Consider the following 122,011-nt stretch of genomic DNA (forward strand, 5'->3'; position numbering starts at 1 on the left):
TCCTGCAGAGGATGTCAGCAACCCTGAAGTTGATTGAGGAAGCTGACAGCAATGCTTTCAATGGACCGAGAACAGATCCCTGTGGAACACCACTAGTCACCTTTCTCCATTTTGAGACACTCCCTTCCACCACTATTCTGTCTCCTGTTGCCCAGCCAGTTCTTTATCCATCTAGCTAGTACACCCTGAACCCCATACGACTTCACTTTTTCCATCAACCTGCCATGGGAAACTTTATCAAACGCCTTACTGAAGTCCATGTATATGACATCTACAGCCCTTCCCTCATCAATTAACTTTGTCACTTCCTCAAAGTTTGCCTACCACTGACGTCAAGCTCACATGTCTATAATTCCCTGGATTATCCCTGCTACCCTTCTTAAACAAAGGGACAACATTAGCAATTCTCCAGTCCTCCGGGACCTCACCCATGCTCAAGGATGCTGCAAAGATATCTGTTAAGGCCCCAGCTATTTCGTCCCTCGCTTCCCTCAGTAACCTGGGATAGATCCCATCTGGTCCTGGGGACTTGAACACCTTAATGTCTTTTAGAATACCCAAAACCTCCCCCTTCCTTATGCCGACATGACCTAGAGTTAGACATTATGACTGCTCTTGTGTAGCCTTATGGGCAAAGAGGGCCCATAATGCCAGAGAGGGGGTACAGATGTGTGGTGAAGGTTTGATCATTGCCACCCTGACTCCCAAGGAGCAGAAGGCACTGGAACTGTCAGGATATGAGGACGGCCTCTCTGCTGCTGACAGTGATGCCAGAGGGCAGTTCCAAATGGGTGAGTTGTCTTATCAGCGGCCACGAGGAAGCCCCGGCGGTTATAGTATTCATTGTCCTCCAGTGTACAGGCTTTGATGTAAAATGTAGGCCACACTGTGGGCTTAAATTCAATTCTCTCATTCAGGTCAACTACAGAAGCAGAGAACTCCCACCTCTGGTGAACCCTTGTCCACCATTGAGGCAAAGGATGAAATCTCAGAGGGTGCAGCTTCCCATCATTCCCACACCCCATTCCAACCCCACCCATACTTCACCTAAATAGAGACTTTCATCTTGTTTGATATATAAAAGAAGCCATCAAGATACTGCCTCACAGCTCCAGGGTCCCAGATTCAATTCCGGCCTTGGGTGACTGTATGGAGTCTGCAAGTTCTCTCCGTGTCTGCGTGGGTTTCCTCCGGGTGCTCCTGTTTCCTCCCACAGTCCAAAGATGTGGAGGTTAGGTGGATTGTCCATGATAAATTACCTTTTAAGTCCAGAGGGTTGAGTGGGGTTGGTTGGTTACGGGGTTGGGTGGAGGCATCGGTTTAAGGGAGGTGTTCTTTCCAAGGGCCAGTCCAGACTCAATGGACTGAATGGCCTCCTTCTGCACTGTAAATTCAATGATTCTATGGTGCCGGAGCATGGCGAATCTCTTCTTTTTTTCTTTTCATTTTTTATAAATATTTTTATTCTCCATTTTCACATTTCCTTCAGAATTTACACCCCACCAACAAACAGTAAACGGTAATGAATACAATGTCAATCCCCTTATTAACAACAATGACCCCATCCTCCCACCACCCCCCAAACAACGACTCACCTGACAATATAAGCATCAAATAAAATCAAGGTGGGAAAAAAAGGGGAAAAAAAATCAGGAATCGCCTATGGTCACCATTGACATATACAGTCCACCCCCCCAACCCCCCCCCCCCCCCCCCCCCCCCCTTAATAATCAATGCCATCCAATCCCTGAAAGAGTACCATGAATGAACCCATGAATTGTAGACACCCCCTCCCCACCTCCCAAACTCTTCCCCTCCACTTCCTTTTGTAAACTCCTCCCCCAAACCCAGTTCCTTCCCCCAACTTTTCACCCCAGCTAGACTCACCGAAACCTGTTCTACCAGGCTCCGATGGCTGCAGCCCCTCCCCCCACCTCACTCCCGTTCACTGGCCGGCTTAAACCGGCCAGCGTGGAGGCCCCCACCCGGGTCTCCTTCCCCCTTGCCCGGTCCCAGGAAAACCAAGAAATCTTTAGCACATAACCCCCGTATACACACCCAAGCCCCAAAGAACTATCATTGCAAATGAAAGTCCCATCTCTTCCCTTGTCCAAATGTATACAGCGTTGACGCATTTACACCAACATGCAGTGAAAAAATAAAGTTAAATGAGGCTGCATCGGTACACGGCCATTTCTCAATTCTGCCACTGTCCTTCTGCCTTTGCAAACTCCTCCACTGCTTCCGCCTCATGGTGAATCTCTGTGAACATTGTCCCACAGATCCTGTTCCTACATCTCTTATGACAATACTAACCTTTTAAACTTAATTCTAACACTAACATTATCTTTAACCTACTAAGACTAAAACAACACGTCTCCTCTTCACAGCATACTCCTGACAAACGTCCAAGCAATCGAAAGTAAGCTGCACAAGCTTAACGCTGGACTTACCTCTCAGATGGAAGTGAGAGACTGCTGTGTGCATGACTCATCCCTGCCTCACCGGACTGTGCCATACAACCTGACAGCTTCTCAATAAACCGGATGGACTGCATGGTGTGATCGGGCAAAGTGAAGGATGGAGGGGCTTGCCTCCTCATCAACTCCTCCTGGTGCTCAGATGTGGCAACCCTGCCATACTACTGGCCCCCGGACCTGGAATACCTGACTGTGAAGTGCTGCTCATATTATCTTCCATGGGAGCTCACTTCCGCCAGCATCAAGGCAATCTACATCCCACACCAGACCGAACTGAAGAAGGGAATGGGACAACTCATCGCCGCCGACTCATCGCCAGCCCAACTCATCGCCGCCGACTCATCGCCAGCCCAACTCATCGCCAGCCCAACTCATCGCCAGCCCAACTCATCACCAGCCCAATTAAAAATTGTAATTCATGGTAATTCATGGTAAAAGCTGTCGGCGGTGGGTAACTTTTGAACGGCCCGCACCAAGCATTTGATAGATAGACCGGCCGGCGAACCAAGTTATATCACAGTTCAGACCGGTGGTATTTCAAATTTAATTCATGGTAAAAGCTGTCGGCAGCACCAACACTGCTTTTACGTTCAAAATCATTCTTTTTTGTTTGTCCTGTTTTAGCTCCATTAATTTTTATTAAAGCACCAACTTTTGAACGACCCCCACTGGCGGGCGAAAGCAGAACTAGGGGGCATAGCCTCAACATAAGAGGAAGTAGATTTAGGACTGACCTTAGAAGGAACTTCTTCACCCAAATGGTTGTGAATCTATGGAATTCCCTGCCCAGTGAAGCAGTTGAGGCTCCTTCATTAAATGTTTTCAAGGTAAAGATTGATAGTTTTTTTTAAGAATAAAGGAATAAAAGGTTATGGCGTTCAAGCGGGAATGTGGAGCTGAGTTTACAGAACATCAGGCGTGATCTCATTGAATGGCGGATCAGACTCGAAGGGCCAGATGGCCTACTCCTGCTCCTAGTTATTATGTTCTTAAAATCCTGGAAATGTTTTTCTGATTGCACTGAGTGTGTACTTACACCAAATGGACTGCAGTAGTTTAGAACATGGCTGGCTTACGACCACCTCCTCAAGGGAAATTAGGGATAGGTGACAAATGCTGGCATTTGGAACAAAAGGATTGGGGTCCACAAAAGATTCGAGTCAGAAGATTAGAATTCACAGGAAATTCACAGGGGTTGGCTAGTTTAATCCCTGTGAACAAGGATAAGAAATGGGAAAAAGCCAGCAGTAATGACCATTAACCATTTTAGAGCTAGATAACAGAGAAAAGTAAATAAGGAAATAATCTGTTACCTGTCTTTACATCTCCGCCTATAACAGATTGCAAGTGCTGGTGGGAGTGTAATTATGCTGAAAATTAGAACATTGTAATAGGACAGGACTAGACCATAGGACCCCTCAAGCATTCAATAAGATAATGGCTGACCTTGACTAAAACTCCACCGCCCCCCTCTCGTTTTCCATCACTGTGACTCCCTTATGGTTCAAAATTCCGTCTATCTCAGCCTTAAAAATATTCAAGGCAGTAGAGGACCCCAGAGATTCTGAAACCTCTGAGGGAAGAACTTCCCCATCATCTTTGTAGTAAGAGGGAAGCCCCTGAATTCTGAAACTATGAGCCCAGGTTTTAGCTTTCCCACAACATCATCTCAGCATCTACCTTGACATTCTACCTGTTATGTTTTTCAATAATTCTTCTAAACTCCAATAAGTATAGGACCAACCTGTTCAGCCTTTTCTCACAAGTCAACGCCTTAATTCCAAGAATCAACCTTGTGAATCTTCTCAAGACTGCCTCCAATGCAGATATATCTCTATTTAAATAAGACCAAAACTGTAATGGTGATGTGACCAACACTCTGATCTTTAAGTACTTTAACTGTGTTAGAGCTTAATGAATTTGTCCGCAGATGAATAGCCATAATTTATTGGTATTTACAAAAGTACGCTTTAAAAGCCTGTGCTGCTACAAGTAATTACACATTGTTTAAAATAGACTGGTACCCTTTACAGGACCAAATAAATATTTGAGCTCCTTGCACTCTTACAGTTCAATCGGTGTATTATCCGGGTCCAAGGCATAACAGTAGCTTTATACCATCACAAAGTACCTGAAGAATGCATATCATGCCTGACGAGGAAATTAGTTTAAAAAAAAATTTAGAATGCCCAATCCATTCTTTTTTCCAAATAAGGGGCAATTTAGTGTGACCAATCCGCTTACCCAGACACGGTGAGAATGTGCAAACTCCACATGGACAGTGACCCAGAGCCGGGATCGAACCTGGCTGCCCCTAGAAATGAGTTTTTATGTCCTGTGCACCAATATGTTTCTAACATGTTACCTACATATTGAATTTCAATTTCTCTCAGCTTTTTTGATGGTGAGTTATTTGGTACAAATGAAAAACAAAACACAGAATAGGTAAAGACTATTGCTATCAACCAAAACAACTGACTAGAATGGGTAACTCCAACCTGCCCGGTTAAACACATCAGCCCAGAACGTGCTGCAAAAAGAACCTAAAGTTCATGACGCATGCCGTTATTAATGCATCAGAAACAGTGATAATTTGTGGTCAGGAAGAGTTGCAAGTAAGTTCCGAGCCACCAGAAATTGCTGGGCACTTTCCCGTTAACTAGACAAAAGTCAGAGCTCACTTTGTAATTCTAACTTCACCTTGATAACTTTTGCAAGTTACGATACGCGCATATGACACTTGGAATTTAGCATTCAAAACTGAAATGTGTAACATAAAATGTGAGGTGTCAAGAAATTGATGCATTTGTGCTGCAAAAATGAATTAACCCCACCACAGAAAGTTACAGCTGCTATTTCACTGTGTAAGGATTGTAGTGGGATTGTGCTTCCAATGATCATCTACTCTTTAAAGCAGCTAGCAATGAAATGCTCTGCACATCAAACATGCAACTAATGCCCAGTTGAGCGTTATCAATTTGCACTTCCAGCAATTTGCAACAAAAGAGTGATTGCTGAAGGGTGAGCAAAGAAAAATCCAACTTCAGTGCTCAGCCTGAGATTTCCCAAATTCAGGCCATTAGTCCCAGGAACCTCTGAAGTGGACATTATTTACGGGTTGCTCAACCACCCTGTAATGTCAGAAGTTGCAGGCCTTGAGGGAAGTCCTTCATGTAACAGGATTAGATAGTAGACTGCCAGTGTTAGCATGCTGCCAAGGGCATCAATTTATTCAGCAATCTGTTGCCAGCTGGCTTCCACTCAGTGATGCAAAGTGGTCCGGTCATTATGTGGTCAAGGGTGCTGATTAGATATCTGCGTAAAGAAAATAAAATGTTGGCAATTTTAAAATCTTCCACGCATTCAATTCAAGAAAGTCCCCAGGTGATTATTTCACTGACAGCTGGTGGCCATGTTTTTTTTTCTGTTGCTTTCAGTACACAATGGGATTTTTACCGTCACTGATTTTCCTTTGCTACTAATTCACAACCATTTATGCGAGTGATTTCCATCTTGTAGCCTATTTACATGATGCAGGTTTACTTACTCTGCTTTCCTCTATTTTTATTGGGGGCAATTTTACCCAAGATAATGCTGTTGAAGTGTAATTTTTGACCAAGGTTTCTTGAATTCAGGTCTCATTTTGCTGTGTTATTGCTAACGGTACCAACTTTATATTATTAACTGAATAAAAGCAAATTACTGAGATTTTCCAGCATTTTCTCTTTGATTTTATATTATTAATATTGATCACATGGCTCATTTTGATTTGAACTGTGCACCAGTGTTATTACTGCATTCAGTGAAGCAACAAAATACCACATTCACACATCACTACTAATACCCAATTACCATAAAGCCATTGGAATCACCGGCCTTTCCTTTTAAAGTGTAATTTTAAAAAAAGCTCAGGCATTTAACTTAACGTACAAGCATGATTGTAGATTCAATTTTTTCTTGTTTTAAAATCAGCACACCCGATCAACAACCTATAGAATACATCTCTTGAGCATTCACTTCACAATCTTTCAGTAGCAGAAGGAATCTCCACACTTAATCAAGTATGCAGCTCAAATCGTACATCTGATGCTAACTTTTGTAATTAAGACATTGACATTTCTTCTTTGATCTCTTTCATGTGCCACCTTATAAGTAATTAAATATGGGCTGAAACGGTGACATTTCTTTCATTTGACTTTAGGTTTCTGTTTCATCAAACATGCAATAAATACATGGCAGGCAAATGTTAACTGGAGGTCTTGTGGGGCAGTAGACAGTGTTTGTTTTTCCCAATTAAGGGACAATTTAGCATGACTGATCCACCTACCCTGCACATCTTTGGGTTGTGGGGGTGAGACCCACACGGAAATGTGCAAAGTCCTCCTACCAAGAGACAAATTAACAGTTAATGGGACCCTGTGCTTACCTGCATTCCTGGGTACCCATACTTCAACCTCACACACCCCCACCCCACCCGCCACATCTGGGTGGACTGTCATAGTCACTTTGTTGTTCACTGGAGCATGGTAGACTGTCATAGTCTTCTTGCTGTATACTTGAGCATGGTAGACCGTCATCGTCTGCTGCTGGTTGCTCAGAGGAGGTTGCTGGACCCCCATGGTCTTGTTCATGCAAGGACTGCGCTCTGGAATCTTGCATTCCTTCCATCGTGGAGTCTGTCCATGAGCTCGCTGTGGAGGGTTGTATCACTCCCTCTGTGGAGACTTGCAGCATTCCCTGTGTGGAATCATGCATTGGTCTCGCCGTGGAGACTGTCATCACTTCTTGTGTGGAGGCTGGGACCCTTCGTGGTGTGTGGACCACTCTCTGTGTGGCAGCAGTTTTTTTTAAAGCAGTTTAATATTTGTGTGGAATAGTGCTAGGGGTGTCCAGAGGGGTGTCCAGTGTTAAAAGTAAGACTTGCACACACACAAAGGGGAAATGGCCAAGGACCAATAAATTGCTACGTTTCGATTATCAATAGAGATGAAACCAAAATGCCACAAGGGTAGAACTAAGAAATAGCTAAGCAGAATCAGGAGAATACAAAGATATAGTCATGATATTGAGAAAGCAAATTAAAACAGCAATTCATGATGACCAAAGTAAGGTCCTATTTGGGAAATTGCAAAGGTACACCTTGGTATAATTTACAAACTAATTGCAAAAAATAGGTTCTCTAACAAGCCAAATATTTACAGGTTAAGACCAACCCAACTAGTCACAATACGAACCCACAAGACCATAAGACAAAGGAGCAAAATTAGGCCACTTGGCCCATTGAGTCCACTCCGCCATTCAATCATGGCTGTTATTTTCTCATCCCCATTCTCCTGCCTTCTCCCCATAACACCGATCCCCTTACTAATTAAGAACCTATCTATCTCTGTCTTAAAGACACTCAATGAATTGGCCTCCATAGCCTTCTGCGGCGAAGAGTCCAACAGATTCACCACCCTCTGGCTGAAGAAATTCCTCTTCATCTCTGTTTTAAAGGACCGCCCCTTTTGTCTGAGATGGTGTCCTCTGGTTCTAGTTTTTCCTACAAGTGGAAACATCCTCTCCATGTCCACTCTATCCAGGCCAAGCAGTATCTTGTAAGTTTCAATAAGATAGACCCTCATCCTTCTAAACGCACGAGTACAGACCCAGAGTCCTCAAACGTTCCTCATACGACAAGCTCTTCATTCCAGGACCCAAATAGCATTTACTTTTAAATCAACTTTTTATATATTGACCTTGGTATCTAGCACCAAACTCAACTAGGTTTCTCTCTCCACAGATGCTGCCAGACTCCGGAGTTTATGCAGAATTTTCTCATTTTATACCAAAGACAAGAGGTCATTTCAATATTGGCTTGCTCATTGTTTTCAAAAGCTAGGCTGCCAACTGGAATATTCCTAATTTTGGACATAACATTTCAAACCAACACATGTCCCAATGGTGAGATAAGATCACTTCTCTCCTTTTAGATTATCAGGATTTCAAATAACTGTCTTGCGAAACCATAAAAGCATTTTTCGGGTAATGTTTACTGATTTCTTCTGCATAGGTTCAGAAAAATTGGAGATATGAATCAAACCTTCATATTCAAGGAAAGGGAATCCAGCATTAATATGAATATGGTCATTGTGCATTATTTTTGACTGCTCCCATATCCTGAATAAAAGGATCTTCCACTTGTAAAGGTGAATGATGGGATGACTGAGAGCATCTGTTGATATGCTTTCTACTCCAGTTAGGTATTACCTCACTATACTACTTTGGAGCCTAGCATCAATAAGCTCTATAGTCAGCAAGCAAATTGCATTCTTTGTTCCTGGAGCAGATTATTGTAGTATTTTGTTTGCACACTGATTCATCTCGTACCATGGTCTGTACATGTTTCAGAACCAAATTTACTGCCTCATTTCCCAGCTGGCAGATAAACTGTTTCTTAATCCCATTTTCTCCGATTAAATCCTTTGAGTATTTGAAGGTCTGTAAGATTTCAGCTGTTCTTCGACCCGTGATGGTAAGTACAAGCTTTATTTTCTCTGCATCCGCTACACCATCTATGTCGGACGCTACCAGGTAGATCTCGAATCTCTGCCTGAACGCACGCCAGTTTTCACTGAGATTGCCGTGGTACCCGAGCTGCTGTGGAACCGGAATCTCGAACATCATCTTGCCTGGGTGCCGTTGCTGGTTGTCACTATTTGCTGAGTTGTAACTATATGCATTTAAACAGTTCACTCACTGGTGGCATGTTTTGTCATGCTCTTGACGTAGCATAAGCTGCTTCCTTGATGAGCACTCTGACAAAGGAATGTTCAGACTTGGAGATAGCTTTAACACATTTATTAAACTGTTAACGATTTTCCTACTTGGATTTGACTCTCCTGTTAATCCTGCTAAAGCTACTCAGACTATCTAACCAGTCTGCTACAATGATGTGTTTAATCAACCCTGTGTACTCACTAAGTGTCTCCACTGGAAAGAGGAAGATCACGTGTGCTGTGTCCTTAGATATGGGTTGGTGTAATGCCCTCCTGTGGTAGTGTTACCTGTGTGTGTGTCGTGAATGCCCATTGGTCGTGTCCTATCTTACTGACCTATTGGTTGACTGTGTGTCATGTCTCTGGTGCTCCCTCTAGTGTCTATCTAGTCTACGTGTATTTACATTACCCCTTGTGTATTTACAGTGATGCATGTCACCACAACATCGGCTGCCAATCACTCTATTTCTCAGAGTCCCACTCAATTTAAAAAATAAAAGTTAACTTTCTCTGATAAAATCAAATAAGTTATTGGCATAAGTTCATATGCGTCAAAACCAGCGAGTCCAAGTCCAATACCAGTAGCCTTGTCTGGCAGTAATGCAAATGTTACTTGGCACTTGTCAGCCTAAATCTGGATATTGTCCAGGACTTGCTGCATTTGGACATGGACTGCTTCAGTACCTGAGGAGTCACGAATGGTGCTGAACATTGTCCAAATATCAGCAAACATCCCCACTTCTGACCTTAATGGAAGGAAGGTCATTGATGAAACAACTGAAGATGTTTGGGCCTGGGACACTATCCCTGAGGAACTCCTGCAATGATGTGCCGGAGCTGAAATGATTAACCTTCAAACATCATGAACATCTTCCTTTGTGCTATGTGTGACTACAACCAGTGTAGGATTTGTCCTCTGATTCACATTCCAGCTTTGCTCGGGCTGCTTGATGTCAAACATGGTCAAATGCTACCTTGAAGTCAAGGGCAGTCACTCTCATCTCACCCCTGGAGTTCAGCACTTTGATGCCAATATTGAACAGGGTTCAATAGTTATTCCAGTTGGGAGTGGATTTAGGACCTGCTTCTTGCCCTGTCCGTAGTGAGGATCATGGCACTGAGGGTGAGAATTGCCCATGAAAAAATGCTCATTCCAAGAACTGGTAGTTTCTCATGTGACAATGTTTTTCTGCCATCAAAAAGTGCGCTGCTTGACGGCAGCTAGAAATAAGACTCCAGTGCATAGATGGTCAGCACTCAGTTTTCCAGTTCCAGTTTTTTTTTTTTTTTTTTTTATAAATTTAGAGTACCCAATTATTTTTTCCAATTAAGGGGCAATTTAGCGTAGCCAATCCACCTGTCCTGCACATGTTTGGGTTGTGGGGGTGAAACCCACGCAGACACGGGGAGAATGTGCAAATTCCTCACGGACAGTGACCCAGGGCCGGGATCCGAACCCGGGTCCTCAGCGCCGTAGGCAGCAATGCTAACCACTGTGCCACCGTGCCGCCCTCCAGTTCCAGTTTGAAGCAAATGTTTCCATCTGTCATTGATGCCAGCTGGACCAATGTCCTTAAACACAGTCTTGGCTGGTCAGGCATATTCCACAGTGTGGGGGAGACGGTGGTTTAGTGGCATTGTCACTGGACTAGTAATCCAGACACCCAGGGTAATGCTTTAGGAGATGGTTTAGCTCACTGGGCTAAATCGCTGGCTTTTAAAGCAGGCCAAGCAGGCCAGCAGCATGGTTCGATTCCCGTACCAGCCTCCCCAGACAGGTGCCGGAATGTGGCGACTAGGGGCTTTTCACAGTAACTTCATTAAAGCCTACTCGTGACAATAAGCGATTCTCATTTCATTTTCATGCAGCACAGAAGTTCCTTCTCTGCACGCATACCTGCTGCATTAATATTCCCATAACGGATTTGGAGGTTGCATAAACATGTTGGCTTTCCATAAGGAAAGACTAGGGGATAGACCTATAATAATTCAAAGAAAAAAACCTTGAGTTCAAAAGTAAAAACAAGCAAGAGACAACCCAAGAACAAGCAATTTAAACGTTTATGCCTGGAGTGACTTAAGGAGGTTTGAAAATAAGTTTAATTCTTCTTCTGACCTTGGCCTCCCTCCTTAAAAAATGCAACATCTGGTATTTTATACTGGGCATTGGGAATGAAGAATGATGGAAGTGGCATATATATTTTAGAATAGCTCTCAAAAGCATCAATAACTTCAGCAGTAATAGTCTATTACAGCAAAGGCTATTTCAGTAAATATGTTGTAATTTGATAATTCGAATAGCGCAGTTGGATATAAAGGATCATATTGAATCTGCTAGCTTTTAAGAGCTTTTAACAATTACAAATGAGCTCTATAATAGATTAGCTTGACAACATATAAACTGTACGGGCCTGTAACTTCCTGGCTGCCCAGCATCGGATTTGGGGGGTAACCCAAAGGTGTGCCGTGGAATCCCGCTCGCAAGTTCCCAGGTTCTCTTGGACAATTGCACTGCACTGAGAATCATCCGACAAAGCGATTTAAATCACTAACTTTGGATGGTTCTGCCAGCTTTACACTAATAGTTACTCAGAAAAAGTTAGAAGAAGTGAAACCACTTTGAACCTCCGTTTAAATACCCAGACGAATTCCCTCATGGGACTCCCCGCAGACCCCTGACCCCTATCTACACGGGACTCCCTCCTCCCATCCCAACTGTCATCCTTGACCTTTCACCCCTGCCCACAGCTCCCGCTGTCTGACCCCCCCCCCCCACCCCCGACATCCGAACAACACCCAACCTCCCAGACACCCATACCCACAACCACCCAAATAACATCCGCTAAACTTAGACACTTAGAACATAGAACATAGAACAGTACAGGCCCTTCGGCCCTCAATGTTGTGCCGAGCCATGATCACCCTACTCAAACCCACGTATCCACCCTATACCCATAACCCAACAACCCCCCCCCCCCCCCTAACCTTACTTTTATTAGGACACTACGGGCAATTTAGCATGGCCAATCCACCTAACCAGCACATCTTTGGACTGTGGGAGGAAACCGGAGCACCCGGAGGAAACCCACACACACAGGGGGAGGACGTGCAGATCCACACAGACAGTGACCCAGCCGGGAATCGAACCTGGGACCCTGGAGCTGTGAAGCATGTATGCTAACCACCATGCTACCCTGGCCTGACAATTACTGCCCCTTTAAACCCACCTGCTTTACAGTAGTGTAGCAAAAAAATGGGGTGTAGCCTCCTTAAATCGATGCTGAACTACATTGGGGCCTGCGGGGTATCTTTTGATGCAGGCCCCAAGCAGTTCTGGCCGTTGGAAGCTGCAGTGAAGCCTCCAATAGCAGCTAATATTAAAGTCTTGTAATTCCAGCAGACCATCGCTTTCTGACACTAGTTGAAATTTATGGCCCTATATTACAAGGCTCACATGTTCATATGTAATATATGATTTATATTATAACTTTGGATTTTACTTAATAAATTGTATGTATTATTTTGTGTTATGACCAAGAGAGGGAGCAATGTGTCGATTTAAATTGTAACACATGTACCAAGAAAATAAAGGATAAATAATTGACTAGGAGCATACTGTAATGTAATTAGACAAATTAGCCAGTTTTTTTTTAAAGCAGTTTAATATTTGTGTGGAATAGTACTAGGGGTGTCCAGAGGGGTGTCCAGTGTTAAAAGTAAGACTTGCACACACACAAAGGGGAAATGGCCAAGGACCAATAAATTGCTACGTTTCGATTATCAATAGAGATGAAACCAAAATACCACAAGGGTAGAACTAAGAAATAGCTAAGCAGAATCAGGAGAATACAAAGATATAGTCATGATATTGAGAAAGCAAATTAAAACAGCAATTCATGATGACCAAAGTAAGGTCCTATTTGGGAAATTGCGAAGGTACACCTTGGTATAATTTACAAACTAATTGCAAAAAATAGGTTCTCTAACAAGCCAAATATTTACAGGTTAAGACCAACCCAACTAGTCACAATACGAACCCACAAGACCATAAGACAAAGGAGCAAAATTAGGCCACTTGGCCCATTGAGTCCACTCCGCCATTCAATCATGGCTGTTATTTTCTCATCCCCATTCTCCTGCCTTCTCCCCATAACACCGATCCCCTTACTAATTAAGAACCTATCTATCTCTGTCTTAAAGACACTCAATGAATTGGCCTCCATAGCCTTCTGCGGCAAAGAGTCCAACACCCTCTGGCTGAAGAAATTCCTCTTCATCTGTTTTAAAGGACCGCCCCTTTTGTCTGAGATGGTGTCCTCTGGTTCTAGTTTTTCCTACAAGTGGAAACATCCTCTCCATGTCCACTCTATCCAGGCCAAGCAGTATCTTGTAAGTTTCAATAAGATAGACCCTCATCCTTCTAAACGCACGAGTACAGACCCAGAGTCCTCAAACGTTCCTCATACGACAAGCTCTTCATTCCAGGACCCAAATAGCATTTACTTTTAAATCAACTTTTTATATATTGACCTTGGTATCTAGCACCAAACTCAACTAGGTTTCTCTTTCCACAGATGCTGCCAGACTCCGGAGTTTATGCAGAATTTCCTCATTTTATACCAAAGACAAGAGGTCATTTCAATATTGGCTTGTTCATTGTTTTTAAAAGCTAGGCTGCCAACTGGAATATTCCTAATTTTGGACATAACATTTCAAACCAACACCTGTCCCAATGGTGAGATAAGATCACTTCTCTCCTTTTAGATTATCAGGATTTCAAATAACTGTCTTGCGAAACCATAAAAGGATTTTTCGGGTAATGTTTACTGATTTCTTCTGTATAGGTTCAGAAAAATTGGAGATATGAATAAAACCTTCATATTCAAGGAAAGGAAATCCAGCATTAATATGAATATGGTCATTGTGCATTATTTTTGGCCGCTCCCATATCCTGAATAAAAGGATCTTCCACTTGTAAAGGTGAATGATGGGATGACTGAGAGCATCTGTTGATATGCTTTCTACTCCAGTTAGGTATTACCTCACTATACTACTTTGGAGCCTAGCATCAATAAGCTCTATAGTCAGCAAGCAAATTGCATTGTTTGTTCCTGGAGCAGATTATTGTAGTATTTTGTTTGCACACTGATTCATCTCGTACCATGGTCTGTACATGTTTCAGAACCAAATTTACTGCCTCATTTCCCAGCTGGCAGATAAACTGTTTCTTAATCCCATTTTCTCCGATTAAATCCTTCTCGAAATGAACATTCCATTTTAACAGATTTGGGTCTGTTGCTATTGTTAGCAGCGGGGATGGATGCTGTAAGACAGGTGTATCATAGGCAGCACACTCCGTTCTCGTGGGCAGGGCCAAGATCCAATTGCTCCCCACCAACTGATGAAGAATGACTGAACACTGATTCAGTAAGTTCAGTTGTAAGGGGCCTCTTGTTCAGATGATGTTGGAAACTACTTTAAATAAATTGCTATCTTCTCGGATTTTCTTTCCCTTTCATGAACATAATTGCTTAATAAATAGTAGTTTGCAATACAGGCGCCGTAGTGTGACAACCAGGAGTTTTTCACAGTAACTTCATTGCAATGTAAGCCTATTTGTGACAATAAAGATTATATAGCCATTACCTGACTAATTTTCCGCACAGATTTTGTAATTTAAAGCTAAAAGTAATGACTAAATACTGCCACCTGCTGTGGTGAAATATGCATATTTTCTTTCCACTATTTTTTTCTTACTGTTACGAAGCAGCAAAGGAGAGGAAACTTAACAATTAGGTGGGATACTGCTGAATATTTAAAAGCCTTATATTTTTCAATTGCAATGGTGAGACAATTCTCCTGTTTACGCAAAGTTCTCTGGAGACAAGAAAGACCTTCCGAAAGGGTAAGCGAACAGTCCAATTATCAGAGGGCTACACAACACATAACAATAAACTTTAATATTGTCACAAGTAGGCTCACATTAACACTGCAAAAGTTACTGTGAAAAGGCCCTCTTCGCCACATTCTGGCGCCTGTTTGGGTACACAGGGGGAGAATTCAGAATGTCCAATTCACCTATTAGCACGTCTTTCGGGACCTGTGGGAGGAAACCGGAGTGCCGGGAGCACCATTTGCTGGCAGTGGGATTCAATCTTCCCGCCGTTTGTCAATGGGATTTCCCATTGTAACCACTCAACACCGCCCAGGAAACCAGCAGGTGGGGTTATACTGCCAGCAGGAAAAGAGAATCTCAATGACCGGAGAGTTCCACTCATTATGTGAGGAACTCTCCTGTGGATTAATCCCCAAACAGGCAAGTAGTATATGGTGGGGGGCTGAATGGTGGTTTTGAGGGGGACCTTTGCCAGAAATTAGGCTAGGAGAAGTACTGCAGCTGCCTTTTGAGATCGGAGTTTTAAAAATGGCGCTCCAATCTGAGGTGTGAGATCTGCCAGAGAGATTAGGTCCCGCCTCAGTTCCCAGTGTGTCATGGGATGGCAAGGAAATGCGGATTTGGCTAAAATGAAATTTCAAGTGCCACAGTATGGCACATTAGGGTTGCTCCAAGCACCAAGCGAAATCACTCTGGTTTTCTCACTGGAGCGAGTACTTAGTCGCAATGCTGGGGAATCTGCCCAACATTTCAAGTCCAATATGACTTCTTCAGAACTGGAGAAAGGAAGAAATTTGATGGGAATTACGTGGGGTGGCGGAGGCGAGGGGCAGGTGAACCAAAACAAAAAGGTCAGGGCAGGTGAGATTAAATAAAAGGTGTCAAGACAAAGGGTTGGTAATGATAGTAATAAAGGGAGCAATTCTGAGGCCACAAATCCCGCTATCAGGAGAATTCTGGGAAACCCAAAACAGGATTTGCGCCGGGCGCCAATTAGTTTCCGATGCTCCCAGACTGATTCAGCTGCTGTGATCTGGTTCACACTTTCTCTGGGTGTGAACCAGATTAGAATACTAAAAGTAATATTTCAATATTCAAAATCAGCTTTAATCCCAATTTTCCCAGCTCCCTCTATTCACCTACCTGCTGGCGGAACTTGAAGCCAGCATGAATCACTACTGGTCTCCACAAACTGAGACCAGATGTGATGACCATGCAGGGGAGCTTCTGGGTCACTGTAATCTTTGGGTGGTCAAGATATGGCAGGGCTGTGGCTTGGCATTCACCCCTGGCACTGTCAACCAATTGGCAGGGCCTGAAGAGGGCATGGCGTGAAGGGAGACCAATTATCATATCATTTACAGTGCAGGAGGCCATTCGGCTCATCACGCCTGCACCAGCCCCTGGAAAGAGTACCCTACTTAAGCCCACGCATCAACCCTATTCCCGAAACACCACATAATCTTTTGGACACTAAGGTGCAATTTAGAATGGCCAATCCACCTAACCTGCACATCTTTGGACAGTAGGAGGAAACCAGAGCACCCGCAGGGAACGCACGCAGACACGGGGAGAAAGTGCAAACCCCAGTCACCAGAGGCTGGAATTGAACCTGGGACCCTGGAGCTGGGAGGCAGCAGTGTTAACCACTGTGCCACCCTTGTGGGTCACCAATGCCAGCAATCCTTGGAGGGTGGGGAAGAGACTGGTGTTCCTGGGGGGGTGGGGGAATGATGCCAGCAACGATGGGTGGTGGGGAGGGATGATAGAAGCCCCAATGCCACTGAAGGTGGTGGGGTGGGCCTTGACTGCCACTTTGGGAAAGGGTGCCCCAATCTGCGAAGCTGGGCATGCTTAGGCTCTGCGCCCCCCCCCCCCCTCTTCTCAATGCTGATGCAAAACACATCTCCCACTAAAACAAACCTTGTGATCTGGATCATATTGATCCACGAGGCAGGAATCGCACCACGCTTCCCACCTGAGACCATACTAGAAATGTTTTGGGAGAATTGCGCCCAAAGTCCAATACTTCGGTCCAGAGTTGGTGTTAACAGCAGAATAAAAGTCAGCACTGTCTGGAAAAAGAGTAGCAGAATTAACTAATAGCAAAGAAGGCTGTGTAGTGCCAAATCAGAAGTTGAAGTGCTATTCCATCAGTTTGCATTAGGTTTCTCTAGAACATTGTAGAAGGCCTTGGACAGAAATGTCTGCACAAGAGCAAGATGGCGAATTGAAATAGCAAGTGACAAGGTCACGCTTACAGACTGAGCAAAGGTATTCTGTAAAGTAGGCACCCAGTCTGCGTTTTGTCTCCCCAGTGTGGAGAAGACGGCAATGTGAGCAGTGAACACAGTATACTAAATTTAAAGAAGGTCAAGCAAATTGCTGCTTCACCCGGTTGATTATTAATCTACAAATCCTTTCAACACATGCCAATGGCTGGTAGTAAGAGCAGGAAAAATTCCTGATCAGTCATGTGATGAAAAAAAAGTTGGAGTCTCTCCCAGCACTATCCAAAGCTCCAGATTACAATAACCATGTAAAAGTTGATGTTGCCACAAACAACTTGGATTCCAGGTGATCTGTAATGCGTGTAATTTGCTTACAACAATCTTGAATGCTGCAATTTAGGTGCCAGTTGAGGGGAAACTTTTGTAAAACAGTATTAATCTGGAAGGTCCTTGAAAGAGTTTGATTCTTCATTATAACTAGTGATGTTATACCTGTTTAAATTTACAGTAGAGAATTTAAAAATCATAACACCAACTTTTATCATAAACTTTCAGTAAGATGAATGGCATTAGGACAGATGAACATGTAGAAAACACTGATACAGAACTGATGGCCCAAATAAGTCTATTCTTAATCAGCATTTTATAGTTCGACACAAAAAAGAAAATCAGAAAGGCAATGAATTAGTAATGTAAAGATTTATTTTAAATTATATATCCCCGTATTCAACATCATGTGAAATGTGAAAATACCGTATAAATATACAAAAACATGAAAGGGTTTTCTTGTGTAAACAAAATATGAAAGAAATTTTGCACTCGCAGGCCTAAATCTTAGAGATACACATTATTCAACGTTATGAAATAATCACAATGCTACAAATCGATGGTATACGGCTGAAAAATAAAATGTCGATCGTGCTCGCCCAGCATCTCTATTACAAATTATATTCATTCATACAAGCTATCTTTTTTCGATTTTCACGAATTTGCACAATCAGCCAGAAGCAGTGTAGCAATAGTAGTAATTTGACAACTGCCGCAATGGCAGCTGAGTTTCCAGCTTGCCCTGACATTTAACCTGTGTAGAATGTTGTAAGCAGCTGCTTGAAATCTAATGGATTAGATAGAGCACGTCCCCTCAGGCATAAAGCGGGATACAACCCAGAAGTCAGGTGACCACAGAGTTGCAATTCCAACTAAATCAAAAGGAAAACAGTCTAGATACTTTACACTTGCAAATACCTCAATCTATGCAAAACCATTTTGAGAAAATACCTTTTTCTGGTCCCAGCAAAAAGCTTCCACTTAGATAATGTGGTAACACTTCAAATCAATAGTGCTTAAGCCCAAAACATTAAAGCATAAAATATTGTTTTGCTATTCCAGTTTTTCCCAGTTCATCACAAAATACTTTTAAAAATCATGTGCATGCAATTACAATATCAATGATGATAAAACAATCCGCGTAAAATTATTCCATTCAAACCAAATGGTGATGGGTGGAAAAAAGAAACAAGTGCTGGAAACGAATAGCACATTAGTCCGCATGAAGAAAAAAAAAGACAAGTTGTGGGTTAGGTGAGAGTCTTGGTTAATAAGTAACTTTCTATAAATTCTGCTTTTTTGACTCATGCAATGTACATGCAAAAGATAGAAAATATGGCGGTGGAAATAGTTCTTAGACGGGATAATGCAATCTCTATCTGTTGCAGGAAGAATGTTGAGAAACGTAAGCATGAGAGAGATCATGCATGGAATATGCTGCTTTTTGAGAATTTATATTTAATTCAGGTAGTTGTAAATGAACACATCCATTTTTTAAAAAACTTTAGCAATTATCTCCTAGTTATTGCTTCTATTCCGAATCTTTCATTCTTTTTCACTTTTCTATACATGGGACTCCACGTTTTTGTGGATTTGCTTTCAATCACAAAAAGATGCCAGGCAGTTCAACTACAAAATTCATCATGGCAATACAAGTAGTCTTCATAGCTGAGGTAGTGAATTATCCAAATGTTTCTATGCCTTTACAAGCCTGCACCATCATAAAAGTTCTCATAATAGATAGTGTTATAATATATAGGTTAAGTGACTGGGCAAAACCTTGGTAAATGGAGTATAATGAGGCAAAATGTGAACTTGTCCATGTTGGCAGGAAGAATAAAAAAAGCAGCATGTTATTTTAATGGAGGTTGCAGAGCTCTGAGGCAGAGGGGGATCTGGGTGTCCTTGCACATGAATCACAAAAACGTTAGTATGCAGGTACAGCAGGTAATTGGGAAAGGGAAATGGAATGTTTTCATTTATTGCAAGAATGGAATCTAAAAGTAGGGATGTTTTGCGAAGGTGGTATGGGTTATTGGTGAGAGCACATCCAGAGTACGGTGTACAATTTTGGTCTTGTTATTTACGAAAGGACAGAATTGCACTAGAAGCAGTTCACAGAGGTTTCACTTCACTGATTCCTGAAACGAGGGAGCTATCCTATGAGGATTGGGACTGTATCCAGTGGAGAACGAATGATAATCATTAGATCCTGAGCGGACTTGATAGGGTCAATGGTGAAAGGAGGCTTTCTCCTTGTGGGAGAGACTACAGAACAGAGTTTAAAAATAAGAGATCTCCATTTAAGATGGAGATGAGGAGAAATAACTTATCTCAGAGGGTCATGAGTCTCTTCCCCAGAGAGCAGTGGAGGCAGGGTCATCGATTATTTTTAAGGCTGAATTAGATAAGATTGCTAATTGACAAGGGAGTCAAAGGCGATATGAAGGAAAGTGAAGTTGAGGCCCAATCAGATCAGTCAGGATGTTATTGAATGGGGAGCAGGCTCAAGAGGCCACTTCTGCTCCTTACTCATATGTTCGTATGCAAGTTCCAACATTAAACACGGTTAAATACAAAGGAAACACATAACTGATTGATAAGCCAAAGTGATATATAATCTTATTCTAACGTATTTGATCTGAAGTGAAGCAGATTTAGAATTTTAATTTCTAGATACTTTGCTAGAAGTGGAAAAATTAATTTAAATTACCCAAATATTCCACAATTCTCCAGACGGTTTCATATGTTGTAGGAAATGAAATTTCACATTAACATTGGAGGTATTACATTACAGTGGCAGGATTGTTCGATTTCTATTATGACGCAAGAATGCTTTGCATGGGAAAGTTATACTTCTGGAAATTATGGTTTCGAAAGAAGATTACCAGCATCACAAGTAGGTTTACATTAACACTGCAATGAAGTTACTGTGAAAAGCTCCTAGTCGCCACATTCTGGCGCCTGTTCGGGTACACTGGGGGAGAACTCAATGTCCAATTCGCCCAACGTCTTTCGGGACTTGTGGGAAGAAACTGGAGCACCCGGAGGAAACTCACGCAGACACGGGGAGAACGTGCAGACTCCGCAGTGACCCAGCGGGGAAATCGAACCTGGGACCTGGAGCTGTCAAGCAGAAGTGCTACCCACTGTGCTACTGTGCTGCCCAATATGTGCAACAACTGACTGGAAAGCTAACATTTTTGTTTAGTCGTCATGAGACTTCTTTGCAGGATGCCCTTCTTAAATAAAACTCTACCCACAAGATAGCATTTTAAAATTGGGAAACCAAGGTGATGGACGGTGATTATTTGGGTTTTGAAGCCTGAAGATAGTGGAAGGAAAGAAAGATTGAATAATTAAACAGCTCTACATTTTCGGAAAATGGGTGTTGAACAGGTGTGCATGAACCAAGGCACAATACAAAATCTGATGCTGTCATAAGCAACAAAAATGGGAAAACTGTGTCGAAATACTATAGCAACATAAAATGCTGGAAATACTTTGCAGATTTGGCATCATCTGTGGAAAGAGAAATGAGTTCTGTCGCAAGGTCATTGACCTCAAATGTTAACACTCTTGCTTCGCTCGCCACAGGTAAGCATTTCCACATTTTGTTTTTATTTTAGATTTACAGCATCCACAGTATTTTGCTTTTGTATATGCAATGTCTCTAACTGGAAATGCTAAATCAAGCATTGATGGAAGTTGAGAAAGAGAAAATATATTGCTCAAGTCAAATTATTATGAAAGGAGATGTATGGTTTTTAGGTAGGCCCTCTCTGAGAAACTGACAAAATCTCTGGTCTTCCAGCCAGGATGTGAAAATGTAAACAAATTAATTTGTATTAAAAGGAACTTAAATTTTTACTGTCCAAGATCCTGAACAGGAAGCCATTTAATCTAGACAGTTTAATGGCTTCATGAGCATTTGGCAAACATTTTTCTGTTAGGAGAGTTTGAGCTGTTTAAAGGAATGCTTCAGTAATTCTAACTCATTAACCATACATTTTATAAATGTTCCTAGAGCAATGGTTTAACAATGAAAGTTGTCCATTTAAAGATCCGAAACATCTCGTTCACCAGAACTTGTGATTTCATATTTATGAAATTATGTCAGAGATTATAGGCATTCATAACAGCTTTGATATTCCAGTTAGTAGCGCTGTGGAAATAACTGCCAGGAACTCAGCAGCACTAGTCACAGGACTTCTGTGCAGCTCTCATTGTGAAATTGTTAACTTTTGCAAAGACTGAAAAGGGGTAGTGTTTAATATTTTACTTTAAATAGCATTTTCATTTAGGAGAGAACAGATGATTTCAAAAACTGAGCTTGAAATATGTTAAAATCCAATGCCAAAAGTTGGTAGATTCGAGAAGCACAATGATTTGGAGAAGAGGTTAAAAGGGGAGAGGGCTAAAGACACAAATGATTGAAATCAAGTACATGATTTAACTATTTTCAATGCAACTGAAATTACAGGGTATGGACTAAATTTTCCTCTCCTTTATTTTATTAGTTTGTTTGGGTAGTGAATCTTATTTTCTTCTTGGTGCGTCACCAGTATTCTAGATTTATAATAAAATATCAGGTTGATTGATGTCCTTTTTTAAAAGCAAATGCGAGATTCTGCCTGCTCTATTACGAAACAAATTACAGTATTTGATTCATGTTCCATAGGAACAATGGAGCCTTTGCAATCATTATTTTGAAATATTTCCATCTCAAGCTCGAACACATAACGGATGGATAGCCCTGCATCATCAGCTTCTGCCAATAATTATTTCATCATCTTTAGACTAATATCAAACTTGCATTAAGGCTAATCTGAAATACAGCTGTCACTTATAAACCATAGCAAATTTAAAACACTGGCCTGAAAATTATAACTCTAATCAGATTATTACTCAGATGGAGAGAGAGTGAAAATGCTATGGTAGAGGGATTGGATGTTCTGGTCAACAAATCACAATGTTATCATGCAGGTACAGCAACTTGTTAGGAAGTCAAATTGAATGTTCACCATTATTGCAACGGGGATAAAGTATAAAGCAGGCAAGTATTTCTACAACAAGTATAGGGTACTGGTCAGATAACACCTGGAGTACTGTATACATCTTTCGCCTCCTTGTGGAGGGATTAGACATGCGTTGGAGGCAGTTTAGAAAAGGTTCACGGATTCCTGGGGTGAAGGGGGTTGGGCAGCTCAGGCCTACACCAATGGAGTTTAGAAGAATTGGAGTTTAGAAGAATGAGAGATGATCTTATTGCAAGATGTCAGAGTCAAGAGGGGTTGACAAGAGTAGATGCTGAGAGGATGTTGCCCCTTGTCTGGAAATCTAGAACAAGTAGGCACAATTTAAAAATAAGGAGTCTTCCATTTAAGACAGGGATGAGGAGGAATTTCTTATCTGAAGACTTTTCATCTTTGGACTTCTCTACGCAGTGAGCTGTGGAGTTGGAGTATTGAATCTTTTCAAGGCTGACTTATACACAGATTTTTGATCTGTAAGGGAGGTAGGCACAAAAGTGAAGTTAAGGCCACAATCAGATCAGCCATGATCTTATTGCATGGCGGAGCAGGCCCACTTTCATACACATTCTATATCAGCAGTTCTAACATTGTGCATAGGGCACATCAGTTTTTTAACATGATTGTGATGTTTAGTTGTTCAGTTGGATTTCTCCTTTAGGGTGCGGTTTGATTTTATCTGCTTGCAAATTCCTGATGTCAGGGTGCCAATGGCACTGTATTTGTAAAATTGTCTCCAGGTCAGAACTCATTATAAAATAATGTGGCATTCTTATTTCTTATTTTTTTTAATTGTATCCTTGACAAAAGTGCAACATTTTGGTGTGCAATGGACACACCTCAGACACAGTATCAAAAATAGAATAACTCTCCCATGGCATCAAGTCAGATGATGTGCTATTTTATACAAACAAAAATGTTTCCATAAAGTACACTGTATAATTTTCTGAAGTGCTGTTGTGTCCCTTTAGAACCATAAAGATTGAATTGTTCTCAAGTGAACTTAGGCCAAAGTCAGTTTGACCTGGAAAACCTGCAAGTCAGAATGTGCACATCCCCGATGGCATACATAAATCCGCAATGCCTCAAATATTTTAGTTTTAAATCAATTGCTACTTAATGAAAAATGCCTTTTCAAATATAAATTTACTTGAAACTTTTTGTTTGGAATACCTAATACGTTACATGGGCAATCAACAAAATAAAACCTGACAGAACTGGATTTGAACCCCACTCGAGTTAAAATTTAGATTGGAATATTACTTCTCGTCAAATTACTGATGCAGTCCAAGGTCAAGATAAATTAAGAAGCAAAAATATAAAGTAAATACATCTAACAGCAGCAGCATGGAGACAAAGAAATAAGCAGGGGCTTCCTGTTCAGCAGCTAAATGGACTGACCACAGAGACTGTAAATTTCTGCAGTATCAGAATGCTCAGAGAAAGGGGATTGTGTAAAAGTGTTACCTTGTTTACAATAAAGTGCATATCCTCATGTGATACAAATTTTTACATCTACAGTTCTTAAATAGATATTCCTTAGAGTTAGCTGCTCATCATCATAATAAAACTAAACATGCAAAATGTTATCTAGAAGAATTAAGTGCACAGATTTATGTCTTTTTAAAAAAATATTAGAACAGCCAACAGATGGCACTAGGTACATTTTCCGAGGCTCAGACTGCAATGTTGTGTGATTAAATGTAATTGGTGCCAGCCCTTCTCCTGAATCTTTATGGAACTTAAACGCAGTGGTGCAAAATCTTGAGTACAGCATACACTAGAGCAGCTCCTGTTCATCATCTTCAGAGCCTGATGGTCCCTGACGCACCTCCTCATACCACTTGTTGGTTAATGTTTTCATCTGTATTCGTCCATGATGGAGATCCTAGAGTACATATAGAGATACGAATATGTCTTAGTATCACATGTTTAAACTACTTTTATGTGCTGTTTTATTCAGCTGAGCACTGGGAAAGCAGGACATTTTTACCAATATGAGCTGAAACAGACCTGTGCAAGGACAGCATTCTATTAAGACTGGACATACACTAAAGCCAGCCAGAAGTGTCACCCATTTGCCAAAGGGCAATGGCACTGCAGTTACAAAACTGGGTGCTTGGGCTTTCCAGTTTGGCATGCTGTATTCCATTGCACAGTTACTACATAATGTATTCAAGCATATTCCTTTATCATGCAATGGGTGTCAGCTCAATGTGGTTAAAATCAATGCTTTCATCAGCAAAAGAGATACTTTTACTATGCCAGCTTGGGCATCAAAAGGTCAGATGACAACATTCAGAAAATAGATATTTTCTCAGGAAACCAAAATCAGAAATACAGTATTAAGATCTCCATTCACCTGTCCAGTAATGCACAAAGCAAAGTAATAAACGACATTAATGTTCAATTTTAAGAAATTAGCAATTTCAGCATTCAGCTTTAAACAGTGATATTTTGTAATTCTATGTCCCCTTCATATTTCGAGGTATGAGGGCAGCACAGTGGGTTAGCCCTGCTGCCTCATGGCACCTAGGTCCCAGGTTTGATCCTGGCTCTGGGTCACTGTCCGTGTGGAGTTTGCACATTCTCCCAGTGTCTGTGTGGGTTTCACCCAGACAACCCGAAGATGTGCAGGGTAGGTGGATTGGCCATGCTAAATTGACCTACTTAAAGCAACTTGCTACTCAGGTTAAATAAGCAAAAAATAAAACAGATGGCAACCCGAACCATTTATGATGCCATACGATGGATCGTTGGATGGACGGACAGACAGACGGATTTTATTTTTATAAATTTAGAGTACCCAATTATTTGTTCCAATTAAGGTGCAATTTAGCGTGGCCAATCCACCTATCCTGCACATCTTTTTGGGTTGTGGGGGTGAAACCCACGCAAACACAGGGAGAATGTGCAAACTTCACACAGACAGTGACCCAGGGCCGGGATTCGAACCCGGGTCCTCAGTACCGTAGGCAGCAATGCCAACCACTGTGCCACCGTGCTGCCCAATAGATAGGGAGCGAGATAGATAGAGAACGTGAGCTAGATACATAGATAGATAGATAGAGAGAGATAAAGATAGAGGGAGAGAACCCAAGATTCTGCATGGTGAGTGCTTTTAAACTGTAGCAGCTGGGAGTCTCAAATACAAGCTGTTGGAGAATCTTCAAAAGAAGAAAAGAAGCTAAATGCCAGAACATAGACAAATCAGAAATAATTTTTTTAAAGAAACCAATGAACCACTTATGATGCTTTCACTGAACTGCTGCAGCTGCCATCTCAGCCACTGGGCAGCTCTTTGCCTATTGTCGAACCGCACCAAAGTTTGGGAGTAAGCTGGGCTTTTCATTTTCCAATGTTGTTAAGATTAATTTTCTGAAGGCAGAATGACAAGCGAGGAGCCAGGCACATCCAAGCGGGCAAAAACCGACCGTTTTTATCAAGAACGGGAAAGTGAATCTTTTTATGAATTTCAACGCCAAGAGCGTTTCTCTCATTTGTCACCAGAATGTCTGTAGCCTTGAGTAAGACAGAGGTAATTTGGAATGGCATCACAAGACAATGCATGCAAAATTTCCCTTTGAACCACACAATTCGGACAAAGAAAGTTGGGAAGTTACAGGGAGTTTGAAAGTTCAACAGTTACTTTTTTCAGAACCAGTGACTAAAGGCAAGGCCAGCAAAGAGGCGTCTTTTCACATTAGCCACCTGTTGGCAAAACATAAGAAACCAATCAAGGAGGCTATGACTTTTGCTGCCGACACTTTGTTCAAAGATTTTACAAATAAAGATGAAATTATGACAGCAATCAAGAGCATGTTGCTTGGTGGTGAACTGTAGGCAGAAGGGTGGAATTGTTGTCTCAGAAAATATACCAAGACTTTCGGGCTGTGAATGTTTCTCACTGCAGTTTGATGAATCAGTAGATGTGACAGATATGGCTCAGCTTATTGTTTTCATTAATATGGCATTCAAAGACTCAACAACAAAGGAGGACTTTCTCACTTTCGCCAGGACAAGAGGCAAGGATGTCTACAACAAATTCAAAAGGCATGTGACTGGAAAGAACATTCCTATCCAGAAACTGATTTCAGTCACAACCAATGGTGCACCGTTAATGCTGAGTGTCAATGCAGACTTTGTTGAACTTTGCAGAAATGATCGTGAATTCCCCTCCTTTCTCAATTACCACTATTATCCACCAACAAACGCTAGCAAGCAAAGTTATTGACTTTTCTCATGTAATGTCAGTTGCCAAGACTGTCAACTTAATCAGTGTCAGAGCTCTGCAACATCACTTTTTCACTTCATTACTCAATGAGTTTGATGCTACCTACAGTGACCCTATCCTTCATGCAGATGTGAGGTGGTCAAGTTGGGGAAAAATCCTCTAGAGATTTTTTAGATTTAATCCCCGAAATTGTCACCTTTCTCAAATCAAGACACGAGATGTACAGCGAGCTGTTCATTTGGCCCCCAAGCCTTGGCTCAGCCTTCTGGATTTGGCCAAATGGAAGAAAGTGTACATTCTGTTGGTTGTTCCATCCAACTGGACGATGATGGAGAGATGTTGGAGGACGATGGTAGGGTCACCTGTGTCAAGGGCTGTAGACGGGTTGAGACAAAATTGTCACTGGACTTGTAATCTCCAGGCTCTGGAGACATGGGTTCAAATTGAAATTCGACTAATAAACATGGAAATAAAAGCTAGTCCAATGGTGACCATGATACTATTGTCAATTGCCTTAAAAGCCCATCTGGTTGATTAATGTCCTTTAGGGAAGGAAATCTGTGGTTCTGACTTGGTCTGGCCTCTATGCGGCACCAGCCGACAGTAATGTGGTTGACTCGTAAATGGCCTAGCAAGCCACTCAGTTCTATCACAGCACTACGAAACCTAAAAGGAATGAAACTGGACTGACAATCCTGCACCAACCTGAACATTGGAAATAACAATGGCACAATTCACCCTGAATAGCTTGACATTGTATATGATTCCATGAATATCACTATGTCCTGGACACCAACATCAACATCCCTGGGTTTCTCCTGTCCAAGTACAGGACAGACTTACCAGAGGTGGTGGCATAGTGGTATACAGTCAGGAGGAAGTTGTCCTGGGAGTCCGAGACATCGACCCTGGACGTTATGAAGTCTTATGATGCCAGGGCAAACCTGGGCAAGAAAACCTCCTGCTCGTTATCATCTACCGTCCACCCTTAGCTGATGAATCAGTACTCCTCAATATTGAACATCACTTGGAGGAAGCACTGAGGGTGGCAAGGGCACAGAATGTACTTTGGGTGGAGAACCTCAATGTCCATCACCAAGAATGGCTCAGTAGCACCACTACAGAGCTGCTAGAGCTAGACTGTTTTTTTGGCAGGTTGAGGGAACCAACCAACAAGAGGGGGGAAAACCAGTTGACCTCTCCCTCACCAACCAACCTGTGGCAGATGCATCTGTCTATGGGAGTCTCGGTAGGAGGAAGCACCCCACAATTCTTGTGGAGATTAAACCCCATCTTCACATTGAGAATAGCTTCCATCGTGATGTGTGGCACTATCACAGTGCTAAATGGGACTTCGAACAGATCTAGCATCTCAAAGATGGGCACCCATAAGATACTGCGGATCATCAGCTTCAGTAGAATTGTATAAAAATACAATTTGTGCTATCGTAGTCCAGCATCTCCCCCACTCTAATGTTATCAAGCTCAGGGACCTGGTTCAATGAAGAGTGAAGGAAAGAACGCCTGGAGCAGGACCAGGCATGCTTAAAAATGAGGTGAAGCTCCAAAACAGAACTGCTGACATGCCAAATAGTGGAAGCAACATGTAGATGACAAAACTAAGTAATCCCACAACCAAAGAATCAGATCCTAGATCTGCAGACCCACTACATTCAGTTGCGATGGTGGTGGAAAATGTAACAACTAAATGGAAGAGGAGGCTCCACTAATATCCCCATTCTCAAAGGTGGGTGAGCCCTGCACATCAGTGCAAAAGAGAAGGCTGAAGTATTTGCAGACAACTTCAGCCAGAAGTGCCGACTGGACGATCTATCCCAACCTCCCATGGAGGTATACAGCAATATAGATGCAAATACCAGTATTCAGCCAATTCGGCTCACCCCACATGATATCAAGAAACAGCTGAAGACACTGGATATTGCAAAGACGATGGGCCCTGACAATGTTCCAGCAATAGTACTGAAGACTTGTGCTCCAGAACATGTCTTGCCCCATGCCAAGCTTTTCCAGTACAGCTACAATATTGGCATCTACCTGGCATGTGGAAAATTGCCCAGGTATGTCCTTTCCACAAAAAGCAGGGCAAATCTAACCCGGCCAATTACCACCCCATCAGGTCATTTTGATCATCAGCAAAGTGATAGAATGTGTCATCAACAGCACTTACTCAGAAATAACCTGCTCAATGACACTCAGTTTGGGTTAACCGGGATCACTCAGCTCCTGATGTCATTACAGACTTGGTCCAAACATGGAAAAGAGCTTAATTAAGAGAGGAGGTGAGAATAACTGCACTTGACATCAAGGCGCATTTGACCAAGTGGTGCATCAAAGAGCTCAAGCAAAACTGGAGTAAATGGGAATTAGGGGGAAAACTCTCCATTTGTTGGAGTTATATCTAACACAAAGGAAGATGGTTCTGGTACTGTTCTATGTTCTACCTCAGCCCCAGTACATCACTGCAGGAGTTCCTCAAGGTAGTGTCCGAGGCCCAACCATCTTCAGCTGTTTCATCAATGAACTTCCCTCTGTCAAGTGGGGATGTTTGTGGATGATTGCACAATGCTCAGCACCATCCGCAAATCCTTAGATACTGTAACAGTCCATGTCCACATTCAGCAAGACCTGGACAATATTCAGGCTTGGGCTGATAAGTGATCAGTAACATTCACACCGCACACGTGCCAGGCAAAGGCCATCTCTTACAAAACAGAATCTAAACATCTTCTCTTGATGTTCAATGACATTACCGTCACTGAATCTCCCAATATCAAAATCCTGGTAATTATCATTGACCAGAAACGGAAATGGAGCAGCCATATTGTCGGAGAGTATCGTGGATAGCACGTATAGAGAGATGGTCACACCGTAGGCTCAGTCTCCGCAGGCAGGAAGGGAATGGGTGACTACCAGACAGAGCAAGAGAGCGAGGCAGGTAGTGCAGGAATCTCCTGTGGCCATTCCCCTGCAGGACAGATATACCATTTTTGATACTGTTGAGGGGAATGGCCTGTCAGGGGGAAACTGCAACAGCCAAATACGTGGCACCATGGTTGGTTCTTCTGCAGAGGGGAGGGGTAATAAGTGTAACAGTGCAATAGTTATTGGGGATTCAATTGTGAGGGGAATACACAGGCGTTTCTGTGGCCGCAGACGAGACTCCACTACTCAAAGGTAGTGACCTCAGGATTACTACCGGTGCCACGTGTTAGTCAGAGTAGAAATTACAGGATATATAGGATGAATACGTGGCTGAAGAGATGGTGTTAGGGGGAGGGATTCAGATTTCTGGGGCATTGGGATCGGTTCGGCAGGAGGTGGGACCTGTACAAACTGGACAGGTTACACCTGGGCAGGACTGGAACTGATGTCCAAGGGGGCTATTTGCTAGAGCGGTTGGGGAGGGTTTAAACTAATATGCCAGGGGGATGGGCAAGGAGTCAGAGAAAGAGGGAGCAAGGACAAAAGCAAAAGATAGAAAAGTGAATAAGAAAAGTAATAGGTGGAGAAACCAAGACAAAATTCAAACAGGGCAATAGAGAAAAATATTGGGAGCAAGACAAACATTGTGAAAAAGACAAACTTAAAGGCTCTGTGCCTTAATGCACAAAGCATTAGCAATGAAGTGGATGAACTAATCGCATAGATAGATATAAATGGGTATGATATATATGGGATTACGGAGACATGGCTGCAGGTTGAACAGGGATGGGAACGGAATGTCCCAGGGTTTTCAGTATTTAGGAAGGAAAGACATAAAGGAAAAGGTGGTGTGGCACTGCTGGTTAAAGAGGAAATTAACACAGTAGCGAGAAAGGATGTTGGCTCTGAAAATGTGGAATCTGTATGGGTAGAGTTTAGAAATACCAAGGGACAAAAAACATTAGTGGGTGTCATATATAGACCTACAAACCACAGTGGTGAGGTTGGGAATGGCATTAAACAAGAAATTAGAGATGCATGTAACCAGGGAATATCAGTGATCAAGGGTGATTTTAATCTTCACATAGATTGGGCAAATCAAATTAGCCACAATGCCGTAGAAGGTGAATTCCTGGAGTGCATACAGGATGGTTTTCTTGACCAATATGTGGAGGAACCAACTAGAGAGCAGGCCACCTTAGACTGGGTGCTGTGTAATGAGAAGGGAATCATTGGCAATCTGGCTGTACGAGACCCCTTGGGAATGAGCGACCATAATATGATAGAATTTTTTATCAATATGGAGAGTGAAGTAGTTGATTCGGAGACTAGGGTGCTGAATCTTAATAAAAGGAACTATAAGGATATGAGACTTGAGTTGGCCTTGATAGATTGGGGAGAGTTACTTAAAAGGATGACAGTGGATAGACAATGGCAAACATTCAAGGGAATGCATGGTGGAACTACAGCAACTGTTCATTCCTGTCTGGCACAAAAGCAAAGGGGGTAAGAGGGCCAATCTTCTATAGTCAGGTGCACAGATAGGCTCCACGATGGCATGTTGCCACCCTGGTGCCAGGGTCCAGGATGTCTCAGACAGGTAGAGGGCATCCTGAAGGGGGAGGGCAAACAGGCAGAGGCTGTGATACATATTGGTACTAACGACATAGGCAGGAAGGGGCATGAGGTCCTGCAACAGGAGTTCAGGGAGCAAGGCAGCAAGTTAAAAGACAGGATCTCAAGGGTTGTAATCTCGGATTACTCCCTGTGCCACGTGCCAGTGAGGCTAGAAATAGGAAGATAGAGCAGCTAAACACGTGGCTAAACAGCTGGTGTAGGAGGGAGGGTTTCAGTTATCTGGACCACTGGGAGCTCTTCCGGGCAGGTGTGACCTGTATAAGAACGACGGGTTGCATCTAAACTGGAGAGGCATAAATATCCTGGCCATGAGGTTTGCTAGTGTCACACGGAAGGGTTTAAACTAGTATGGCAGGGGGGTGGGTACCGGAGCAATAGGTCAGAAGGTGAAAAATTGAGAGAACTAGGAAATAGGGCCACTATGGCTCTGAGGAAGAACAGACAGGGAAATGTTGCTGAAAACAGTGGGACTAGTGGCCTGAAGTGCATATGTTTTAATGCAAGAAGTATCACAGGTAAGGCAGATGAACTTAAGAGCTTGGATCAGTACTTGGAACTATGATGTTGTCGCCATTAGAGACACCTGGTTGAGGGAAGGACAGGATTGGCAGCTAAACATTCCAGGATTTAGATATATCAGGTGGGATAGAGCGGGATATAAAAGGGGTGGAGGAGTTGTGCTACTGGTTCGGGAGAATATCACAGCTGTACTGTGGGAGGACAGCTCAGAGGGCAGCGAGGCTATATGGGTAGAGATCAGGAAAAAGAAAGGTGCAGTCAAAATGTTGGGGGTTTACTACAGGCCCCCCAATAGCCAGCAGGAGATAGAGGAGCAGATAGATGGACAGATGTTGGAAAGGAGTAAAAGCAACAGGGTTGTTGTGACAGGAGACTTTAACTTCCCCAACATTGACTGGGACTCACTTAGTGCTAGGGGCTTGGATGGGGCAAAGTTTGGAAGGAGCATCCAGGAAGGCTTCTTAAAACAATATGTAGATAGTCCAACTAGGGAAGGGGCTGTACTGGACCTGGTATTGGGGAACGAGGCCAGCCCGGTGGGTAGAAGTTTCAGTAGGGGAGCATTTCGGGAACAGTGACCACAATTCAGTAAGTTTTAAAGTGCTGTGGACAAGGATAAGAGTGGTCCTGGGGGGAAATGTGCTAAATTGGGGAAAGGCTAATTATAACAATATTAGGCGGGAACTGAAGAACCTAGATTGGGGCGGATGTTTGAGGGCAAATCAACATCTGACATGTGGGAGGCTTTCAAATGCAAGTTGAAAGGAATTCTGGACTGGCATGTTCCTGTGAGGAAGAAGGATAAATATGGCAAATTTCTCGATCCTTGGATAACGAAAGATATTATAGGCCTCGTCAAAAAGAAAAAGGCGGCATTTGTCAGGGCTAGAAGGCTGGGAACAGACGAAGCCTGTGTGGAATATAAGGAAAGTAGGAAGGAACTTAAGCAAGGAGTCAGGAGGGCTAAAAGGGGTCACGAAAAATCATTGGCAAATAGGGTTAAGGAAAATCCCAAGGCTTTTTACACATACATAAGAAGCAAGATGTTAGCCAGGGAAAGGGTTGGCCCACTGAAGGACAGGGGAGGGAATCTATGTGTGGAGTGGGAAGAAATGGTGAGGTACTAAATGAATACTTTGCATCAGTATTCCCCAAAGAGAAGGAATTGGTGGATGCCGAGTCTGGAGAAGGGTGGGTAGATAGTCTGGGTCACATTGAAATCCAAAAAGATTGGGCATCTTGAAAAATCTTAAGGTGCGCAAGTTCCCAGGTGGGATCTACCCCAGAATACTGAAGGAGGCAAGAGAGGAAACTGCTGAGGCCTTGACAGAAATCTTTGGATCCTCACTGTCTTCAGGTGATGTCCCGGAGGACTGGAGAATAACCAATGTTGTTCCTTTATTTAAGAAGGTTAGCAAGGATAATCCAGGGAACTACAGGCCGGTGAGCCTTACGTGGGAGGGAAAGTACTGGAGAGAATTCTTCGAGACAGGATCTACTCCCATTTGGAAGCAAGTGGTCGTATTAGCAAGAGGCAGCACGGTTTTGTGAAGGGGAGGTCGTGTTTCACTAACTTGATAGAGTTTTTCAAGGAGGTCACAAAGATATTGATGCAGGTAGGACAGTGGATGTTATCTATATGGACTTCAGTAAGGCCTTTGACAAAGTCCCTCATGGCAGACTGGTCCAAAAGGTGAAGTCACACTGGATCAGAGGTGAGCTGGCAAGATGGACACAGAACTGGCTAGGTCATAGAAGGCAGAGAGTAGCAATGGAAGGGTGCTTTTCTGATTGGAGGGCTGTGACTAATGGTGTTCTGCAGGGATCAGTGCTGGGACCGTTGCTGTTCGTAGTATATATAAATAATTGGGACGAAAATGTAACAGGTCTGATTAGTAAGTTTGCGGATGACACAGAGATTGGTGGAATTGCAGATAGTGATGAGGACTGTCAGAGGATACAGCAGGATTTAGATCATTTGGAGATTTGGGCGGCGAGATGCAGATGGAGTTTAATCCGGACAAATGTGAGGTAATTCATTTTGGAAGTTCTAATACAGGTAGGGAATATACAGTGAATGGTAGAACCCTCAAGAGTATTGACAGTCAGAGAGATCTTGGTGTACAGGTCCACAGGTCACCGAAAGGGGCAACACAGGTGGAGAAGGTAGTCAAGAAGGCATACGCCATGCTTGCCTTCATTGGCCTGGGCATTGAGTATAAAAATTGGCAAGTCATGTTGCAGCTGTATAGAACCTTAGTTAGGCCACACTTGGAGTATAGTGTTCAATTCTGGTTGCCACACTACCAGAAGGATGTGGAGGCTTTAGAGAGGGTGCAGATGAGATTTACCAGGATGTTGCCTGGTATGGAGGGCATTAGCTATGAGGAGCAGTTGAATAAACTCGGTTTGTTCTCACTGGAACAAAGGAGGTTGAGGGGCGACCTGATAGAGGTCTACAAAATTATGAGGGGCATAGACAGAGTGGATAGTCAGAGACCTTTTCCCAGGGTAGAGGGGTCAATTACTAGGGGGCATAGATTTAAGGTGCGAGGGGCAAGGGTTAGAGGAGATGTATGAGGTAAGTTTTTTTTTTACACAGAGGGTAGTGGGTGCCTGGAACTCCCTGCCAGAGGTGGTGGTGGAAGCAGGGACGATAGCGACGTGTAAGGGGCATCTTGACAAATACATGAATTGGATGGGAATAGAGGGATATAGATCCCGGAAGTGTAGAAGATTTTAGTATAGGACAGCATGTCGGCGCAGGCTTGGAGGGCCGAAGGGCCTGTTCCTGTGCTGTACTTTTCTTTGTTCTTGGCTTACAAAGGAAATTAGAAATAGTATCCGTTACAAGGAAGAAGCATACAGATTGTCCAAGAAAAATAATACGTCTGAGGATTGGGAGCAGTTTAGAATTCAGCGAAGAAGTACAAAGGGATTGATTAAGAAGGGGAAAGTACAGCACGAAAGGAAGTCTGCAGGGAACATAAAGACTGACACTAAGTTTCTATAGATATGTGAAGAGAAAGAGATTGGTAAAGAGAAACGTAGGCCCCCCTACGGACAGAAACAGGGGAATGCATAATAAAGGGAGAAATAGCTGAGCAATTGAACACATACTTTGTCTCACAAATGAGGACACAAATCAGATCAACATTAGTAGAGAAATGATGCGGGGAAAACTGATGGGATTGAAGGCGGATAAATCCCCAGGACCCGAGAATCTGCATCCCAGAGTGCTTAAGGAGGTTGTTTTGGAAATAGTGGGTGCATTGGTGGTCATCTTCTGGGATTGTATGGACTCTGGAACTGTCCCTGCAGATTGGAGGGTAGCTCCAATATTCAATAAGGGAGGTAGAGAGAAAGCAGGGAATTATAGACCAGTAAACCCAACATCGATAGTGGGGAAAATGCTTGAATCTATCATCAAGAACTTTATAGCGGAATATTTAGAAAGCAGTGGCAGGATCAGTAGGAGTCAGCATAGATTTACGAAGGGAAAATCACGCTTGACAAATCTGTTGGAATTCTTTGAAGAGGTAACCAGTACAGTCGACAAGGGGGAGAAAGTCAATGTAGTATATATGGACTTTGAAAAAATGTATGACAAAGTCTCGCATAAGAGATTATTGTGCAAACTTAGAGCGCATGGGATTGGAGGAAATGCACTGAGGTTGATAGAAAACTGGTTGGCAGAGAGGAAACAAAGAGTAGGGATTAATAGGTCCTTTTCAAATTAGCAGGCAGTAACCCGTGGGGTACCAGAGAGATCGGTGCTGGGACTCCAGCTATTCACAATATATATATAAATCATTTGGATGAGGGAACAAATGTAACATCTTAAAGTTTGCAGATGATACCAAATTAGGTGGGAGGGTGAATTGTGACGAGGATGCAGGGATCCCACAGCAAGATAGATAGATAGAGAAATACAGCACAGAACAGGCCCCTCAGCCCACGATGCTGCGCCGAACTTTTGTCCTAGGTTAATCAGAGAATTTTGGACAATTTTTCATGGCCAATCCACCCAACCTGCACATCTTTGGACTATGGGAGGAAACCGGAGTACCCGGAGGAAACCCACGCACAAACGTGGAGGACGTGCAGACTCCACACAGACAGTGACCCAAGTCGAAATCGAACTTGGGACCCTGGAGCTGTGAAGCAATTGTGCTATCCACAATGCTACCGTGCTGCCCTTAAGAAGTTAACCTACACTCCATTATTCTACCCTAATCCATGTACCTATCCAATAGCCGCTTGAAGGTCCCTAACGTTTCCGACTCAACTGCTTCCACAGGCAGTGCATTCCATGCCCCCACTACTCTCTGGGTAAAGAACCTACCTCTGACATCCCCTCTATATCTTCCACCGTTTATCTTAAATTTATGTCCCCTTGTAATGGTGTGTTCCACCCGGGGAAAAAGTCTCTGACTGTCTACTCTATCTATTCCCCTAATCATCTTATAAACCTCTATCAAGTCGCCCCTCATCCTTTTCCGTTCTAATGAGAAAAGGCCTAGCACCCTCAACCTTTCCTCGTATGACCTACTCTCCATTCCAGGCAACATCCTGGTAAATCTCCTTTGAACCTTTTCCAAAGCTTCCACATCCTTCCTAAAATGAGGCGACCAGAACTGCACACAGTACTCCAAATGTGGCCTGACCAAGGTTTTGTACAACTGCATCATCACCTCACGGCTCTTAAATTCAATCCCTCTGCTAATGAACGCTAGCACAGATCTGGACAGGTTGGTGAGTGTGCAAATCAATGGCAGATGCAGTATAATTTGGATAAGTGTGAGGTTATTCACTTTGGAAGCAAAAACAGGAAGGCAGATTACGACATGAAGGGTTGTAAATTGGGAGCGGGGTGTGTGTAGCGGGACCTGGGTGTCCTTGTGCACCATTCGCTGAAAGTAAGCATGCAGGTGCAGCAGGCAGTAAAGAAGGCTAATGGTATGTTGGCCTTCATTGCAAGAGGTTTTGAGTATAGAAGCACGGATGTGATGCTGTAATTGTACAGGGCCTTGGTGAGGCCACACTGGGGAGTACTGTGTGCAGTTTTGGTCTCCTTCTCCAAGGAAGGATGTTCTTGCTCTCGAGGGAGTGCAGCAAAGGTTTACCAGACTGATTCCAGGGATGGCGGGACTGACATATGAGGAGAGATAAACTAGGTTGGGATTGGACTAGGTTGGGATTGTTCTCACTGGAGTTCAGAAGAATGAGGGAGGATCTCATAGAGACTTATAAAATTCTAACAGGACTAGACAGGGTAGACGCAGGGAAGATGTTACCAATGATGGGTGTGTCCAGAACCAGGGGTCACAGTCTGAGGACTCAGGGTAAACCATTTCGGACAGAGATAAGGAGACATTTCTTCACACAAAGAGTGGTGGGCCTGTGGAATTCATTCCCACAGGCAGTAGTTGATGCTAAAACTTTGAATATATTCGAGAGGCGGCTGGATATAGCACTTGGGAAGAATGGGATCAAAGGCTATGGGGAGAAAGCAGGATTAGACTATTGAGTTGGATGATCAGCCATGATCGTGATGAATGGCGGAGCAGGTTCGAAGGGCCAAAAGGCCTCCTCCTATCTTCAATGTATCTATATAATACTATGGCTACAATGTTAGGTGTGTGATGGCATACTCTCTACTTGTCTGGATGAGTGGAGCGCCAAAACACTCTAGGAGCTCAACACCATCCAGGACAAATCAACCTGCTAGATTGGCACCCCATCTGCCACATTAAACATTTATTCCCTCCACTACCAATGCACAGTGGCAGCAGTGTGTACCTCTACAAGATGCATTGCAACAACTCACCAAGACTCCTTTGACAGCACCTTCCAAACCTGTGACATCTAACAGTTAGAAAGACAAGCAGATGCATGCGAACACCAACATCTCCAGGGCCTCCAACCCACACACTCTCCTGACTTGGAATCATATTGTTATTCCTTCACTGTCGTTTGGTCAAAATCCTGGAATTCCCTCTTTAACAGCCCTGTAGAGAGCACCAACAACCACTAGTGGTTCAAGACAGCAGCTCACCATCTTCTCAAGTACAATAAATGCTTGCCTAGCCAACGACACTCACATCCCACGAACGAATAGTTGAAAATTAAAAGAATGAGGGTGAACAGTTTACCTTTGACACAGTTACATATCAAAGTCAAAAATGTCATCCTCTTGAGCTGTTTTGATGGGAAAGGGGATTGGAGAGATTAAAAGATGCCGCTCTGGGAAAGATGGACACAGATTTGGGAGGCAATTACACATTCAAATAGGACAGGGATAGCACCTGAATGAGAGAACACTATTAACAATACCACTATCATCAATACCAGCCTGAAGGGAAATTGGATGATCAGCAGTTTAGTGGAAATTGTGACTGGGAGCAAGAATCTTATTAATGATTGATTAGTCTCATCGGCGATTGAATAGATCTTACTGCATAGACTCATTGAAGGGAGATTAACCAGGCATAGTTAGAATAAGTTGATATGATGACATTGCCATGGGGATGTAATTAAATATATAAAAGGCACAGACACTGGAGTTCTCTTGAGGATTTTCCTTGTCTTGTTGAAGCGAACATAAGCAATTAATGATGACATACATTGAATTTCCTGAAGAGATCTTTGGTGCACAATATAAAATGTTACAATTGGTGTCTCTCTCATATATACCGAATGTAGAGGGTTGATTTATTACCTCACTGTCTTGACTTAATAAAAAAATACTACCCAGCGTTACAATATATCCTAGTCCTTGAACTTGTATTAGAGGTAAATGATGCGTGATACAAAGAAAACCAACATTTAATCGCTGCAGTATGTTAAGGCACCTCAATGGTTAGCAGGAAGCACCAACCCAGACAGATTCTTCAACATGGGACGAATTTACATTCCCAGCATGTGGAAACTTTGGTGCCTTCAATCCCTTGCGAGTTGAATTTAACTGGACAGAAATATCTTGGCACAAGTCAATAATCGAATATAATACAGCCACTGACTGACAAAATAGATGCCAGTTATCATCACACGGAGTTTATGGACAAAGGAATATAGGAACAGAAGGAGGCAATTTAGCCCCTTGAGCTTGTTCCACCTTTCAATGAGATTATGATTTATCTGTGACCCAATTCATACATTCACGGTTGCTCCATATCATAAACCGTCATTTGCCGAAGAGCGTTCCAAATTATACCGCCCTTTATTTATAGATGTATGTCCCAACCTCACTCCAGAAAAATTAAACTTTAACATTAGGCTTTTAATCCTGGGGTGGGATTATCCGGCACCGTAGCCGCGTGTTTCTGGCAGTGTGCCATTTGCTGGCAGTGGGATTCTCTGTTCCCAGCACGAACAATGGGATTTCCCATTAAAGACACCCAACGCCGCTGGGAAGCCCGCAGATGGGGGTGCGCTGTCTGCAAGACCAGAGAATCCTGCCGCCAGCGAACGGCCGGAGAATTCCAGCTCTAGACTCCTGAATCAGCAGAAATTATTTCCCTTTATTGACCCTATCAATTGGCCTTAATAGCCTGAAAATATTTCCTTGAAAACTGATGAGGTGTTTTGCATGGGATTCAACTAGAAAATAGAATAAAAGTAATGGTTTGGAATTTTGAGCTGCCCCACACACATCAGAATACATGTGAGAAATGAAGGATCCTTCTGAATTTAGTTGTTACAAATATAACCATTAACTTTCCATACCATTCTCAAAACATACAGTAATTCTAGTACAGTAATTCTAGTACTTGCTACACAATATTAACAGTTTTCTATTGCATTATGTAAAATATTGTTTTACTGATCATTCAAAGAGAAATTTAGAATGGCCAACCTCAGGAGTAAGTCTTCGTGTAAAAAATGGGTTAAAATATTTAGCATCCAGCCACATGAAACCTTTGAGATCATGCCTTTTGATGTACTGTGCTTCATACTCTTCTTCAGTCAGCTCTGATAAGTGTTCAGATTCAATGGTGTTTCCCTGGAAACAACAACAACCAATTAGAACCATCTATATATTTACGGCTTCGGCTTTATAATGAATTGGTTTGAAAGCAACTTATTAATTTCATTGTAGAAACTAGTGCAATAATTTGTACTGCCAATTATATTACTTGGAGCTCTGCACTCAACTCAAATAAAATAAAATAAAATAAAAGATAGCAAATACAAAGAATTATTGAGCTCAAACCAAACAGTGACTAACTAAGTACTGTATTTCAGCTCAATGTTTTAGTTACAAATCAAGCTGTCGGGTTTTGTGTTCCAAATTTTTTGATGACCAAAATGCCTTCTGATCTAATGCCTACAGAAGGGTTCTGACAAGCACACGTGCAAAAAAGATGTGAAGACAAGCAAGGCAAATCAATTACCATCTTCTCAGTTTTGCTAAGGGTAATATCTTTCTTGTTTCTTCTACGTGTTTTGGGATCTTCTATATCCAGCAGCCTGGTAAGAGGCATTGTTCCTCCACCCAAAACCAGAATTGTGAAAAGCACAATGACTATTGTGGTTGTTCCAATAAGTTGACGCTTCTCTATTGGCTCCATCTCCAAATGTAGACTCAAAGCATAGGGAATGGCACCACGTAGACCTGATATTAAAGAGAGTAAATTAATCTAAAACTTTGTAGGAACTACAAGGTAAAATTATATTAGTCATTTTGCCTTTTGATTTGAGCTACTTGACTTTATTAAAAAAAAATCACAATATCTTGCAAAGAAATTGCAAGAGATAAATTTGTGGATTGTAATAATCAACATAAGGTTATACAGTAGATGGCAATTACAGACAGATTAAAATGTGATTGAATTATCTACAGTTATAACATACTAAATGGTTACTTGCTTAATACTGTTTACACTTATGAGGTGAAATGTGAAGATGAACAAGTTGATTTTTATTTTCGTGGGTAGGTTTGAGGTGAAACATGCAAAACATGGCAACAAAACTAGGAACACAGATTATTATTTGAATGGGTGTAAATTGAGGTGGATACTCAGTGAGACCTTGGTGTCCTCATGCATCTGTCTCTGAAAGTAAGCGCAGGTACAGCAGGCAGTAAAGAAGGCAAATGGTATGTTGGCCTTCAAAGGGAGAGAAGAGCATAGGAATGGGATGTTTTTCTACAATTGTATAGGGCATTGGTGAGGCCAGACCTGCAGTGTTGTGTGCAATTTTGGTGTCCTTCTTCGAGGAAGGATGTTCTTGCTAAGGAGGGAGTGCAGCAAAGGTTTACCAGCCTGATTCCTGGGATGGTGGGATTGTCATACGAGGAGAGACTAAATCGGTTAGGATTATACTCACTGGAGTTTTTTTTAAAAATGTTTTTTTATTGAGTTTTCATATTTTATATATGACAAATTACAAGTTATTAGAGAGAGAGAAAAAAAAAAGGAAAACACAAAAATTTAACATGAATATTTACAGGTAAGCATCTTCATAACAATAATTGTGGCCGCCCCCTTTAGCCAGCATACATATTTTACATTCCCCAATATGGCCGAGGCACATGTTTATAGGCATTTATTTATAGTTTGGTTTTGGGCCTTGGCTTGCCATCAAACCCCCATACCGGGCCCGTAGCCCCCCCCCCCCCCTCCCTCCCCCCGGCTACCTTCCCCCGATTCCCGTCCATTTTCCCCTGGTTCTTGGCCACCCGACTATTCTTCCTCCTGTACGTTGGCCACAAACAGGTCCCGGAACAGTTGCATGAATGGCTCCCACGTTCTGTGGAAGCCGTCGTCCGACCCTCGGATGGCGAATTTGATTTTCTCCATTTGGAGAGATTCCGAGAGGTCGGACAGCCAGTCTGCAGCTCTGGGTGGTGCTGCTGACCGCCAGCCAAACAGGATTCTACGGCGGGCAATCAGGGAGGCAAAGGCAAGGGCGTCCGCCCTCCTCCCCAGGAATAGATCTGGCTGGTCTGAAACCCCGAAGACCGCCACTATCGGGCATGGCTCCACCCTCACCCCCACCACTTTGGACATAGCCTCGAAGAAGGCTGTCCAGTACTCCACAAGTCTGGGGCAAGACCAGAACATGTGGGCGTGGTTGGCCGGGCCTCTCTGGCACCGCTCACATTTGTCCTCCACCTCCGGGAAGAACCTACTCATACGGTTTCTCGTTAAGTGGGCTCTATGTACCACTTTTAGTTGCGTCAGGCTGAGCCTTGCGCACGTGGAGGTGGAGTTGACCCTATGCAGTGCTTCGCTCCAGAGTCCCCACCCTATCTCCATCCCCAGGTCGTCCTCCCATTTCCTTCTTGTTGCGTCCAGTACGGTGTCGTCCCTATCTACCAGTCGGTCATACATGTCACTACAGTTCCCTTTCTGTAGGATACTTGCGTCCAGTAGGTCTTCCAGTAGTGTCCGTCGTGGCGGTTGTGGGTATGTCCTTATCTCCTTTCGTAGGAAGTTTTTGAGCTGCAGGTACCGTAGCTCGTTCCCCCCAGCTAGCTGAAATTTCTCTGTCAGTTCGTCCAGTGTTGCGATCCTGTCGTCCGTGTATAGGTCCTTGACTGTCAGTGTCCCCCCGTCCTGCCTCCACCTTTTGAAGGTGGCGTCAGTCAGTGCTGGTGTGAACCTATGGTTGTTGCAGATGGGAGCCTTGTCCGACATTTTGTACAGGCCAAATTGCTGCCGCAGTTGGTTCCAGGATTGGAGGGTGGCCGTCACCACTGGGCTGGTGGAGTGTTTTTTGGGTGGGGATGGGAGTGCTGCCGTGGCGAGGGCCCGGAGGGAGGTTCCCATGCAGGAGGCCTCCTCCGCACGCACCCACTCGGCTTCTGGCTCCTGGATCCATCCCCTTACTCGCTCGGCTGTTGCCGCCCAGTGGTAGAATTGTAGATTCGGGAGGGCTAGCCCCCCCCTGGATTTTGTTTTTTGTATGACCTTCTTTGGGATCCTAGCATTTTTACCCCCCCATACGAACGCCATGATATGTTTGTCCAGCGCTTTGAAAAAGGCCTTGGGGATGTAGATCGGAATGGATCTAAACAGGAAAAGGAACCTGGGCAGTACGTTCATTTGATCGTCTGGACTCTCCCCGCGAGGGAGAGCGGGAGTGTGTTCCATCTTTGCAGGTCCTTTTTAACTTCCTCCGTCAGGCTGGTGAGGTTCCATTTGTGGACCCCTTTCCAGTCATGGGCTATTTGGATCCCCAGGTAGCGGAATTTATTTCGGGCTTGTTTGAACGTCAGGCCCTTTAGCGCTGCCCCCCCCCTTGCGGGTGTACTGGGAAGATCTCACTTTTGCTCATGTTGAGTTTGTAGCCCGAGAAGGCTCCAAACTCTTTCAGGAGCGCTATGATTCCGTCCATGCTGCTTTGTGGGTCCGAGATATAGAGGAGCAGATCATCCGCATAGAGTGAGACTCTGTGCTCTCTACCTCCCCTTCGGATCCCCCTCCAATTTTTTGCTGCCCTGAGCGCAATTGCTAGCGGTTCGATTGCTAGTGCGAACAGCAGCGGGGACAGTGGGCATCCTTGTCTGGTGCCCCTGTGCAGCTGGAAGTATTGGGAGTTGGTATTGTTGGTCCGTACACTCGCCATGGGGGCGTTGTATAGGAGCTTTACCCAAGCGGTGAACCCTGTTCCAAGCCCGAACCGCTCCAGTACCTCTATGAGGTATTTCCATTCGACTCTGTCGAAGGCCTTTTCTGCGTCCAGGGAGACGATCACCTCTTGTGTTCTCTCCCCGGAGGGGGTCATTATCACGTTCAGCAGGCGCCTGATGTTCGCGGTAAGCTGTCTACCTTTGACGAAGCCCGTCTGGTCCTCTGTGACCACCTCAGGTACACAGTCTTCTAGCCTTTTGGCTAGGATTTTGGCCAGTATTTTGGCGTCTGCGTTCAGCAGAGATATGGGTCTGTATGACCCACATTCCGTTGGGTCTTTGTCTTTCTTAGGTATCAGCGAGATTGAGGCCTGTGCTAACGTGGGTGGCAGTGTGCCCCTAGCTAGCGAGTCTGTGAACATCTCCCGCAGGTGCGGGGCCAGCGCTGTTGCGAATTTTTTGTAGAAGTCCGCCGGGAATCCGTCCGGTCCCGGCGCCTTCCCCGTCTGCATGGAGCTAATGCTCTCCATGATCTCTCCCAGTGCTAGTGGTGCTTCCAGATCCCGTTTTCTGCCCTCTCCCACGACTGGTATGTCCAGTCCATCAAGAAACCGGTTCATCCCAGCCTTCCCCGTTGGGGGCTCCGAGGTGTATAGCTCTTGGTAGAAGGCCTTGAAGGTTTCGTTAATCCTCTCTGGTTCTGTTTCCCACGTGCCTCTGGTACCTCTGATTTGCGCAATTTTCCTGCTGGCTGCCTGCTTTCTCAGCTGGTGTGCCAACAGGCGGCTGGCTTTGTCTCCGTGTTCGTACAGGGCCCCGCGTGCCTGGCGGAGTTGGTGTACTGCTACTCACTGGAGTTTTGAAGAGTGACAGGGAATGTCATAGAAACTTATAAAATTCTAGCAGGATTAGACTGGGTAGATTTAGAAAGAATGTTCCCAATGGTGGGGGCGTTCAGGACTAGGGGGGGGGGTCATAGTTTGAGGATAAGGGGGAAACCTTTTAGGACTGAGGTGAGGAGAAATTTCTTCACCCAGAGAGTGGCGAGTCTGTGGAATTCACTGCCACAAAAAGTAGATGAGGAGAAAACATTGTGTAATTTCAAGAAGGAATTAGATATAGCTCTTGGGGCTAAAGGGATATGCAGAAGGGCGGGGGGGGGGGGGGGGGGGGGGGGGGGGGAATCAGGGTACTGAACTCTATGATCAGCCATGATTAAAATGAATGGCGGAGCAGGCACAAAGGGCTGAATGGCCTCCTCCTGCTTCTATTTTCTATGTACGTTTAATTGTACATAGAGAAGTAACAGTTTGGAAGTTATAGCATTAAAGAAAATGGCTGATAAAGAGTGGCTGCTATTATAAAAATGTAAATTTATATTGTGCTTTTCACAACGTCAAGGTGTCCTAAAGTACTTTACAGCCAATTAAGTACTTAAGTGTAGTCACTATCGCAACATAAGAAATACAGCAGTCAATTTATGCATAACAAGCTCCTACTGGTATTTTTGGTGAAAGGATGTTATATATGCGAAGTTTTTAAAAGATTGTTATGTTTTGGGGCTGTGCCTTTAATTTAGGATAAAATGGAAGAATGAAGGAAGTCATGCGACCAACTCCAAAGTGACAACAAATCGAGATATTTTGGTGGTTGAAGTGGCAAAGAAGGTGCAAGATATTCACATCTGTACATAGTGACCACAGCAGCTGTGCTAACGATGGATACACTATTAGTCTCCAAGAGGAAGCGTTAGGAATGTCAGGTTAGTGTAAACAGTTATACTTTGAACTGTCTATTTAATTTCAAGGTAGATTGAGGTTGGGGAGATAGAATGAGATTGGGGAGATAGCTAGATAGTATTTCTACTTGGATACTTCATGGAGGGGGAAGGCAGTGGCAATGTCACTGGACCAGTAATGTAGAGGCCCAGGTTAATGGTCTGGGGCAAGGGTTCAAATTTCACCACAGCAGCTGGTGAAATTTAAATTCAATTAATCGATCAAGAATTGAGAGCTAATTTCAATATTGTTGACTATGACAACCATCAGGATTGTTGTAATCATCCATCTGGCCTACATGTGACGCCAGGCCCCTAGAAATGTGGATGTCTCTTAACTGCGCTCTGAACCAGATTGTTTGTTGACAACAACGAAGGATAGTTGTCATGGTCACCATTACAGAGACGAGCTTTCAATTTCAGATTGACTAATTGCATTTAAATTCCACTAGCCACGTCGGTGGGATCTGAAGCCTTTGAAATGCCCTAGCAAGCTACTCAGTTGAAGGACAAGTAGTGATGGGCAACAAATGCTGGCTTTGCCAGGGAACCCACAATCCATGAAAAAATAAAGAAGAAAATACAAGATCCATGTGATTCACATTGCTATGGAGATGAACTTTGAGAGGACAAGAGTCCATAGGAAATCATTATGGGATTTGGTTACAGATTTTCCTAAAATATTACTGAACGTCCGCAAGAATCTGTGAGAGAAAAGAGAGGTAGGGGCAGCAAGTCTCGATTGCTCACCACACAAGGTGGGGTGGGAGTTCATGTTTGGACTGAGACTAAGATCATCAAGGTTAATACGACGCTGGAAAATTCACCTAGCTTTGACTGGAAGGTCGGATCTCAAGAGTAACCCACACCGTGAAAGTTAGTTCAGGTTTAGAAGTTATCTGGCTGAAAAAAAGAAAAGGAGCTAAGGATCACTCTGGACTGGTTCCTGGAAAATTAGATATCTACTTAAAGGGCAGAGTAAAATATAACTGGAGAAGGAGATGTTTTTAGATGTTTTAAATTTTAAATGGGGGGTCTATCCCGTAGTTTAGAGAATAAAGTGCTGACTGTTTAGTCAACGCTGTCTTAGTTTATGTATTACTGTAGAAGTCTTGTCATGTGATACTTTCAGCCATTCACCGGAAGTTCAAAGTGATCAGTCTCGACAAGGATTGTAGCAGGAATAAACAAAGCCCAAAACAGGGGGACCATCTCTGTTTCAAAAGGTGTTGTGGAATCTTTAATATCGATCTGGGAAGGCAGATGGGATCTTGGTTTATCGTCTCATCTAAAACATGGCATCTCTGACACTACCCCATCGTTCTGTAATCTTACAATCATAGAATCTACAGTGCAGAAGGAGGCTATTTAGCCCATCGTGTCTGCACCAGCCCTTGGAAAGAGCACCACACTTAAGCCCACACCTCCACCCTATCCCTGTAACCCAACCTAACTTTTGGACAAAAGCCCATACCTCCACCCTATCCTTGTAACCCAGTAAACCTAACCTTTTGGACACCAAGTGGAAATTTAGCATGGCCAACCCACCTAACCTGCAATTCTTTGGACTGTGGGAAGAAACGGGAGCACCCGGAGGAAACCCACGCAGACATGGGGAGAAAGTGCAAACTCCACAGATAGTCACCCGAGGCCAGATTTGAACCCGGGCCCTGGAGCTGTGAAGCAGCAGTGCCAACCACTGTTCCATTATGTGCTCAAATCTCTGGAGTGGGACTTGAACCCACAACAATCTGGTTCAGGCAAAAGTTCAAAGTCCCCCAGGTGAGTCAAATTTGATAAGTATATTCCCCGCCCTTCCACTGTCACCACCATTGGCGAAAATCACAAGATTAGTGCAGGAAAGGTTTGGGTGCCGACAAATAAATAATACAGCCAACTGGCAAAACTTGGCTTCAGCTGTGGTTCAGAATGAGATGGAAAGTATGAAGATTCCTTCCCTTAACTTCCGGGGGCGCAACATTCCTCCCTCCTCCTTCAAGACCTTCCTTATAATCAAAGTTACCAGATTTTGAGATACCCCTCCTGGTATTTACTCATTTCGCTTGGTTTCAGAAGCATAATGATCTTGAGGTGTTTGTTCTACATTAAAGACACTATGGGCAGTGGTTTCTGGCTATTTAAGTTGCCGGGATCTTACGGTCCTGCTGGCTGTGCTCCCCCACCGCGGGTTTTGAAGTGCCGAGTGGTGCATTCAACAGGAAATCCTGTTTACAACTGGCAGGGCCAGAAGATCCCACCGCTCGTCACTAGCTAGCTGCCCTCCTCCGCTGCAGAACACTGCAGACGGGGAGGAAAATCCTACTCTACATAAATTCAAGTTCTAATTGGAAATTTGAAGCATTGTCATTTGCTGCAACAAAATTATGCGCTCAATCCTTGCTGTAGATTTATGTATAAATCTGGGTGTAATAAATCACATCTGGATTTCCAGAACACAGAAACAAAAAACAAAACATATTCTACATTTAATGAGATTTTAGTACTAAACATTGTTATGATGTTATACATTTAAGATCTAAAACCTTGTTATACTGTAATTAACTGCTTAATATAACATGATCTCCAATATCCACTTACCACTAAACCACATAACAAACATCATTTTTGGGGTAATTTTATGATCTCGAAAGAAGTTCAGAAGGTAAGAGAGGGGAAAGATATTCACTGCTCTTCCAAATAAGACAAGAACCTGTAAATCAAAATATTTTTAGTGGAATTAAATATGGAAAATAAACAGTATTTTAAAATAATGTATATGCATTTATTATATCATTGTACTAGCAGACAGCCATGCATTTTCCTCAATATTTGGTTCACTAACTGTAAACAGAGAATGTAATTTATTTTTATTTCAATCTCAGCATCTACCACATTTGAGATTTGGTGAATAAAAGATCAAAGAATGTGCAATGCAGGTATTATCAGATGTACCATTAAGGATTTTCTTTGTCCCCCAAGGTCAAGCTGCTCAAAATGAAAGCTGTAAAGATCCAATACTACAAGAACCCACATGTGCATTGTGATGAGCTCCGAACTTTTCAAAAAGCTCATATTCGTGAGATATCCCTTAACGCAAAGTGGAACTGAGATAATTCTGAATAAGTTGGATTTAATTGGATTTTCTAGCTGAGAGGTCATTTCTGAGAAGTGACCTGGGATTGATGTTGCCACAAGGTTGAAAACTAGGAAACAAAAAATGGAAATAAAAGCTAATTGGGGGCCGGGGGGGGGGGGGGGGGGGGGGGATGATGTTGTGCTGCAGCAAAACACAGATACAGAATTCTGGTATTCAGGAGAGTATTACAATCCCAGAACAGACCCCAACAGTTAGTAGCCAAAAGAGGAAATGCTGGAAAATCTCAGCCGGTCTGGCAGCATCTGTAGGGAGAGAAAATAGCTAATACTTTGAGTCCAGATGACCTTTTGTCAAAGCTGTTGACAAAGGGTCATCTGAACTCGAAACGCGAGGTCTTTTCTCTTCCTACAGATGTTGCCAGACCTGCTGAAATTTTCCAGCATTTTCTCTTTTGGTTTCAGTTTCCAGCATCTGCAATAATTTGCTTTTATCCACCAGTTAGCACACTGGACCGAAACCCCCAATATTTTAGTTTATTTGTAAGACTGTGCGGAAAGAATGATTCGCTCCAGGAATGATTGCATGAAGAAATAAAGCTTGGTTATTTTTAAAACAAAATGTTCTGTAATAGGGAGAGCCCCCCAGGGATCCCTGTAACAGGGATAACCCCCATTCCATTCACTAAGTGCATTCCAAGGGCACTCATGCATGCAAATAGAATGCACTTACTATGCTTTGATGTAGATGTTGTTTCTGGTATCAGTACTCAAGAGTCACTCAAAGCACAGTCCATTAGCCCGGACTGAAAAACACACTCCTTATCAATTTCACCTTCTCGTTGCTAAAAGCACCCTGGTCTACAAAATAGAATTATTTTTTTTTTTTTTTAAATCACTGCACTCAAACACAAACTACTCCAAACTTTTAACCCTTAAATTGCCCAATACCTAGAATCCAATATTCTTTAAATTTTCCAGTCATCGCAAGCAGAGCTCTCTACAAAAAAAAAGGTCAATTTTCTGTTTGGCAATGCGCAAGTGAGCGAAAAGGGTAGGAAACCTAAAAGCGGTGTGAATGGTTCAGTGATGCTAAAGAGCTGAGTGTTTGTAGTAGAGATGGCAACATTTTATGTTGCTTTCGGGTTTGATTGTTACAGTAAAAAGTTTCAAAAGTGAAATTTTGTTTGTTGGTTCCTTTCATCGGGGTCATTTGCCGATTCTTTCATTTTCACACTATTGGACTCTACAGTGATCATAACAATTACTAACCTGTATGAAACTCAGTGGAATACGTCAATACGTCAACTACTGAGGCTAAGAACACAAAATGTTCAATAAGTGTCGATGTTTAAAACTATGCAGATCCTGAAATTTGTCATATAAACATCAACATAAAACGCACATTCTATAAAATCCTTCCTTTTAGTCTATCATGGGACATGGGCACACCAGCAAATGGCAAATTGTTTTCCCCCATTCCCGATTTCCCTTTACATGGTATTTTATGGAAGAGTTTATAAACGTATATTAAATAGGTTAATATTGGGGTTTAAATAAAAGGGGCAACACAAAATCTCTGTAAACTAATCTTCCCACAGCTATGATTGACTCTTGTCCAACCTCAGTTCAAACATGTATATTAAAGATTAACTATGTTAAATCGTGGGCAGCACAAAGACGCAATGGTTAGCACTAGTGCATCGAGGCGCTGAGCACCCGAGTTCGATTCTGGCCCCAGGTCACTATCCGTGTGGAGTTTGCACATTCTCCCAGTGTCTGCGTGGGTCTCACCCCCACAACTCAAAGATGTGCAGGATAGATGGATTGGCCACCCTAAAAATTGCCCCTTAATTGGAAAAAATGTATTTGCTACTCTCTAAGTATAAAAATATTGAAAATGTAATACTTATTAGATAGCTGAAAAAAAACAATGCACTTACAAAACAGTTGTGCCAAATGGTCTTTTGCAAAAAAGTCTCTTGGATTTAGATCTCAAAACTGGACATCACTGAATTATCTTCTCTATGCATAATCAGACTACTAATTTAAACAAAGTTTCAAAAAGTTACTTAATTAAAATAACTTCAGCAATCACAAAGTAATTTGCACACAGCTATTCTGTTTTATGTACAGCAGACGGTCAAGACAACGTTCAAGCAGTGATGGTGGCAGAACATAGTTCTCCAAATGTGGACTTTTATGTGGATAACTCCTCCCAATGCCACATTCAGATAAGTAAATTCCAAAGACTCTTTTGTCCAGTCCCAGTCTGGTGCTGACTACCTCAAGACAAACCAAATGTGCACGGAGGCTCCATGTAACCATAAACTCCTTGTTTGCAAATGTAAAGTTCCTTGTAAATAATACAGACGTAGGGCTGTGAACACTTATTTTTTCTTCACCAATTTGGTGGGCAGTGCAATTTAGATAGGAAGAATATATGGGCTTCCTGGCCTTCACACTGTGTAGTAGGTTGCTTAGCTTTCAAGTAACGTGTGCTTGCACAGATTTGTAGGCCATAGCTTGTCAAAACGCCCTACCGCTGGGGGAATGTCATGATGTCATGCCTAGATCAGTTTGTCCAGCTAAACTGAAGTTGCAATGGGTTAATAACATGCTGTGGAAAGATTAGTTCAGAAATTTTATGCAATCCCTTTTATTTAAATACCAATGTTAACCTATTTAAAATACATAATGTAATAAACATTTCTGATATATGAAAGACAAGCAACGTTCATCAAAAGGGCATAGTAGTCATAAGTAGTAGTCAGCAAGATTCAAAATAGATCATGACTCTTTAATCTGGAGTTCATTGACTAGACAACCATATAAAGCATACTGTACTGCAGCTAGTTTAAAACGCTTGCTTGAAGTCACAAGCCACATCGGTAATGATCAACTAACCTCGATGATGATAATAAGATAAAATGCTTCAAACAACATAAGGCATCACTGGTTCCAGATGTCCAGAACGCTAAACCTAATCTCCTGTCACAACCCTTGAATGGATCAAAAGTTTTCAACAATAGTTTTTTATCTGGAAATTAGCCCATGTTGGCTGCTTTTGTGAAGAAATTCTTCTGGCTAATCAGTCCTAAACCCAAATCTCACCAGTTTGAACTTCCCTAAAGTATGCCAAGACTGACCAATTCCAAGCTGTTTAGTATCTCAAATGTCTGCAACATCTGAGTTTAATCTTTGTTCAAAGCTGAAGAGCATCAGTTTCTGAGTTTTAGCCTGACAATTCAACCCCCTAATGCGGTGTACCAGCCTCATGACTTAACTGCATTGTCTCTGGTGCGAATATTTCCATTGTGCTTTGATGAGCAAAATAGAAAGCGCATTCTGTCTGCAGCAGTTCCAGTACAACACACCCTAGCTTGTCTTTTATTGAATTAGCAATAGGTTTGAGCAAACTGCTTGTTCTACTGATTACTGACCCACCGTGAATTGACAGTTTCCCATATTTGGGGTTAAAAGTCAGGCTGGTGGGGTATTAAAAAAAAAGAGGGGAGGGGTGGTAGTGTTAAACAGTGTTATATACTCCCACAATTTTCTCCCAATGTCTGCAAATTATGCAGACCCTGAAGTAAGACAACATCAATGCCTTCTCGGCAGTTGTTGGTCATTCTTCCAGCATTGCGAAACGCAAATAGGAAAGTCCATCCCAACTTCTTCCTTCAAGTAAAAAAAAATTGAAAAATGAAAATCGCTTATTGTCACGAGTAGGCTTCAATGAAGCTACTGTGAAAAGCCCCTAGTCGCCACATTCCGGCACCTGTCCGGGGAGGCTGGTACGGGAATCGAACCGTGCTGCTGGCCTGCTTTAAAAGCCAGCGATTTAGCCTGGTGAGCTAAACCAGCCCCAAGTCAAGCTTTCGTTGATTTAAAAATTAGAGACAGCTGAGCAGGTTAAGAAAAGACGTCAAGAAAATCACAAAATCGAGAATCTATGCACCTTGGAATATTCAGATAAATTTGGGCAGAGACAATAAAGGCATTACCTGTAATTTCCCCCAAAAACAAACATTTGGCAACTGCACTAGCGCCAACGTACTTGTGGATGTCAAATATTGCACTCCTGTTCAAGAAAAGATGAATAAGCAGGGAATTATAGGCCCCAATTACTTTGGGCAAATCAGGGTCCGCAGTATGAGCGAATATAGAATTATGAGCTAATTTAGTTTAAGTTTTTAAGAAGTCAGAGTGGATAGTGAAGGGGATAGAGTTTTATACATTATATTGGAATTATTTTTATAAATTCAGTCATATGTTTTGATGATCTTCACTAGTTACTCAAAGGGTTAAAACCTTCAGTTTCGTTGAAAGGCACACAAAGCTGCTAGCTGCGAAGAAATACCTACGGGTACAAACTACCAGTGTTTAGTTCTCAGGAAGGGACAAGACAGGTGTTAGCTCTCAAAAAGACTGCAAGAACAATGTGGGATCTTTTGCCATTTGCTCTTGTGCCAAATTGTCTGAAGACAACAAAAGGGAGGCAAGAATCACAGTTGTTTGTCTGCTGGAGCATCCATACCTTGAGAGAAGCTATTAAAAACAGCAGGGCCACCCATCATGGAGGTAGATGGATGTGCACAAGCCAGATAACACAACCAATATAAATAATATGACAACATACATGGGCCTCTGCACTGATTGGATATTATAATAAAGTAGACATGCACATGTTGCAATTGGTCAAATGTACTCTTTTACTATGCATGATGTAAACCTGTTTGATACTCCTGATTGGACATGGATAACCAATACAAATGTAAACCTTTGACTGGCAGATGCAAATTTCTTATAACCAAACCCAAAGGTATAACTGTCTGCGTAATCTTGATTCAGGGCTCTCTGGTGTGTGCCATTAGTTTGAGCACTGGAGCCCTTGCTCTAGCTAAAATAAAGGCCTTGTTTGAAACTCCGTCTGATTTTCTTGATGAAAGAGTAGCCGAATAACTGTATTTATCTCCCTTACAGATAAAAAGAATATTTTGGGAGCGAGGGAATGGACGGGGCTCCATAAGTGGAACTTAACGAAGCTGGTGGAGGAGGCCAGGGAGGATCTTAAGAGGTGGGGTACACTGCACTTAACATTGGTGGGGAGGGTTCAAGCGGTGAAAATGAATATTGTGCTGGGGTTCTTGTTTATCTTTCAGGCTCTCCCAATCTTTATACCAAAGGCCATTTTTTGGAAAGTAGACATAATCATCTCTGACTTTGTATGGACAGGGAAGGTGCCGAGGGTGGGGAGGACCCTGCTACAGAGGCAGCAGGAGGTGGTTGGCGTTGCCAAACTTGCTTCATTCTTATTGGGCGGCGAATGTGGACAAGGTGTGGCGGTGGTGGGAAGGAGAAGGGGCAGAGTGGGTTAGGATGGAGGAGGAAGAATCTTGTAAGGGGTCTAGTTTGAGGGCTATGGTGACGGCAGCATTGCCAATGGTTTTGAGTAGGTATTCAGGGAGCCCAGTGGTGCAGCCCACAGTGAAGATATGGAATCAGCTGAGGAGGCATTTTAGGGCGGAAGGGATGTCGGTGCTAACGCCGCTGTGCAAGAATCATGGGTTTGAGCCGGGGGGGGGGGGGGGGGGGGGGAAGAGGAGAGAGAATGGATAGTGTACACAGGAGGTGGAAGGAAGTGGGGCTGGTCAAGGTGAGGGATTTGTATTTGGAGGAAGGGTTCGCCAATCTGGAGGAGCTCAGGGAGAGGGTATAGCCGCCGAGGGGTAGTGAGTTCAGGTACCTACAGGTTAGGGACATTGTACGAAAGGTTTGGAAGGGGTTCCCTAGTTGCCAGGATATACCCGGCTGGAGCGACTGCTGCTTCCGGATGTGGAAGGGGAGGGAAGAATTGGGGATATATACAAGTGGCTGGGGGAGCAGGGAGGCGAGCGGGTGGTGAAGATCAAGGAGAAATGGGAAGCGGAGTTGGGAATGGAGATCAATTGGGGAGTATGGAGTGAGGCACTGCGAAGGGTAAACCGTCTTGTGCAAGGATGAGCCTGGTACAGTTTAAGGTGGTGCACAGGGTGCATATGACTCGGGCGAGACTGAGTGGGTTCTTTCAGGGGGTAGCAGATGAGTGTGAGAGGTGTGGGCGGGGGCCAGAGAATCACACGCACATGTTTTGGGGTTGCGAAAAAGTGGGAAGATTCTGAGAGGGAATGTTCGCAGTCTTAGCCAGGATAGTGGAGGAGATGGACGACCGGACCCTTTGGTGGCAATATTTGGAGTTTCGGAGAAGCTGGAGCTCATGGAGAGGAGGAAGGCGGATGTCATGGCCTTCGTCTCTCCGATTGCACGGCGCCGAATTTTGCTGGAGTGGCGGTCGGCATTGCCACGTGGGGTAGCAGCATGGTTGGGTGACCTGTGTGACTTCCTGCAGCTAGAGGAGATAAAGTATGAGTTAAGGGGCTCAGCAGGGGAGTTTGAGAAAAAGTGGGGGATGTTTATGACCGTGTTTGAGGAGCTGTTCGCCGCAGGGAGGTGGGTGAAAAAGGAGAAAAATCTGTACAAACTGTACAGCTGATTGTTGGGACGTATATTTCCCGGGGTGCTTATTTGCTGTAACCTACTTTGATACAAGTTTGTAATAAAATGCGTTTAAAAACAAAAGGAAAAAAAGAAGAATATTTTGGGGGCTTTTTTGTTTTTGTCTCGATAATGGTGAATAAAAAAAACTCTTCAAAATGGATCAGCTTGTCAAAAGGCGTTGTTTTGAATGACTCAGTCATTTTATTTACTCACTGCACACATTCAACGTGCCGGCAATCTGTTCTCATTGCAGTGTTAATGTAAGCCTACCTACTTGTGACACTGATAAAGATATTACATAGTCTGCATCAAATGATACATAGGATCCCTACAGTGCAGAAGGAGGCCATTCGGCCCATCGAGTTTGCACCAGCCCTTGGAAAGAGCACCCGACTTAAGTCCATTCCTTCACCCTTTCCCCGTAACCTCACCTAATGTTTGGATACGAAGGGGCAATTTAGCATGGCCAATCCACCTAACCTGCACATTTTTTTAATAAATGTTTTTATTCTCCATTTTCACATTTTCCTTCAAAATTTACACCCCACCCACAGACAGCAAACGGTAACAAATACAAAATCAATCCCTTGACAATAACAACAATCCCATCCTCCCACCACCCCAAACAATGGCCCACCTGTCAAGATATGCATCCAATAAAACAAACCCTCCCACGGTGGAAACAAAAAACAAAGGAGAAAAAGAAAAAGGGGGCAGAATTCTCCGCTCCCCCGAAAAATCGGGAAGGCCGTCGTGAACTCGGCCGAGTTTCACAGCGGCTCCTCACGGCCCCGTTCCAGAACGATTCAGGCCCCGGAAATGGGCTAGGAGCGGGGCTGCGGGAACCACGTGGGCGATGACGCCAGAAGCGAGCGACGCCCGATTGACGGCAGTACGACGCTGCTCCGCGTCCTAACAAGGCGCGGGCGACGAAATCCACAGATGGAGAAACGATGATGGAGCCACGGAGGGCCGCCCCGAGGTTCGGACAGAGTGACCTCGAGACCCTCCTCGATGCGGTGGAGCAACGGAGGGGCATCAGCATCATCTGCCCTAGAAGAGGGCATCGCCACCCTGCCAGCGTTGTGCAACGGGCCTGGCGTAAGGTGGGCACGGCAGTGAGTGCTGTGGGGCAGACCCCTCGGTCTGGGGAGCAATGCCGGAAGAAGCTCCACGGCCTCACCAGGGCTGACAGGGTAAGTGCCAAGAGGGTGCCCCTGGGTCACAACAACCCCCCCCCCCCCCTCCCCCACAAGTCCCTCATCACCCACCTCCTCCTCCCCCCCCCCCCCCCCCCCCCAAGGCACGAGGGGGAGGGGGGCGAGTGAGTGGAGGGTGGTTAACAAAGTTGTCACAGACAGACCCACATGAGCGCTGCGACCCCCTGGAGAGAAGCCATGGTTTAGCTGCAACTTTCCCCCCAACCTGTGCCAATATCTGAACGGCCTGCTGATACCTGCCGAATTGTAATGATCTATCTATGCCCCCCCAACAGGACAAGACTGCTCACAACAACCGGGAGCGCAACAAGACCGGAGGGGGTTCTCCCATTATGCACCCCCTGACCACGTTTGAGCAGAGGGCACTGGACCTTGCTAGGGATCTGCCACCTGGGAGGTCGCGCAAGGAGAGGTTGGTGGTGCAGAACCAAGTGAGACAACCCTGCATGACAAGCCCGCCTCCCCCAGCCCATCCTCTCTCCCCTCACACTCAGCCCACTGGACCTCCCCATCCTCTCTCCCCTCACACTCAGCCCACTGGACCCCCCATCCTCTCTCCCCTCACACTCAACCCACTGGAACCCCCATCCTCTCTCCCCTCACACTCAACCCACTGGACCTTCCAACGCCCGGCCGAGTGTCTTATTCTGTTCCCTAGGGTGTGCTGCCGAACATCCAGGGCCGTCTGCTGCCACACCCAACCGGACATCCGCCACCACCACCGCACCAAGGGCCGCACGCCAGAGGGTGGCAGGAGGTCAGCAAGGAGTGCCATCCTCCCAACCCGGGACCGTCGAGCAGGACGCACACACGGCGACACAGTCAGCAGACTCCAATGAGGGAGAAGGAGGCATGGGCCGCGTGCGCCCTGCGGCCAGATATGACTGAGACGATGATACAGTGGAAATAATGACGAACGAGGACCTAGAGCTTGCGGCACTGCTATCTCCCACACCATCCACCATCCCAGAGACACTCGCCTCGGTTGGCCAATTAAGTGATGAGGCTCCTGGGTCACGGTCTGGTGTGCACCACACAGCCGAGCCGGTACAGCAGGTGTATGTCGGAGCAGCCGACGGGCTGGACTGTCAGAGGGCAGCCCAGGCCCAGCATTCAGTTGGCTCCCAGACGTTTCCCGGGTTCCTGGATTTACTCGACCCACCCACACAGCCGATGCATTTTGAAACCCAGGAACACAATGACGGGATGAGGGCCGTCTTCCAGCAGCCCTCTCACAGGCAGCAATGCGCCAGAGCCAGCATGACATTGCTGTTCTGTTTGAATACATTGTGCCAACCTACAGAAGGGTGGCGGGGGGCAGAGAAACGACATGTTAGACGGAGGTTAGTCGACACCTCGGCAGCCGCCTGCCACGGGATACCTGTGCGTCCCGGTGGCCTGGTTGCACTGCTGACACGCGCCCAGCCTAACCCCAGGTCACTTTCTGCGTCCAACGGGCAGTTAACAACACGTCCTCCTCACCAGTGCGTCAGTGGCCTGTGGCCATAAGGCAACCAGCGGCCGTGTCCTTGTGACCGTCCTGCCATGGCAGGGCGGCTGACATGTTGCATCCGGGGGTGGATGACACAATCCACTCCACTCACACCCTCTCCCCCCTACTCGCTCTTCCCCCCCACTGGCCGCAGAGTTCTCGGGGATGCCTTCCCCAGTTTGCAGAGACTCCGGGACGGTCCGCTCACCTCCTCACTCCTCGTCAGCCAGCACGACCGGCTGGCGACTTTTAAAAGCAGGTGTGGACGGCAACGTCATGACATGGCGTCACAACGTCGGGACTTCGGCCCATCTGGGCCGGAGAATAGCGGGGGTGCTGGAGAGTCGCCATTTTGCCTCCGTCGGGCGACTCTCCGTGGTTTTGCGCGAGGAACCCGACTATGGACATTTGGCCGGTGGGGAGAATAGCGGGAGCGCGTCTGACCGGTGTCGCGGGAAAAAACGGCGCGGCACGCTATTCTCCGAACTGGCGTGTCAACGGAGAATCGCGCCCAAGGAGTCCGGCACCGCCCATGGTCACCATAGAGCCCTCTCCCCCCCCCCCCCTTCCCCCCGCACACTCAACGCCGTCCAACCTCTGAAAGAGTGCCGTACATGATACCCAAGAGTTGTAAACCCCGCCCCCCCTCACCAACTCCTCCCCCCAACCTCGGTTCCTCCCCCCGCCCCCCGCACACTCAATGCCGTCCAACCTCTGAAAGAGTGCCGTACATGATACCCAAGAGTTGTAAACCCCGCCCCCCCCAACTCCTCCCCCCAACCTCGGTTCCTCCCCCCCCCCCCCCCAACGTTCCACCCCGGCTAAACCATCCGGACCCTGTTCTACCAGGCTCCGATGGCTGCAGCCCCTCCCCCCACCTCACTCCCATTCACTGGCCGGCTTAGAGCGGCCAGTGTGGAGGCCCCCACCCAGGTCCCTTTCCCCCTTGCCCGACCCTAGGAAAGCCCAAAAATCCCCTTATAAGCACACAAACCCCGCATATCCACCTACACCCAAAGGAGCCCTCACTTCGAGTGCAAGTCCCCCCACTTCCCTTGTCCAAGAATATACAAACCGGCTCCTTTAGCCCATACACCCGCACGCAGTGAAACAAACAAACAAAAAAAAGAAAATACTGTCATGAGGTCACATCGGCACATGGCCAGTGTAGCCACCGAAGTTGGCCATTCCCTCAATACAAAATGGAGGAACGCAAAGCTTGCAGGTTAAAATGGACAATGTTTGCAGCACAAGCAGGCTGCACCAAGCCAATGTGCAGTGTAGCCACCGAAGTTGGCCATTCCCTCAATACAAAATGGAGGAACGCAAAGCTTGCAGGTTAAAATGGACAATGTTTGCAGCACAAGCAGGCTGCACCAAGCCAATGTGTATTCTGTCTGCTAAGAGAGCAGACAGCACCGAAACGAACATTCCGCATACTAATGAGGCAATCTCCGGGATAGTTAACATAGCAATGGAACGATCCCAGGGACAATGGTCACAAATAGAGAAGTGATTGGAAGTGTATGGGAAACCAGACACCCGAGCACCAGCAGGGTTCGAAAACAAAGCACCTGAAGGCCCGCCCAGTAGCCGAGAGATAGCCTCAGTATTGGGGGGGATTCAAACAAATCGATTGGGAAGAGACCCAATCGATTCCCAGCAGGCAAAGGGTCCGCACAAAAGGGCACGAAGCCCTAGGACCTATAAAAGACAGGTCCCACACTTAGTTAGTTCTTCTTGTCCAGCCCTCCTCTCCTTCTTAAGCAGCCCTCCTCTCTGGACCAGCATCTCGACCAACTTTTACCAAAGAAGACCTTGACCGAGAGAGAGGAGAGGTTTGGGACAGCAGCCGCCAACAAGTAAGTGTCTCACAACGATCGCTACCAGAGATAGACACTCCTGACCCCTTTTTAACCCATTCCAACCTGAAGTCTGCAGACCAGAGCAGAGCAAGAGGCCTTGTCCCCTGATCCGGCAGTTCACTTTGAGATAAGTATTGGTTTATTTAGTGGTAGGAATAGTTTAATCCTCTTAGCGTGTGCATGGGTAGTATTATAATAAACTCAGTTGTTTGAACTTACTAATTGGTGTATGGTTTTTTTTGCTTTGAACTTGACCTTGAAACTTGTGGCAGTATCTTAACGATACCTGGCGACTCCAGAGCTAAGTAACGAAACGGAGCCAAATCGAGTGTAAAGCACACTCACCCAGAACGAGCAACACCATTTCTCAATTTCTCAGTTCTGCCACAGTCCTTTTGCCTTCGCAAACTCCTCCGCTGCCTCCGCAATTCCAAAATAAAAGTCCTTGAGCTTGTAAGTCACCCTCAGCTTCGCTGGATATACAATTCCGCACTGCACCGTGCTAATGTACAGTGCCCTCTTCACCCGGTTGAAGGCAGCCCACCTCCTCACCAGCTCCACCGTAAAGTCCTGGTATACACATATACCGGCTCCAGCCCACTGCACCCACCGCTTCTGCTTGGCCCAGCACAGGACCTTCTCCTTCACACTGTACTTACGGAAGCACAGAGTCACTACCCTTGTTGGCTCACTCACCTTTGTGACAGGCCTCCATGATGAGCCCGATCCAGTTCATACCAGGAGGGATCCTCCCCCTCCCCCAATAGTTTTGCCAGCATCGCAGCAAAATATTCAGTCGGCCTCGGCCCTTCAACTCCTTCAGGAAGCCCACAATCCTCAAATTCTGTCGTCTGGATCTGTTTTCCAGGTCTTCCATTTTTCATCACAGATCCTTATTAATCTCCATCACCTTGTGCATCTCCTTCCCCATCGACGTAAGTTGATCACCATGCTGCAATAATGTCTCCTCCACTTCCTTCAGCGTCTCCCCTTGCTCCCGCACCTCCGCCACTACGCTCGCCAACGCCTCCTCCATCAGCACACTCAAAACCTCCCTCATCTCCTTCCTCATTGTCTCCGTGTATTTTGTAAACTGCCTTTCGAATTCCGCAGCCATTACCTTAGTTATTACTTCAGCCGTAAGCAATGCGGCCTCCCCTGGTGCTCCAGCCTCCATTTTCCTTGGTGACCCCACGGTGACCTTTCTACTCCCCAACAAACTTTCAGCTGTTTTCACAGCCGTTTTCTTACTGCACCTCGACATATCCCTTCCCTGTGTTTTCTTCTGGCCTTCACTGCCCCTAGGACCGGGCGTCAATCCCCGACAATGCCGTTCACAAACGGGAGCCCTCCAACGCGCGGCTGCCTCCCGCCCGCCCTCACCGGAAGTCAGCTGTCACCGCTTCTTCAATAGCCTTGGTGAGATCTTTTCACAGTTGTTCCCTCTGCTGCTAGAATTCAGCTTTAATAAAATAATCAACTTGAGGCCTTTAAGCTCGCCCTTCCCCCGCCTGCATGCTGGAAGAGGCTTTTGTCTGCTGCTGTTCAGCCAAATCTTTCACTGTTTCTGAGGGTCTAGTAATCAAGAGACATACCATTCCTGGGGGGAAAGTACTCCTCCAACATTCACCTACGCCTTTTCATCAAAATTCCACCCCGTATTGATTAAAAAAAGAGCTGTTTTCTGTAACCTTGGGCAGGAGCTGCCTTGTGTGTGCCCACTTACTCCATGGTGCACACCGGAAGCCCTCCTAACCTGCACATCTTTGATGGTGAATGATAAATTGCACTAGATCACAAAGATTAAGATTTAAGTTTCATAAAAAGAATAGTTGAAATATGTACTCACAATACACCAGATAACAAAGGACACCTCAAACTTGTGAGGAAAGCTGAATATTGCCAGGCCAATGTAAGCAAAAACACATGTCTCTGAAAAAAAAATGGTTTTATAAAAATACTATTATCAAGATTTTAACATAGTAGTGCAACCAAGCAAGGATTTGCACACTGCCCTTTCACCCAGTGACCTGGGTTTGAAGCTTGTTCAGCTTGCAAGCATGAAATTGCTCATGTTCTTCTGGCAAGTGTGATGGAGCCTGTGTCGGTGGTCTCAACCCAAGGACACAACATACTAATATATTCAGTTTGGCACAAACTTGGACATAATTCAGATAAATCAAAAAGGTGATTATGTAATAATTAGGCCGAGACATGTTGCTAGAGTGCAGTGGAGGTTGATTTACTCAGCACCTGGTATGGTGCCAGACCTGACAGACAGATGTTGCACAAGAAAGAAAAATAATCTCTTTTCAGTTCTTTTTTTCCTCAAAGTTTTTCCGTACCGGCCTCCCTGAACAGGCGCCGAATGTGGCGACTAGGGGCTATTCGCAGTAACTTAATTGAAGCCTACTTGTGACAACAAGCGATTAATTATTATTATTATTTATTATTATTTAAATTCAATAAATTTCATTTAAATTCCAAAAGCATGATGTTGATGTATTGTGTTCAATTCTTCAACTTCATATATTGAAAAGCTTTGATCCTGGCACTGAGAGACACACGTCATGGAGACGTATTTATCTTTTAATGATTCAAACATGCTGAAGATACCTCTACTATCCCAGTGACTGGGAAATAATTATAGCATAGCAAAAGCCAAGGGAAAGACATAATAAAGACATCAAAGGCACAGAATAACTCTTTTCATCTGTTTCTTTTGACTATTACAACTGTGATTAAAGAATTTCATGGAAAGACAAAGTACTATATTTTTCCAAGTAAGGATGAAATAAATTCTTCAAAATTCGTATTGGAAAAATAGCTCAGGCTGAATTGTTCTATTTCCACACATTGGTAGCTAAAGAGAGTTAGATAAGATACCTGAATTCATATGTTACTTTGTTAGTTTACATAAAACTATTTTCTCTTAAATCCAGCATTGCGAGGATGTTTAGTTAATTTATATCCCATTTATGGCATGGAACTTTGGTTCTCTTGGTACTAAATCCACAGGATGCTGGTATCTAATAAGCCTTTGTCAGGTGTTGAGAGAAGATGTGAACAGATCATATAATGATCAAAGCATGTTATGCTATTGGCCCATTGAAGGTGCAAAGTCTGAAAGAAAGTTCCAAACTTGTTTATTTTCAGGACATGGACATCACTGTCAGTTATTTATTGTAGTAAAGCAAATTAGCTTAAGAACTCATAAATGCAGGGGTAGCACAGTGGCGCATTGGTTAGCACTGCTTCCTCATGGCGCCGAGGATCCAGGTTCGATACCGGCTCCGGGTCACTGTCAGTGTGGAGTTTGCATATTCTCCGTGTCTGCGTGCTTCTCACCGCCACAACCCAAAAAGATGTGTAAGATAGCTGAATTGGCCATGCTAAATTGCCCCTTAATTGGAAAAAAGGAATTGGATACTCTAAATTTATTTAAAAAAATTAACTCATAAATGCAAAATAAAAACTACTACCGAATACCACAATCAGTGCAATAAATTTTGCAGTTAGTTAGCTCAGTTGGCTGTTCGGCTGGTTTGTGATGCAAAGTGACGCCAACATCGTGGGGCCAATTCTCATACCGGCTGAGATATTTCATGATGGCCCCGCCTTCTCAACTTCAAACCATCGCCCGAGGTGTGGTGACCCTCAGACTAAATCACCACCAGCCAGCTCTCTCAAAAGGGTAATAATAATACTAACAATAATAATCACTTAGTCACATTGAAGCACACATAATGAAGTCACTGCGAAAAACCCTATGGGGATTATAGCAACTTTCATTTCAAATGTTACGGAAACTTAGTTTGAAGTTTTTAAGACACCAAAAACTAATATAGGGCAAAGATCTTTGTTGATAAGGGTCAGTAAAATCGTAGGCCCCTTCTCTGTAAATACCTGTACAATCGTGCCAAACCTCGCCGAGAAGGAAATTTTCCCTGTTGACTCAAAATTATTTTCAACAGCTTGGGGAAAATTATCCGGAAAATAATTTGAAAGAACCATTAAGTGAATCAAAATATCTATTGGAGAAAATTCCAGAAGAGACTCATCTTCAGTTCTGGATATACAAGCTAGGAGTAAGCCAAACTAAATCCATTACTTGTTCTTGGAATTATTCTTGGGTCTCTGACCATTGCATTTAAATTAAACTTGTTTCAACAACTTTTGAAAATCAAATCTCGAACCTCTAGGCAATTGATACAACTGAGGGCAGCTAAGAGCCAATTTGCTATGGAACTGAAGTCATCTGTAGACCAGACTTGAGAGTCAAGTTTTCTTCCTTAAAAAGGGACATTAAACACAGGATCACGGAATTGTTATACTGAATGAGGGCATTCAGTTGATGGTTAATGAACTAGTTTTTCAAAAAAGAATCAGACAGCTTCATGGTCGTTTTTACTGATAATTCAGAGTTTTTTAAAACCAAATTCAAATTCATGCCATGCGATAATTTAGATTTGTGTTCACATTATTGCCTATGGATTACTGGTCCAGTAACCCAACCACCACACTACCATTGTAACTTTTACTATAACCTACAGTATCCCAAAGCAGTTCTATTATTCACTGGTTGCTTTGCTATCAATTATCACCAGGTTCCCCATACAATAACAAGTGAACATTTCCATGTGATTCTTGAATAGTCTGCTCAGTCATTTTTCAAATCATATTAGTTCAATACTTCTTGAGCTAAATTAAAATCATGTTACTGCAATTTTTGAAAAAAATCCACACTATAATTGTAAAGGCTGGAGTAATGCAAATATCCCAAAATACATACCGCACATAAAAGCAACAGTCCGCAGCGTCTGCTGCATAAGGATTTGAGTAACTGGGGAGAGGTTATGGTGAGCATAGTGTGACATCACAATGCCAGAAAATAGGATAGCCATGATTCCTAAAAATAAACAAGGAGGCAAAATAAAGATTTTAACACGGAATTTATCAATAATCCTCGAATGTCACTCAGTTAAATTCATGAATTACATACAACATAGAAGATAGTGCAGAAGGCCATTCGGCCCATCGAGTTTTCACCGATCCACTTAAGCCCTCACTTCCACCCAATAACCCCATCTAACCTTTTTGGACACTATGGGCAATTTAGCATGACCAATCCACCTAACCTGCATGTCTTTGGACTGTAGGAAGATACCGGAGCATCCGGAGGAAATCCACGCAGACACGGAGAACGTGAGACTCCGCCCAGACAGGGTGTGAAGACATAAATGCTAGCCACTGTGCTACCCTGCAACTGTTAACTCCAATGCCAGCGCATGAGAGAGGAATAACACGGCAGCTTGTCTTTACCTTCAGCAGGTTTATTCCACGTACAGCTCAACAGAGATAGAACCATGAGGGTTCCATCACATATTCCAGCTGTGTCCATTCATACTCTGTTGGGAGGTAGAACCAATAATCATCGCCTGTCTTTAATAAAGCAATTAGCTGAACAATGTAATTGCCAAAGCCTGCATTACTGATGCATTGAAACAACTGTGAAACAAACCCAGTTGACTGATACATTGAAACAACTGTGAAACAAACCCAGTTGATGACAAAAATATATGTATAGAACATCGGCATTTTTGTTTTGTGAAATGGTGTAAGTTGAAATACGCAATTCTCATACATGGCTTCAAAAAGGTGGCTTGGGCTTTTGAGGTCATTAGCGAATGAATGGCACATATCATTCATTATGCTTGTCCACAGGATTCCTGTGAGTTTTCAAACTGCAATATGCAGTTGTCAGACAGTCTAAACAGAATGTTGCCTTCTATAGGGAATCTGGGGCTTGAGGGATATGGGCAAGTGGCAGAGTATCTTCTCAACCAAGGACAGTGAAGAACCCTAACTGAAGTCTGCAGTGTAAAGTAGGAAAGTATAACTTAGAATGGTTAATTCAGTGTAAAATCATTTACGAAAAAATGAAATAGAAAGGCAAATTAAGATGGAATTGAGAGAAATAAGAAAAAGAAAAAGTCAAACATCTGTTAATTTTCTAAAAACATCCCTAACAAAAATTAAAGTGTGAAGGAATGGGATTTGTCAACGTAAACCTTTAGTACTCGAGGGAGTTAAAACTTATCACAGTGAAAAAAAAAATCAAGGACATGCAATCAAGGACATGCCCTATCTTTCTTTTGCCATGTTTAATGAGTAAAATTGACAACGGCATGCCCTTCCATGTTTTTGAATGCAGTTTATCAGTGAGGTGATGTTATGGAAAAGAGTCTGAAGGAGCAGGGAAAATTGGCCAGGAACGTGCAGATTTCTGTATTTACGTATACGCGTGCAGTTGTCAGAATTTCCTATCTGATTTACTGCTTAATAACGGAGGGCGTTGATAAGCCATACTGGTCATTCCAATGGCAAAATTCAGGTCATAAACATCTCCGTCCCCTACACATCACTTCACAAAAATATGCATCATATTGAATATTAAATCAGGATCATTTCAGTTTTGTGCAGTTCATGTTGAATAACAAGCAGAGCGCCTCAAACCAAGTCATTTATAATCATGAAGAAAAGTACTAGCAAAGACAGACTTTGATCTATTTTTTTCCCTTTGTATTTCAACATGTATTTATTTATATCCTCCAGACATTAAAATTAGCATGCTGCTATCTTAATCAGGTAATTATTTTTAACCAACCCCCTATGATTTCAACAAATAAAGCAATACTTGCAATTCAACTGAAACATTGTAATTTCCTTAATATAGCATTTTAACTGTCCCAGCAAGATTAACTAAATCAAGTTATATTTGAACAATTACATTTTATTATGGTGTTCTAAGTACTCATTTCATCTTGTTATTCTTGGAATAGATGGTCAAAGCGCACATTGGAAATGTAAGGAAGGACTACTTTGGTTCACATTAAACCTACAGCATCACATACATAATTATCATAGATTATCATAGAATTTTCAGTGCAGGATCATGGCCAATCCACTTATCCTGCACATCTTTGGACTGTGGGAGGCGGAGCACACGGAGGAAACCCACGCACACACGGAGAAGATGTGCAGACTCCTCACAGACAGTGACCCAAGCCGGAATCGAACCTGGGACCCTGGAGCTGTGAAGCAATTGTGCTATCCACAATGATTGGAAAAGGTTACTGAATGAATTTCCCAGTGAAAAAAATTTGTAAAACTTGTCAAATCTTAGTTAATTGCTTAAAGAACAAGACTGTAACAAAGTGGTGTTCAGTTGATTTATCCTATTTGCTGTTTTCCACTGTTCAGCAAATCTACAAACTTAGAAAATAGTAGGAGAAGGCACTTCTGCCCTTCGAGCCTGCTGCGCCATTAATTATGATCATGGCTGATCAAGTTCAATACCCGGATCCTGCCTTCCCCCATATCCCTTGGCCCCTTTAGCCCCAGGAGCTAGATCTCATTCCTGCTTGAAATTACACAACATTTTGGCCTCAGCTACTTTCTGTGGTAGAAAATTCAACAATGCGTGAAAAAAATTCTCCTCACCTCTTTCCTAAAAAGTTTCCCCCTTACCCTCAACTATGACCCCTAGTTTTGAACCATTGGGAACATTCTTTCTTTCTGAATCTACCCAGTTTAATCCTGTTAGAATTTTGTAAGTTTCTTTGAAATCCCCTCTCGCTCTTCTAAACTCCAATGCGTATAATTCTAGCCGACTGAGTCGCTCCTCATATGACACTCCTACCATCCCAGGAATGAGCCTGGTAAAACTTCATTGCATTCCCTCCACATCAAGAACATCCTTCCTCAGATAAGGGCACTAAAAGTGCACAGAATACTCCAGCTGTGAGTTCACCAACGCCCTATGCTATTGCAGTGAAACATCCCTATTACTATACTCAAATCCTCTTGCTACAAAGGCTAACATATCATAGAAATCCTAACAGCACATCTTTCAGGATTTGTGAGAAGAAACCAGAGCAGCCGGAGGAAACCCACGCAGACAAAGGGAGAACATGCAGACTCCGCACAGGCAGTGACCCAAGCGCTGTGAAGCAACAGTGCTAACTACAGTGCTACCAGTTGGATCTTCAAAAAAATTCCAGAAGATTTGACAGGCACAATTTCCCTTTCGTAAATCCATGCTGACTTTATCTGATTATACAACTGCTTTCCAGATGTTGCGTTATGAAATCCATGATAATGGACTCTGGCAATTTCCCTACTACTGGTGTTAGGCTTGCTGGTCTACAGTTCGCGGTTTTCTTTCTACCTCCCTTTTTGAATAGTAGGGTTATATGAGCTACTCTCCAATCTTGGGAACCATTCCACAGTCTAAAGAATTTAATAATAATAATCTTTATGAGTGCCACACATAGGCTAATATTAATACTGCAATGAAGTTACTGTGAAAATCTCCTAGTCGCCACACTGCGGCGCCTGTTCGGGTACACCGAGGGAGAATTCAGAATGTCCAATTCACCGAACAAGCACATCTTTTGGGACTGGTGGGAGGAAACCGGAGCGCCCGGTGGAAACCAACGCAGACACGGGGAGAACATGAATACTCCACAGTGACCCAAGCCTGGAATCGAACCCGGGTTCCTGGTACTGTGAAGCAACAGTGCTAACCAATGTGCTATTGTGCCACCCGTTATTTTTGAAAATGACCACCAGTGGTTCTACTATTTCGAGGGCCACTTCCTTAACTACTCTGGGATGAAGGTCATCAGGCCCTGGAGATTCAATCCATTAATTTCCCCCAAACCATTTATTTTCTAACATAATTTCCTTCAGCTCCTCACTGAGAGTTATGTTGATGCCTGCCTTTGTAAAGAAAAAAGGAAAGTACAATTTTAGTTCCTCAGCCATTTCCTTGTTCATAAGATAATAAAAACTTGGCCATATGCCCCCTCGAGCCTGCTCCGCCATTCAATAAGATCATGGCTGATCTTTTTGTGGACTCAGCTCCACTTACCCGCCCGCTCACCATAACTTTTAATGCCTTTACTGTTCAAAAACATTGAATGAGGGCAGCACGGTGGCACAGTGGTTAGCACTGCTGCCTCACGACGGCGAGGTCCCAGGTTCGATCCCGGCCCTGGGTCACTGTCTGTGTGGAGTTTGCACATTCTCGTAGTGTTTGCTTGGGTTCCGCCCTCACAACCCAAAGATGTGCAGGGTGGGTGGATTGAACACGCTAAATTGTCCTTAATTGGAACAAATTAATTGGGTACTCTAAAATTTATTTTTTAAAAATACAACGAGATAGCCTCAACTACTTCACTGGGCAGGGAAGTACAACCTTTTAGGTGATTCACAACCTTTTAGGTGAAGACATTCTTCCTTAATTCAGCCTCAAAATAAGGGGGAACAGATTTAGGACTATGCTCCCTAGTTCTAGTTTCACCCTCCAGTGAAAACAACCTGCCTGCCCCTATCTTATCTATTCTCTTCATAACTTTATGTGCTTCTATAAGATCTGTCCCTCATTCAAAGAGCCTTTCCCTTTCCAAGAGCCGGTGCAGGCTTGATGGGCCTAATGGCCTCCTTCTGCACTGTAAATTCTGTGATTCTATGATTCTTCTAAATTGCAATGAGTATAGTCCCAGTCCACTCAGTCTCTCCTCATAAGCCAATCTTCTCAACTCCAGAATCAACCAAATTAATCTCCTCTCACCCCATCCAGTGCCAGTACATCCTTTCTCAAGTAAGGAGACCGAAACGGTACATAGTACTCTAGGTGTGGCCTCACCAGCATCCTATACCGCTGCAACATAACCTCCCATAAATTCCATACCTCTGCATTGAAGGACAAAATTCCATTTGCCTTCTTAATTACCTGCAGCACCTGCAAACCAACCTTTTGTGATTCATGCACAAGGACACACAGTTCCCTCTGCACAGCAATTTTTTACTATTTAAATAATAGTCCATTTTGTTGTTTTTCCTACCAAAATGGAATACCTCACATTTACCAACATTATACTCCATCTGCCAGACCTTTGCCCGCTCAAACAATCTAGATCTCTCAACAGACTTTGTGCCCTCTGCACACTTTGCTCGACCACTCATTTTAGTGTCAACTGCCAACATTGACACTTGGTCCCCAACTCCAAATCATATGTGAATTGTAAACAATTGCAGTCCCAACACTGATCCCTGAGGCACACCACTAGACCCTAATCGCCAACCAGAAAACACCCATTTGTCCCCACTCTTTTGTTTTCTGTTAGTTAACCAATGCTCTATCCATGCTAATACATTACCCATTACACCATGCATCTTTATCTTGTGCAGCAGCCTTTTGTGCGGCACCTTGTCGAATGACTTCTTGAAATCCAGATACACCACATCCACCAGTTCCCCTGGTCGACCGTGCTCGTAATGTCCTCAAAAGAATTCCATTAAATTAGTTAAACATGACCTGCTTTTCATGAAACCATGCTGCGACTGCAGCTATCCAGATGTCTCGCTATTTCTTCCTTGATGATAGATTCAAGCATTTTCACCACGACAGAAGTTAAGCTAATCGGCCTATAGTTACCCTCTTTTGTCTACCGCCTTTTTTAAACAGTGGGGTCATATTTGCTGTTTTCCAATCTGCCGGAACTGCCCCAGAGTCCAGTGAATTTTGGTAAATTACCATGAGCGCATTTGTTACCTCTTTTAGTACCCTGGGATGCATTCCATCAGGGTCAGGAGAATTGTCTACCTTTAGCCCCATTAGCTTGCCAAATACTATCTCCCTAGTGATAATGATCGTTTCTAAGTCCTCACCTGCCATAGTCTCCTTGCCATCAATTATTAGCATCTTCCACTGTGAAGAATGACAATAAATACCAGTTCAATGCCTCGGCCATTTCCTAATTTCCCATTATTAAATCCCCCTTCTCAGCCTCTAAAGCACCAATGTTTACCGTAGCCACTCTTTGTCGTTTTATATATTTGTAGAAACTTTCGCTATCTGTTTTTATATTCTGAGCTAGTTAACTCTCATAATCTATCTTACTTTTCCTTATAGCTTTTCTCGTGGGTTTCTGTTGAACTTTAAAGATTTCCCAATCCTCTAGTTTCCCACTAATCTTTGCTCTGTATTCATTTTCTTTCAATTTGATACCCTCCTTTATTTCCTTGGATGTCTATAACTGATTAACCCCTTCTCTCAGTCTTCTCTTTTCACTGGTATATACATTTGCTGAGCACTGAAAATTGCTTTGAAAATCCTCCACTGTTCCTCAATTGCCCCACCGCAGTATTTGCTTCCAATCTACCTGAGCCAACTCCTCCCTCATCCCATTGTAGTCTCCTTTGTTTAAGCACAAGACACTGGTATTGGATTTTACCTTCTTACCCTCCAACTGTATTTTAAATTCAATCATACTGTGATCGCTCCTGTGGAGAGTATCCCTAACCACGAGATCATTAATTACTCCTGTCTCATTTTACAGGATCAGATCTAGGATAGCTTGCTCCCTCGTAGGTTCCATTACATATTTTTCGAGGAAACCATTGTGGATGCATTCCATGAACTCCTCCTCAAGGCTTCCTTGACCGAACTGGTGTAACCAATTGGCATGTCGATTAAAAGCCCCCATGATAATTGCTGTACCATTTTTACATGCATCAGTCATTTCTTTGTTTGTTACCTGCCCCACTGTGATGTTATTATTTGGTGGCCTGTAGACTACGCCTATCAGTGACCTTTTCTCTTTACTATCCTTAAAACAGGGGCTGGTTTAGCTCAGTGGGCTAGACAGCTGGTTTGTGATGCAGAACAAGGCCAGCAACGCGGGTTCAATTCCCGTACCAGCTGACAATTCCTGAATTCTCCCTCTGTACTCAAACAGGTGCCAGAATATGGTGACTCGGGGCTTTTCACAGTAACTTCATTGCAGTGTTAATGTAAGCCTACTTGTGACAATAAAGATAATAATAATAATTTATTGTCACAAGTAGGCTTCAATGCAGTTACTGTGAAAAGTACCTCGTCGCCACATTCTGATGCCTGTTGGGGGAGGCCGGTACGGGAATTGAACCCGCGCTGCTAAATAATTTACATTATTTCTAATTTCCACCCAAATGGATTCAACCCGTTTCTCCATAGAACCATCATGTCTCACTACCATCCTGATGTCATCCTTAAATATCAAAGCTACACCACCTCCCTCATCTCCCCGTGTATCCTTCCGAATAGTCCTGGATATTTAACTCCCAGTTGTGATCACCCTGTAATGGGTACTAAATCGTACTCATTCACGATTTGTGTCGTTAACTCATTTACCTTGTTTCGAATGCTATGAGCATTCAGGTAAAGTGCCCTGATGCTAGTTTTTAATACCTTCTTTTTGAATCCTAATACCCCCATTAATAACATCTCCTGAGCTCTTCTTCCCTTAACTTTTTTCATAATTTTCCATGCAGTTGAACCCACCTTCCCATGTGCTAACCTGCTGCTTTGCTTCCCATTAACCATTATACTTCCCGTGGTTCCCCCCCCACATGCTAGTTTAAAGTCCTTAGGACCACCACATTTATCCTTTCTGCTGGAAAACTGGTCCCAGATCGGTTCAGGTGAAGACCGTCCCAACGGTACAGATCCTTCCAGGTCCAATACTGATACCAATGCCCAATTAAATGGAGCCCCCTCTTTCCCGCACCACTCCTTTAGCCACGTGTTCACTTCCCGAATTCTGTTTCCCATTGTGACTTCCCCATTCCTGACTGTAAGAGCCTACATTAGGTTTTAATCAATCTTTTTCCCTTCATATACCAATAGAAACTTTTACAGTCAGTTTTAATGTTCCCCACTACTTTCATGTTGTATTTTCCCCATCTTAATCGCTCCCTTGGTGTCTTGTTATGCTATTTAGGTGTAGCATAAGTTGCTTCCTTGTGGTGCACTCGACAAAGGAAGGATCAGACATGAAGCCAACTCCAACACGTTTATTAAACTATATACACTATTATAACTTGGGTTCGACATTACTGTAAATCCTCCTATAGCTCCTCAGACTGACTAACCAGATTGCTACACTCCACGTGGTGGGAATGATATCGAATCAACCTGGTCTCTGTACTCTCTGACTGTATCCACTGGAAAGAGGCAGATCATGTGTGTGGTGTCCTTTATATACGAGTTGGTGTCATGCCCTCCTCTGGTCATGTCACCTCCGAGTATCGTGAGTGCCCATTGGTCGTGTCCTATCTAACTAATGTATTAGTTGAGTGTGTGTGTATGATGTCTCTAGTGCTCCCTCTAGTGTCTAACTAGTCTACATGTATGTACATTAACCCCTTGTGTATTTACAGTGATGAACATCACCATACTTGGTTTGTCTTTGCTAAATTTTAAACTGTTCCCACTCCTCAGGTCTTTGCTTTTTCTTGCTAATTTGTATGTCTCTTCTTTGAATCTAATACAGTCTCTAATTTCCCTTGTAAGACATGGTTTTTCCACAGTTCCCTTGCTCTTGCACCAAATAGGAATAAACAACTTTTGGAGTTCACCTATTCATTCTTTGAAGCCAGACATTGCCTGTCCACTGTCCTTCTTTTCAGTAATGTTTCCCAGTCAGTCACAGCCAGTTCATGCCTCATCCCATCACATTGTTATCTTTATTGAGGATCCTGGTCACAAAATCAACTACCTCACTATCCACCTGGATCAAGAATTCTGTCATATTATGGTCACTCATCCCAAAAGTTCTTTCACATCTAGATTGCCAATTAATCCTTTTTCATTGCACAACACCTAGCCCAAGATGGCCTGTTCCCTTGTTGGTTCCTCATTACTAGTTCAGAATACTATCCCATATACACTCCAGAAGTTCCTCCTCCATTGCATTCACCCAAACTATATGCAGATTAAAGTCACCCATAATCAGATGTTTTCTGATCGCATGCATCTATGATTTTCTGTCTTACGCTATTCCCAACATTACTACTGCAGCTTATGTACACCACCCGTATGAATGTTTTTTGCCCCATGGTGTTTCTTAACCCGACCTGACGGATTCCACATCATCTGTGCTAATATCTTTCCTCAATAATTGTATCAATATCTTCTTTAATCAATAATGCAACTCGACCACCTTTTTCTTTGTCTGCCCTTCCTAAAAACTGAATAGGCTTCAATGTTTAGTTCCCATCCTTAGTCACCTTGGAGCCATGTCTCCATAATTCCAACTATATTATACCCCTTTACATCTACCATCTAGACTTTGAGCTGGAAACATGACTTGGAGGTTAATACAGATATTAAGGGTTTAACTGCACTGTGCTCCGAATGACAATGTTCTATATTACCAGCTCCCATGGTTTAACTGTCTAAAGATTACGAGGAGCTGGCCAAAAAAGCCAGGAAAATCCCAGATTTGATTTCCAGTTTGTATTCTTAGTTGAGAGATATTGGAGAAAAAGATTACCTGCACAAGTGAACACTTGCCTGGAGAAGTTACTCCTCTCCCCAAACAGTTAATAGCTCTAAACAAGAGAGTGGCACTGGTTATTGTTTGATTGTCTAGAATGAATTTGATTTTAACAAGAAAAAGTAATTTCTTATTGTTTGTGACTGTATACTGCCTTAGCGTTTGAATTCCAAAGACTGGAAAAAGCAAGATAAGATCTGCCTGAGTTTTGATGTCTGCTATCGTGATAAATGTGGTTGGAAAAACTAGACAAATTGATTTTAATTACCCCAAATTAGTTAATGGATGTATTTTAACACTAATAATACTTCAATCTTCCCAATTTTCTAATATAGTTCATTCAAACTGTAAAAGATATGACTAATAATTAAAGGTTTCAATGTACGAAGGTTAAAATCATACTTGAAACTTTATATCAAACCAGAAGAATTGACTGATAAGATTTCGATTTGAGAATATGGTCCAAGTATGGAAACACACAAACTAACGGATAGCACCATGTACAGAAAGTATCGCCAAAAATGTTATCTTACTTAAAAACTAAGCTTTCACGCCTTTAAATCCAGATGAAAGGTTTATTGTGGCACAGATGTTACCTGATCTGCTGAGTGATTCCAGTACTTTAAATCTTTATTACACATTTCCAGGAACCACAGTATTTTCCTTAATTTATGCACATAGTTGTGTGTTTGGATGAATTTTAAAACATCAGCGTTTGTGAACGCACTTGGCCTTCATGGCAATTTTCTGCTTGCTCATAATTCTACTAACTATGGCCAAAGTTTTTTGGCTCTTGCCACTGGTGGGATTTTCTCATTCTGCCAACAGTAACCCCTTGGCAGTTGAGGGAGCGAACAACGGGAAAATCCATCGACGGCAACGGACAGCAAGCTCCCGCTGCCAGCCAATGGCAGCCCTCATCCACCACCACAAAACGTGCTACGGGGGAGGGAAATCCTACCCCTTGGGCGTGATTTAGCGTGCTCGTTAGCCGTGGGCGCAAATCCACTCCTCGCAGCTAAATAGGAGGCCAAAAATGGGATCAGCGCCGGCAAGATTCCAGATCGTGATCTTCCAGGCCTGCTCTGATTCCCGCCCAGGAAGGGTACGAACTTGATTAACATGAATGCATGATCATATAGCTAGCAGGCTTAATGTTATTTCTTACACACTTATCCAATCTTCCCACCCTCCAATTGTGACGTTGGGCACCATGACCACTGAGAGACAGGAGACGAGCACCACTCTCTCACTGAGCACCAGGGAGACAAAGGAGACAGAGGCTACTGGGCAGTCTGTGGCATAAGAGTCTTGGGCAAGGGTGTTAGCACCGGGGTGGCAGGAATGGGATGATGATCATAAAATAACCATTTATGATCCAACGAGACAGACTTCACTCTGTGATCTGGCTTGCTCAACAATATCAGCCATGGCCATAATAGAAGATCAATTATTTCAGTCCCAGAACATCATAGAACAGTACAGCACAGAACAGGCCCTTCGGCCCTCAATGTTGTGCCGAGCAATGATCACCCTACTCAAACCCACGTATCCACCCTATACCCGTAACCCAACAACCCCCCCCTTAACCTTACTTTTATTAGGACACTACGGGCAATTTAGCATGGCCAATCCACCTAACCCGCACATCTTTGGACTGTGGGAGGAAACCGGAGCACCCGGAGGAAACCCACGCACACAGGGGGAGGACGTGCAGACTCCACACAGACAGTGACCCAGCCGGGAATCGAACCTGGGACCCTGGAGCTGTGAAGCATTTATGCTAACCACCATGCTACCCTGCTGCACTTCAGGAGTTTCTCAGAGTAACGTCCCCGAGGCAAGCTCAACTATCTTCAGCTGTTTCATCGGTAACCTCCCCATCTTAAGGTCAGAAGTAGGGACATTTGCTGATGATTGTATAGCCATTTTCAGGTCCTCAGACACTGAAGCAGCCAGTGCCAAATATGCAGCAAAACCAAGACGACACGCTGGTTTGACTGTAGAAGTGCCAGATAACACAAAGTGCCAAGGAATGACCATCTCCAAAAGGGGCGAATCTCACCACCTCCCCCTTGATATTCAATGGCATTACCATTGCTAAATCCCTTACAATCAACACCTTAGGGGCTTACCATTTACCAGAAACTTAACTAAAAAAAACATATTTGCATGTTCATTTCTGCCAAAAGCTAAGCCCTGGTTGCTGGCAGAAACATCATTATAGTGGCAACTGGCTCTTCAAACTTTCTATTTTTCATTAAGATATAGCATGGGGATTTTATATTTCTGACTCTAACCATCTTATTGTTGCAGGGCTTACGAAATGATGCCAACAGTTTCTGTTTCTGGAATGAAGTGCTGCAGTGGGCAATTGCAGCAACCTTACTTCCACACAGACTGCTTCTAACTAACTCACTGAGGAAACTAGTTGAGACACCATTTCAACATAATTGGCACATTCAGATGATTTCAAAAGTGGGAAACAAACAGTCAGTCTGCTGGTTTTAGTATTTGAAACCCTTTAATCAAGTGTCCTAAGTAATAGCTAAAACAAATTTTGTTACTTATGTAATCATGTGTATTTAGCTCAAATTTTCCTTGCGCCCATTCACATGGGCAGTTTGACTACTACTTCAGGTCTGAGCCCATCAGCTCTATTTTCCATTTTATTTCCTTTTTTAAAATAAAAAACTTCCTTTATCTTTTCTCATCCTAGTTTTCTCTCTCCGGTCATCGGGACTCCTTTTATTTCTCCCCTTCGGGATTCTGCTCCAAATCCCTATTCCAACCCTTTGTTTTTAAACCATCTTATACTCCTGCTGCCATCCCAAACTTGACTCCCTCTTGATAAGCCACAGCATCTCTCAGCATCCTCTGAAAAGTGCATCAAGGCACTCAGCAACATCACCTCGCAAGGAGCCCAAAGTGCTTCATTTGACATTATCTTGTTGACATTCCCACGCAATTTGCTGGCTGGAATCGAAGCTTGCCAAACTTCTCCCCGTCTCACCAACTCCTCCCATTGTTTACCCGATGGACTGTCAGTGTGGATCACCTGTCATCACCATCCCTGTTTGGCCATTAACCTGAATATCACATACAATTCAATTGCAATTTAATATGCCCGTGAAGCATCTTAGGGTGTTTTATTACATTAAAGGAACATTACAAATGCAAGTTATTGCAAGCATGTTAATTTTAATGTTTTCCATTATGCAAGATGAAAAGTGGATCTTTTAATTTTACCATATTTTTTTTTAGAAAACATTTCATTGAAGCATTTGTAATTTTCACAGTTTAACAAATTAACATTCTAAACAGCCTAGCGGCCCGACAAACGCAACAGTTTTACAATAACATAACCAACTATCCATCACCCCCCCCCCCCCCCCCCCAGCTCCTAACTACCCGTATATTAGATTCCATCTCTTATGTTACACTGCCATGCCTCTCATTTTTCTTCCCCTTTTCCCCCCTCCCCTCTCTTTCTGCTGACGTTCAATTTTCATTAAAAAAGCCGATGAACAACTGCCACCTCCGAGCAAACCCCTGCATTGACCCACTCAAGGAGAACTTAATCTTTTCCAGCCCGAGAAACCCTGCCATGTCACTAACCCACACTTCTGACTTTAGAGGCTCAGAGTCCATCCGTTCCAGCAAAATCCGTCTCCGGGCCACCAGGGAGACAAAGGATAACACATCGGCTTCTCTCCCGTTCCGGGCCGCCGGATGCTCCGATACCCCAAATATTGCCATTTCTGGACACGGAGTGACTCTCCCTTCCAGGACCTCTGACATGATGTCCGCAAATCCCTGCCAGAATCCCTCAACTTCAGACTTGTCCAGAACATGTACATGGTTTGCCGGGTTACCCCCACACCTAGCCTCCACTTCCTCAAAAACCTACTCACCCAGGCCACGGGCATATGAGCCCTATGAACCACCTTGAACTGGATCAGGCTAAGCCTGGCACACGACGAGGATGAATTGACTCTCCTCAAGGCCTTTTCCCATAGTCCGACTTCGAACTCCCTTCCCAACTCCTCCCACTTCCTCTTCACCTCCCCGATGGGGACCCCTTCCCACTCCATCAACTTGTATATCTCCAAAACCCTCTCCTCCCCAACCCACGTTTTTGACATCACCTTATCCTGTAGTCCCCTTAGGGGGTTCGCGAGGAAAGCTTGGAACCTGCCTCTGCATAAAGTACCTGCAGGTACCGAAACCCGTTCCTACCCGGCAACTCAAACTCCTCCTCTAATGCCTCCAGGCTCGGGAAGCCCTTCTCAATGAAGATATCCCCAAATCTCTCAATCCCTGCCCGCTGCCACCCCCTAAAGCCCCCGTCCAGTCCCCCGGAACAAACAGGTGATTATCACAGATCGGTGACCACAATGACGCCCCCCCTCCAATCTCATGTGCTGTCTCCATCGTCCCCACATCCTCAGGGCTGCCACTACCATCGAGCTTGTGGAGTTCCGAGCCGACAAGAACGGCAGGGGCACCGTTAGTAAAGCCTCCAAACTTGTACCCTTGCAAGATGACGCTTCCACTCGCTCTCAAAATTTTACCATATCCTTATAATGCATTATAAACCAATGATGATTTTTTTTTTTATATAACATTGCTGATTTGCCCAATATATTTACACCCCATCTTACTTCCATTCCAACCATCATGGTAATGTTAAGAATGTAGACAGAAGTCTGAAATTGTTAAAATTCTGGTGGAAATTACTCCGGTTTTAATTGGCCAAACCATATCACTTCTTACAGGAAAACATAAAAGAGGAACAAAAGAGAGACCGTTGATAAAGCAAGAGCTACAAAGGAGGTTGAATTGAAAACATGCTGCAGATTTACAATCTGACTGGAGAAAAGGGGAACTGGTACATAGAACAAAAAGACAGGAAAAAATATGTATTGGGATGAATTGGCACCGGTTAGACAACGCCTGCTATGCTGTTCCTCTTTCCTGAGAAGAATGTTAGTGGCATAAAGGGAGTGCAGCAAAGATTCACCGGACTTGTCCCAGGTGTGGCGGGACTATCTTTTGAAGAGAGATTGGGCAAACTGGGCCTGTATGCTCGAGCATTTTGGAGAATGAGAGGTGATCTCAATGAAACCTACAAAATATTCAAAGGAATAGACAGGGTAGATGGGCAGGTAGATGTTTTCCTTGGGTGGGGAGTCAAGAACGAGAGGGTACAATTTAAAAATAAGAGGCATGCCACTTAGGACCGAGCTGAGGAAGGAGTTCTTTTCACCCGGAGGGGTGTGAATCGTTGGAATTCTCTATCGCGGAGGGCTGTAAAAGCTGTCATTGAGTTTGTTTGAGGTAGAGATTGATCGATTTCAGATTAACAATAATAAGTAAAGGGTTATAGGGATCGTGGGTGTAAAATGCATTGAAGTGTCCAGTCTGCCATGATCGTAATGAATGGCGGAGCAGGCTTAGCGAGCTGAATAACCTACTCCTATGAATGATCATCAAAGGAACGGCACAGAACTCCACAAGTTATCAAACCATTTTAGCCTCCAAAAGTTAATTTAAATGTACTTTTTAAATATACAAAATGACATATCTCTTAAAATTGTTATGAGCATGACTATAGACATTACCAGTCAGCTTGGTGTTCAAAATATATGGGTAATGCAAAATAAAATGTGATGCTGTTGAGAAGTATTATTTTGATCCTGCTCAGTGATTTTCTCTTCAAACAAATCTTCACAACCACATTATAGAGCAAAGATCAAAGAATCATTTTCATAGAGATTTAAGAAAATGAACACCTACCAGATAATTTTATACCCTCTGCAAGTCCGTAAGGAAGGTAGGCAAAGATTATCATCATCCCAAACTCAAGTGATGGAGTCTTTCGGAGGTCTATGTGCTTCAACAGGTAAATACTTAAATATTAAGGAAAACAAATGCTTACTTATTCAGGTACACAAGTATAAATGAGCCATTTGCAAGTTGTGTTCAGTTCTCAGTTTTGCATATGCCAATTCCCCACTTCAACATCCTGACTTGGAATTATATCATTATTCCTTCACTGGCACTGGGTCGAATGCTGGAACTTCATGGCCATCCTTGCGGGTGTACTTGTACCGCATGGACTGTATCAGTTCAAAAAAGGTGGCTCACCTCAAGGGCAATTAGGGGAAGGTAATAAATGCTGAGCAAGCCACATTCTGTGAATGAGCAAATTTTAAAATATTTATAAAGCTATTACTGTTTCCTTTGATAGTACTTTATACTGAAGCAGCAGTGGCACAGTGGTTAGCACTGCTGCCTCACAGCGCCAAGGACCCAGGTTCAATTCTAGCCTCGGGTGGCCGTGTGCATAAAGTTTGCACGCTTCCCCCAGTGTCTGCACACGTTTCCTCCAGGTGCTCCAGTTTCCTCCCACAGTCCAAAGATGTGCAGGTTAGGCACATTGGCCATTCTAAAATTGCCCCTTAGTGTCCAACGATGTGCAGGTTAGGTAGAGTTACAGAGATAGGGTAGGGTAAGTGGGCCTAGGTGGGGTGTGCTTTCTGAGGATCGGTGTGGACTCAATGGGCCAAATGACCTCCTTCTGAACTGTAGGGACTCTATAGATTCTATGGAAGTGGTATTGTATCTCAGATAGCCTAAGGATGCAAGATTTATATAATGGGTTTCACCTGTCACACATTATATACAAATATCAAGACTGAAGTTCTGTGATGATAGTTTGAATGCTCAAGTTTAAAATGCCGCTCACATATTTTAGAGCATGTATTAACTATTTATTTTAAATGGGCTAAGCCCCCTTTAAAACAGCTGAGACTGGATCTTCAGACAAATATTTTAAGCAAGCATTCCATAGTATCTCTAACCGATTTGTTTCTGACGACAACAGTCTGTCCCTGTTCACTATTGCCTCCAGTGGGGCAGGAAAAATGTACGCAATACAGAAAATCTAAGTCTTGGTGCCATATAAACAGATAATTAAATGATAAATAAAACCTGATCTTAGAGAAGGCTGAGTGGGAACCTGATTGAGGTGTACACAATTATGAGACAGATAGGGTAGATAGTTAGAAACTTGTCCCCTTAGTAGAAGGGTCAATAACAAAGGGCAATATAGAATACCTATATATATATTTATGTAAGGGCAGGAGATTTAGAGGGGATTTGAGGAAGAGCAGTTTTATCCGGAGGATGGTGGGACTTTGGAACTCCTTATCTGAAAGGGTGATAGAGGCAGGGACCCTCACATTTAAGGAGCATTTAGATGAACACTTGAAACACCACAGCATGCAAGGCTACAGACCAAGCGCTGGAGAATGAGATTAGAATATATAGTGAAAGTTGGTGCAGACACAATGGGCCAAAGGGCCTCTTTTAGTGCTGTAAAACTATGTCTCTAATCTAACGGGTACCTACTCAGCTAACTGGGCAGAGCTCAGCTCTTGACCAAACTAACTTTTTAATATCAGGTTATGAAAATAGTACAATACGCAGGAGTTCTGTAGAAATAATCCCACAACTACCTTGGAGTGACAATCACCAGAAGATTGCCATTTTGGGGGGGGGGGGGGGGGGGGGGGGGGGGGGTGAAGGGTGTCCTGCGAGGGGCTCGGTCTGAGTTTTTTTTAAGTAGTTACGCTCACGTTAAAAGTGCCATTTTTCTTCCAACTCTTTCAGAGTAACTATGAGGGCATAACTGGCAGAACCATCTGAAGTAAGCGATTTGAATCGCCTTGTTGGATAATTCCCAGCCCAGCGCACCTGTCCAGGGGTAGTTAGGTGTTAGGTCTTTTGGACAATTGGCGAGTAAACCTGGAGGGATTCCCCAGCACATCATTGGGATACCCCAAACGTGATGCTGGGGAGCTAGGAAGTTATGGTTTCTCAAGGTAGTTTGGCAAGACCTTTTAATATACATGTTCATCTCTTTAATCAAGTCATGTCTATTGGTATCAAGAATATATCAAGTGGAATGCCAATATTCCCAAGAAGCAAAAAAAAGATATCAATGCAGAGATGAGACCAGTGAGTGTTCCAAGTGCTGCAGATCCAAAAAACATCTTCAGGAAATAGGCCAAAGCCTGTAAGAAAGTTTGCCATCCACTCACATCAGGTGCATTTTCTCTGGCTAAGCCTTCTGCTGTGCTGGAATACAGTATTTAAACAGACATTGTTAAAATAATATGAAATTGTTCAGTATTTGCATCGCTTGGTGCGCTAACCAATATTTGTCAGAATTGATGTTAAACAAACATGATAGATCCCTGATCAGGGAAATTACATGTAAAATGTAAACTGGAAACCAGGATTAACAGAAACAATACACATTTAAGGGAGGGCCGCACCAAAAAGATGGCGATACTATCTAGCAATGAATGTTCCAGGTGTTAAGTATCTACTGTAACTATTAAGCAAATGTATCTGTTCAATTCACTTGGGATATGAAAAATGGAGAAAGAGGAAATGAAAGCTTACTTTGTAAGGACTATAGAAACTGCATCATTGAGGATGCTCTCCCCAAATACCAACATGTTCAGGACAGGATCCACATTCAGAGCATTAAAAATTGCAATTGTAGCTACTGGGTCAACAGCAGATATTAGGGAACCAAATGCAAAACTGCAAAACATAAATAATTCAACAGCAGATAAGGAACCGTAGGAATGATTGAGGTTTTTCTCATACAAGAAACATTTATTCTAAAGAACTGTGCTGTTTATATTTTTCCTGCACAAGAAAAGTTAACTGAAAAATGCAATTTCATTACAAACTGCAAGATAACCTGTGTATATTATATGAAACATGAGTTATAGGATGAAAGCTTTCGTTCTCCAAAATCCTGCTGCCAAACTTTCAAGGTTTCTGGAGGTTGGCTAGTTATATATTCAAGCCAAGCACCCAAACCAAAGTGAATCTGCCTGCAATAGCTTGCTTCAGAGAGGAATAACATACTGCGAGAACAATACAGAGTTAATTGCTGCTGACAAGGGGCAGGGGATGGCTGCCAGGAAGAAATGGGCTCTATTGTTGGATGGAAGAAAAGGTGAAGATCTCGCTCAGTTCTAATATTTTCACAATCAGAGTCTGCAGATTCATTTGAACAATGGACTCCGCTAAGTTGCCAGAGGGTAACCAGTCCTTGTTCTATCACATCTCTGGATCAGTCAGTAGCTTCAGGAAATGGCGAATAAGGAAAGGGAATAAAATAAACATCTTCATATGATCAGAGTCTTTAATGTGGTATACTCTCAGCATCATCCATGAAAAGCTTAAAAACTTTCCCCATGATCCATGAAAAGTTATGATTGCTGGACCTTATACGGTCATTATGTTTTCACCTCTTGCTGGAAGCCCATTCGAAATTGCTCAGAAAATTGTGCGATGGGGACTTTGTTTAAAAGGACACTGGAAAATTCACCCTGGCACGAGAGAGAGAGAGAGCGAGAGAGAGCCTGTTGAATCGTGGGGAGACATGTTAGACTTTAAATACAAGGCCACACATCTGTTGAGAATGTGCTGTAAAGTAATAAATGGTTGTGTTAAATTACTGGGGAATACTTTTGCAGGTTAGGGTATTAATTACATACTAAGTAATGTTTAGCAAATATTGATTTTAATTTTAAAAGTCTTACAATGTGAAACCTTGTTTTGCGATTCCGGTGTTGGTCACTGGGGAATTTTAATTATTATTTTTTTAAATAATGTATTGGTCTCCACCGGAGTCATAACAAAACCCACAGAAAGCAACAATTAACAGAAATTGTGAAAGCTCTTGAATGCGTTTTTAAATTCTCCAAAGACATCTTCAAATTAGAGTGTAGCCCCCATCGTCACAACTCACCTCTTGGAAAAAAAGGTTATATTTCAGTTACAAGACATCCAACAGTTTCTGACAGCACTCGAGTAGGCAATATTAGGGTCTGAAAATTATTTAAAATGCGAAGCTCGCAATTGCAAACATTATTCAACCGAGAACAAAATGATCAATTTACAGAATGATAGTTTTCAAAATAATTACCTGTCTGTCACTGTGAGTTTATAGATAACTTCAGCCTAAAATGAGGGGGGAGTGAAATAAATTAAGATCAGAAGTCAAAAATCAAAGTTTTCTGGGTTTTTTTTGCCACAAGATATTGATATTAATTATATTAAAATCTGACATAAGCTAAATTTAGCTTCTAAGAGGTTAAATTTGCAATAAAGCAGCGCTGCAAGTTAAGGAGTAAAATTGCAATTTAAATGTCCACGATCCAGAATGATTGAGGCAAGTGTCAGCTTAGCTAAGCGGTGGCATTTACTTCGGACTCAATTTTTACCACACAACCATAATATATTCAATCTCGATCAACACTTGAAATAATACAGGACTCCACTGGTATTACAGGGGAGGGAGCATCATTCGGATCAAGACAGGTTCAGGTTGAAAATTAAATATTCCAGAGGCCTTTTGGAAAAAGACCACAAGAGTTTGCCAAGTTTCCTGACCTAGCATTTTACCCTCAAACGCCATGACCAAATCAGGTTAATTATCATTTATCTTATTGCTGCTTGTAGCACCCTACTGTGTGAAAATTGGATGCCCTATTTGTCTGCAATACAACAGTTGCTGCATTTCAGAAACGTGTTGTTGATAGCGACGTCCTGAAGATATGAAAGGTGCTGTATCAAATCAATTTTTCTTGCACTAGGTTAGTTCATAATTTCTGTTGACGATAAATGGAGGACATTATCTTAAAGGTCAAATTAGAGGATAATCACCAGTTTATTGGGAACTTACATCCCCCATACTTGAACTTACATTTATAATGGAAAATGCTGGATTTATCTGCCTTGTTACAACTGCAATGTATTCTTCAACTTCAGACGCATTCCCATTGTCCTCTTCCAACTGCAGCATGGTGTCGCCTCTCCCAAAAATATAATTGGGCTGCATTTCATCATTACTTTGTAAAGTATAGTAGAGATGGAACATAGGACACACTCAGACCCGTCCAAACAGCAGCATTTTTACTTTATTAAGGTTGAAAGGTTAACTCAATGGTTCCAAAATCAATTGATCTCATCTCGATATTCCATTAAATCGTGGTGATTGTGAATTAAATGTATTAGAATAGAACCACTGAATTGCGACAGTGCAGAAGGAGGGCGTTTGGGCCATTGAGTCTGCACTGACCCTGTGAAAGAGTACCCTGTCAAGGGCCAATCCCCCACTCTAGTACAGTGCTAACCACGATGCTGCCCTCGTTACTAGAAGCAACTTCTAGGATACTTAATATCTATTCATTTAATGTGATGCTGATATGTTACAAGTTCTTGTAACTAACAGAATGGAAAGCATTTCCTTTCCTTTATAATAGATATTGTTAGATCACTTTGTTTCCACAAGAGTCGAATCTAGTTGTCAAGTTTCAATGGCTTTATTCAGCACTCAAAGGTGTGGCACAGTTACACTTCTTTAGCTGTTCCCAAGGGGGGGGAAGAGGAAGAAGAGGACGAGGACGAGGAGGACGAGGAGGAGGAGGAGGAGGGGGGGGAGGGAGAAGAGTGAGAGTGAGTGAGAGAGATAGAGAGAGCTGCTCGCACACTTAGTTCATATACCCATGATGTCACTGGTCTTAACCCAAATTGCACTGCCAGGCCCTGATTGGTTTTCACTGGGACTAGAGCGGAGGTTGTCCCTGATTGGTGGTCGGAGGCACATCATTGGCGGCATGGCAGTAGTGGGCAGCACAGTAGCACCGTGGTTAGCGCAGTTGCTTCACAGCTCCAGGGTCCCAGGTTCGATCACTGGCTTGGGTCACTGTCTGTGGGTCCTCCCACAGTCCAAAGATGTGCAGGTTAGGTGAATTGGCCATGATAAAGTGCCCTTCGTGTCCAAAAAGGTGAGGTGAGGTTACTGGGTTTGAGGGATAGGGTGGAGGTGTGGGCTTAAGTAGGGTGCTCTTTCCAAGAGCCGATGCAGACTCGATGGGCCGAATGGCCTCATTCTGCACTATCAATTCTATCTATGAAAACTCTATGACATCAGACATTGGTGTCAGGTGGTCCGCAGTGCCAAAATCAGGAGGTGGTGGTCGCCATTTTGATTGGATGCTGAAGGGGGGGGGGGGGGGGGGGGGGGGGGTCGCCCCATGAGGATATGCTACCCGGTTTCCCGACCGAGGATCGGGCGCTGCCGGAGGTGGCAGCGGCCACTATTGCCCCCAACAAACATGGCGCGGAGCTAACTGTGCATGCAGGCACCAGCACTAACTGCACATGCTCCATTATTCCCCCCTTTGATTCTGTTCAGAACTAGAATCACAAAATGTAGAGATTACCCAGTTCACCCTCAGTCTTATGACTTGGGGTTGCTCATTGTATGACATTGCGCGCACCGAGAGAAATTTGATTAATACAATTATAAGATACAAAATAAAAATAAGAAGAACAAAATCAATCCTTGTAAGAGATAGCTTCCCATGGGACCTAGACGTGGGGGTTGTTTTAACTTTCCCATCTCTTTTTTAATGTGGTCAGCCAGGTCGGTAATGACCGAGGAGCTGTCTGGGATATATGTGCAGCACCCGGTCCCTCCTTTCTCGGCCAAGATGTAATCCAAGGCCATTCTATTCTGCAGGGCCATCGTTCAGATAGCTACATTTCGGCATTTACTTTGGTAAGGCCCTCAGCTGTATCACTGGTTTCCAGTTCCAAGACTTCGGCCATATTTATAAATTTGAGCTAGTTTCCCTGCTCCATACCAGGGGAATGCAATGGCAAAGAACCTTTCTGTCTCCATAATGGCTCGTATGGTTATACGGTGATGTTGTGTCAGAGATTTCATATGGAGTATATAGGGGGTTACATATGCTAGATAGCATGATCCCATTCAATTGCAGGATAGCCATGGGTAGGCCTTGGGCCCACATATAAAGTATGTGCCATTGTAGGCCATGTATCAGGTTATTACCTCCCGATGCCATACTTGGGTGAGGTTCTTACCACACTTAAGGTTCCAAAATTTCAAATAGCTTGGATCATGATTGTCAATCATAGTCACATTGAAGTCCTGGGTACACTTACTATTTCTCAACTCTTGTCAAAGAGCAAAGAAATGTACAGCACAGGTACTGACCCTTCGGCCCTCCACGCCTGCGCCGACCATGCTGCCCTCCTATCCTTTGGTTCCTGATGAAACAGACCGACCAGACAGACCAACCCAGAGTCATTGGTGAGGACAGAGAGGGTGGGGGGACGGGGACGATATCTGGTTCAAATTACGCTGATACCACCCCAAAAAGTTGTTTAACTCGTAACCTGCTGATTCCCATTCCTCCATATCCCCCTCCGCATTAACGTGATATTTCCCGTGGTCTGTCTGGGGGCCCTTCCTATCCCCCATTTCCTGCTGTTGTGTCTTTCTGATTAAGCACCCATTTAGCTGTCTGACTCATTAAAGGGGATATGCCTTAGGGACATGCACTGGCATGTGTGCACACTCCCAGCATTTGGAGATATTAGCCTCTTTAGTGTAGGTATAGGACATATACAAAAAGGTGTTGACACATGCCTCCCATTTGGCCCTGGGAGTTTGGGGGGGGGGGGGGGGGGGGGGGGGGGGGGCACGGCTCTCTCACAAGCATATGCATAAAGAAATAACATGGATGGAAAACTGTTTTTCATTTTGCAAAGTTCTGGTTATTTGCTGATTCAAAGTTCTGTTTTTCTGCTGATTCAGTCGCTGGATCAGGTCGTATCTAATCCCCAAGATCCCTAAAACCCTCTGGTGGGTCACCCCACACGGCTGATGCCTGTTGAGTGGCAGAACTTAAGAGTACGTGATAATTTCTGACAATATTCTAGCAATGCATCACCCATTAGGTGGCAATCGGCTTTCCGTAAATCAGTGATCCCCGGCAGGGACATCAGTCTCCCCGTAATAACTTCAAAAGGGCTCAGATCTGTAGTCCTGTTAGGGGTGGGTCAAATACTGTACCGTACAATGGGCAGGGCCTGGGGCCCTTCCTGGTGATACTTGGCAGTCGTTGTTTCAGGACCGATTGGCTTGTCCTACTTGACCGGATGACTGCGGATTGGGAGGACAATGCAGGCTCCATTTAATATTCAGTAACCTGCCAACCTCCTGCCAGACCTCTCCCGTAAAATGGGCTCCCTGGTCCTAATCTATGCATCGGGGAAATCCCAACCACGGAATATAGTCCTTGCATAGCACTTTCGCAGTGTGTGTGGATGTGGCTCTTCGCAGGGGCATCGCCCCTACCCACTGAGAGAATCGATTAGCAATGACCAGTACTTCAGAGTATACCTGGCTCTTAGGTAATGATATATAATCCACTTGTGACTCTCGGAATGGTCCCGCTGGGGCCCATGGCCTCAACTGGGACATGATGGTTATGGGTCCGTCGTTATCTGGCAGATCACGCACTTATCAGATACAGTCTGGCATACTCCTTAAATCGCCGACCCCACCACCAATTCTGAAATCGGGCTGCCATTTGTTGTGGAGCCAGGTGTCCCTATGAATGGATCTGCTGAGCCAGGAAAGGCATTAGTACTTGAGGGGCTACTGGATTATCAGTTCTTCTCTGTCTTCACCTCCATCAGTTCTTCTCCATCTTCACACATCCTCATACCTTCTTCCATCCAAGTCCATTTTTCCTCCCTTAGGACTCCTCCTGCATAACTTGTAGATCATTAGTCAGCTTAAGTACCTCCAGTTTACGTATCCATGATTCTCCGATGCTCGAGGAGGCTTCTTTGGCCACCTGGTCCATCATCACGTTTCCTCTTCTCTCTTTGGTGTTCTCCTTTGTGTGGGCCCTACTTTTTGAGTGGATACTTCTTGAGGTAGCTGTAGGGCTTCCAACAGATCTCCTTCCCGTTTTGAATAGGCGTTCCGGAGGCCGTGAGGAATTCTCACTTGCCATAACTGGCCGAAGTCATGGGCAACCATGAATACATACCGTGAGTCAGTGCAGATATTTATCGTCTTCCCCTCCGCTATCTTGCATGCCTCTGATAGGGCTCTTAGTTCTGCTTTTTAATCATAGAATTTACAGTGCAGAAGTAGGCCATTCGGCCCATTGAGTCTGCACCAGCTCTTGGAAAGAGCACCCTACCCAAGGTCAACACCTCCACCCTATCCCCATAACCCAGTAACCCCACCTAACACTAAGGGAAATTTTGGACACCAAGGGCAATTTATCATGGCCAATCCACCTAACCTGCACATCTTTGGACTGTGGGAGGAAACCAGAGCACCCAGAGGAAACCCACGTATACACTGGGAGGATGTGCAGATTCCGCACAGACAGTGACCCAAGCCGGAAACAAACCTGGGACCCTGGAGCTGTGAAGCAATTGTGCTATCCACAATGCTACCGTGCTGCCCATACAATGCTACCGTGCTGGCTGGGCAGAAATTCCCACAGGCAAGCATCCCTTTGCCACGGTTTCACGCACAGTTGTTACTGCCCACCCAGCCTTCCTGGTTCCATTGTCGATAAAGGAGGAACCATCGATATACAATGCAAGGTCAGGGCTGTGGTTCTTAGAAGGAGAGGCTGGCCTCCTCTAATTCCCTTCAAGATTTTTGCACAGTCATGATCTTCATCTTCCCCCCCCCCCCCGGCTCCTCCAAAGGCAGGAGCATGGTAGTAGGGTTAATTGGGCTAGCGCGGACAAAGTGGAGGTTGGGTGCCTCCAGGATCGCTGTCCAACTGGTCTACCTAGCTGCTGTTACCGGAGACATCCTGTTAATTGATAAGTGTGTGCACCGCATGAGGGTGCTTAGGGCAGCATCTACTGCCCCCAATAAAGACGATGCCGGCGTTAACTGCCCATGCGGGAAGCCAACGCTAACTGCTCCATCATATACCATATTGTTAAAGGTTGCCTTGTGTAACATAGCTTCACTGATGAGGCCTTGCACTGTTGGAAACACAAGATTGAAAAATTGCACTGCTGTTGCCTGCTGCTTTTCTTGGGAAAAGTGAGCAAGTCATTAGTCCTGGTAACAAAAAAGGCATCAGTCAGCTAATATATGCAGTGATTGATATCAATGAGACAATTTGAAAGAAGCTTGCTGCATTTTTCAAAGCCTTCATGAAACTTGTGTGCATCAGTCACGCCTGCACCTCATGTGACACAGCCTAGCCGTAAAAACAGGTGACAGGATTCTGGTACATTGTTCACACAAAGCTTCCAACATTCACATTCATATCACAGACCTCCACAGCCTGTACAAGCCTGTGCATACCATCAGAAATATCCCATTATACTCATTGTTGAAGCAGTATTATATCAATCTACAAACTCTAAACAATGGCTTTAATAAATTAGGGATGAACAATTAATACTGCATTATTTTAACCATAGTTCACGTCAGATTATCAAGATGCATTAAAATGTAACCTCGGTTACAAGTTTTTATTGCAGTCAACACTCACCTTACCGAGAAAGTACACTCCACCACCGACAATGAAAGCTGATATTGCTGTACCAAATACAGCAAAGAGGGTAATGGAGCCAATATTTTGGAAGAAGTTACCCTGAAAATGAAAACAGTTACAAATAAAATATGTATTTTTTGATCCACGGGATGTAGATGTTGACTTTTTGAACTGCTGCAGTCCCTGTACTGTATGAACACCCACATTGCTGTTCGGAAGGAAGTTCCAGAATTTTGACCCAGTGAGGGTGAATGAACAGCAACACAGTTGTAAGTCAGGATGGTTTGCGAATTGGTGAGGAATGACATTAAAACACAATATGCCATATTTATGAGCCACGCAAGAAGACAACCTCTCTTCCAATTTTTCTCCGTCTCCTTACAGTGACTTATCCTATAACTCCCAGAGAGGAGCGCAGACTCTGTACCTTGTCACATTTCTATTTGTCTGATGAGACTAAATAGCAAATGTTGGCAAAGAGAATAGAAGTGTTTGGAACTAGGTAAATTTAAAGATGCTGTACATAGATAGCTATTAAGGTAGTTAAGGGCATTTCTAGTTGACTTTTGTTTTATTGTTTAATAAACATTTGTTTTGCTTAAAATCACACAGACATCTGTGATATCCTTCACTGGTCTTTGCCTTTTCCTCACATTATACCAAATTGCAAAATATAGTTGAGAGCAGACAGTTAAAAAATCCTTTCTGGAGTTTGGAATACCTGAGCTGCACTCTTAACATCGCAATAACCTTTGATGTGGCACCTTCTCAAATGCCTTCTGGAAATCCAGTACAGTACATCCACCAGTTTCCCTTTATCCACAGCATATGCTACTTCTTCAAAGGACTAAGATAAATTGGTTGAACATCATTTCCCTTGCACAAAACCATGCCAATTCTGCTTGATTACTTTGAAATTTTTCAATTGCGCTGCTTTAACAACTCTAATAGTGCTTTTTAATATTTTCCCTATGACAAATGTTAAGGTGGCCTGTAGTTTACTGCTTTCAGTCTCCCACCCTTTAACAAAGGAGTTACATTTGTCATACTCCTATCCAATGGTACTTTCCCTGAACCTTGGGAATTTGAAAAATTTAAATCTATACATCAACTATCTCCCTCGTCACTGTTCTTAAGATCCTAGGATGAAATCCATCATGACCCAGGAACTCGTCAGCCTGCAGTTCTAACAATGTGTGCAGCACCACTTCCTTGGTAATTATAATTGTCTTGCATTCCTTCCTCCCTTCCATTTCCTGATTAAAAACCTATCCAATTCATCTCTATCACCTTATTTTCCATTATTAATTCCCCAGACTCACTTCCAATGCTCACTTTGTCAACTTTTATTTTTAAAGTATCAATAGAAACTCTTACTAACTTTCTTTACATTTCTAGCTAGCTCTCTCTCCCACTCTAATTTTTCCTTCCTCATCAATCTTTTTGTCATTCTTTGCTGGTTTTTATATTAGTCCAATCTTCTACCCGGCCTTCCATCTATGTGGAATTATATGCTTTTTCTTTAAGATTGATACCATCTTTAACTTTCTAAATTAACCATGGACAGTGGGTCTCCTTGGAATGTTTATTTCTTGTTGGAATGTATATATTAATAATAATAATCATAATAATAATAATCGCTTATTGTCACAAGTAGGCTTCAATGAAGTTACTGTGAAAAGCCCCTACTCCATGGATTCTGAAATGTTCCTTTAAATGCCTGCCATGCAAATGGATCACTGCATTTCTATGGATCGAGTAAGAAGTCTTCCAACACCAGGTTAAAATCCAACAGGTTTGCTTCAAATCACTAGCTTTCAGAGCACGGCTCCTTCCTCAAGTTAATGGAGAGGTAGGTTCCAGAAACATTTATATAGACAAAGTCAAAGATGCAAGACAATACTTTGAATGCGAGCATTTGCAGGTAATTAAGTCTTTACAGAGCGAGAGAGAGGGGTAACCCCAGGTTAAAGAGGTATGAATTGTCTCAAGCCAGGACAGTTGGTAGGATTTTGCAAGCCCAGGCCTGATGGGGGGTGAATGCATTGTGACATGAATCCAAGGTCCCGCTTGTGGCCGTACTCATATGTGCGGAACTTGGCTATAAGTTTCTGCTCTGCGATTCATGCTCCACTCCTCCAGCTTCCACCCTGAACACATTAAAGAAGCCATCCCCTATGGACAAGCTCAGACGAGGAGGAGTGTAACAGACATCTACCGATGCTGAAAGATGCCCTCGTACGAACGGGATATGGCGCTCGACTCATCGATCGACAGTTCGAACACGCCACAGCAAAAAACCGCACCGACCTCCTCAGAAGACAAACACGGGACACAACCGACAGAGTACCCTTCGTCGTCCAGTACTTCCCCGGAGGGGAGAAACTACAACATCTTCTTTGCAGCCTTCAACACTTCATCGCTGAAGACGAACATCTTGCCAAGGTCATCCCCACACCCCCACTACTTGCCTTCAAAACACTCACGTAACCTCAAACAAACCATTGTTTGCAGCAAACTACCCAGCCTTCAGAACAGCGACCACGACACCACACAACCCTGCCGTGGCAATCGCTGCAAGACGTGCCAGATCATCGACATGGGTCGATTACACGTGAGGCAGAATCGCAGAACAGAAACTTATAGCCAAGTTCCACGCACATTTGGATTCATGTCATGTTTCATTCACCCCCCACCATCTAGCCTGGGCTTGCGAAATCCTACCAACTGCCCTGGCTTGAGACAATTCACACCTCTTTAACCTGCAGTTACCCCTCTCTCTGGCTCTGTAAAGACTTAATTAACTGCAAATGCTTGCATTCAAAGTATTGCCTTAAATCTTTGACTTTGTCTGTAGAATGTTTCTGGAACCTACCTCTCCATTCACCAGAGGAAGGATCAGTGCTCCAAAAGCTAGCGATTCGAAACAAACCAGTTGGACTTTAACCTGGTGTTGTAAGACTTCTTACTGTGCTCACCCTGGTCCAACACCGGCATCTCCACATCTATGGATCGAGCCCTTAACATAATTTGCCAGTTAGCTATCTCTGCTTTCATACGCTCAAAATTACCCCTATTTAAGTTTAAAACATTAATCTTGGATCCACTGTTCTCTACCTCAAACTGAATGCAAAACTCAATATTATGATCACTGCTAACAATGAAGTCATTAAGTTATTCTGTTGCATAATACCTGGTCCAGTATAACCTGTTCTCCGGCTGGCACCAGAAACTACCATGAAAGCATTCTTCAAATTCCTCTTCTAGGCTATCTTTGGCCATCTGGTTTTTCCTATCTATATGCAGTTTAAGATCATCACAATACCTTTTTGACAAGGTATTTCCTCCTTTGTGTCTTGTCCAACCATATGGTTACTGTTAAGGGGCCTATACACCACTCCCACAACTAACTACTTCCTTGATAATTTTTTCCTCTCTGCCCAAACCACTTCTACCTGGGTTTCCTGAATTTCAGTCATCCTTTTCTTTTGTGCTAATACCATCCTTAATTCAGGAGAGCCACCCCTCCATTTTTCCTTGCTTCCTGTTCTTCCGAAATGTCATGCATGCTTCAATATTTAGATCCCAATCTGTCTTCCTGCAGCCTTGTCTCTGCAACAGCTATGAGATTGCACATTTTTTCTTCCAACAGTGATGTCAGTTCATCTGCTTTGTTTCAAATGCTATGTGCATTCTGATGGAGCCTTTAGTTTTGCCATTTTATTATTTTTGTTATTTGTAGCATTATCTGCTGATTTACTCTTAGATTTGTACTAACTGGCTCTTTCTGGTTTGTTTAGTACTTTATAATGAATTTCCAAAACTTTAGCATCACATTTCCAAAATTTGAGTTGGGTTGTGTGGGGGGGGGGGGGATAAAAAATTATCTGTGACACTAATATGCATTGCTGTTCTGATATTCTTGCATCAAGTTCCCTTTATAAGTGGAAAGATGTGAATGAATGTCTGCGCTCACCTCCTGTTTCCTGGATTACCCTGATCACTCAACTCCTGATCATTCAAACACCCCTCCTGGAACCCGGTACACAGTCTATGGGCCGCTTACTCAATTCCTTTATATTTACCATCCCTTCCTCGTCAATAGGTCTACCCTGATCCCTCATCATTTGAAAATTATTGCCACATTTTTGAGCTTCGTTTCCTTTAGAAGCAGATTGAATGTTTCCCAATTCTGCACCCAATTCTTCCAACCTTTCTGCTCAAAAGCCTTAGTTTGGCTTCTACTTTGCGAAGAGTACTAAAGCTACTCTGGCCAAAGTCACAAGCAACACCCTCTGTGACTTTCAGCATGATGTCATACACCCCTTTTTTCTTCTTCAGTCTCTCCAAAATATTTGATTAAAGTTCCCATATCATTCACATAGTCTCGCTTCTGCAGTCCATCTCTGTGGGCTGTCTTCACATCTGGCCAATCATGCCTGTTCCAATATTGCCAGAAAATCTTGAGTAAATTAGTCCACTTCCTTGTTCATCATGAATATTGCGAAAGAAGCTGATTAGGTTCCCCTCCCACCTTCTCATCTATCCTTCAGTGACGTAATCTCCCGAATCAGGTAAAACTGTCAGATGTAGGTGATGACGCTTTATTTCTACATTTTTCCAACTGAACATTGGGAAGACCAAAGTTCTACCGTAACCTCCCTCTGCCATTGAAGTCCTTATCAATCTTTTGGTCATTTCTGTGCTTGAATTCTCTCATGTCTTCCTCACCAGCACACTTTCCTTCAAAAACCTCCACTGAAATTACGTTAGTTCCTCAATGCAACTCCAGCAGACTACTTTAGGGAATTGGTTGAGGAAAGACTTACAGTTTCCTGTTGTCCTCTCACTCAAGAGATTTTCCACGTTAAGTGACTGGAAATGCAGAATAAATGTAGGTGGACAGTATTTCATCAATTTATTATCCTTAATTTGAGCCCCAGTAATGCTGGCTGCAAGCTGTGCCAGTGCAGTACCAGACTCCAGGATTATTGCAATATTATACTTTGTGGTCTTCGAGAAATATTAGAAACCTTCTCCTGTTAATTAGATTGCCCTTTCTCAATCAACAATCTCAAATTCAAAAGGAACAATGAACAACTGTGCCTGCAGTTTCTTTTTCAACCCAAGTCTATTAGGAATAGAGCTCCAAAATACCCCACAGATTTTTGTTCGCTAAAGAAATCAGGGCAGGAGAAGGAATGGCAAAACATGTTTGAGGAGCTGAATGGGCTACTCAAGCTTACTTTCCTGACATTCCTATAAAGGAGGTCACCAAGAAACTGAACATTTTTGCTGCCGTGGTGTTTGCTAGGCTGTTCACCACACTTTCAACTTAACAAATTCGCGAACTTGTCCACTGCAGGAATGGCCATATTACATTGTGTTTAAAGTACGACCTAGCTCTTTAATTTTTTTCAAAAGTGCAGCCGGTGGCACAGTGGTTAGTGCTGCTGCCTCTCAGCACATAGGAGGTGGGTTCAATTCTGGCCTTGAGTGACACTGTGCGGAATTTGCTCTTCTCCCAGAGTCTGCATGGGTTTCCTCCAGGTGCTCAGAGTTCCTCCCACGGTCCAAAGATTGGCCACACTAAATTGGCCCTTAGAGTCCGCTGGTTAGGTGGGATTACAGGGATGGGGCGGGGACATGGGCATAGGTGGGTTGCTTTTCTGGAGGGGGGGGGGCTCGGTGCAGACTCGGTGGGTCGAATGGTCTCCTTCTGCACTGCAGGAATTCTATAAAAACTGAACTTCCATAATATGCAAAAATTCTAATTTATCCCAATAGATGGAAGTTGAAGCAAGAAATACCAACATCATTTTCTGCAATTTGGATTCATTGTTGTCAAAGCCCAAATTGCAACCACCCAGAATCTACACCTTGAAGGAACTTTTAAAAACTGAAGGTCTATTTTCACATTCTGTAGAGAAGCTTCAAAAGGATAAAAGAACCCCAAGTGTACTTTCTCCACAAAATCCTCTATTATAAGTTTAACACAACAAATTCACAATTTATGAAGAAACATTTTTAGACAGTACAAGTTTGATCTACGCAGCAATATTCCAAAAACTAGAGTGCTTCAGATGGTAGTACAAGACGACATGAGGTTTAGCAACCAACTCACCAGTCGTGTTATCTTTGCAAGCACTCTCTGATTGGAAAGTACAAAATGGATAACATTCAGAAGTACTTAACTCAGAATAGAACCTGAGCTGTGTTTTTATCTGTCAATTAAGTTTAATTGCAATCATAAACTGGAGGCTTCTCTGTTTTGGAAGCACGATGTTTGAAATAGTTAAAGACGTGCTACTTGAGAAGCAGTATTAATCATATGGATAACAGCATGGAAAAGAATACAACACTGATCTAAGACTGAACATTCACCCCAAAATTGCCTGACCTTAAAGTCAGTTGTAAAATGACGCAAGAAACATACACAGGAATAACAATCATGCAAATTAAAGTTTTTCCAAATTACTTAAAAATATTAGCAAAATAAAATGCCACACACAAACTCAATCACGTCCTTACAATTTCTCACACTTCTTCTCACTTACCTTGTGTAATGAATATCCGGACTCAAATATAATGGGCGGAAGCAACAACAGAAAGAACATGTTTGGTCGAAACATCTCTTCTTCCTGTGCAGAAAGGTGATCAAAAACAATAACAAAAACAAAAATCAATACTGAAGATCAAAAGGCCCTCTCTGTTCTGTCAGAGTAGCGAAGGGCTGGAAGCTCTGGTGAACAAATCTGATGATCGCCAACTGTGCTCCTGGTCCACTAACTTCATGAAGAAATTTCCAATGTAAGTGCACTTCTCAATCACGAAAGTTTCATGGAAATTGGGGAAGTATAGTGCTACACGAATATAGCTGCAGTTAGCTACTTGCTATTTACGCTGCCGCTGCCCCACCACTCCTCACACCTTGGGATGTTTTTCTATGCTGCAGGAGTGACATGAATGCAGGTTGTACTCAGCCTTATATATATATTAGCAGAAGATTATTGCGAGTAGCAGCGTTTGTTAATTTGTAAATTAATTAAAAGTAATTGACACGTAATAAAGATGGCAGGGCAGGTGACGTGCTGCAACTGCAGAATGTGGGTGCTCCTGGACGTCAGTGTAATCCATAGTAAACATTTCTGCAGTAATCGGCAGCAGCTTGTGGAGGTTTGGCTCAGAGTGCAACAGACACTGTGGCAGAGGGTGAAAGTTATCTGGACACTTTGTACCAGGAAGTAATAACACCCCTTCGGATATTGGTCAGGGGCAGGGAGTGCGTGACTGCGAGCGAGGCAGATAAAGGGCCTAGAAGGTGGAAGTGGAGGATCCTCAGCCTTTACAATTGGCCAAAAGGTTGAAGGTTCTGGAAACATATATGGATAAAAGAGGTGATTGCAAGATGGATGAGCAAATTAACCATGGCACCTTGGTAAAGGGAACTATTCAAACAGAGGAAGTGTCTAGGAATGGAATGGTAGTACGAGACAGTACAGTCAGGGGAGATACACAATCACCTGCTGTCACGAGAAATTCTAGATGGCTGTATTGCCTCTCTGGTGTGAGGGTTTGGGACATTTGCTCTGAATAGAGGGGAACCGGCAAAGGGAGGGGGAGGATCCAGGGGTTGTGGTCCAGGTATGGACCGATGACACTGGTAGAACAAGGAAAGCGGTTCTGCTGAGGGAGCATGAGCAGCTAGGGGCTAAATTAAAAAGCTAAATCAGAGCGTGGCGGGAAGGGACAGTGTGTACAAATCTGAGCATGCACCCACAGATAAGGCTAGAGGTTAATAATAATAATCTTAATTAGTGCCATAAGTAGGCTTACATTAACACTGCTATGAAGTTTTACATAGATTTACATAGAATTTACAGTGCAGGAGGCCATTCAGCCCATTGAGTCAGCACCGGCTCCTGGAAAGAGCACCCTACCCAAGGTTAACACCTCCACCCTATCCCCATAACCCAGTAACCACCCAACACTAAGGGCAATTTTGGACACTAAGGGCAATTTATCATGGCCAATCCACCTAACCCACACATCTTTGGACTGTGGGAGGAAACCGGAGCACCCGGAGGAAACCCACGCACACACGGGGAGGATGTGCAGACTCCGCACAGACAGTGACCCAAGCCGGAATCGAACCTGGGACCCTGGAGCTGTGAAGCGATTGTGCTAGCCGCAATGCTACCGTGCTGCCTTATTGTGAAAATCCCCGAGTCGCCACACTACGGCATCTGTTCGGGTAAACTGAGGGAGAATTCAGAATATCCACTTCACCTAAAAAGCAAATCTTTATGGGAAGAAACCGGAGCACCCAGAGGAAACCCAAAAATAGTAAGATGACAAAACCAAAGGCGCTGTATCTCAGTGCACGTAGCTTGCATGACAAAACAGATGAACTGACAGTGCAATTAAAAAGAAATATGCAAAGCTGACAGCCATTACAGAGACATAGCTGCAGGATGGCAAAAAAAATGGGACTTAAATAGTCAAGGGCGCATGACATTTCAGAAGGACGGGAAGTCAGAAAAAGGTTTACTGTGGTTCTGTTAATGAAGAATGACTTTGATACAAGAGAGATGATCTTAGTTCTAAGGATCAAGATGTAGAATTGGCTTGGGTGGAGATGAAAAGTAAGAAGTCACTTGTGGAATTGGTTTATAGGCCCCCCCGAACAGTAACCACATTGCAGGACGACATATACAGCAAGAAATAATTAAAACTTGGGAAAAATGCATGGTGATAATCATGGGTGATTTAATCAACATAGATTGGACAAATCTGATTGGCAAACGTAGCCTGGATAATGAGTTCATAGTGTTTTGGGGAGTTTCTTCGAGCAGCACACACCAACCAGAGAGCAGGCAATACTAGATCTGGTAACATAATCATAGAATCTCTGCAGTGCAGCAAATTGTGCAATGGGACAGGATAACTAATGACCTCAAGGAGCATGGAAGGATTGAATTTCGCATTTAATTAGGGAAATAAGAGTGGATCCAAGGCTAGTTTTAAACTTAAGGGCAATTGTGAGGGGCATGACAAAGTGATCAGGGAAATCAAGTTAAGGGAAAAGTCAGTAGAGATGTTGTGACAGACACTTCAGGAGCTATTTCAGAATACTCAAAAAATCTACTCTCCAGTGAGAAAGAAAGACTCCAAGGGTAGGATGCACCTTCTGGGGCTAAGTAAGTTAAAGGTAGTATCAAATTGGAAAAAAAAAAAGTATATAACTCCACAAAGATGAGTGGCAGGTCAGAAGATTGGACAGAATACGACGAGGAGCAAAGGATAACTAAAAGAGTAACAAGGCAGGAGATATTAGAGTGCCAGTGAAAGATAGCTAGAGATTCTACTGGCATTTAAAATGGAAAAGAAAAAAGTGAGCGTTGGCCATCTTGAAAACAAATCTGGGTACGTAATAATGCAAGATAAGAGAATGGCAGACACATTGAACAGATATGTTGTGTGTGTGTTCACTGGAGAGGATACAAATAGCATCCCAGAAATAATTGTGAATCAGAAGGTAAAAGGGGTGAAGGAACTGAAAACAATTGCAATTATCAGGATACTGAGAAAGTAACTAGAACTAAAAACTGACAAGCCCCCAGATCCTGATGGATTTCTTCTTGGAATCTTTAAAGAGGTTACACATTGGTTTTAATTTCACAAAGTTCCTCAGATTCTGGAAAGGTTCCCTCAGATTGAAAAATAGTTCATGTAACTACTCTGTTCAAAAACAAAAGGCGACAGAAAGCAGGAAAGCACAAGCCAGTTAGCTTAACATCCGGCATAGGGAAATCGCCGAGATCTATTTTTAAAGGAGGTTATAGCAGGGCACTTAAAATCTCAATGCAACCAGGTAGAGTTTACGTGGTGTTGTGAAAGGGAAATCACGTGCACCAAATTTATTGCAATTAGAATCAGAATCCCTACAGCACAGGAGGCGGCAATTTGGCCCACCGCGTCTGAAGACCCTCTGCAAAATAACCCTAACCTTGGCCCACAATCCTGCACTCTCCCCGTAACCCCACTAAGGGTCAATTTAGCATGGCCAATCCACCTAGCCTGCACATTTTTGGACTGTGGGAGGAAACTGGAGCACCCAGAGGAAACACATGCAGACACAGGGAGAAAGTGCAAACTCCACACAGTCACTCAAGGCCAGAATTGAACTCTGGTTCCTAGTTCTGTGAAGCAGCAGTGCTAACCACTGTGACACCGTGCCGTCCGGTTCTTTGAAGATACTTTGAGGAAATAACAAGCAATGTGGATAAAGGAGAAATTGTAGATGTGCTGATTTCCAGAAGGCATTTGACAAAGACCACAACAAAGGTTACTGTGCAAAAAAAGAGTTCATGGTTTAGAGGGTAACATACTTGCATGGATAGAGGATTGGTTAGCTAATAGGAATCAGAAATAGGCATAAATAGGTCATTTGTGGGTTGACAAGATGTTACAAGTGGAGTGCCAAAGATCAGTGCTGGGGTCTCAACTATTTACAATTTATATAAATGACATGAATGAAGCGTTGAAATGTATCATTGTTAAATTTACTGATGAACAAAGATAGCTCAAAAATAAGTTGTGAAGAGGACATAAAGGAGTCTGTAAAGGGACATAGAGGTTAAGTAAGTTTGGGTTAATATTTGGCAGATGGGAGTATCATGTGGGAAAATGTGAACTTGCCCACTTGGGCAGGAAGAACAGAAAAGCAGCATATTATTTAAATGGAGAGAGATTGCATAACTATGGCATACAAAGGGATCTGAGTATCCTGGTACATCAATCACAAAAATGTAATATGCCCGTATAGCATGTGATTAGGAAGGCAAATGGAATGTTGTTGTTTATTACAAGGGGAATGGAATATAAAAGGAGGGACAAAAGCAAATACCATGGATGCTAGAAACCCGAAATAAAACAAAAATATTATTTTTCCCGAACAGACCATTCCCTCCGTGACACTTTGATTTATTTCTCCATCACCCCAAAACCTCATTCACTCTGACCTGACCCTCAGGTTAACTCACTACCAGTCAGCTCTCATAGGAGAGAGCATCATATGGTTCTCTGGGACTATGACTTTCATTTCACCCCCTTCCCAAGGCACCTTCCTATGATAATAGCAAGTGGTATAATACCTGCCCCTTTACCACCTCATTGTCCAAATCCCCAAATACTCCTTTCAGGTGAAGCAGCAATTTACTTCTTTCAATTTAAAAAAAAAAGGGAGACCCGATCTTTCAAAAACCAAAATTGCAGGTAGGGCGGCCTCAATCAGAGCCCAAACTGTCAGCATAACGTCGTATGACTTGCACCCTATCTAGGCACTGTTGTGGGGGGATTGCTCAGGTGATTTGGGGGAAGGGGGATTTATATTTAACTGACATCAGAGCACCTTTTAAATATGGCACCCCGATCTCAGAATCCCGTGCATGCCTGTTTAGGACCTGCCCCTGCAGCCGGCTGTGTGATCCTCACCAGCACTCTAAATTGCACAAAGTGTTTAATCAGGAGGGAGAAAAGGCACCTGTGAAGCCAGCGAGTTCCACGCAGCTTTTCTCTCTTGATCGAGCACTGTGCAATTTTAGAAAGATTCCGCCCAATGACTGGAAGTAATTTCCAACAGAATTGCTCGAGTAATTTGTTTGGTTAGTGTTGGCAGAGATGCCACGCCAAGCTTTCCAGGAATGGATAGATAATTGTTTTTCAACTCCACCCTTGAAAAGAAGATTGTAATGTGACTTTCATGACATAGGAATCATTATCCACTCCGATGCTTTTTGTTCTGTCACATAACAATTCAAACCTACCTTCCAGTTCGCCCAGTGCTGGGATTCGATAATTTTAATCACGGCTCCCATTAAAATCCCTGAGGAAAAAGGGGGGAAAAAAGGTAAAAATATAGAACATAGAACAGTACAGCACAGAACAGGCCCTTCGGCCCTCAATGTTGTGCCGAGCCATGATCACCCTACTCAAACCCACGTATCCACCCTATACCCGTAACCCAACAACCCCCCCCTTAACCTTACTTTTATTAGGACACTACGGGCAATTTAGCATGGCCAATCCACCTAACCCGCACATCTTTGGACTGTGGGAGGAAACCGGAGCACCCGGAGGAAACCCACGCACACAGGGGGAGGACGTGCAGACTCCACACAGACAGTGACCCAGCCGGGAATCGAACCTGGGACCCTGGAGCTGTGAAGCATTTATGCTAACCACCATGCTACCCTGCTGCCCCTATATTGGTATTATTTCCAACGCAACCTTCTTTAATGATTATCCTCTCAAATAAATTAACAAATTGGTTCTAAATTAGACACAGGATCTGAAACCAATTAAAATGCCCCTTCTCTCAAGCAGTGATCCAAAGGAGTAGTGCGAAAATATAATACAACTATTATACTTAGCAGTGGCTATTCAATTTCTGTTTCCCTAAAACACTAATATATATCACAGAACAGTTAATTTACTTTAAAGCAACTGCTATGACAAATCATGCTGGATTTCAAATTAAAGTACCACATCGCTCTCTTCTGCCCTCTTTGACTATTATGTCCAGCGCAGTAGAGCGTGAGCAGAGATATCTTTATGCCACTGCACTGTAAAGTGGTGAATTTGGCTAGCTATTAAATTTAACTGAAGGAATGGAAACTAAAATACAAATTGAGGAATTTTACAGTTTACATGTCAGCAATTTGGTGTGCCTGTGCCAGCTTTTTGCAGGAATTATCCACCTTCTCATTTCACTGCTGTTCGTCCATAGCATTTATTGAACGTCAAAAAACTTAAACAACAGCATCCATCCCAATTAAGAACAATCAGCTTACGAAATGTTGTTTCTTTAAACCGCTCAGTTCCTCAAGGCAGTGCAGGACTTCAAATCATAAAATTTTCAATTTTTGAAAAGCAGGGAGAAGTTTATTGCCATTGTGAAGCATAGTGTGTTGCTTGAGAACACATTTTGGTTTGTGTATGTTGAGCAAAGTTTATAAAAGATACTTTGTTGAAAGGAGTAGTTGGATTATGAACAATCATGGACTTTCTCATTGCTTAATTGTAAATTAAGCAGTGTCAATATTCTGCTGGCAAACCAGTAGGACCAACATTGCACGGATGATCCTTTCTCCTTTCCTTCCTAACAATCCCATGATCTCCCTACCACATTAATGCAACTCAAATTCATGAACACTTCAGGGTCAAAGGTCGAAGGAAGAAAGTTCAGGAAAGGGCTGGTATTTCATGGAAAAAATAAACATGGTTAGATTGCCAAATCTTATTTTGAATGCAGGTTATTCTTCATGTACCACTAAAGGAGGATGTTGCAATTCTATGAATTTAATCCAAGAACTGAAAATTCCCACAAAATAATCTCTCACCTTTATTGATTTCATGTGCACACATTAATGGATTTTATGATAGTACTAATAACCCAAATACATTTGTGTAACTATATTTAGTTTAAAGCCAACATAATAGGCCACGGGCTAATGGTGAATACAATAGGACAAGTCAGGACTTCTACACCAGCATGATAATTCGCTTTCCAGCTCCCATGGCTAATTCAACCCATCCTGTGCACTGTTTTTATATCCAATAGATCATGCTTGTTTTTTCTTTTTTGCTACAACTTATTTTCATACGTGCAGGTCATTAGCTAATCAGAAGAATGTGGGAGGTCACCTTTATACTCCCACTGGATACAACTACCCTGATGAATGTCAACTCTTATGCTCAGAGATTAACGCGCTGGACTTTGGATGGTGGACATTCCATTGCCTGGTCTGACTGTCTCACTGGGGGTGTCAAATCCAGTATAACAAAAACACTCAATATTTCAGGTCACTGACCTTTGGCCTGACAGTAATTTGGTTTCTTTCACCACAGAATCTACTTGGCCTGATGTACATTTCCAGCATTTTCTGCTTTAATTTCAGATTTCCAGCATTTGGCTTTTGTGTAATAAAAGATGCTTTATAATGAAGGTGTGTGTGTGGAGGGAGGGGGGGGGGGGGGGAGGGGGAAGAGAGAGAGAGAGAGAGAGAGAGAGAGAGAGAGAGAGAGGAGAGAGGAGAGAGGAGAGAGAGGAGAGAGGAGAGAGGGGAGAGGGGAGAGGGGAGAGGGGAGAGGGGAGAGAGGAGAGAGGAGAGAGGAGAGAGAGGAGAGGAGAAAGAGGAGAGAGAGAGGAGAGAAGAGAGAAGAGAGAAGAGACCAAGTCTACCGTTCCACTATAAAAGACAGTATTTGTTGATTCTCTCCCTGATACCATTTCAAAGACATTAATTTAAAGGTCAAGCCTTATTGAAGTTAATATCAGAGTTAATGGTTTGGTTACTTTACAAGCTCACCCACTGTTTTTGATGGTCTTTTGCAATGCTAAGATGCTGCAATTACACTGGCTACACAGAGAATGCGGCTTGAAAGAGTAATTGGAACTTGGGTCAAATTGAATGGATTCCAATTTATACATGCCAAAGTTTAGAAATGTGAATATTAAATAAATGTACTGTGTACTACGGAATTTCAGATAGCTTACACTAAAAATGGTCCCTATAGTCACATTCATGCCAACCCACAGTAAAATAAAGATGATCTAGTGCAATGAATTAAATATTTTTAAAAAGCAGTTCACTTACCTAATGACACAACTGCCACACTTTCTGGCAGAAAATGTAGTTTATATTTGATCAACAGTCGCACCAATATGATGCAAATAGCTGAAAATAAAACACAAGCTATGCATAAATAATATCATCCATGAAGATATATATATATATTTCTTAATTCTTTCCAATTTACTGTGGCCAATCCATCTACCCTGCACATCGTTGGGTTGTGGGGGCGAGACCCATGGAGAAAATGTCCAAACTCCACACAGTGACCTGGGGCCGACTCGTCCCCGGCTCATCGGCACCGAGGCAGCAGTGCTAACCACAGCTATATTATAAATGTCAATCTCTTGGTACCTCATGAGTAACAATTATTTTTGACCATCTACTTCCTATGTTAAGTATTTCCTTTAAAATTGGCCTCAGCTTTCAAAACCCAATTGTTTTGTGCATTAATGTTCTCCAAGTTCATATATTGTTCACTGCTCAAAAAACAAAACAAAATTTACACTACTTTAATATTTAGACATATTGTGCAATATGTTAGGCACAGTAAAGTTAGATTGTAATTTTGAAAATCTGCAAACATAAAGATTTTATTTGAACTAGATACACACAAGTGTGGAGAACATTTTGGGGGGGGGGGGGGGAGGGGGGGAAGGGAAAAGAGTTGAGACGAGAAAATGGACAACAAATAAAGCACACTTCAGTAGCAAATTTAGTTAATTCTTGTCCAATACAAGTCTCCAGCTAAATTCATGAAAGCAATCGTAATAAACCTGAATTAAAAAGAAAGAAAACAGGAAATGCATGTAGCAAGCTTTATCCTAAATTTGACATTCTGTCCTAATATAGCTGGACATTGTCGGAATTCCATAACATCACATGTTGCAATAATTCTCAAAAGTGAACGATTTGGCCCTTCCTTAGTTTTGCAAATAATTTGTAAGTAAGCATTCTTTTCTCAACCTATTTACCACATCCAGAACACCAACAAACTGCTCAATGACTGCAGTACCTTTCAGTAAACAATACTTCATCACCATATGCAGCAAATGGTATTCACTAATTGCCACTTTACAGGATGTAAACATGTGACACAGAATGGAGGAATAATGTAACATCAATAGTTAAAGAGTTTTGTATGAATTGCCAAGCTTAAGTTAATACAGAAAATCTGCACATGGCAAAGACTCAAGATCATTACTTGAATATAAAACAATTGTGCTAAACATACAGTAATGCTACAGAACAGATAACTTCAATAAGCACAGATTACTGTTCCATTTCAGACTCGAATGTAGATTTTTTGTAAAAATCATGAGATTTGGATGTCGCTGGCTAAGTTATCAATTTGTTGCACATCTCTAATTGTCCTGGAGAAGGTGGTAGTGTGGTGCCTTCTTGAACCACTGTAGCCCATGTGACGCAGGTACACTCAAATGCTGTCTATCGGAGAGAACGGACAGGGTCTTAATGCTTCTAGTCCAAATGAACTGTTCTGTAGAAGGGTCACATGAACTCAAAACATTAACTCTGTTTCTTTCTCCCCGCAGATGGGTTTATGCAGCATATTCTGTTATTATTTCAGATTTCCAGCATCCGCTGTATTTTGCTTTTATTTGAGTTTAGTAATTAAGACTTCTGAGTAAATAATATGAAATGAAAATTCACACAAGGTTAGGCTTTTGCAATTACATACCCAATATAAGCAGACTAAAGAATATCGTCATTCCACTTGACTGTTCTTCTTGTTGTGCTTCAGCCCCTGTCTGCAGAGGCAATATAGGCTTTGGCGGGGTTGGTGGAATTGCAGTAGTGATGGTAGTAATAGGAACTGAGGTGGCTTGCAGCGTGTCATTTTGTTCTGTAGTATTATTTGACAACCTGAAATTAGTGAAACAGCAAGATTAGTTTCAAAATGATTGGCTCCTTATTTTAGAGTTGCTTACAATACAAACACGTGTCACTTATACATGTTGGATATTTATCCAACCAACTCAATCTCAAATTAAATTTGTCCAAGTCAGACAACCAAAAAATACATATCCACCAAATACTATCCACCCATCATGTGTGTACATTGAGCTACACTGCCTCCAGATCAAGCAACACCTCAGTTTTAAAATACTCATCCTTGTTTTCAAATTTACCCTGACATGTCCTCACCCCTCCTCATCGCCACAATCTCTAGCTCCAGAACCCTCAGATATCTGTGTTCATCTAATTCTGACTTCTTGAGCATCCATAATACTAATTCCTCCAGTATTGATGACTGTGCCTTCAACTACCTCAGCCTTACGCTCAGGAATTCACTACTTAAACTTATGCCTCCTTAAAGAGGTCCAAAACTTTCAACTTTCCTGGTTGGCAATTATTACGATTCCAGTTGATGTTATAATTGGACAGGAAGATTCCAGAATGGAACCTGGTTACGAAACGTGGAGGAACAGAGTCACAGGACTACTAATTAGTTTTAATAATAGGAAAACATTTATTAGGCATGAAAAGTTGGATTAGTATACAAGCTTCTTTACTGCCCCCTTAGTTTAACAAATAAACACAAAATTGAAGATTAATATGGATTACAAATATGGGCGCACTGCTCACAGCAGAAGAAATGACCAAGGTGATGGCTGTGAAATTGAAAAACAGTTCACAAAGCACATGGAAGCGATGAAGAAGGCGATGGGGGCGGTACTGAAAGTGCTGGCGGAGGAGGCGATTGCCCCGGTGGTGTCAAGCAGCGGCGGAGGTGTGGGAGCAAGGTGAGACACTGAAGGAAGTGGAAGAGGCATTATCGTAGCACGGTGATCAACTTACCTCGATGGGGAAGGAGATGCAGAAGGTAATGGAGATTAACAAGGATCTGCAATTAAAATGGAAGACCTGGAAAACATCCAGACGACAGAATTTGAGGATTGTGGGGCTGCCCGAAGGAGTTGAAGGGCCGAGGCCGAATGAGTATTTTTCTGCGATGCTGCCGAAACTATTGGGGGAGGGGGAGGATCCCTCCCGATATGAACTGGATCGGGCTCATCGGTCTTGGAGGCCTGTACCAAAGGTGAGTGAGCCGTCAAAGGTAGTGACTCTGTGCTTCCGTAGGTACAGTGTGAAGGAGAAGGTCCTGTGCTGGGCCAAGCAGAAGCGGGTGGTGCAGTGGGCTGGAGCTGGTATACGTGCATACCAGAACTTTACGGTGGAGCTGGCGAGGAGGCGGGCTGCTTTCAAACGTGTGAAGAGGGCACTGTACATTAGCCAGGTGCAGGTGCAGCACACCCTCAGTGTGCTGAGGGTGACTGACAAGCTCAAGGGCTTTTATTTTGGAACGGCGGCGGCAGCGAAGGAGTTTTGGAAGGCAGAAGGACTGTGGCAGAACTGAGAAATTGAGAAATGGCCATGTTCTGATGTAACCTCATGACTGTATTTTCTTTTTTTTTGTTTCACTGCGTGCGGGTGCATGGGCTAAAGGAGCCAATGTTGTATATATTTGGACAAGGGAAGTGATGGGACTTTCACTCGAAGTGAGGTCTCTTCAGGGTGCAGGTGGATATGCTGGGTTGTGTGCTAAAAGGGGTTTCTGGGCTTTCCTAGGACCGGGCAAGGGGGAAAGGGACCCAGGCGGGGGCCTCCACGCTGGCCGGTTTAAGCCGGCCAGTGAACGGGAGTGAGGTGGGGGGAGGGGCTGCGGCCATCGGAGCCTGGCAGAACAGGGTCCGAGTGGTCTAGCCGGGGTGGAAAGTTGGGGGGAAGGAACAGAGGTTGAGGGAAGGGGTTTTACAAGAGGCAGTGGACGGGAGGAGTTGGGGAGGGGGGGGCGGGGTTTACAACTCTTGGGTGTCATGTACGGCACTCTTTCAGAGGTTGGACGGCGTTGAGTGGGGGGGGGGGGGGGGGGGGGCGGGAGGAGTGGACTCAATGGTGACCATGGGCAGTCCTGGACTCCTTTTTTCTTTTTCTCCTTTGTTTTTTGTTTCCACCGTGGGAGGGTTTGCTTTATTGGATGCATGTATTGACAGGTGGGCCGTTGTTTGGGGTGGTGGGAGGATGCGATCATTGTTATTGTTAAGGGGATTGATTTTGTATTTGTTACCGTTTACTGTCTGTGGGTGGGGTATAAATTTTGAAGGAAAATGTGATGATGGAGAATAAAAACATTTATATAAAAAAAAGACTTGAACTTATCATCGCTGTCTGGATTTTTTATTACCCACTTCCGTTTACAGAAAATAACAGGGCCATACTATGAATATTCAAATATCCTCCAATTTACAGACAAAAGAGGCCACCGAGTTCCCTAATGGGCTAATGGCTGGTCAGACAATGGATCTTGAGTGAATCACTCCAGCTGAACAAGGTGTATCCTGTTTATTCTGCCTGGGTTTCCTCCAGGTGTGTCCGGTTTCCTCCCACAGTCCAAAGATGCGCAGATTAGGTGGATTTGCCATGCTAAAATTTCCCCTTAAGTGTCCAAAGGTTAGGTGAGGTAATGGGTATCGGGTGGGCAATGGGCCTAGGTGGGGTTCTCTTTTGGAGTATCGGTGCAGAATTTAGGGGCCAAATGGCCTCCTTCTGCACTGTAGGGATTCTATGGACAAATCTCCACCACCAGATGGTTTATACTGAAGAGTTTGACAAGTTGGGGGGAGGTTAGGAGTTGTAATAGAGGGCTTTGGCCATTGTTGATTAAATTCAGGAACTGATCCTTTGGATTGAAAAATTATAAGAGATACAATAATAAATTAAGAAGTCAGATCTGTCAGTTTGACATCAGTTGTGGTGAGGTTACTGGAATTTATCAGAAGGAAAGCAAGTGTATGTTTGGTAAATATGAACAGGTCAAAGAAAGGCTGCATGAATTTGAGAATGTTAGATCATGCCTGACTAACTTTGTTGAATTGTTTGAGGTCACGAGCATGACATACAGGGTAATATCAATGAATGTTGCCCGTATGGAGTTCAAGGAGGAATTTGATAAGCATCCACAAAAGAGGAACAAAAACGAAAATGCACCAAATTATTGGAGGTCATCTTGTGACAGGGTTTGGTAATTGATTAGAAGATAGTGAATGAAGTGTTTGCTGATGGGTTGGGTGAAGTGAGTGATGTTTCCCACTGATTTGTAATGGAGCGTTTCACCATAGTAATTGACTTAGATAAATAGTATTATGTCCAGGTTTGCCACTGACATTAAAATAATAAGGGAGTGAGAAATAGACAAAATGAGTGAAACAAACTACGGGAGATGGAGTTCAATGTGGGGAATAGTGAGGTCATTCCTCTGGATCAAAATAAACCAAATTATTAGTTAATGGTAAGAAATTAGGAGCTCTGGCGGTGCAAACAGATTTGGGTGCGTACGTGAATAAATAATGGAAAGACAACAAAAAAAAATCAAAGAGTAAGAAATTTGCCTTTATCTCAATGAGATTTGAATACAAGTGAGGAATTGCAGAGCCTTGATCAGAGCCAGGAATCCAGAACAAGAAAGTACAATCATACAGTTAGAGCTAATCCTTTAGGGGTGAATCCAGGTTGCACTTTTACACAAAGGGTAATGGAAATCTGTCATGTTCTCCTCCATTGAGGATTCTAGGCTGATTTACATTTTCAATTGCGCGATCAAGAGGATGGCAAGGAATATGGAGCAAATATTGGCAATGGGCTAAAAGCCACAGATCTACCACAATTTATTTAAATTCCAGACAGGTTCGAGTAGCTGAATAGTTTACTCTCGTCAATTAGAAACATAGAAAAAAAAAGAGCTGGAGGAGCCCATTCGGCCCTTCAAGCCCACTCCACCATTCATTATCATGGCTGAGCACCCACTTCTAATCCCACTTTCCTCCGTTTCCTTTGATCCCCTTCACCCCCAAGTGCTATATCCAAAAGTTTCTTGAAACCATACAATGTTTTGGACTCAACTATTTCCTGGGGTAACGAATTCTACAGGCTCACCACTCTCTGGTTGAAGAGCGTTCTCCTCATATCTGTCCTAAATAGTCTACCTCATATCCCCACACTGTGACCCCTGGTTCTGGACACACCCACTATCGGAAACATCCTTCCTGCATCAACCCTGTCCAATCCTGTTAGAATTTTATAGGTTTCTATGAGATCCCCCCTCATTCTTCTGAACTCCAGCGAATACAATCCTAACCGATCCAATCTCTCCTCGTACGTCAGTACTTCCATCCCAATAGTGAGTCTGGTAACCTTCACTGCACTCCCTCTGTAGCTAGAAGATCCTTCCCCAAAACTGCACACAATATTCCAGGTGTGGCCTCACCAAGACCCTGTAAAATTGCAGCAAGACATCCCTGCTCCTGTACTCGAATCCTCATTCTATGAAGGCCAGCGTACCATTTGCGTTCTTCACCGCCTGCAGCACCTGGATGCTTACCTGCAGTGACAGGTGTACGAGGACACCCAGGTCTCGTTGCACATTCCCATCTCCTAATTTATGGCCATTCAGATAATAATCTGCCTTATTGATTTTGCAACTAATGTGGATAACCGTGCATTTATCCAAAGGGGCTTTTCACAGTAACTTCATTGAAGCCTACTTGTGACAATAAGCAATTATTATTATATTACAATTAAATTGCATTTACTATTCATTTGCCCACTCACTCAATTTGTCCAAATCACACTGAAGGATCTCTGCATCCTCCCCAGAGCTCACTCCCACCCAACATGGTGTCATAGCACAGTGGTTAACACTATCTGTGCAGAGTCTGCACGTTCCCACTGTGTCTGTGTGGGTTTCCTCCAGGTGTTCCGGTTTCCTCCCACAAGTCCCGAAAGTCATACTGTTAGGTAATTTGGACATTCTGAATTCTCCCTCAGGGTACCCGAACAGGCGCTGAAATGCAGCGACTCAGGGCTTTTCCCAGTAACTTAATTGCAGTGTTAATGTAAGCCTACTTGTGACAATAATTATTCTTATCTGCAAATTTGGAGATATGACAATTTGTTCCCTCATCTAAATTATTAATATATATTGTGAATAGCTGGAGTCCGAACACTGATCCTTGCGGTACCCAACTAGTCACTGTCTGCCAATTTGAAAAAGATCCTTAATTCCTATTCTTTGTTTCTTGTCTGCCAACCTGTTTTCTGTCCATCGCAATACACTACCCCCAATCCGGTGCGTTTTAATTTTACACACTAATCTCTTATGCAGGACTTTGTGAAAAGCCTTCTGAAAGTCCAAATACACCACATCCACTGGCACCCCTTCATTAATTCTACTGGTTACATCCTCAAAGAATTCCAGCAGATTTGTCAAGCATGATTTTCCCTTCATAAATCCATCGATCCTGCCACTGTTTTCTAAGTGCTCTGCTGTAAAATCTTTGATAATAGATTCTAGAATGTTCCCCGCAACTGATGGCAGGCTTACTGATCTATAATCCCCTGCCTCTTTTTTTAAATAGTGGAATTACGTTAACACCGTCCAATCTGCAGTAACTGTTCCGCAGTCTATAGAATCTTGGAAGATGACCACAAATGCATCCACTATTTGTGACGACACCTCCTTCCGTACCTTGGAATGCAGATTATCAGGCCTGGGGATTTATCAGCCTTTAATCCCATCAATTTCCCCAACACCATTTCTCTACTGATATTGATCACCTTCAGAATAATAATAAACTTTATTAGTGTCACAATTAGGCTTACATTAATACTGCAATGAAGTTACTGTGTAAATTCTCTCGTCGCCACAGTCGCACCTGTTCGGGTACACTGAGGGTGTTAGTTCCTCCTTCTTACTAAACCCTGCATTCCCCAGCATTTCTGGTATCTTATTTGTGTCCTCATTTGTGAAAGACAGAACCAAAGTACGTATTTAGGTGCTCAGCCATTTCTTTGTCACCTATAATACATTCCCCTGTTTCTGACTGCAAGGGACCTACATTTGTCTTCACCAATCTTTTTCTCTTCATGTACCGATAGAAGCTTTTACAGTCAGTTTGTGTTCCCTGCAAGCTTACTTTCGTACTCTGTTGGTCCTTATTTGCTGAATTCTAAACAGCTCCCAATCCTCAGACATTTTGTTTTTCTTGGCCAATTTGTATGCTACTTCCTTGGATCAAAAACTATCCCCAATTTCCCTTGAAAGCCATGGATTGACCACCTTTCCCATTTTATTTTTGTGATGGACAGAAATAAACAATTGTTGCAGTTCCTCCATACACTCTGAATATTTGTCATTGCCTATCCACTGTCATCCCTTTAAGCAATATTCCCCAATTGATTGCAGCCACTCATACCGATTCCGCATTATCCGAGCTAATATCCTCCCCACCTCTTGTGTTAATTTACTCCTTGACCAGCAATGCAACCCCACCTCCTTTTCCTTTTTGTCTGTCTTTCCTAAATACTGAATACCTTTGGACATTCAGTTCCCATCCCTGGTCACCCTGCAGCTATGTCTCCGTAATACCATCTATATTATACCTGTTCATGTCTATGTGTGATCAGTTCATCCACTTTAATGTGAATGGTCTACGCGTTAAGGCACAAAGCCTTTAAGCTTGTCTTTGTAACATTATTAGTCCAGCTCCCAATATTTCCCACTGTGGCCCTGCTTGAAACTGCCTCTTGGTTTATCTGCCTATCGCTTTTTTATTCCCCTTTTGTTTTTGTCCTTATTTCCTCCTCTGACTCCTTGCATTGGTTCCCATTCCCCTATCATATTAGTTTAAACCCTTCTATAAACTCTAACAAATACTCCCCTAGGACATCAGTCCTGGTCCTGCCCACGTGCAGCCCATCCAGTTTGAACTGGTCCCACCTCCCCCAGAACTGGTCCCAATGCCCCAGGAATCTAAAACCCTCTCCCTCACACTATCTCTTCAGCCACGTATTTATCTGATGTATCTGATTTATTAACTGTTGCATTCTCGCTTTTTATTCCTCCCTTCTGCAGCAGAACCAACCGTGGTGCAACAAATTTGACTGCTGCTACTTTCCCAAGGTCTTTCCCCCCCAACAATATCCAAAGCAGTTACCTGTTTTGCAGGGAAAAGGCCACAGGGGATTCGTACACTGCCTGACTAGCTCTCTTGTTCTGCCTGGTGGTCACCCATTCCCTTCCTGCCTGTGGAGTCTGAGCCTATGGTATGACCACCTCTCTCGAGGTGCTACCCATGACACTCTCCGCTTTGTGGATGCTCCAGTGTCCCCAGCCGCTGCTCCAGCTCAGACACCCGGGCTTCCAGGAGCTGCAGCTACAGACACTTCACATACTGGTCCTAGGCACTGGAAATGTTCCCGGCTTCCCACATGGAGCAAAAAGAGCAAACCAAGGCTTTGTGATCTCCTGCCACAACGTAACCCTTTAAATTAAACCTTAAGGTGACAGGACTTTGTTACTTTACAATGGTTGACGTATGTATGGAATGCACTGCCATGGAAGTCAGTAGTGGATAATTATATCATCACGTTCAAGACAGGGTTGACTGAACACCTGTTGAAACATTTGAAAGGGTAAAAAAAATATGCAATATAATAGTTCCCAAATATTTGTTAAAGCCAGATTAATTGTAATAGCCTTTCCTGGTTTCTTATACACAGGAGAGTACTGAATCTATTTGATAAACTTTTCCACTGTTGTTACTGGACTCACAAATTGCTCGCTAAAGAAAGGACTTGCACGTAAAGGTGGCACGGTGGCACAGTGGTTAGCAGTGCTGCCTCACACTGCCAGGGACCTGGGTTCGATTCTGACCTTGGGTGACTGTGTGAAGTTTGCACGTTCTCCCCGTGTCTGTGAGGGTTTCATCCGGATGCCCCGGTTTCCTCCCACAGCCCAAAGACGCGCAGGTTAGGTGGATTGGCCCTTCGGGTGGGGTTGCAGGAACAGGGTGGGGGATTGAGCCTATGTAGGGTGGTCTGTGGGGCAGCACGGTAGCAGTGGTTCGCACTGCTGCCGAACAGCGCCAGGGACCCGGATTCAATCCTGTCCTGGGTGACTGTGTGGAGTTTGGGCATTCTCCTCGTGTCTGCATGGGTTTAGTCTGGATGCTCCGGTTTGTTCCACAGTCCAAAGATGTCCAGCTTAGGTGGGTTGGCCAGGCTAAATTGTCCCCTTGTGTCCAAAGGTTAAGTGGGGTTTCAGGGATAGAGCAGGGGAGTGGGCCAAGGTAGGGTGCTCTTTTGGAGGGTGGGTGCAGACTCGATGGGCCTTCTATGAATTTAATGAGTACATAACACCGTCCATGGCTTTAGGAAGCCACAAAGTGCTTTTACTGTCAATAAAGAATTTTGAAATCTACTGTTGTAATGTAGGAACAATGGCAGTCAACATGTGCACAGCTAAGTTCCACAAAGAGCAATAAAATAGTCAGGTTAACCGTTTTAGATTGGTTGAGGGATGAGGGATAGCCAAGACACTGGAAGAACTTGCCTATTCTTTGAATAGTGTCTTGGGATCGTTTACATTGACCAGACAGGACAGACAGTCTTGATTTAATATCTTATGTGCATTGGTATTGCAGCAAACCTTCCATTCTGCAATGAAGTGCTAATCTGGAGGTTCTACTTACTCGCTGGAGTGGGACCTGAACAGAGAACCTTAAATCTCAGAGGATAGAGGGCTCCCTAATTTTGCAATCCTGTCAATCAAAAGCAAATTACTAGTTAAAATTGAGGCAGGTAGCAGGTTTATCATTCTTAAAAAGGTAAAAGGTATGGATAAAGTAGACGTGGAGCAGATTCTTCCTCTTGTGGGGCATTCTAAAACAAGGTCATAATCTTAGAATATGAGGTAGTAAATTTTAAACAGATCTGAGGAGAAACTACTTCTCCCAAAGGGTTGCGGAACTGTGGAATTCGCTACTCCACAGTGCGGTGGATACAAGGATAGCGAGTAAATTTGAGGAATTAGATAGATTTTTAATTGGTAATGGGTTGAAGGGTTATGGAGAACAGGCAGGACAGTGGAGTTGAGACCATGATGGGAGCAGCCATGATCACATTGAGGGTGTTTAGGCTTGGGAGGCTAAATTGCCTACTCCTGCTCCTCAGCCATGTGTTCTCGAGAGGAGATGCTCTGGCTGATTTTGCAATCCAACTCTTGCTCTGTAGCATTGTAGGCAATAGATGAGGAACATATCAGCCATGATAATATTGCAGAGCAGACTTGATGGGCCAAGTGGCCTAATTCTGCTCCTATATCTTATGAACTGAAAAGTACTGCTATATAATTGGGTGTAACTGACGTGTCATCTCGTTCAAATAGCAACACCTTCAATAAAATTGCATTGGTTTGTCAAACAGTAGATCTTATCCAAATATGCATTGACAATTTTACAACAATGTCTTCAATATGGAGCACAAAATTCCCATCAAGTTAGAAAGCATGACTGAACATTTCTAGGTTGACTTAAATATGTGCAAGAATTGGGTGACAGTATTCATGTCAAACCTTGAAGTCTTGAAAATGAAATGAATATCGCTTATTGTCACAAGTAGGCTTCAAATGAAGTTACTGTGAAAAGCCCCTAGTCGTCACATTCCGGCACCTGTTTGGGGAGGCTGGTACAGGAATTGAAACCCGCTGCTGGCCTGCCTTAGTCTGTTTTAAAAGCCAGCTATTTAGCCCAGTTTTCTAAACCAGCCCCACAAGTCTCCTATTGTTCCAGTGTATTTGGAGGAAAATGTAATTGGTCGTCGATTAGTAAGTTTGCGGATGACACAAAGGTTGGTGGATGTGTGGGTAGCAATGAGGACTGTCAGAGGATACAGCAGGATACAGATTGGATGGTGATTTAGGCAGAGGGATGGCAAATGGGAGTTTAATCTGGACAAATGTGAAGTAACGCATTTTGGATGGTTCAATACAGGTGGGAAATACACAGCAAATGACAGAATCTTTAAGACTATTGACGGCAGAGGGATCTGGGTGTACAGGTCACTGAAAGTGGCAACGCAGGTGGGGAAGGTCGTCAAGAAGGCACAGGCCATGTTTGCTGTCATCGGCCAGGGCACCGAATATAAAAATTGGCAAGTCATGCTGCAGCTGTACAGAACCTTAGTTCGGCCACATATAGTGTTCAATTCTGGTCGCCACACTACCAGAAGGATATAGAGGCTTTGGGGAGGGTACAGACAAGGTTTACCAGACTGTTGCCTGGGTATGGAGTGCATTAGCTATGAAGAGAGGTCAGATAAACTTAGTTTGTTATCATTGGAATGGAGTTTTGAGGGGTGACCTAATTAGAAGTCTAAAAAATTATGTGGATAGTCAGATGCTTTTTTCTCCAGAGTGAAAGAGTCAATCGCTAGGGTACGTAGGTTTAATGTGTAAGGGGCAAAGTTTAGAGATGTGGGAGGGAGTTTTTTTTATATACAGAGAGTAGTGGGTGCCTGGAACTCACTGCCAGAGGAGGTGGTGGAAGAAGGTACGATAGTGATGTTTAAGGGGCATCTTGACAAATACACGAATAGGATGGCAATAGAGGGATACGGATCCCGGAAGTGTAGAAGGTTCTAGCTAAGACAGGCAGCATGGTCGGCGCAGGCTTGGAGGGCCGAGGGCCTGTTCCTATGCTGTACTTTAATTTGCTCTTTGTATGAATTATTGTTCAACAGATAACTGCCATTCCTGCACAGAAATAAAAATTTGAAAGTGAGGAACACAAGCACGCAAACTGTTGGAACCAGAAAGTATAACGGTCTGGGAACCAATTGAATATGAATAAGCCAAGCAAATTCTTAGGGGCTTAGGGGCAGCACGGTGGTTGGCATAAATGCTTCACAGCTCCAGGGTCCCAGGTTCGATTCCCGGCTGGGTCACTGTCTGTGTGGAGTCTGCACGTCCTTCCCCTGTGTGCGTGGGTTTCCTCCGGGTGCTCCGGTTTCCTCCCACAGTCCAAAGATGTGCGGGTTAGGTGGATTGGCCATGCTAAATTGCCCGTAGTGTCCTAATTAAAGTAAGGTTAAGGGGGGGGGGGGTTGTTGGGTTACGATAATAGGGTGGATACGTGGGTTTGAGTAGGGTGATCATGGCTCGGCACAACATTGAGGGCCGAAGGGCCTGTTCTGTGCTGTACTGTTCTATGTTCTAAATATTCTAAAGTGTTAATTACCACTCGAATAAGTTGCTTTGCAACCATATGCAAAGTATACAAAAGCAATGCAAAGCATTTTCAAAAGTGGCCAAAAACTTTACACCTTGTTCCATACCTTATTTTAAAAGATCACGAACCATTTTTCAGAGTACAACCAAAAGCAGGTGGAGGTGTTCAACCCTCCCTCTCCCTGCATACAGCCACTTTGGGCCCTGACTAGCCTTGTCCATTTTGCCTCACCTGTCCTCGTCTCCTTTGGATGCTCCATTTCCATCTTGAGCGGACGCGTCGCCGTGGGCAGGTCTGGGGTCGCCGTGGTCCACCTGGGATTGAGCGCCGCCTCGCTGCTCACCGCTCTGGGGGCCCGGGCGAGGTTGTGACCCAACTCCAGCTGCTACCTGCCCGACCCCAGCTTGACCCGCGGCCAGCAGCGAATCGCACCTGGTGCAACCGACCGTCAGCAAGACGGCGACCACCGCAAGGCGAGCAACAGAAGTCCCCGCCGCAACCACCATCCCTTCCCCCTGTGTGTGTGTGTGTCAATCAATCGGTACAATCCCCAGCTGTTGAGGGTTCAGGAATTAATCCCACCACTGCCTCCTTCCGATTGCCTGCGTCAACACTTCCGGCCTCAGCACTGCCTGCCGGGAGATTGTAGTCCGCCTGCCGGCAGAGAAACCACAAGTCCCAGAGTGCTCGGGGGGCAAAGTCACTCACCTGTGGGATCTGCTGAGAACAAGACTGGAACTTCCAACCCCTTGAGTGCTCCATTCATTAAACTTGGTGGGATGGACCTGAGGGGACATCTATGACTATGTTAGCATTGCCAATGGGTAAAGTATTCCCAAAATAGGGAAATAATGGGATGCTCAGTGAAGTCCTTTGCTGATGAGGTGTGAATGCCTTAACCATTAAGGAGTTAGGTATGGGAAGGTTGTCCTTTGCAGGGAGAGTGTAGTGCATGTGGACACATATTTCACCAATGTAAACTTCTCCGTAGCTCAGTAGAAAAAGGATTCCCAAGTCAGGATGAATGATATTGCTGTTGATCAATAGATCAACTACCTGTATCTGCTATAGCTGTTGACTAATAGGTAAATTACTATTAATTACACAGTAGTGTTTAACATAAAGTATATGGGTCTGCGTACATTACTGCCTACACAATGATGCAACGAGCACATGACATACACTGAGGGGTCAGTATGGTGTTGGACAGAGCCACATGTACAGAGCTCCTAGCTTGTAACCTTCATTGCGTATAGTTCTAATCGTTAAAACAGACTTACAGTTAACCCATTAAGGATTACAAAGATTTCATCAAATCTACCGGGATGTAACCAACACCCCAGAAAATGGTGACACCTTGCGAAAATGCAGAGACAATCCACAATTCTGAAAAGATGAGGAAAAATTCATTAAAGCAATTTGACCTGAAAAGAAGATCCAGAAACAGAGGCACAGAGGAAATATTGCCAGGAAAAGGTTCAAAAGAAAGGCCTGAAAACTTAAGACATGAATTTAAAATTCATTACTACAGCAGAATACTTCATTGCAGCTCCTATGAAATTGAAATTGGGCTTCCAAGAGCACAGGATAAGCAGACCTAGCAAGGGCGAGGTAAATCATTTAAAATTTCAAGTCCTGAGAAATCTTTTAAGTAAGTTAGGAGTGCTGGAGCGGTTCGGGCTTGGAACAGGGTTCACCGCTTGGGTAAAGCTCCTGTACAACGCTCCCATGGCGAGTGTACAGACCAACAATACCAACTCCCAATACTTCCAGCTGCACAGGGGCACCAGACAAGGATGCCCACTGTCCCCGCTGCTGTTCGCACTAGCAATCGAACCGCTAGCAATCGCGCTCAGGGCAGCAAAAAATTGGAGGGGGATCCGAAGGGGAGGTAGAGAGCACAGAGTCTCACTCTATGCGGATGATCTGCTCCTCTATATCTCGGACCCACAAAGCAGCATGGACGGAATCATCGCGCTCCTGAAAGAGTTTGGAGCCTTCTCGGGCTACAAACTCAACATGAGCAAAAGTGAGATCTTCCCATTACCCCCGCAAGGGGGGGGGGGGGGCAGCACTAAAGGGGCTGCCGTTCAAACAAGCCCGACATAAATTCCGCTACCTGGGGATCCAAATAGCCCATGACTGGAAAGGGATCCACAAATGGAACCTCACCAGCCTGACGGAGGAAGTTAAAAAGGACCTGCAAAGATGGAACACACTCCCGCTCTCCCTCGCGGGGAGAGTTCAGACGATCAAAATGAACGTACTGCCCAGGTTCCTCTTCCTGTTTAGATCCATTCCGATCTACATCCCCAAGGCCTTTTTCAAAGCGCTGGACAAACTCATCATGGCGTTCGTATGGGGGGGTAAAAATGCTAGGATCCCAAAGAAGGTCTTACAAAAAACAAAAACCAGGGGAGGGTTAGCCCTCCCGAATCTACAATTCTACCACTGGGCAGCAACAGCCGAGCGAGTAAGGGGATGGATCCAGGAGCCAGAAGCTGAGTGGGTGCGTGCGGAGGAGGCCTCCTGCATGGGAACCTCCCTCCGGGCCCTCGCCACGGCAGCACTCCCATCCCCACCCAAAAAACACTCCAGCAGCCCAGTGGTGACAGCCACCCTCCAATCCTGGAACCAACTGCGGCAGCAACTTGGCCTGACCAAAATGTCGAACAGGGCTCCCATCTGCAACAACCATAGGTTCAAACCAGCACTGACCGACGCCACCTTCAAAAGGTGGAGGCAGGACGGGGGGACACTGACAGTCAGGGACCTATACACGGACGACAGGATCGCAACACTGGACGAACTGACAGAGAAATTTCAGCTAGCTGGGGGGAACGAGCTACGGTACCTGCAGCTCAAAAACTTCCTACGAAAGGAGACAAGGACGTACCCACAACCGCCACGACAGACACTACTGGAAGACCTACTGGACGCAAGTATCCTAGAGAAAGGGAACTGTAGTGACATGTATGACCGACTGGTAGATAGGGACGACACCGTACTGGACGCAACAAGGAGGAAATGGGAGGACGACCTGGGGACGGAGATCGGGTGGGGACTCTGGAGCGAAGCACTGCATAGGGTCAACTCCACCTCCACATGCGCAAGGCTCAGCCTGACGCAACTAAAAGTGGTACATAGAGCCCACTTAACAAGAACCCGTATGAGTAGGTTCTTCCCGGAGGTGGAAGACAGATGTGAACGGTGCCAAAGAGGCCCGGCCAACCACGCCCACATGTTCTGGTCCTGCCCCAGACTCGTGGAGTACTGGACAGCCTTCTTCGAGGTAATGTCCAAAGTGGTGGGAGTGAGGGTGGAGCCATGCCCGATAGTGGCGGTCTTCGGGGTTTCAGAACAGCCAGATCTATTCCTGGGGAGGAGGGCGGATGCCCTTGCCTTTGCCTCCCTGATCGCCCGCCGTAGAATCCTGTTTGGCTGGCGGTCAGCAGCACCGCCCAGAGCTGCGGACTGGCTGTCCGACCTCTCGGAATCTCTCCAAATGGAGAAAATCAAATTTGCCATCCGAGGGTCGGACGACGGCTTCCACAGAACGTGGGAGCCATTCATGCGACTGTTCCGGGACCTATTTGTGGCCAATGTACAAGAGGAAGAATAGTCGGGGGAAGGTAGCGGGAGGGGGGGGGGGGCTACAGGTTCGTTACGGGGGTTCGATGGCTAGCTAAGGCCCAAAACCAAGCTAAATAAACATGTTGAGGGGGGGAGGGGGGGGGGGGGGGGGCGCAGTTACTACTACGAAGATGCTTACCTGTAAATATGTGTGTTAATTTTTGCGTGTTTGTTTTTGTTTGTTTTTTTTTT

The 122,011-nt window shown here is 43.7% G+C and overlaps 1 protein-coding gene across 1 annotated transcript; it reads right to left on the reverse strand.

The window, feature by feature from the left end:
- Positions 1-20,892: 20,892 nt before the first annotated feature.
- Positions 20,893-118,787, reverse strand: slc9a8 (solute carrier family 9 member 8). The gene is made up of 16 exons (XM_038803170.1): positions 118,418-118,787; positions 106,801-106,985; positions 105,126-105,206; positions 102,294-102,352; positions 97,023-97,106; positions 90,463-90,564; positions 84,030-84,064; positions 82,487-82,630; positions 82,018-82,156; positions 79,811-79,916; positions 64,417-64,533; positions 61,474-61,556; positions 48,013-48,124; positions 40,456-40,676; positions 39,918-40,064; positions 20,893-24,613 (listed from the first exon to the last, which is right to left on the reverse strand). The coding sequence occupies exons 1-16, from the start codon at positions 118,690-118,692 to the stop codon at positions 24,506-24,508; spliced, it is 1,998 nt and encodes a 665-aa protein (XP_038659098.1). The 5' UTR covers positions 118,693-118,787; the 3' UTR covers positions 20,893-24,505.
- Positions 118,788-122,011: the final 3,224 nt, after the last annotated feature.

Source organism: Scyliorhinus canicula, chromosome 7 (assembly GCF_902713615.1).
Source record: "Scyliorhinus canicula chromosome 7, sScyCan1.1, whole genome shotgun sequence".
In the NCBI taxonomy this organism is placed as follows: domain Eukaryota; kingdom Metazoa; phylum Chordata; class Chondrichthyes; order Carcharhiniformes; family Scyliorhinidae; genus Scyliorhinus; species Scyliorhinus canicula.

Coding starts and splice junctions, on each gene's coding strand:
- slc9a8 (XM_038803170.1), bottom strand. CDS start 118,692: ATGGTGGTTGCGGCGGGGACTTCTGTTGCTCGCCTTGCGGTGGTCGCC. Junction 105,207..106,800: donor CTTTAGTCTGCTTATATTGG/GTATGTAATTGC, acceptor TTTTATTTTCAG/CTATTTGCATCATATTGGTG. Junction 90,565..97,022: donor CCGGATATTCATTACACAAG/GTAAGTGAGAAG, acceptor TTTCATTTTCAG/GGTAACTTCTTCCAAAATAT.